This window comes from the organism of the source record quoted next, unplaced genomic scaffold (assembly GCF_019419815.1).
Source record: "Pyrus x bretschneideri cultivar Hongxiangsu unplaced genomic scaffold, Pyrus_bretschneideri_v1 Contig1, whole genome shotgun sequence".
Classification (NCBI taxonomy): Eukaryota; Viridiplantae; Streptophyta; class Magnoliopsida; order Rosales; family Rosaceae; genus Pyrus; species Pyrus x bretschneideri.
In genome coordinates, this window is record NW_025999390.1 from 5997435 (window position 1) to 6113719 (window position 116285).

Below are 116285 nucleotides of genomic sequence, written 5' to 3' on the forward strand. Positions count from 1 at the left end.
TAAAACCTGTATACTTCCCAGAAAATAAACATATATACGTATATAAAGATACGCCCATTATGCTCAAGAATATGCCATGTCGAAACCTCACAATGAAATGCAAGTGCTCAGGTATAAATCATATCAATAACATATAATCTGGCAGCCGGAATCACCTAACGTGACCTGTACGGCTGCATATAGAGCTCAAATCTCAAACTCAATAACTGAACCTGCCCACGAGTCGGAACCACCTAAGTGGTCTGTACGACAGGCATGGGTGTAACATATATATACGCTCTAGTGCTACGATCATGTGAAGGCTGTGCGAATAATCGCGGGTCACCTACGAGTCGGAACCACCTAATGTGGTCTGTACGACAGGACTGTGCACCTAACTTGGATCCAAGCTGAGCGTGTGGTGCGGGAGGTGAACATCACGTGAAGGACTGTGCCCTACTCTGGGCGGGAGCACTAACACCGGGGGTGCAGGTTATGAGCTCTCTAAGCATCTCGAATCGCTACTGAATGTAAACATGAATAACACTTACCTGGCACTTACCTGTGCGTCCACAGCACCCAAATATGCATATGTATATGTATGCAACTAATAATGCACGTGATGATGCATAAACAATAATAAGATGGTGCATGGCATAAAACAATTAACCCTTTCAACAATTTCTGGGAAAATATAAGTATATAGGTATATACGGAAAACCAAAAGCCCACTCACTGGTAAGTGGAAGGGTCGTAGCCCCCCTGCCTCGAGTGACCACGCTCGTCCTCGAGATACGTATCACCTATATGTGAAACAACTATAAAAACGTTAATTTTAAAGCACATAACCAACTTCTCGTAATAACTTCTCATACATTGCTCAAATTGGACAAATGAATATACCAACGTGCTCTACACTGAAGGAAGATTTGTGAAAAACATGTTCATTTAAGCAACATCAATAGCATGCAATTAACAATTAAAGACGGAATCATGCTTGTATGCACTTAAAACAAAACATTTACCCATGAAATTCAAAGCATAGTAGATAGGTGAACCAAGACTCAACTCAAAACAAAGTGAGTTGAGAAATCAATACCTTTGTAGATTCTTCTTTGCATAAGCAAAGGCTAATCACCCAAAGAGAGGGCCTTCATTCCTTGCATCTTAGATCCATGGATTTGGATGGATGAAAAGGTTTCTCCAAGTTCCCAAAATTGAGAACCTCTAATTATTCATCACCAAGGCATAATGAAGAAGAAATGAGTGACCTTGGAGGAGTTTGATTGCTAGATGATCCTTCCAAGGTGGCCTAAATTTTAGAGAGAAATGAGAGCTTGTGTTCTCATCCTTTCCCCAAAAATTACCATATATAAATTTTAGGCTATAAAGAAGTCCTTTATATAGTCCCTTCAAATAAATGACCTAATGGACCAAAAGCCCTATTCTTCTAAAATGGCAAGCCTATAGGGTTTATTGGGCTTTCAAGCCCTTTGTTTATTCAAGTTGTCATACAACTTGAGTTAATGGGCTTGACATTCAAATCCCATTGGGCCTTGCGGCCCAAAACTAACCCGAGGTCTTTAACGAACTTATTCGTTTGATTAATTAACATATTAATTAATCCTAGCCTTAGATAAATAATTAAACCATTTAATTATTCTTACTCATCTCCGTTGTTTCTTCAAACTCTACCTTACTCGGTGAACGATCCATTAGGTTCCTTTTAGCGAGGCAGTGGGCGATTAAAACTCTTTCTAATCGATTGTGAATTGAAACTTACTTTCAATTCTCCCGTTAGTGATAATACACTTTTAGGGCTTCCACAAACCATGGTTGACGCCTAGCAGCATGTCATGGTTACTCAAGCTAATCAGAAGAGGTGGAGAACCTATTCAGTTTTAGGATTACAAATGCAATACGGTCTTTCTCTAATACAATACTCTTGACCACATTGTTTGGTTTGATAGTTTATTCATGTCTACTATCCAATGTGAGTCTTGTGCTTATATGATTACCTTGAATGTGATTTGGAACACATTCCTAAATCTCATTCATACTTTGGCCAAAGATTCTTAATCATATCATAGAGTATTCTCCCTCAAACAGTTTGAAGGTTAGAGATCCCTTGTTGCGCATTCACTTGCCTCCATAGCTAAGTGGCTTAACCCCAACGATGCTATGGACACCCTCCTGATGGAGTGACTTTGACATAATCAAAGATTAAGGACCTAACCACAAGACAACTGTGATGCCTCAGGTCAAAAGACTAATTTGCATTATCCCAACCATGAGTTCTCATGTGACATGAATATGAGAACTCTTCGTTGATCGTGTTCAGTGAACTCATTCTCTATTGAGCACCTACGTACTTGTCTTGATGTCACACACACCAATGACTCGAGACTAGTCACTCTCCCTGAGAGAAGACATAGCACATACTGATCTTAACGGACTGTCAATGCCCAATTGACAATCCTATGATCAGGAACGTTTAGGATGTGTCAACGAAAGAATGGTCTCATGAATCTAACTTCTTTAGATCGCATTCTTCCAATCACATATTCCTTGGACTTATCGTTTAAGCATATAACATTTATATGAGACGGCTCAAACAATAATCTTTGCCCTTTACATTTAAACTACATTAGTTTGAAATGTCCGTAAAGTATCATCATATGATTGGTTTTAGGGCACATTTCCAACATACACAACCTCAGGATCACACCCAAATTTTTAGAAAAATTTTCCACCGCCGCACGCTCCCCCACACGCCGGCCAAGGCACGGCCACACGCGCCGGCTACGCGCAGGCACGTGCCTGGCACGCTGACGGCGTCAACTGACGCCGTAAGGAATATTCCGTTAGTTCTAACAGATTCCGTCAACGGCGTCAGGAATATTCCGTCAGATTTGACGGAATATTCCGTCTCCTTCCCCGACGAACCTCCGGTGCCGTCGCCGGAGCCGAAAAATCGCGAAACCTGCAACCTTCGATTTCTCTCTCGTTTCTCAACCAATTTTCCTGATTTTTGCACCAAAATGACGCCTAGAACTAGGAGAACACAACCATATAACTTTTAAGGGTCAAAAACTACAAGATCTTACCTGTCACCAAACTCCAAATCCGGCCAACTTCGAATATGGCGATTCCGACGTCCAAATTCTTCAAACGAACTACTCTGAGACTCCTTGGGACCTCACCAAGCTACCTACGAGCTCCATTTTCCTTAAAACGTGAGTATATACGTTTGCATGAATAGTACCCCAAACTGACTTCGTGAAATCGACGTGAAAACGGTGATTATCTTACCTGAAAATGGTACAGCTGCACTCCTCTCAACCTCACGAGCTCGACTGTGTACTCAGTTCCTTCGATCTGTGGAGATTTCGTATGTTTGTGTGTGTGTCCGTACGTTTTTAGAAGGAAGAGGAAGGAAAGAGGACTCGGGAGAGAGAGAGACAGGGAAAGGGACAGGGAAGCTGGGAGAGTGACAGTGTGTGTGTGTGTGGCCCAACACATGCCAACACCACACAAAACAACCACTAAACGTAAAAGAAACGAACTAGGGGCAAAATAGTCATTTCACACGTGAGTTTTCGATATTTTCGGGACGGGATGTCACAATATGGGCACACACAAAGTGTGTGAGAAAATTTTTTATTTTTGTTTTTGAAATAGAAGGGGAGAGGAAGGGAGTGATAGAGAATGTGGGAGTGGGAAGTTTTTTTTTTTTTTTTTTTTTTTAATTAGAGATATGTTATGATTATATGTAGTGAGGCTTTGGAAAAAAATAAAAGCAAAATTTGGTTGTGTAAAATTACATGTCTGCCCCATATTTCTTATTCATGTTCTATTTTAATTAGAGAGTTAAACTAGTAATTTCATAGGATTTTGGTTGACAATGAGTGTTTTTATTAATTAGTAGAGATTACTTTCATTTGTTACCAGATATAAACAAAAGGTGCACTTTTTAACACCAAAACAGTTATGGTATATGCTCACCATATAACTCATCATCTGCCACGTGACCTTTCATCTAACCTTGGTTAATTTTTTTCAAAATTGAAAAAGCAACAAATTAATCAAAGTTGGATAAAATAACACGCGTGAGATGATTATTAAAAAAATTATTTATATTAACCTAAATTTCCTTTGATATAAAGGGAAATAGATGATATAAATTCCTCTATGAAAAAAACAACATATATGACTTTCATTTTTCTCAAATTTAAAGATAAACCTGGTATTGAATGCGAAAAACAAAAAAAAATCCTTAGTCGATGTCATGATTGAAACAACAAAAGACTATCATGAAAAATATCACCCTCGGTTTCTGAAAGAGCATAATTGAGCTGTTTTTTTGCTGCAAAAAGTCGAGGTAAAAGATAGGATTTTTGTTGCAAGACCTTCATTAAACTAGTTGATTCACAAATGCAATTTTTTGACTATTTGGCACATGCTAACAAAAAGGTGGTGCTGGTGAATTATAAAGAGAACCAAGTTTCTCAAAAACATTTGCATTTAATTTGGAAAGATAAACTTTTTACGTCATCTTTTAGCCAAATTAGATGACGACTATTATATTAAACGAGTTGAATTAAAAAAAAATTATATGTTGATGGCATGCTTGCAGCAGTAATAAAATATCATAAAAAATTCCATTATTTATTTTTGCAAGAGCGTGAATTAAAGTATTTTTGGCTGCAAAAAGTCAGGGTAAAAGAAAAGATTTTTGTTGCAAGACCTTCAATAAACTTGTTGAGTCGTACAATATATATATATATTTTTTTGACCGTTAGGCAAATACTAACAAAAAAACTGCTAATGAAGCAAACCAGGTTTTTCCGAAAAGATGTTAGCAACCTTTGTTTTATATTTGGAAAGAAAACTTTTTAGGTTATCCCTTGAGAAAGTTAGAGAATAGTTATTATATTCAAGGAATGTGCTATCTACATACCTCAAATTACTTCTCACACATCCCTCGTTAATTTCTGCCCGTTGATCTTCTTTAATTTATCTGATCCGACGGCCGAAAATTAGAAGGATGTATGAGAAGTAAAATGAGATGTGTAGATATCACACCTCTATATTCAACAAATGGAATTCAAAATAGAATCCCTTGTTGATGACATGCTTAAAAGAGCAATACAATATCAATGAAAATCTCACTGTCAGTTCTTTGGAAGAGTGTACATTAAAGTGTCTTTTTGCTTGAAAAAGTCGGGGTAGATGATTCAAAAAGGAATCTTCTAAGATCATTGTCACTAGACCATCTTTTAACTCTTAGACTAAAAGTTAGTAATTTTAGAGAAAAACTATTGAAAAAAGTTTGAAAACTTTGAGTTTTAATGATAAGGACAAAATAAAGGGTAAACTGGATTGTACCATGTTTGACTTTTTAGTGTAAAAATGTGGTTTTTCGTTAAAATGAACAGTACTGCAGACTTTTAGTTAAAATTCCCTATTTTTAGCCCAAAAAATTTAGCATTTAGTCTAGAAACAGCTTTTATGCCCCAACCATTCTGGTCTAAAATTTTAGCCCCAGATTATTAAAGAATGAACTTAGGCTAATTTTTTTCTTAAATTAACTTTAAAAAAAAAATTATGTAGACTATCGTAAATTAATTTTATGAACATTTTAATATAAAAATATTTAAATTCAGATAAATACTGAAAAATCACTAAATCGATATATGAAACTCGTGAAATACTATGGAAGAATATGAAAATCATGATAGAGATGTATAAATACAAAAGACATGAAATACACAAGACACATAGAACACATGTGAAGCACATACAAAACTCATATGAAGCATATACACATGTGAAGGACATACAAAACACATGATAGAGATGAAGCACACATAGAACACATGTGAAACACATGACACACACGAAACACATACAAAATACATACAAAACACATGATAGAGATGAAGCACAACAAAATATAGGTGAAACACATGACACACACGGAACACATATAAAACACATGAAACACATGAAACGCATGAAATACAAATCTACACACATGAAACTGAAACCTTCAATCATCCTCTATGTAAACATAGGTTGAGTATCAAACCATCACACAACATATTCACCAATCTTTTAACTTTCAAAATGTTTTTTTGTTTCCTAAAAATCCTCAATATCTCATCAATGGGTGATAGAAGAAGGCATAGCAGGGTAATGCAGATGGCACAATACCAAGTAAGCCTTGACAATGAGGATGTAGAAATAATCAACGCAGAAGCCGAATTTGCAAACTCACTTATGTAATATGAGCACCATGCCAAATCTAGCTATCGTGATTCTATCACAGAGCGTTCATTTGTGCAGTGTGATAGAGAAGAGTGTCATGACCGAATGATGAAAGATTATTTCATCGAGCATCCGTTTCACACCCCGATCCCGACATACTTCCAGGATCGACACGTGACGTCACCCAAATACTCGTATGTCTTACATAACCCATCTCAGGAATATGACAATCACAATTCGAGAATCAAATTGCAAAGAAATTTTTCGTTTACCTTATGGTTGCATCTAACCTCCTCGTTAAACTGCCTACGTACCCTCAATATAGATCAAGCCATTCGTAGTTCACTATCACAAAATCAGACGTTTATTCCACTAAGTTCAAGCAGAAAACAATAGGATTCCTCAATCATTCAATATAACCTAACAACATGTAATTCCTGGACTCAGACTACATAACCAATCCCCATGAAAACATGATTCCTCTCCCATCCAACATATAAATCATTATATCTCATCATGATATCGCAATTCACAACACACATCATATTTAAGAGCCGACAAAACACAAAACCATTTTTGAGCCGCATTAATTAATTAATTGATCAAAGTAATAACAATTATTCCCATATCTTCTAAATTCATACCTTATGAAATCATAATCGAATCATAGAAAATCCCGAAGGAGTCACTCAGACATCCAACATCTTTTCTAACTCAATTCACAAGACTCTCGAAACCATTGACACAAATATATATATATATATATATAAATATAAATATAAAAAAAAACTAAGGCTGGAGTGACATAGTTAGGCCAAGCCTACTTCTCCAAACAATGGGATTTTAGGCCACTCTACGAAATTCAACAACCTCGGGTTCCGAACCACTCAACGGAACCAAACCAAATATGATCGCCTAAAAATGTACCATGCACAACTAGTCATCATCACCTCTAGAATGCGTATGGTCCCCCATCGCGGATATACCAAGTAGGACCATCCATGTACCACAACTACGTGATGCAATCTCATCATCACACATTAAACATAATTATACGCATACATGCTATCGATTCCACATATCAACCAGCATCAAGTCAGATGAAGCACAACACAAGGAATTTCCTTAATTACTATTTCTACTAAGAATCTAATAAAGTACCTAACTCATCTCTTGACTTCGATCTCCATCTCATGCTAGGTAAAATGCCAAGTTCAATTAGATATACAGTTGGTAATCATATCCAAATAATTATCAAACAATTTTTGAATCCCATAATTGTCATAACATTCATTATAATTATAATTAAACATATATATGTCCCAGACATCATCAGTGCACAAGCCAAATCCTATTTAATAAGCATAGGTCTATGGCTAAATATATAAAAATCACATTTCAATAGAAATCATATTCATAAGACCAATTCTTAATCACAATTGATACCAATATAAGAAATTAAGATAATAATCATGTCTCATATATTCAAGTCGCTATCAACCAATATAGCCCCACTAGATTTTCACTAGTAATACCCTAAGGTCCGTAAACCATATCTACAATAGCATACTAAAATTTGGTGTCAATTAAATGGTAAGATTGTCAATTGTTAAAATATTCAAGTGGCGGACCTTATCGAAAATATACTCAACCAACAACATTTCATAAATCGAATGTTACATATAGGAAAATTTGACTTTTTCTAAAAATTCTCAAATTTCACAAGAATGAAGATCTCAACAAGTAGAGTAAACTTTATACCTAAACACCCCAAACTAGCCACAAATCGTCGGAACCCTAAGGTGGGTGTTCGTCAATTCGACTTCCTCGGTGTTCCTACGCCCTAACCACCAGTTGGGTCTTGTTCCTGAGTCCAAGGAAAGTTGATTAAGGGTGGTGGTGGGTGGTGAAACTCACCGGAACGGCGAGCCGCCGTCGAGAACCTCCGAGTTCTCCGGTATGGTTCTACTTGAAATTGGCCTTAAAAACCCTTGAATTTGAGCAAATATGGTAGATGAGATGTTGTAGTATAAGTTGCAGATGGAAGAGGGGTGAGAATGGCCTGAAAAATGGTGGAGATTGGCCGGAATTTGGCAAGGTTGAAGTCGGGTTTGTGGGTGCTCGGGTTGACGGAATGGAAGGGGGGAAAATCCGTCTTTTTCTTTTCCTTTTTTTTTTTTTTTTTTTTTTGGCTGTTGCCACACCTTTCTTTTTCAAATCTGATTAGTCCCCAGAATTTACTCACATCTCCTCGGCCCAAATTCCCACATAGTGGGGGTTTAACTAATTTAAAAACTATAGTTTAGTAGAACAACTTCAAATATCCGTAATTATACCGCTATAATCCGGACTCACAAATGGCTTTTGCATATGTGCTCGTGGCTTTAAGATCTATTCAGAAATGTTACTTGTGACCTCGAAAGATCAACGAGTAAATAATAATTTTTCAAACTTTACTCTTCGTAACTTGTTTAAATAAACCTAATTTCAAATAAATTAATATAAATTCTCGAAAACAAATATAAAACCTCAGTAATACAAATACGTAGATTATAATAGTTGAAATCCAAGAATGGGATTTCACAGTCCGAGATATCCTGCACATAATTTTCGGAGGCGGTTTCAGATGAGGGGAGAGCTTTTTGAAAGCATCTTGAATGCAGTTATCAATCATGACCACTACTTTGCAAGGAAGATAGATGTCGTAGGCCAACAAAGTATATTACCTCATCAGAAGCTTACATCTGCGTTTCAGATGCTAGCTAATGAGTGTTCTGCAGACTCAACTGACGAATATTGTCGACTTGTGGAGATTACTGCTACTGAGAACCTAAAGCGCTTCTGTAAGGCAATTGAAGTCATATATGGAGCCACATACCTTCGCAAGCCAAATGGTGAAAACTTGAAGAGGCTTCTACGCAAGGCAGAGAAAAGAGGCTTCCCTAGCATGATAAGAAGCCTCGATTGTATGCATTAGAAGTGGAAGAACTGTCTTACTACTTGGGTTAGCCAATTCAAGAGCCGTCATAACACGCTAACTATCGTGCTCGAGGTTGTGGCGTCTTACGACACATGGATTTGGCATGCATTCTTCGGCGCTCCTGGATCAAACAACGATATCAACGTTCTTTAGTCTTCTCCTCTGTTTGATGATGTTGTCAATGGATGGACACCAGAATTGAGGTACAAGGTTAATGGTAATATGTGTGAGCTAGGTTACTACCTAACTGATGATATTTATCCTAGTTGGCCTACCTTTGTAAAAAAAATTTTCTCATTCCGATAGTGCAAAGAAGAAATTATTTTCGCAGAGGCAAGAGTCTTACAGGAAGGATACGAAGAGAGCGATCGGGATCCTACATTCAATCATGATGACATGAATAATTTTGCACAACGTGATTGTGAATGATGAGTACATCGAAATTGAAGAAGATTCAGATGAAGATGTGGATGATGACCAACCAACACATACGAGAGTTATGACAAGAAATGTTGAATATCTCACTGCAACCACATATGTGACCCGACATGATACGGTCACATTGAGTGAGTATATGAAACGTTTAAATAGAATTCAAGTTCCTCAAGGTTATGACACACTTCGTAAGGATTTGGTTGAACATGTATGGTGCCGAGAAGGTGAACGTTGATGATGTTGGTGTATTAATGTGCTGTGTTAAATTTAAGTGTGCTATGTTGTTATTTTATGTAATAATTTTAAGTGTACTATGTTGGTATTTTCTAGTAATAAATTGAAGTGTCTTCTTGCGCAAAATTTTTTATCTAGTACGTTGTCAAAATTATTGAATGCCGTACTATATTATTTGAGTTTGATTGGAATTACTTGGTCAAGTACAAATGTAAACATTTGACAAAAAAAAAGAGTACAAATGTAACACTGCGTTCTCCATGGTATGCCATACTTGTGAAAATATCTTTACATAATGAAAAAAAATCTGTACGCCATGAAAGAATATGAATAAGAATGAAGGGTAAAAAAGCCATATTTCTTTTGGCATGTAGCATCCATGATAAATAAAAGGCATTTGACAAAAGAAGAAATCGGCAGGAAAATTATATATTATGGATTAATCTAAAGTAAAAGTGTAACATCTCACATCGACCAACGAAAAGGGGGTGATGTGTCTTATATGTACATGCTCACCTCCATATAGCACAAGGCCTTTTGGGAACTTGCTGGTTTCGGATTCCATCGGAACTCCGAAGTTAAGTGAGTTTGGGCGAGAGCAATCCCAGGATGCGTAACCTACTAGAAAGTTCTCGTGTGAGTTCCCAGAAACAAAACTATGAGGGCGTGGCCGGGGCCCAAAGCAGACAATATAGCGCTACGGCAAAGTTGAGATTGGGATGTAATAGAATGGTATCAGAGCTACTCTGCCGTGTGATGCGAGTGTGCCTTGTAACATCCCGCGTATAGCGTCCCGTAATGTCAAAAAAGTCACTCTTTAAGTAGAGGACCAATTAAAAATTCAACACCTACCCGGGCGGCTAATGTCCCATTCAACGGCCACAATTCTCCCACCGCACATGATCCAACGCCCACCACTTTCCTTTATTGCGCCCGACGCGTAACCTCATTTTATTTTCCCCGCGGGTTTCTTTTTCTGATTGGAGGATCTAGCGATCCAAACAGTCACCGGCCGTGGCGGAAGATTTTAAGTCGCGTCGCGAAAACGACGGTAAATCTCGTCGTTTCGGCCAAATTACGGATCAGTCTCTTCTTCTCCTCAGCAATTTTCAGTTCCAAATTGCTCTGAGCTTTTCTTATTCTGCTTTCGCTTCTGGAGCTCTCTGGGACTTCAGGTGGATTACATTTCTCAGATTAATTTTGTTAATTTCGTTTTTTCTCTTGGAAGTATTCATTGTAATTTGCTGATTAAGTTTTGGGTGATGAATTTTAAGTGAATTTTGAGAGGTATTATGATTTGGGTTTTGAATTTCAGTCAGAGAAATGAACTTTCCTGAGAATTTGTGGTGGGTAGGAGGCAGGTGAATTTAGTAAAAGTTGTTTGAAGCTGGCATCCCTAAGTTTCCATTTTTTGTTGGATTACCATTGTGAAAGAAGTTAACTTTGTATGCACATGTAAGTATGAATTACACTGGAGGAAATTGGCAGTGAGTGATCGAATTTCCCAAGGAAAATGGGAGTTTTGAGCTAAATTCGTATGAGTTGTTATGCAATTCGTATTCGGGTTGTTCTAAGTTTGAGTTTATGTTCATGAGCCTTGGAGAACAATTTAGAAACAATAAAATAACAGAAATACAAAATCAAAATACTTATACTTTATTATTCACAAATACTTGCAATATAAAATGCAATAACACAATAATTACAAAAAATTAATATGATACTAACTTGAATGAATTGAAGGTAGAGGCTAGCGCAAACGCTATGTCCTTCGAACAGTATTTTCGTCCCACTCGTGCGCTTGTGGTTCTACAACGTCTGCTCGACCAGGATACAACTACCTAATTCTACAACCCGCACTGGATTATAGAACTCTAGCGAATTGTTTTGTGTGTTTACTCTCTGGAAAGTTTGTACGGAAGATAAGGAGGAAGAAAAGATGATTTTTGATGTAACTGAGGACTCCAGTTATATAGGCTCTTTCATACCTCTTCAAATACCTTTTGGATGTATCTGAAGCTATACAACTCTTTCCAAAGAGTTGTGTCTATTAATCAAAACGTTTTTAATTAATTTAATTAAAAACTTAATTCGAAATTAAAACTAATTGATCAGATTAATTTTAATTCCTTGACCCCAAAGTGCCCCAAGGCCGAAGGCCCTTGTCTTGATTAATTAATATTAATTAATATTAATATTATAGTATAATCATCAAGCCTAATCCACACAACCATAAGGCCCAAACCTTCAATCCATTTCCAAATGATCCAAGTTCTAATTACTAAGAAAAAGGAATAAGCCTATACAAAGGCTAGTGAAAAAATACTGTTGACCAATATGGGATAAGGATGTCTCAAACTCCAACAAGCTTGATGTCGGCACATTGTCCGTATAAGAACACTTGAAAGGTTTGGTGTTGGTGGTGTTGTTTGAAGCTGTATCAATAAATTTCAAATCTTGTTGAATTCTCATTGTGAACGAAATTACCTTTCTATGCGTTGTATCCAAAAATTACCACTGTGTGCGCATACATGTACACGTTTCAATGACGAATAGATGGCGATATTTTATCCTATCAAAACTAGGAAATTGGGACTGAAAAAGTACTTTTTTTCTGTAAAACTTGACTGAAGACTACTTCCTTGTGAAAGAGGATTTTTGCTGCTCACAATCACCATGTCATAAAGTATTTTTGAATTTTGGGCCATGCACGGTTTATTTGCTGCACAAATTGAATACCTACTAAGTTTTTAGACAAATATTAGTGTGTTGGGCCTTGGACAGGCCTAAGAGTATATTTTTATCCCAAACATGCATATTGCGCACTAAAAATTTGGGCAAATAAAGTCTACAAAAAGTTCTATGCACAATTATTTTTTTAAACAAACGATAGTATTTACATTTACGTATTCGAAAAGTGAGTTTAGTCTCACAATTGACTAGCAATAATATGGTTTCAATTCATATTTGACGAGAATCGAAGCAAAGTTCTATGCACATTGAAGCATTCTTTCACCCTCTTGAAACATTTCAACTTTCGTATTTAAGCCTTAACTAACAAATTAAATATCCATCAACTTGCAATCGGTGTAGTATGCATCTGTTCCATAATTGTTGGCCTCACGGCCTCCAATTATATATGTGCTTTATTTGAAAGTTCGTCTATCTTCACGCGCTAGATGACAACTTTGTTGATGTTATTCTGCTATTGATGGTTGTCGGCAGCCAAAGGCTAAGAAGGATTCATGTTTATAGAATGCTAAAACCCCAAACCATAAACCTTCCAACACGTGTGATCTTCCATCTACACAAAAAGCTTCACGGAAAATATTGTCACATTCCATCAACTTGTGCACAACTTGAGGGGTGAGGATCCTCTCCGGATCTTCTATGATCACGTCTTAACAGTTCATCGTATATCGTACGGTCAATTTTTGTTAGGTATTATTTATGTTTAATTTTAAATAAAAAAATTCAAAATGATTTTTGATCGCATAATATATGATGAACGGTTAAGATGTGAGAATCCCTAGAATTTCCACAATTTGAATCTGAATGGAATCCAATTCTCAACTTGAGAACTGGTTGACTGTTATAGTTTGTTTAAATTAATCTAACAGTACAACGTTAAATTATTGGAAAATTGGCAATAATAGATAATTTCATAATGTGTGGTACTATCTACAACCATTTTTATCTTCTACACATATTTTGTTAATTTATGTTCTTTAATTTTTTTTTCAATTCATTTGATTCGATGATAAAAAAAATTGAGAAGAGTGTGTAGATGTAAAAAAAAAGTATGGATAACAAAACCATTTCATTATTTGCATGCTGAAATAGAAAGGAAAATATAAAAGATATGAATAATAGAGGTGGATGATAGGAAATGCCTAAAGTGAGGTTGCTCGTTCATTGCACCACAAACATTGTCTAGGGCAAATCCTATTTACTGGATTTGCTCTCATCGCTCTCATCCTTAGAGGCCAGTAACCTCATCTCCGTGCAAGTATTATTTCACCATAAGTGAGATTTTTTTTTCTTGTATAATTAATCTAAGTGTTTTAAACATTTCTCTAATTAACATTATTAGTTATGAGAATACTAAATTAATCGATTATAGTAAGGAAGATAAATCTGGCTAGTATAATATCGAGACTCTTCTAAATCCACGTTCTATCAAACTCACTACATTAATTTGAGAATTAGTATCAACCACTTTTGTTAATAGTCAAGAAAAGATAAAGGTAGGTAGCTATATGAATCACGACATTAATATAATGTGGCCCATTAGACGCGTTCTGCAAAAACAAGTTACTAATAGTACTACGTGAAACTTTACATGCGAGAAAGAAAAGTCTCCTGCGTTAATGTGGCAAAAACAAGTAAAGAGTCTTGCAAGGCATCAACCAAGCTATCATTCAAGGAAAGATAAGGGTGGGTACTATTCGATTCACATTAAGGGTAGGTAACTATATGAATCATCACATTAATTTCATGAAAAGTATCATTCGATTTGACAGTAAAGTATCACGTAGTGCCCGTGGGAAGGGCAGTTAGCTATACGAATCATGACATTAATTTAATATGGCCCATTAAACACGTTCTGCAAAAACATATTGAAGAAGAAATGCTTATATATAGCCAACCTATCATTGCGCTATTGTTAAAAGAAAATTTAATTTTCAATTACCAGAGGAGCAATATGAATTGAGTTTTCTTAGTCATCTACAAAGAGGCAAATTGACCGTACAAACTTGCTTGTTTTCTTGTATACAAAGCAAGTGCGAATTCACTTCTTTTTTTCCTTGCATTTTTTATTGGAAGTATTGTTATTATTGACACTTTAAAAATTATCACGCACTCATTTTCAAAATAATAAATTTCATTTCAAACCGTGTTAGATGACTTATTGGTATAGATGCCTTATTGTTAGTACCAATAACAACTCATTTTTCAATTTATAATCTTTTTTTTTCCTTTCATCTTGCTTGTTTCTTCTCCAGTGCTATGTTTGCATATATTCATTGTTTTGAAGCTTTTAGTTTCATACTTACCAGTTAAGGGAATGCTTCAGCTTTCTTCTTAATATCTATTATTGAATAGTTTGGCCGTGTATATACATATGTTTTGATTTTATAAGTGTCTATTAATTACAACCATGCACTAATATGGTTTTTAATCAACCACTTTGGCGTAATATATGAATGGTGTTAAATTTATGGTGTGGTTGTTTGTTGCAGGCTTCGGACCTCATGGACGAGCCAAGGAATTTGGGAAAAACAAAAGCTAGTGCCAGTGCGGCTGACATTGAACTAGCCAGTAGTACCAGTGCGGGTGACATTGTAATAGCCAGTAGTACCAGTGCGGCTGAATTTGTAGTTGGAGCCAGTGAGGCTGAATTTGTACTTCGAGCCAGTGCGGAATCTCATGTAAGTGATTCTCATCTCCTATCATGGGTGTAAAATAACAAAAAGTACAAGCAGTTCTACTCATGTTTAAATAAATATTTTTCTTTATAGGAACAAGTGAACAATTTCAGTTAATGAAATTTTTATATTGACAATACTACTCTCGTATCTTTTTTTGCTAAAAGCATTTTTAACATTATAGTTTACCAAATACTTACATGTTTTATTCATAGATGTTTATTCTTAAAGTACAGAAGAAGTAATTTCTAAAAAATCACAACAATCTCAAATTAGCTCTTAGCCCATCTTGCAGCAATTATTATTCCGCAATAAGTGAAATTTTTTTTTTCTTCATTTATAGTTTGAGTTGTTTAAACTTTTCTCTCATTAACATTATCAGGTAGGAGAAAACTAAATTAATCGAGCATAGTAAGTGAGATAAATCGGGCTAGCACAATATCGAATATCGAGACTTTTCCCAAATCCACGTTATGTTAGCTTGTCACTACATTAATTGGAGAATTAGTATCAACCACTTATGTTTATAGTTAAGGAAAGACAAGGGCAGTTAGCTCTATGAATCATGACAATAATTTAATGTGGCCCATTAAACACGTTCTGCAAAAACATATTGAAGAAGAAATGCTTATATATATAGCCAGCCTATCATTGCGCTATTTTTAAAAGAAAATTTAATTTTCAATTACCAGAGGAGCAATAAATATTGAGTTTTCTTAGTCATCTACAAAGAGGCAAATTGACCGTACAAACTTGCTTGTTTTCTTGTATACAAAGCAAGTGCGAATTCACTTCATTTCTTTCTTCTTCTTTTTTAATTGAAAGTACTGTTATTATTGACATTTTAAAAAATTATGATGCACTTATTTTCAAAAGAATAAATTTCACTTCAAACCATGTTAGATGACTTATTGTTAGTACCAATAACAACTCATTCTTCAATTTATAATCCTTTTTTTTCCTTTCATCTTGCTTGTTTCTTCTCCAGTGCTATGTTTGCACATTGTTTTGAAGCTTTTAGTTTCGTACTTACCGGTTAAGGGAATGTTGCAGCTTTCTTCTTAATATCTATATGTTTTGGTTTTTTAAGTGTCTATTAAGTACTACCATGCACTAATATTGTTTTTAATCAACCACTTCGGCGTAATATATGAATGGTGTTAAACTTGCATGTTCTATGGTAAGTGATTCTCATCTCCCAGACGGTAAATGTAGTTGGGTTTAAGAGCACTTTAAACCGTACGAGGTTAAGGCCCTAGTAAGCGTCATGAGAAAGAGAAATCTTTGTATATACCATAGAACATGTGGATGCTTCGGGTGTTTAAATGGTATAAAACATGTGGAAAGAAATATATATATATATACACACACGTGCATGTGAAAATTTAGGCTAAATAGCCAAAATGGTCCCTAAGACATGCATAACACATGACTTTGATCCCTAAGATTGAAAATCAATAGAAATGGTCCATGAGATTGTCCACCATCCATCATTTTGGTCATTCCGTTAAAAACTCTTTGGGCAATTTTCAAAGCTTCATAACTCAATCATATTTTAACCACAAAACAAGATTATACCTATTTGGAAGCCCACTGGTTGCCAGAGATGGCCGGAAATAGTCTCAATTTGACTAGTCCACGAAAAAACTGGAAAACTTGCCGAAAACTAGGTAAAGTTTAAACGTTCATAACTTCTTCAAAACTCAACGAAATCGAGTGACTCAAAAATGAAAATCATACTTCTCGACGATACAAAGAGAATGGTACCTTTCTCGATTGCTAAATTTTCGTGGTTTGGCTGGAAAATGGCTCGAAAGTGGCTAACTAGAAAATGGTTAGCCATTTTCGAGCCGTTTTCTAGCCAAACTACAGTGAATTTGCTAATTAGGGCTTATTTTCGGGTTTAATTTTCTACTATTATTCTTCTCACCAAGGAGGGAAATATATATTGTACAATATTGATTTACAAGGAAAGAAACATCAAATAATATCTATCCTAATTACATCCTGATTACAAGGACCCAAACAGGTAACTAAGCTAATTACGTACAAAGGTCAACTCTCCAACAGAATTAGCCATCTAGAAAGATACCATTATCTTCGTTGCATCGAGAAGTATGATTTTAGTTTTTGAATCAATCGATTTCGTTGAGTATTGAAGAAGTTATGAACGTTTAAAGTTTACCCAGTTTCCGAAGAGTTTTCCAGTTTTTCTGCAAATCAGTCAACTTTGAGGCTACTTTCCGCCCATTTCCAAAACCATTGGGCTTCTAAATAGGTATAATCTTGTTCTAAACTTTCCTATCTTCATTTTGATATATTATGGGTCAAATTTGGTTAAGAAACGATTGTGTTACGAAGCCTTGAAAATTGTCCAAAGAGGTTTTAACGGAATGACCAAAATGATGGATGGTGGACAATCTCAGGGACCATTTCTATTGATTTTCAGTAATGGTTTGGTACTGAGGTGCTTTTATAAAAAGTGGATATCAAAAAAAGCTGAGCTTAAAAAAGTGTTTGGTAAACACTTAAAAACAACTTATTTTCACAGTTTTGGGTGAAAAAAAAAACTGAAAACGTGAAGCAGCAAAAATGAGCTTATTTTCATAACACAGCAGAAACAGTTTTTTTTCAAAGCAGAGCAATACCAAACCAACCCAATCTCAGAAACCAAAGTGATCTGTTATGCATATCTCAAGGACCATTTTGGCTATTTAGCCGAAAATTTATTTACAATTCTATTCACAATAAAAAAAACAAAAACAAAATAGGTGTCTAAAGCGGGTTTCATAACGTTTTACAAATTTAGAATAGTGTTGAACTTATGATTCCATTATCAAAGTAAAATTACATCCTAAGCTAATTGTAATTAGTAAAATACGCATAGAGTTTGGTGTATAGGAGTTGGAAAGCAATTCAATTCCAGTTGCATTAGGGGAAGGGTTTAAATGTATAGCTAGAGGGCTAAATTAATCAGGCACAGTAGGTGAGGTAACTCTGGCTAGCACAATATCGAGACCATTTCCAAATCCACATTCTGTCAGACTCACTATTAATTGGAGAATTAGCATCAACCACTTATGTTTATAGTTAAGGAAAGTAAGGGTGGGTAGCTATGTGAGTTATGACATTAATTGGCCAATTAAACATGTTTAAGCAAAAACATAATGAAGAAGAAATGGTATTGTTAAAAGAAAATTTTATTTTTCGTACACCAGAGGAGAGCAAGTAATAAAGTATTGAGATTTCTTACATATCTACAAGAGCTAAATTAACCGTATAAACTTGCTTGTTTTCATGTATACAAAGCAGATGCGAATTCACTTCATTTCTTCCCATTTTCGATAAGAAATATTGTTATTGACACTTTAAAAAATGGACGTGCTATCCACACACTCATTTTTGCTTCTCACACACCCTCTTAATTTCCGATTGTCGGATTGAATAAATTGAAGATAATCAAATGATAGAAATCAATAATGAGAGTGTGAGAGTATCTTAGTTGAATGTGTGCCTAATGAAATATTTGAATGGATGCAGATAACGATCCCAGGCGTTAAAATTCCATTTCACAAGGAGTCGAAAACCCTGTCCCATCTGCGGTGTATCTATAGAGTTCCTAAGCGACTACGGCGGGGAAATGAGGAAGCGTATACACCTCAAGTAGTCTCTATAGGCCCACTTCACCATGGCAATGAACACTTAAAAGCCATGGAAGAGCACAAAACAAGGTACCTGCGACATTTTCTAAGTCGACCGGGGGTAAGCTACCGTCATTGTATAAATATGATAACGAACCAAGTGGAAAACTTGCGAGGTTTTTATGCAGAATCCATTGTGTCTGAAAAAAAAAAAATATTCCAAAAAACAAAAAAAGAAAGTGATAAATTTGTCGAAGTTGTTTTAGCGGATGCCGCCTTCGTCATTGAGCTCTTATTGAGGTACTATTGCATAACAAAGGAACTTGAAGATGATTACGGTCAAGGTGAAGATGATTACATATTGAAAAACCCCGGGATGTTTTGGGATGTGCGTCCAGACTTGCGGTTGCTTGAAAATCAGCTGCCATTCTTCATTCTTCGGGATCTTTTCGACACAGCTTTTTCTTCTTCACCTCAGCTGCCTTCATTACTTAAAATTTCCTACCATTTTTTCAAAAAAGAAATTGATGGCAAGGGAAAAAAAGAGAATTTTTCCAAACTACTTTCTTCTGGAGAAGAAGTAAAGCATTTTGTTGATCTGATAAGAATTCTATACCGACCGTTGGAACCAAAAAAGAAATCCACAGACAAATACAACATCACAGCCACACCCAACGTGACAAAGCTACACCAGGTTGGAGTCAAGTTTGAGGTAAGAAACGGTAGCAGTTTATTTGACATCAAATTCTCGCGTGGGATCCTCGAAATTCCAAAGTTAACAGTGAACGATACCACGGAGCTGACACTCAGAAATTTCCTTGCTTTTGAACAATGTCATCACGGAGAGGAGGATTTCCTAGCTAATTATGTTTTCCTTATGGGGCTTCTCGCGAAAACCCCAAAGGATGTGCAATTGCTTGTTGAGAAGGAAATCATTGAAAATTGGCAAGGTGATACCGAGAAGATATCTACTTGGCTTCATGACCTTGGCACCGGGATGATGCTTCACAACCATTATTATGCCCCTCTTTGTAAAGAGCTGAAAGATTACCGCAAAAATCCCTGGCACGGATGGATGGTAATTTTGAAACAAAAATATTTTAACACGCTTTGGGCCGGTATTTCTTTTGTTGCTGCTGGTATTCTCCTCGCACTCACTCTCATACAAACAGCGTGCTCTTACAAATCTGCCCCGCTCTTATAAATCTGTCCTTTAAGCATCAACGACCGCAAGTCTCTCCCTCGCCATATCCTTGGAAGTCTAGCCTAGTCTTTGAGAGAGTACAGAGTTTGCATTTCAATCTCAGGTTTCCTTCAAGGGAGTGTAATAGATGTTCCAACAAAATAAAGTATTCAAGAGTGTGATTTTATATTTGATAGGGAAGCAGTGTCTACTTGTAATGGCTTTGTTGAAGTGTGTGTTGTAAATAAAGAGAAGTGATTCCCGCAAATCTTTTTCTTCTCTGCACTTCTGTATTTTTTGACCTTAGATGCAACCAATCATGCGAAAATCACTTTTCTAAATTAATGCGTACGTAGCTTCTTATGTCGTACCAATTTGATGTTCATGGACCTATTCTTATGTCGTTGTATGTTTGAACAAAAATAAGGGTAATCGTATCATATTTATTGTTTTTTTTGCCACACCAAGTGAACATTTCCATTAAAATGCTGCTTTAAGCATCACTCGCAAGGATATGGAATTGCTTGTTCAAAAATGTAATTGTTGAAACTCAAAGCTTGATAGCGACGAGGTTAACAAACCTTATTAATCCGAGGAATTAACTGTTCCGAAGAAATCTCTTTGCTAATCTTAGTAAGGACATCAATGCATAACGCAGAAGTGGAAGGCAATGTCGAAACAATACTCTTTCAATCCCCATGCTCTCTACTTTTTATTGTTGTCCTCGTGACCAATTCCATTCAAACAGTGTCAAATCTCTTGCTTTCGGTTAATGCATTGTAGTTTGTTCACGACCAAGGAACTGATGTCTATGAAAATGATAACTGTTCATCATTTCAACCACATGCAACTAGGGATGGCCAACGGTTATGGCGGGCGGATAATCGCAGTTATTTAGCCATAACCATTTATGCTTATACCCGTATAACCGTTTATCCGTTGGGTAATTGTCTAAACGATTATATCCATACCCATAACCGTTTATAAACGGTTAACCATACCCATAACCGCATATCCATATAACTGTAACCGTTTAGTACCCGTTTACCCATTTATCATTCTTTAACCCATTTATCCCTTCTTTTTTTACCATTTACCCTTTTTTCATCCGTTTGCATGTTTTTTAAACAACTTGAAAATTAAAAAACAAAAATTTGTCATAATTTTCTTTTTCGGATAATTAAACACCGTTATAGAGACATTCATCATATATTTCCGCATTTTAATTTTTGAAGTCCTTATACCATTCCAATAATTGAAATAATAGTTTACTGAGTGGTTAATGTGACATCCCATATCGCCAGGGGCACGAGGCCTTTTGGGAGCTCACTGGCTTCGGGTTCCATCGGAACTCCGAAGTTAAGCGAGTAACGCTCGAGAGCAATCCTAGGATGGGTGACCTACTAGGAGGTTCTCGTGTGAGTTCCCAGAAACAAAACCATGAGGGTGTGGTAGAGGCCCAAAACAGACAATATCGTGCTACGGTGGAGTCGAGCTCGGGGCGGGATGTGACAGTTAAGGAAAACTATATTATATTAGCTACATAAACCATGCACTAGTCAATAGCATTGATTTTAGTTCTGTTCGATAGAGAACATGATTTGTGTTAATTTTACATATATGAAATAAACGGATAAAAGGGTAAACGGTTATCCGTTTATAACCGCAGTCAATACCCATAACCATTCATTTAAATTTCACAGATAAACGGTTATACCCATAACCCTAACCGTGAAATTTAAATGGGCTAGTAACCGCAGTTACTCATAACCGATGGGTATTTGCCCTTCCCTACCTCTAACGCAATACATCAAACAGATAGAGTGCAGGTTTATTGTTTTCGCATGGGACTTGAACAATCAACCATTCAAGACAGGGACGAAGCCAGAGATTTGTATAAGCGGGGGTATCCTCAAACAACAAAGTCACAGTTAAAAATCTCAAGAATTTATTGAACAAAACACTAATATATTAATCCGTAAAGTTTTTCATACAACATATTACAATATTCCTTAATCGTTTTCATGGTTTGAAAACGTTGCATAATAATCATTACCAATACTATTAAATATCTTTTTCTATAAAAATAATCATATTATCATTCATACATTGATCTCTAAATTAGAAAGCTAAATTCTAAATTGAAATGCCAAAAACAAATTAATGAAGTAAAGTCGTATAAAATACATTGTGGAGTAAAATTCTTGTGTTGAATTTTGATAATTGATTACTTGAACTCCAACTGTCTATAACACTCCAAATTCAATTGAGTTTTGGTTTAATGAAAGGGGAGGAAAAATTTGGAAAGGTTGAGGACTGGAATTGCTTTGCCATAGTGGGATGAGTTTTATGTGGATTAACGACCTAGTTAGAACTGCTTTGCCATAGTGGAAAAGTTGAGGACTGGAATTGCATTGCCATAGTTAGAAAAACGGAGAGGCACAATTAAATTAATTGTTAATTAAATTGTCATCAGGTAGGGTATTTGGGATCCCAAAACGGTAGACTAGTTTAGTTGCCTACTAATTTTTTTAATTGTAGTTTAATTAGGACTGTTTATTGAAAATTGGAACGTAATCATACATTTTTTTTTAAATAAGTGGGGGCATCCGCCCCTAGGCCTACCTTGATTCAAGACTGCTTAATCGGGAATAACAAAGGTGAAGAGGAAGAGATCGGAAATTCCCTGTAATCTTGCTGTTGGGTACAGAAATCTTGAGAGATGGTGGGCAGTGCATGAATTAGACGGAGAACATTATTTAATTTAATTGGAAAAATTAAGTGAATAAATTATTGTTGCAAATACGAATATATAACTGCAAAACGCGGTTTCTGACATTTCTGCTCCTTCATCTGCACTCTTAAATAGGTGGAAGAAGAAAAAAAGGAAGCAAATCCTCCCTGAACTTACACCTCCGGAGCTTAGGAATCAAATAATTTTGGCAGTCCCTGAGCATCGATGTAAGTCCGAAGAGGATATGCTTCCGAAAAAGAAAATCATCTCTACAATATTACTAAATCTGATTTTTTTTTTTCTTTTAATTATCTTCAATGGTTCATTTAAAAAGGAAACACTATCGGTGCTCCCCACGACTACTTTCTTTGAGTCTTATATTATTTCCTTTTTCTGGTTTCTAGATGGCCACTATTTCGCAGACTTAGACTTAATCAAATTAACTAAAATAGTGTGTTCACTGCTCTTATCTCTAAGTTTAAGTCACCTTCTTGTAAGTGTACATAAATAACATGTAAGACTCGTTTGAAAGTGTTTTTTAAATTACTGGAAGCGCTTTTAGAGAAAATGATTTTGAGTTATCGAAGAACTTCAAGTGTTTTTTCATAATTCACTTGTGTTCTTACTAAAGATTAGTTCTAAAAATATTATCAAATATTTAAATAATCAAACATAAAATCTCTCACTTACAAGTTGCAAGCGAAAAAGAATACCTAGTACTAAGTAGTATAAGGTCATAATTATTAAAAAAGGTTGTTTATATTAACCTAAATTACTTTTAATATAAAGACAAATAGATGATATAAATTACAGGTGAAGAAAAATACCCAATCCTAAGTTGTAAAGGGTCATAATTATTTAAAAAAAAGTTATTTACATTAACCTAAATTACCTTTAATATAAAGGCAAATAGATGATATAAATTCCTCAATGAAAAGGCAACATATATGACTTTCATTTTTCTCAAATTTGAAGATAAACGTGACATTGAATTTGAAAAACAAAGAAATCCTTTGTTAATGTCATGCTGAAATTAGCAAAAGAATATTATGAAAAATATCACCTTCGATTCCTAAAAGAGCGTAATGAAGTGTTTTTTGTTGCAAAAAGTTGAGGTAGAGTATAGGATTTTTGTTGCAAGACTTCATTAAACTAGTTGATTCGTACATACAATTTTTTTACCGTTTGGCCATATTAATGAAAAGGTAGTGCTGGTAATTCTTTTTTTTTTAATACATCAATATTTTACACAAGGAAGAGGGAGAGTTCGGTTAAGTCACACAATGGGCAACTTAATTTGGTATCAAATTAGCCGTCCACAAAATTCAAATCTAAGATTTCTCATTTCCAAGCGAAGAAGAATACCACTAGGTCGTAGCATTGAGTGGTAGTGCTAGTAATTTATAAAGAAGAAAGATGTTAACGACATTTGCATTTAATTTGAAAAGATAAACCTTTTAGGTCATTCTTTAACTAAATTAGAGGACAATTATATACTCAACGCGTGGAATTCAAAAGGAATTATCTGTTGATGGCATGCTTGGAATAGAAATAGAATATCATAAAAAGTCCCATTGCTAGTTTTCGAAATAGCATAAATTATAGTATTTTTTGTTGCAGATGGTAGAGGTAGAAATAAGTTTTTTCTTGTAAGACTTTCAATCTATTGAGTCATACGTACGAATTTTTAACCATTTGACAGATACTAACAAATAGACAGTACCAATCTCTATATATAAAGCTAAGCCTAAAGATGAAGTATTTTTAAGGTTACAAGCTTCACAAAAAATAAATGAACAAAAATGCATTCAAAACGAAAAAGTTCAAAAATAATTCAAAATAATGTATTAAATATGACACGGGTTTTTGGGGTCAAGACCAATTGAAAAGTGAACACCAACCGAAAAGGTGAAAAAAATATTCAACACCGGCCTAGGCCCAGGCGGCTATAGCCTTTTTATTGGACCGCCGTTCCAGTTTCCAGATTACAAAATACAAAGGGCGGTTAGATACGCGCCACGCATTTTAATAAATTCCACGGCCAGGATTTTCCCCCGCACTCGATCCAACGGCCACTAACCTCACCCACGCACTGCACTAACCCCACCAACTATCTCGCGACGCGTAATCCCATGTTTTAATTCCCGCGGGTTTTTTTTGTCCGATTGGACGAGCTCGCGATCGAACAGTCACGGGCAGTGGCGGAGGACTCTTAAGTCTCGCCACGAAAACGACAGTCGTCGTTTCGACGAAATTACCTATCAGTCTCTTCTTTCTCCTCAACAATTTTCAGTTCCAAATTGCTCTCAGCTTTTCTGCTTCTCTCTGCTTTCGCCACCGGAGCTCCCTGGGACTTCAGGTGGATTACATTTCTCTGATTAGTTTTTTTAATTTCTTATTTTTTTTTCTTTTGAATTATTGATTGTAGTTTGCTGATTAGTTGTAGTTTAATATGCTGATTAAGTTTTGAGTGATGAATTTTATGTCAATTTTGAGAGGTTTTATGAACTGGGTTTTGAATTTCAGTCAGAGAAATGAACTTTCTTGAGAATTTGTGGTTGGTAGGAGTCAGGTGAATTTAGTAAAAGTTGTTTGAAGCTGCATCCAATTTTGATATTTTTTGTTGAATTACCGTTGTGAAAGAAGTTAGCTTTGTATGAACACTTGAAGGGTTTGGTTTTGGTGAAGTTGTTTGAAGCTGCATCAATAAGTTTCAATGGAGGATATTGATGAATGCCTCGGAAGGGTCAATGGGAGTTCAGAACTATTTAGTAGGAGTGGTTGTGCTAACTTTGAGCTTATGTTCATGAGCTTGAAGTCGGTACATTGATCCTTTAAGAACACTAGAACAGATTATTGGGGGAGAACAGTAAACGATCATCTTGATCGCTGACATACCTGTCTCTTTATGATATGTTCTTTGGCAACTAGTTCGCTCGGATATTTATTTGTCATATTCTTTTATTTTTCATATGAAGCCGTATACTTCACTTGAAAAGGACTTCCATTTCGTTGTTTTATTAGCAATAATAACAAAGCCAAACAGGACTTCTACATTTGAAACATCTCATTGTGGTTATTGCATAAAAATGTATACAATGATTGCTTGAGTTGCTTGGAGTTTCAGCTCACTTAGTTTCAAGTTTGAGATTTTTCATTTTCTTGAGCTTTCTTCCCCTTTAGCTTTTCCTTTTAACTGTTCAAATCTTCCTTATTTTCATTTTGTGTTCTATTTCCCGACTGACCATGTGTCGGTTTATTTGGATCTATTTAGTCTAACTCTGGCCATTTATTTCCCTTCTCTTCCCCCAAGCAAAGATTTGTGAGTTTAAACTACTCTTGAGTCCATTTACAACGATGGGATGGGGAAACATCTACAAAAGACGCATGAAAGTGTGCACAGTTGCTTTTTTGATATACCTAGATTACAAGGTAAATTTCATTCATTTCCTTTCACTTATAGGCTGCCTATTTATATACAATACCCTTTTAACTTATTTTTCTTATAAATAATTGAAGGCTCTGCAGCAAAGAGAGAAATGGACTAACAAAACTAAAACAGATGCTTTATGGGAAAATGCTCATAAGCGAAATGCTAAACGTGTTCTCGGTTTGATAGTGGAGTTGGAAGGTTTGTGGGTGAAACTTGGGCAGTATCTGTCTACACGGGCAGATGTACTTCCTGAGGCATACATATGCCTTCTCAAGCAATTACAGGACTCTCTTCCTCCTCGTCCTTTGGAAGAGGTTGGTCTTTATAGATTTTGAAAGTTATAATATCAATATACAATTATCATCTGCGACGTCATTTGCTAACTGACAATTTCATTTACACAGGTTTGTCAAACTATACAGAAAGAGTTGGGGAAGTCAATGAATGAGTTGTTCTTAGATTTTGTGGATGTTCCTTTGGCAACAGCATCAGTAAGATTTTTAGACTCTTGGGTCTTGGAAGTAGAGTGAACAAATATAACCACTTAGCTAAGATTCATTGCTAATGATACTCTGATTCTAGAAAAAAAGGTTTATCTAATTGGTTTCCCATTCTAATTTATGCAGATAGCACAAGTCCACCGTGCCACCCTGCTCAACGGGCGGGAAGTAGTTGTTAAAGTTCAACATGAGGGCATCAAGACAATCATATTGGAGGTTTGTCTTGCTTGGCTTTTGAGATTCGGGTTATATAAATTAAATAGGGGTCACTAAATTCTTCTCGGACATACTTTTGTATTGCAGGACTTGAAGAATGCAAAGTCAATTGTTGACTGGATAGCATGGGCGGAGCCTCAGTACAATTTTAATCCTATGATGGATGAATGGTGCAAAGAATCTCCCAAAGAACTTGACTTCAATCATGAAGCTGGTATAATTAACTGTCATCCTTACTTCTAAATTTTGTCTTACTGCTGGAATCTTATACCTTTTTAGTTTGGCAACCTTGATGACTATTTGTATTACAGGTTTGTTCATTGTGTCTACTTTATTGATTTTGTTTATGCACTCTCTGTTTCTGTAGAGAACACCAGAACAGTGGCTAAAAATCTTGGCTGCGATACCAAATGTGATGATAACACACATGCCGATCGAGTGGATGTCTTGATTCCAGAGGTTATTCAGGTACTATCTGTTCCTTTCTTCTAATATATATGACTTTGCAGGCACTATTTCATTTAACTAAGAGTAATATAAGCAATTGTTCATATAAAAATCTAAAGATGACGTATGGTGGAATATACTGGGGTTAGTGATAATAACAAAAAAAAGTGGCTTTAGTGAGTAAAAACTGAAAACTGAAAACGGAGGTATATACGAAAAAGGAGTTAATTCATTTCTTTAACTATAGATGCTGTCTTTCCTGTTTTATACGTATTTCCCATTTACCATCCTGCTGCTTTTGTTTAGTCAACAGAGAAAGTCCTCATTTCGGAGTTTATGGATGGTATTCGTATAAATGACATAGAAGCGCTGGAAGAATTTGGTGTTGACAAACAAAAGGTTGTTGAAGAAATCACACGTGCATATGCCCATCAAATATATGTAGATGGTTTTTTTAATGGAGACCCTCATCCTGGTATCCATCTTCCCACCCCATCCGTTTTTATTATTTTTCACCTATTTTTTGTTTAGAACAAGTGAATTCATGAGTCAACAATTTTGTGAGGTATGGTTTACTAATCCTTGAGTTTTTTTACAGGAAACTTTCTTGTGAGCAAGGAACCTCCATATCATCCTATTTTGCTTGATTTTGGGCTTACAAAGAAATTATCAAGCTCTTTTAAAAAAGCACTTGCAAAGATGTTCTTGGCATCTACCGAGGTATGTACAAACTGTTATCAATATTTTTTCTTGAAAAACAAACTGTTATTAGTTTTGATATCATATGGTTACTTGATGTTAAAAAATTTAGGTGAGTAGGCTCAATGATTGAAAAGATTGACCTTGGAGTATCCTAAGGTTTCAGAGCCCTTATGAATTGCTCTCCATGGAATGCAACGACTAGTAGTGCTATGTAAAATTTTACTTTCTTGCCTTTCCGTTTAGATGTCGAGGATCATCTTTGTCAAGCAAATAAGAGCACTGTAATGAGTAATAGCAATGCTTTTTTAAGTGATGATGGTAATATTTTTTGTCAGACTAAATGAAGTGTACTGTAATTGTAAACAGGGAACAATCTGCATTCACTTAAATTAATTGACAGTACTTTGATTATTACATTGCAATGCTTTGTCACAGGGGGACCATGTTGCTCTATTGTCTGCTTTTGCAGAAATGGGACTTAAGTTGCGCCTTGATATTCCAGAGCAGGCAATGGAAACAACAAGTGTATTATTCCGAAGTACAACACCTGCCAAAGAGTCTCATGTAAGTATGCATTAGTGTGTATGTTTATCCACTCTGGACTGGTTAGATTGGTTCTATTTTTCCAACGACAGAAGTTCTATTCTATTCAGTTTGTCTTCCTATCCTATTTGTTTAGTATCAATTTAAAAAATCCTGTTCAGTTTATTATTAGCTTATGATCTTCCTTAGGAAACAATGAAATCTTTGGCGGATCAAAGAGCAAAAAACATGAAGGTTATACAGGACAAGATGCAACTTAACCAGAAGGAGGCTAAACGCTTTAATCCTGTAAGTTCATGCATGTCCTCCTACCGCTGTGCTTCTCTGCTATGTTTATTGACTAATTTCATCTATGCTAAAGTAAGAATTCCTTTATTAGGTAGATGCATTCCCTGGTGATATTGTAATCTTTTCACGAGTTCTCAATCTTCTCAGAGGTCTGTATACGGAGTTTTTCTCTGCTGTTTGTGTGTTAAATAATTATAACTTTTTAATTTTGCATTTGACTTGGATGTAGGGCTTTCTTCCACAATGAATGTCAGGATTGTATATCAAGAGATCATGAGACCATTTGCTGAATCCGTTCTACAAGGGTAAGTGTGCTGAATATTGTGTTGCATTGGTTTGTTGTCATATCTGGTTCTTTTCTGATCGACCCAAAATTTTCAGAAACATTAGTAGGGGACCAATGGAAAATGATCACTGGGTCTATGACACACCTGCCCACTCTAATGTGGAGGCCAAGCTGAGGCAACTCCTAGTTGAGCTGGGGAATAACAATAAAATACTTGGAGTCCAGGTGTGCACCAATTTATCTGTTGATATGATGCCGTGAAAATTTGAATAGTCCTTTTCCATTTGTGTATATTGTTTAATAAAGCTTGACATTGTATGATCTTTCTGCTCTCTTATATTCCAGTGCAAGTTTCACTTCGTGACAATTGTGTTGCGTGTTCTATGAATGCTGATCTTTTCTTGTTAAAGCATTATGTTAATAGATCAAAGAACTAGATCGCTAGATGCCCTTGGAATTGTTTATTTATTTTTACCTCTATTTTTGTAGTGAATGAAGTACACAACAGTTGTTTCATATTATTATTACTTCTTTTGTACTTCAAAAAAATTGATTGTTTGTTTTTAAACTTGACTATTTTTCTTTTCGAATTATAGTTTAATCAAGCTTTCATGATTTTGAATTAAGGTATGTGCCTACAAAGACGGGGAAGTTATTATTGACACTGCTGCTGGAGTGCTTGGTAGATATGATCCTCGTCCAGTTCAGCCCGACAGCCTTTTCCCAGTTTTTTCTGCTACAAAGGGTATAACGGCTGGAATGTTACATTGGCTGGTAGACATTGGGTGAGTATTAGTATGTTTCCATGTTGTCAATTCTATTTCCATGTTTCTTTTTGCTGTATAAAATATGTGCCTGAGGCATTTGGGCATGTTATATGGTTTTACCTGATTTAGAATAAGATCGTTTCTATTTTTGCGTCTTCATAGCTTGTAGCTTGTATCTCATTGTGTTAGGTGGCCTGGGATCCCATTCCATTCTGCACAACAGGGGAATCAATCTTGGTATAAAAACTTCCATAATGTGATCCATACGGAGAAATAATTGATATTTTAGGCATTACCTGCATGGCTTCAGGAGTAGTTTGACAAAATAACTGCCATGTATGTTACTTTTAACTATAATGACTTGACGAGGGATTTATAATGTCTCTTTATGCATTATGTTGGTAAGTACGGTAAATTGTTTTAACTTTTCCGCCCTTTCAGAAAATTGAACCTCGAGGAAGATGTAGCAAATATATGGCCAGAATTTGGATCATGTGGAAAACATAACATAAAGGTATATACTTTGTGATTCAATTTCTGATATTCTTAATCCAATATCCACTAAAGCTATAAGTTTTGTTTGTACTTTCCTTTGATTTTCAGGTCCATCATGTCCTTAACCATACCTCTGGACTGCACAATGCCGTGGCAGACCTCATAGAAAACCCTTTGCTTATCTCAGACTGGGAGGAGTGTTTAAACCGCGTTGCCCTTTCAGAACCTGAGACTGAACCTGGGCAGGAGCAGCTGTATCACTACCTAACTTTTGGTTGGATATGCGGTGGAATCATCGAGGTACAGTTGCCTACCATTCAGAGCAATTTTTAACATCTATTGTTTTCATTACTTTTTAGTATCTCTTGGAATCATTGTTTGTATGAACGTGAATCTCATGTTCAATGCTTGCTTTGACCATTTTTCTAATTATCTGTTCGGGTGGGACAGCATGCATCGAAGAGGAAATTCAAGGAGATTCTTGAAGAAGCATTTGTTCGTTCCCTCCAAATAGAAGGGGAGTTTTATATCGGAATACCTCCAGGCAAGTATACTATGTTTTTGCTTCATTAAACGTATGAATACATGTCATGACTCTGCAATTGCACTTCTTTCTTTGAGTTGATATACTATTTTGCTTTCTGTTGCTTTCAGTCAATACGAAAGTATTGGTTCAGTAATTTGTCAGGATGTATTCTGGTAACAGTGAACCTGGGATTTCATTTTTTAATTACCATGCCTTTTTGCTCTTCTCCTAGGTGTGGAATCTCGACTTGCAACCCTTACACCTGATACAGGAGACCTGAAGAAGCTTTCAGGAATTAGGGGCCGTCCCGATATGCCCTCCACTTTCCAGCCAGAGCAATTCGCAACTGCATTGCCCGTTCTATTTAACATGCTAAACGTTCGTCGTGCCATGATACCTGCAGCTAATGGACATTTCTCAGCCCGTGCACTTGCACGTTACTATGCAGCCTTAGCTGATGGCGGTGTTGTTCCACTGCCTCACTCCTCTTCCTCTAAGCCAGCTCTTGGTAGCCACCCTCACATTCCCAAATTTCCTGCTCAACCGTCACCAAAACAGCAGAAAGGTAACAGAAGCAAGAAGATAGCTGCTGCTTTTAGGAATATGAGAACTAATACGTATGAGAAGACTACACAAAATAGCAAGGACCACGACATTGGTAGTCACAGTAGAAACACGAGCAGCGACAGTAACACTTGCAACGCAAGTGACACCGTGTTGGATGAGGTCGTTGTGAATCCTAATCCTCAAAAGGACAGCGCTAAGATATTTAGCAACCCCAGAATTCATGATGCTTTCATGGGCGTTGGCGAATATGCAAACTTGGTTAAACCAGATGGGAAATTTGGACTGGGATTTAGGAGGTATTATTCCCAGGACGGGTCCCTTATTGGCTTTGGCCACTCAGGAATGGGTGGCTCAACTGCTTTCTGTGACATAAAAAATAGGCTCTCCATTGCTGTAACGTTGAATAAAATGGTGTTTGGTGCAGAGACCGGAAAGATAGTCCACTTCATTTGTTCAGAGTTAAATATTCCGGTGCCGGCAGATTATTTGAGATTCGCAGAAACGGCACCTAGTGATGGAAAACCTCTGATTAATTGAGGCTGGTAATTAAGCCATTTTACCCTTCATTATCATTACAAACTTCAACCCCAGAAGAATATGGTATTTACCCCAGATGAATGAGTGTATATAGTTATAGTGATTTTAATTTATACAGCACATATATTAAAAGTGAAAATTTGAGCACACTTGAAATGCTTAGGGTATTGGGTTTCAACCCCATGCGTCTCAGGATTGAAACTCTCTCATCTATTAAATTATTGTAATAGTTTTGAACTCTCTCTCTCTCTCATCTTGACAATAAAAAATTAAAATAAAAAATTTCCTTGTCCATTGATTTTAGCATATTAATGCACTCAACTTGAAATTATGGCACAATGAGAAATTCTGTCATATACAAACGTCTGTATCTCTATCATTTTGTTGTACATTACCAGTGATGCGTAAGAATTATTTTATTTATCATGAGAATTTTGAAGCTGGCCTTATAACGGTAATACATAAGAATTTTTTTATTTATCGTGAGGGTTTAGAAGTTGCCCCTACAATGAGAGAGGTGGACACATAATGTACAAAATTTGTGATACTTAAGAATCTTTCGTGTCTCGTCCAAAACTATTTAGAAATGATCCAACATATTTCTTTCCCTTCGACAAGAACAAAAAAAGTTAAATTACATTTTACCCCCTCAGGTTTGTGGTCAATTACAACCTCATACATTTTTAAAACATTTCAATTTCATACATTTACTTATCATTTTATTTCAATTTCATACATCCGTTAGAAAATTCGTTAAGTAAACCGTTAAGTGATGATGTGGCAAATATGGGATCCACATTTGTGCTGATGTGACTACCAAATTTGTACCACGTGGCAAAAAAAAAAAATCTAAGCATTTAAAAATTTTAATTTAATCATAATATCAAATACTAAAATAATTATTTAAACATTAAAAATAAAAAAACAAATTAAAAAAAACCCTAAAACCCATGTTTTCACCAACCCACTCCTCCCTCTTCACCTCCTCGACCCACCTTCTCCCTCTCCTCCACTCTCTTCACCTCCCCCCCCCCCTTTTTTCCTCTCTTCCCAAATCAACGTACACCCAACCCTAATCCCCAAAATTTTATTAGCCACAATTTTGGGCATTGGATCAAGTTGTCGCGGAAGGACTCGATTTTGGGAGGCCATAGTTTGGAATCGGAGGCTGGACAAGAAATTTGATGAGGGTGTTGAGCCAGGTGTCAAGGATCTCAACGGTGGAGTCGTCGAGGACGTTGAAGTTGTTGATGGAGCGGGAGTTATGGGCTTCAGATGGGGTGAGACAAGTGGCGGTGTGCGAGCGGGTTACCGGAAGGAGAGATGTTGCAGCGGGAGGAGAAGAGAAGGTGATGGGCTTTGTCTAGCCTTCACCTTCGTCCCCAGAAATGGCCGGTCTTTGTCCATTTTTTTATTTTTCCACATGGGTCCTTAATGACACGTGGCACAAATTCAGCAGCCATATCAGCACAAATGTGGATCCCACCCACGTCATTACTTAACGGTTTACATAACGGATTTTTTAACGGATGTATGAAATTGAAATAAAATGATAAGTGAATGTATGAAATTGAAATGTTTTAAAAATGTTGTATGATGTTACAATCGATCTCAAACTTGAGAGGGTAAAATGTAATTAACCCAAAAAAAAGCATATTTCTTTCCCTTACACATTATTTCTTCTCTCTCTCCCATAACATTTTACTTAATTGGCGACACTCAAGAATTTTATTTGTTTATAAAATTTGACGTATGACAAGTGGGATAAACACATAATTGTATACAATCTGTTAAAAGAATTTCTTGTCTAAATTTAAAAGCTGGACGATCCAAAATTTTTTTTTTTCCTCCAATGCATAATATTTCTTGAATGAACTTGCATCCACGTGAAAGATTAGAATAGGAGGAAAGTTTAAATTAGTGTGTTGTAGATCCCACGTGAGATGGTGGGCAGTGCATTCATTAGACAGAGAAAATTATTTAACTTAATTGGAAAAAATTAAGTGAATAAATTAATGTTGCAAATACGAATATAAAACTGCAAAACGCGGTTTCTGACATTATAGGTGGAAGAAAAAAAAAACGAAAACTAATGAAATAAGATTTGAAAATTTTGAGTTGTAACGATAAAGATAAAATAAAGGGTAAAATAAATAGTACCAGGTTTAACTTTTTAGCGTAAAAATGTGATTTTTTGTTAAAGTAAATAGTACCGCGAGCTTTTAGTTAAAACTCTAAAAAAAAAAAGGGGTAAATTATATTTTACCACATAAGGTTTGAGATATATTGTAACCTCATATAATATCTTCAAAAAATTTCATTTTCATATCTCATATACTATTTTATTTGAATATAATACATCCGTTACATTTTCTATCCATTGTTCTGTTAAAATCTGACATGGCAATAATAAACCTATTACACGTAGGATTTGAATCCTCACCTAAGCCCAAGAAGAGGATCCTCCTGACCAAAGTACTTAGGCCGTTAGATGAAAATTCAACGGCTATAATTATTATAACTTTAAAGAAAGCTCATGTTTGTAGCCGTTGGATTTTCATCCAACGACCCAAGTGTTTTGATCAGGAGGATTCTCTCCTTGGGCTCAAGAGACGATCCAAGTCCTAACACGTCAGCCCACTTCCTCCAAAACTTGGACACGTAAATATTCATCTGCCACATCATAAAAAAAAACTTAAATACAAAATTAAATTATAACAAAATGAAAAGGGGCCTACCCCCCTTCTTCCACCCGACCACAGGCCCGGATCTCTTCTTCCACCCTAACCACCAGCGCACCACCCCTCCCAATCCCAAAACCCTCAGTCTCTAATTCGCCAAATTCTTCTGATTCTTCTTCTTCCCCAAATCTCCGTAAAAAATCTCTCTATTTTCGCTCTCAATCCGAAAGAAAAAAATCCCAGAAATTTCATGGATTTCGAAATTTTATTTCACAAAATTCAAAACCATCATCTTTTCCTCGTCAACCTACCTGAGGACGAAGAGGGCGGCGTGCAAGGTTCTAATCGGACCGCGGTGGTGCTAAGGGGATTAGAATCGAGAATGCTCAGAGGGGAGAGATGGGACAGGGTGGGAATCCGCTCCATTGCTGCGAAATGGGATTGGGAAGAGGAAGGAAGTAATCTGGTGTGGCGTCGGAGCAAAGGGGGTTGAGGTGGGGTTCTGAAGCGGATGGTGGAGATGGTTTCTCAGAGGTGAAGGTGAGGTGGAAGAAGATGTGGAACGGGATGATAGAAAGGAAAAGCAAGAGAGATGGTGAGAAGAACGTGGCGGAGCAGAGTAGATCCGGCCATTTTTGTGTTGCTGGCTTAGAGCGGGAGGGGAATGCGAGCAGTGGGTCGGGGAAAACCAGGGTTTAGGTTTTTTTTTTTTTTAATTAATTATTTTTAAATGCATAAAAAAATTATTTTTTTTACCACGTGACACAATTTTGGTAACTACGTCAACATAAATGTGAATGTTATATTTACTACGTCATCACTTAACGGTTTACTTCACGAATGTATGAAATTAAAATGAATTAATAAGTAAATGTATGAAATTAAAGTATTTTAAATATATTATATGCGATTGCAATCAATTTCAAATTTAAATGAGTAAAATGTAATTTACCAAAAAAAAAAAAAAAAAAAAAAAAAAAAAAAATGCAAATCATCTCCGAACCTACACCACCTGAGCTTAGGGATTAAATTATTGTGGCCTTTAAAAATTGATTTCTAATCTCCGCTGAGAGTCCAGAAAGGATATGCTTCCGACAAAAGAAAATCATTTCTACAATATCACTAAATCTGATTTTTTTTTTTTTTTTCTTTAAGCTTGAGTGTTTTAAATCATCTCCAACGGTTGATGACTCCTTGCTTCAAGTGCTATATTATTTCCTTTTTCTGGTTTCTAGGTGGCCACTAAATGACTACTATTTTTCAAATCTAGAAGCACTTTAAATATTTTTTCAGAATTTACTTGAGTTTTTAAATTTTATTAAATATTGATTGTAAAAATATTTTCATTAAAATCGTTTTTAGTTCTTTTAAAAATACTTCTAAACAAACACGTGTACTATTTCATCTCAAAGTTGAAGTTAGATGTGATACCGTTACCATATATATATATGAAAAAGACTTTTTGTGTCTTTTTTCACTTAAAAAAAAATAATACAAGGGGAAGATAATTGGCATTCATCTTAAATTGAAGGCCAAGCAAATATGGTCAAAACTTATTTGACATGCTTGGTTTTTCATAGCAAGGTTTTTTTTTTTTTTTTTTTTTTTTTTTTTTTTTTTTTTTTGTCGAATTCATAGCAAGTATTGTAATCATATTAATCTTAAGTGTCTTTTAAAATACAACTAATTTGTTTTAATCCGAATTTACTTTTCTGACCAGTAATTTATTTTCTTCCAAGTGTTGCTGATTAAACCGACCAACCCTAAAACAAATATGACAGCATCCTTTGTGTATTGCACCAGTTCCAATTAAAAATTCATATTCAATGCCAATTACCAGCTTCTTAAGAATCTTAAAGACTTATCAAACAATAATTATCACAATTATCATAATTAATGTTGGAGTGGCACTTGTGTAATTCACCAAAAAAAACCGGGCATTTCATCATGACAAACACTATATAAACTGTAGTCACTTTTGAAGGAAATCACACACATTTCACATATTTCTCCATATTTTCTGCACACTTGATTAGGCTTTCTGTGCAGTGGCATTATGGGAATTACAGGAGTTTGCTTTAGATTACTTGGTGACTTGGTTCAAGCCATTGGAGGGGTCCCATCAAGTTCAACAAGCAAAGGAGCTCACATTGTTCATGAAGATCAACGTGACCAATATTCCAAATGCAAACCACAAAATATTGCAACCAAAGTTGATGAATCCATGGCAAGGGCACTGATCACAGTGTTTGGGATGGAAACAAATGGAAGAATCAAGAAGGAAAAGGCGCGGCTTGTCGTGGAGAATCTTGGACTAATACGTAATGAGGAAGACCAGACGGGTTTCGATTTGCCAGGGGATGATCATGAAGTGCCAGTGGAGGAGGTCCTTGGTGGATTGGAGGATAATGAGTCCGAGCGCAACGAGCTCCTGCGCGAAGCATTCAAGATTTTCGACGAGGATGGCAATGGATTCATAGAGGCTGTGGAGTTGAAAAGGGTTTTGGAATGCTTGGGTTTGGGGAGTGGGTGGGAGATGGACCAGGTTGAGAAGATGGTGAAGGTTGTGGATTTGAATATGGATGGGAAGGTTGATTTTCGAGAGTTTGAGTTAATGATGAGGTAATTAAAATGTCATTAGCTTATTGATTAAGATCAAGATGCTTATCTTTTATTTTCTTCAAACAATATGTTGCCCTAATTGTAAATTCAATGGGCTCATAATTTTTCTTTTTCACCATCCAATTTTTGTTGTTTCTTCTTTTCATTTATTTTAAACTCAATCATTCAACCTCGACGGAGAAATCATTTTTTTGCTTAACAAAGACATGAAGAAAGATGTCTAATCACTAACATTACAAGTCCTTACGCGATTAGATAATCTCTTATAATACAATTATGTAAACAAATTACAATTACGATAACATGGAGTGTGATTAACAGTGATGGTAGAACACTATATAATGAACTAAAAATATTAAATTATCCATAAATCATAGTTGCAACTTTGCACCTTCCCCTAGTGCAGACACACCCAAATAAAAGAGAGTAAATTGTCTGACATTTTTGTAAATTATATTAAACTTACATCAGTTGGACTACTTAATTAAGTCAGCACTACCAAATGTGGGGCCAGATGCAGGAATAATAAAAACAAGTTTGTGCATGCGATGTATTTCTAACCACTGATCAAATTTGGGATCAAACGCCCAAATAATATAAACAAGGTTCAATTTTTTATTAATGATCAAATGTGGATGATGGGATGATCTGCGATTAAATATCATCATAATTCATAGACGATTGACTGTAGCATACTCGAATATAAAATCTTTGACATTAAGTACAGTGCACGTGCAACCCTGATGTGTCTACTTTTCTAACTAGGGAGATGACAAGCATATGTGGATGGATCCAAACGTTTCAACTACAAAACGCGGTTTCTGCTTTTCATGTGCACTTCTTCAAGTAAAAGCATTTTTCCTTAATTGTATAACACAGTTGGCAGCATGATCTTCCTTATTTGCAACCTCAATTATTATACATAAACAAAAAGAAAGAAGAATCTGTTGACTTATGGAGTGTGCAAGTGGAAATAAAAAATAATTGAAAATTCTAGAATGCACTGATGCATGAGATGCGTCGGTGTAATGGATGACTACATTTGCGTGTTTCAATTAAAACATTCCAGTTTCTTCAATAAACTGCGACATTTTACATGAGAAATACGAGTCTGGTACAAGCTAGAAAACCATAAAAAAGAAAGAAGAAAAATACCAAGAAAAGGAGACACTTCTAAGAACTACTTAGAAATCTGCCTAAAGCATCTTATAAGACATATTCGATCTAACTGACAGGGTTACAGGCATCACAATCGTTTTATTTTATGACCACAAATCCGAGACACAGCTAACAGTATCGCTCATCATCCGATTACTCAGATTGCTATTCGCCATACCAGCATTTCCGAGTCCAAAGCTTGCATTCTGTCCGGAGACTGCAATTCCAGCATACGGAGCATCCTCTCCATGGATGGTAATAGTCGGTGAGACGTGTGCTGCTACCCCGCGCAAATTTTGAGGGTTGAGCGGTTGCGTGCCTAGATGACCTTGAAGAATTTGATTGAAACCAGAGGTCATTGAGCCCCGAGCAACCATATCTTCAGCTAGCTTCACCTAAAATGAAATCACCGCTCCTTAGTGACAAAATTCCTTGACATTTTACCACTGTCATATGGAAATATAGTATTCGTTAATCGCTAATTGACGTGTTTTTAAAACTGTTTGTCATTGTTTCGCTGTATATCCACTACTTCACTCACTTGCAAGCACAAGGCAAATCAGAGGTTCTGTTCTACAGATTTTCCACCCTCTTTAAACCCTACATGTTTGCTTGTTTTAAAGATTTTTCACCGTCACGATTGCTTTGCCTAATGTTTTGACATTCCGCACTTAAGCACTCTTGGTGTTATTTTATACCTTGGCTCTCAAAGCTTCCACATCCGATTTCATTACTCTATTGTTTGTATCAGCATCGCGGAACTGTTGAAAAGCATCCGTTAGCTGCCTATGTAAGGTTGAATTTTCTCCTCTCAGTTGTTCAACCTGAAATAAAGCCATAAATCAAACTTCTGCATCAGAATAACTTCAAATATTCGATGTATAATCACAAACTTCACATGGAAAACAAATTAATTACTGGTCAATACACTCTAAATTTTGTTCTGGTAAAGATTCCACCAAAAATATATGATACCTGCAACTCGAGATCCGCAAGATGTGCTTGCTTTCGTCTTCTTGATCGCCTAGCAGACTCCCTGTTCGAGACCTTCCTGCAAGTTAATGACAAAGGTAATGCAGTATTGGATCAATTCCATATTTAAAAAGAATTGAAACAGAGAAAGAAAATATTAAAGGGAAGCGATTTTCCGCACACCCTTGTTCTCACTGCACACCTCTCTTTATTTCAGTCCATTGGCCTTCGAATATTCAATCCAAAGGACAGAAAAAAAGGATGGTGCGCAGAAGGAGAAAAGGTATGCGGAAATTATTTCCCATATATAATACCTTCTAATGCGTTTGATGTCGAGGGGTTCTGTGCCGTCTCCACACGGACTAACTTCTATCTCGAAATCATCCTCATCCGATTGTTCTCCGGAGGAACCACTGTAGGCTCCTCTTGTTTGGTTATCTCCTCCAATCGGTTTAGCAGCCGATGTTGGACTGCCCACTGAAAAACCATATATCAAAACTCACTAAATCACACAACAAGCAACAGATGGCGCCCGAAACACAAACAGAGCACGCAGAAAAAGCGATGAAAACACACATAAGCAAGTGTAAAGGTGCAAGCTTGACATGTTTTTTTCGAAAGCATACCACAAATCGATGACTGGGAATCCATGGCTGCTGAGATGCAGGAGTTTTTTGGAGTGAGATTTTGAGTGCAGAGTAGGGTTTCTGTCAGTTGACTGCTTGAAAAACCATTCATTATATCCTGCATTCATGGAATATATAAAAACACTTAGTAAATATTGTTCTTGGAGCTAGACAGCAACATTTAACACTTCAGTTTATATACTTGTCTTGTAATGGCTGCTAATGAATTATTTATATAACAATGCCACACTTCATTTTATACACTTGTCTTATACAGTATGTGTGTCGGTTTTCAGCGTCTAAATAAATTTGAGTATTAACTTAACCATAAAAATCATTTCGTTATGAAAATAAATCCATAATTTTCCTAAAAGAAAAATCTATAGGATTTAGATTTCTGTGTGTTTCTACAACAATTGACATGAGCCTCCCCATCATCAATGACTTGTTAAAGTGGGAACCTTTCAAGCATGATGTGACTGGCTTGCTAACAGCCATACGTGTTTTGAATTCAGTATGATTAATTACCCAAGAAATAACTAATTAACTAATTAATCAATATACCATCACCTTTTTCTTAAAATAAACATAAAATTCTTAAGCAAAATTCATTTTCCAACCCCACAACGACGACGTTTTGGTCAAAATATTAAAACCACACATAGTATAACATGTCAAATTGCATCGGATGACGTGGGACTGGACCCCGGTGTCCGAAAGTCCCGTAAAGTGAGAGAGTGTGACTAACCCGATTTTGGAAAGCGAAGCTGTGGTCGCCGGCGCAGACGTCGCCGAAAAATACATCCGCATCGGCGAAACTCCGGTCTCTGGCCCGAAGTTCGCCGAATTTTTCATCGCGGTGCCCTTGCGTATCGGCGGCCTCCTGACCGATCATGGGCTTCTCCAGTAAGTACTCCAGGGCCTCGCCAAGACAAACCTCCGACGGGCTCCGCTTCAATTCGAGGGGGGACGAGGCTGTTTGGGAGTATACCTCCACGTGGTAACGGGGCTTTTGCTCCATTTGGGATCTCCGTGCTACCTCCGGTGAGATTAGCAGGGAGAGAGGGAGAGGGAAGGGGGAGGGAATAAGAGCAGCGGGAGTGGGTATTAATAGTAAAATGCGGTGTGGAAAAGTACGTAAAGAAAAAGTGGGCGGCACATGAAGTTAAAAGTTTGGTGTTGCATCAGATTACGGAAATGCCCTTGTGAATTGTACGAATGGCGCGAGATGTGGGTTTTGTGGTAATTAAACATGACGGGATCTTCTTGTACAAGTAATGCAATATATTTTATTTATTTTGTGATTATCTGACCGTTGGATCCTAGAATCTGGAAGAATCATGATGCTGACACGAAACAAGTTGATCGTGTGGTGGGCCACCTGAATCTGGCGGGGTTTTGGATTCTCCCCTGCCCCTTTTTCCTTTCCTGCCTCCCTTTCCTTTTCTTCTCTCTCAATGTACATAGGAGGTAATCCTGAGCGTCTAAATAGAATGAGAGGGAAGGAGAGATAATTCAGATTCTCTTTATGTTTGATTACGTAATTGCCTAGTTATGTTTGATTATTTTTTTAACTGTGTTATTTGAACTTGAGATTTCTTCAAATATTTATACTAAGAGCTAGTTCAAAACGTTTTACAATTTTAATATATTACATTGCCAGGTTGCTCAAAATTATTGTTTATTCAGAATCTTATATTACGTTTTCAAATTACTTGCAGTTATTATTTATGTGCAATCATGTTTTAAGATATGGACTTAATCAATAAAAGTTTGTTAAAATAGCATACCTAAACACAATAACCTGTTAAATTCTAAAATGATATTATCAATATGGTTGTGTCGACACGAACATGAAATGATTAATCAAATAGTATATAAAATGCTATGCGATATATTACATTCTAGTTCGAGGGTTAATTTTCCTAAGACCAATAACAGTGCACTTTCTTTTTTAATTAAACATGACCAATTTAAAAATACAATATTTACATTTTTCTTTTTTGAACAATTGATATTATCTACACTAGGGGGATAGGGTTGGGCTTAGCCTCACAATGGGCTAGCAATAATATGATTCAAATTCACCTTTGGTGAGAATCGAACCTAAGACCTCTCACTTACAAGTGAAGAAGAGTATTATTAGACCGTAGTACTAAGTAACAAATATTTACATTAAATAGTATATAAAATGCTATGCCCTATATGAGGCCAAGCCAACTCTCTTTTTCTTAGTGTAAGTAATACCGTTTGTTAAAAAATGATACGAAATTAGTTGCAAGAATATTTGGGGCCACATATTTAAATAGGTTAGGCTTACTATCATGCCAAGTCACCTAATAGCATTGTTAATTTTTATAGTGAATTATTGGTCCTTATATGTGTAATGGAAGGTCTAATTTATTTATTTAACCATTTTCACTATGGGACTATATTTAATGATGTCCTTTTAGACCATCTCCAGTCGAAGGAGGGCCAGAGGGCTCGTTTTAGCCCTCTGGTCCTCCAAGAAATTAATATTTTAATGAACACTGCAGTGCCATATTTCTTAGGCTATCTCCAACTAAATTTAAAAACTACAAAAACTTAAATTTAATGAAATATAATGAAATATTTAAAATAAATTGTGAAAACACTTACTTCGTCGTAGTAATTGGCACTGCTTTCATGTCTACTTGCAATGGTTAACAGTTGCATGTTAAATTAATTTTTTAATTTAAGTGTCCAATTACTAGTACAACTTAGTTTGAGATAGTTACATGTATAAATGCACATTTACCATCTCTAATAGGAAGCTTATATTTGGGGCACCCATTATATTTGTCCCACATCGAGAGAGAATTGAGCAAGCATAAGCTTGCATGTGTGGCACTCATTATATTTGTCCCACATCAGTTGTGGAAGAGGTTTGAGCAATAAAATATGCTTATAAAAGCAACATTCCCGCATAGAACCAATCACCTTTCTGGGCCTTAATTAAATATTCTTTTTAAATTTTTGCCCCAAAAAAAAAAAATTGTTAAAAAAAATTTCAAAAATAACAGCTAGCTGATTCAAAATTTTTAGACTGCCCTGGGGCCGACTAGCTAGCTCATTTGGGCCGCCCCGTTGGTCCTTTGGTCCTTTTTTGTCTAGTAGGGCCCACGAGCCCTTCGGCCTGGCCCTTGGTTAGAGATGATTTTAGGGCTATTTTCAGCCCTCGAACCCTTTGGTTGAGATGCCTTACCATCTCCAACCCAGGGCCAAATGGGCATAGGGCTTGTTTTAGCCCTCTTACAAAAAACCGTCTCCAACCGAGGGCTATAGAGCCAAACATAATTTATTATTTAAATTTAAAAACTACAAAATTTTAAAAATACAACTTAAATTTAAAAACTACAAATAAAATTTAAAAAATACAACTTATATATTTCAAGTCAAATGTGAGAGGTTTTATTTAGAGTATTTAAAAATAAAAAATAAAAAAAGTGGGTGGGAGTCCCACATCGGCTATGAGAGAGATTTAAGCAAGCACTAAAGCCTATAAAAAGAACACCAAAACATTCAACTAAACATACTTTCTGGGCCTATTAAATTTTTTTTTTTAAATTTGGGCCCGAAAAAAAAAAAATCAAATAACGATATGTCAGCTAGCTGTTGGTTTCAAATTTATGGCTCCTTTGGGCTAGTCGGTTGGCTCATTTGGTCCAGTCGGTTGGCTCCTTTGGGCCAGCCGGTTGGCCCTTTGGCCCTTTTTGTCCAGTGAGGCCCACGAGCCCGTTGGCCTGGCCCTCGATTAGAGACGACTTCCTTTGGGCCAGTTAGTTAGCTTATTTGGTCCAGTCGATTGGCTCCTTTGGGCCAACCGGTTGGCCCTTTGGCCCTTTTTTGTCCAGTGAGGCCCACGAGCCATTTGCCTTGGCCCTCGATTAGAGACGACTTTAGGGCTGTTTTCGGCCCTTCGATTGGAGATGGTCTTAGAGATTTGTGCCTTCTTGTTTGATAGGTCCTTGTCCATTGGAATTGGACATGGTTTCTATGATTTTAATAGTATTAAGGAGCAAGAACTATGAATGATTACTTTCCTTTTTTAAAAAAAAATGGTGATGCTAGGGGCAGTTTGGGATTAATGTGCCTTTAAAAAAACATTTTTTTAGAAGCATGGGTAAACCTGCTGCTTCTACTTTCTACTGATTTAGACCCATGATTTTAAAGAAAAAATAATGTTTTTTTTCTTCATTTACCAAACGCAATTAAAACTCCAATTTTTTTTAAAAATATATACTTTTAAAACAATTTAAACAACATCAAACCAGCCCTAAGTGTACACAACCTAGCCTTTTACATCATCCTTCTTAATCACAACACTAGCTAGTGCAAATCATTAGCAATTTTATACTGCTTTATGCAATATTGACATCATTTATTCATGTGGCTGTAACTTCTTTAAATTGTCGATGCAGTACAAATGGACCACAATTATTTACGAATGGACGTGTAAACGAATAATATATTAAAGACAAGTGTGTTAAAAGATATTTATTATGGATGGACAAGTGTTTTGCTTTATGCCCATGGCATTGGATCCAATATGGAAATGCACAGTTGCTACTTTAGGCCATGCCCTTATAACATTTCATAAAGTTTCCTTGTAATTTCATGGATATAATTATAAAGTTTGAATTAGAGAGTTTAATAAAGCAAGGACTCTCTATGTTCCTTAATCAATTTGGATAAGCTTTAAACAAAGGGGCCACCAATGAAATGCAGTCAAAATCCAACAAAAGATCACACTGTGTAATCTTCCATCTTTATGCAAAAGCTATAAATTAAATTAAATTAATGCCTTGATGGAAAAGCATATAGGTAGGGTTTAGTGGTTTGTTTAGGTAAATAGAGTGGATCTCTAAGGATTAGTTTAGGTGTGGAAAAGCAAATTAAAGCTTGATTTAGACAAGCACCGACCTAAAAACAAAGATGCTGATGGATGCTTTGCATGCCTTGCTAAATAATGATAATGTTATTCGCACATTCATATTTACCTAATTATTACAGATTTTTATTAATTTTTTGTCATTAATCTTCTTCAATTTATTCAGTTCAACGATAAAAAATCAAGAGAAGTGTGTAAAAAATAAAAATAAATATGTGGATAACACTACCTTACTAAAAGGGATGGTTGTCTCCTCCACTTTCTTTTGAGTCTTTTTTTGTAAAGCAATGAGCTTTGGATTTTGCTTTTTCATGGCTTTATATGGTTTTATTTAAGACCAGGTAATACCTAATTTGGAAAAGGATCCTCGTTGGATTCTTTTTCTGAGAATTTTAAAGATTTTGTTATCGTGACCGTTCATTGTACATTGTGCGATCAGTTTTCGTTAGGTACTGTTTATATTTAATTTTAAATTTTAAATTTTAAAATGATTTCTGATCGTACAATATATGATAAATGATCACGATCATAAAATCTCTAGAACCCTCAAAAAAAAGATTCGGCGAATATCATTTTTCACCTAACTTTTTATTTAAGCTGAATGATCAGAAAAGCCCCCACGTCAGAGCCACCATAAAAAAGCAGTCTAATTTCTTGCAAATATGAAAAATGACCAAGTGGCCAAAAAGTAAAACATCACAAGTTTTCGATTTCATGATGGTGAAATATTGGACTCAATTTTCTGTACCAAAACTGGACTATTCTCCACTTTCTACTCGTGGTATTATTAGTGCCTTTCTTACTCTAGGAGGTTTCTTCCAAGTTCTTAAAATGAAAATTGCTAAAGAGATTTTTTTAAATTGGGATTTTTTATGAACTCTCTTCAACTTATCAGTTTAATGTTAATTTTTATGTTATTATAAAATATTATGCAAAAAACATAAAATGATAGAAAATTTACAGAGAGTCTTACTTTTAATAGAGTATCCTTAACATTTCTCTATTAAAATTGGATTCACTTAGGGCTAGGGGTCCAGGGCAACATTTTTTTGTTTGTTTGAATTTTTCAGCTCGAGTTGTAGGGTTTCTTGTTTTCTACTTTCTTCACATTAATCACGTTCCCTCACTTATTCACAACTCCATTTCATTATCCATTATGTATTTCCATTTCCTCAACAAGTGAGCTTAATTCGCGCCTATCCTTACTATTTATTTTTACCATTCTTTGGATAAAGAAAAGAAACTTGAGTAGGAAGGCTACTTGGCTACTATCAGAACTCACGCAAGTACAACTCACAATAATTACAATATACCAATCAAACAGTTAAAGGAAAATAAACTTATCTTCTGAAGTGGAGGAAGAAGAAGAAGCCATGATTGCTAGAGTTCATAAGAGTCTTCTACACTCAAGCAACCAAAAGTCTTTGCTATCAAATAGAGTTTTAGCACGAGATAGGATAATATTGTGAGTGCAGAGACCTCCCTATATATATCCATACTCCCTTGATATCAGGCCTATTAACTGATACCTTGAATATTCCAAACTGATTAGGGTTTCGGTATAGTCCTCATAGGTATTGAACTTTTGTCAAGTCTTGATAAGGTTACTTGAATATAATTGCATGTTATTAGGACTCTTAATCTTAGTCAAGTAGGATCGGAATTTCCTCAACATGATAACTCAAACACTGAGCTATCAGTTTGTCAAGAACAATAACTCATTCTTCTTGACACTCACATCTTACATTCTCCCACTTGAGTGTCCAAGAAGAATGATATTACATAGGCTAAGACTAAGGTGATCACAAGTCCCCGAAAGCTGCAATTAAACCTTTAACAACCTGTCACTTATAGCTTCGAATACTGAATCATAAATGCAGTATGTAATCTCTTCTACATGTGTACTTTATGATTACAAGTACCTACACCATAAGTATCAAGATTTATGAATTAAATTTTACTATTAAACCATTTTCCACTAACACTTCAATTCAATAATACAAAAGCAATTTTAAACTCTCACTGATTAAAAGAGTAAAAAATCTCATAAACGCACATACCTCTTAAAAGCTCCCACTAATCAAGCATTAATCAAGGATTTAAAAGTATTGAGAATTCAACATCAACTACTAATTTTTCTGACTATATCTCTATGTCAGATATTGCGAGGAAGTGAGTGGCTAAAAAGATATTCAAAATCATATGGTCAGTTTTATTCATCTAAAATTTGATAGAAACATAAAACTTTAACAGAACGTTTTCTGATTGCAACAAAAACATATAATTCCAGAATCATCTTTGGACATAATCTGATTATATTAGGTTTTCATAGCTAAAACATAAAATACAAGGGCAAACGTATATAGTTTCAACACTTTTGAGCAGATGAAATATATACAATCTTGTCAATTCCATGTTTAACCGTTCATTGATTTATAGTTGGACTGAATAAGAAAACACTTTTGAGCAAATTAATTATTCATCAATAACATATAAATCACAAGTCCAATTTTTTAAACAACAAACAAGAATTAATAAGCACAATACTTTTGAGCAGAATATACTCATTAACCCTTCTTGAATTTCCTGCAAGATTAGTTGCATATATAACAAATAAAATATAAACAAGTATGATAATGTATGTTTTATCTACCAAAACCATGACCATTAAAAGCATGCAAAATTGATGAGTATGAAGCCCATAATACATTATTTCTCCCACTTGGGCAAACTGTAAGATCCCACATCGCCTAGGGGAGTGATCCTTATATGTTTATTCTCATCCCTACCTAGCACGAGGCCTTTTGGGAGCTTACTGGCTTCGGGTTCCGTAGGAACTCCAAAGTTAAGCGAGAATGGGGCTAGAGCAATCCCTAGGCCTTTTGGGAGCTCACTAGCTTCGGGTTCCGTAGGAACTCCGAAGTTAAGCGAGAAGGGGGCTAGAGCAATCCCATGATGGGTGACCCACTGGGAAGTTGCTTGTGAGTTCCCAAAAATAAAACCGTGAGGGAATGGTAAGCCCAAAGCGGACAATATCGTGCTACGGTGGTGGAGTGGGCTCAGGAAGTGATCCGCATCGGACCGGGATGTGACAATTGGTATCAGAGCCTAACCCTGGCCGTGGTGTGCCGACGAGGACGTCGGGCCCCTAAGGGGGGTGGATTGTAAGATCCCACATCGCCCAGGGGAGTGATCCTTATATGTTTATTCCCATCCCTATCTAGCACGAGGCCTTTTGGGAGCTCATTGGTTTCGGGTTCCGTAGGAACTCCGAAGTTAAGCGAGAAGGGGGCTAAAGCAATCCCATGATGGATGACCCACTGGGAAGTTGCTCGTGAGTTCCCAAAAACAAAACCGTGAGGGAATGGTAAGCCCAAAGCGGACAATATCATGCTATGGTGGTGGAGCGGGCCTGGGAAGTGATCCGCCCCGGGCCGGGATGTGACACAAACACTCAAAATTGCAAGTTTAAACACTAGAGAAAGTGGTTTTCATATAACAAAATATGTTGAATCAATAAAGATCAAATACATAATTTTTTTTTTTGAAGTACGTTAGAATTAAAAATTTCATAAATAAAAACTTATGCAATGACTACAAATTTTATTTTATTTTAGTGTATGAGAGAAGACTCACATATGTGCTAAAGATTAGGTCATAAATTAAAATGAAACCTAATAAGAAAATCCAAACTCAAAATTTATGTTTTAATTCTAAAACAAAGTCGATAAACACTTAGATATCTCAATAACATCAATTTTCCAACAATAATTTTAATCCAATTTAGAACTCAGAGAAAATTAAGGCAAAAGATTGGCAAATTTACCTACTCATTCTCGATTCTACAAGATTCATCATGGAAGTAGTCAAGTTGTGGAGGATCGAACCAATTGTAAATTGCATGATTGTTACACCTTTGGGCAGAAACAAATCATGCAAAGGAAATACCTGCACAGCTAGCCAAAACATAAAATACACAAAATACATATAGCTTCAACAGCTTTGGCCAGATGAAAATATGTTAGAAGTACTTTATGATTTGCTATAATACTAATTTATAGTTGTTAAATGAGTTCCTAAAATTCCCCTTGGGACAAAAGTATTCATCATATAAATTAGAATTCTGATTTTTTCAAAATAATCATTTAGGACAAAATTAAATAATCCGTTTTGTTGGATATTCAATGATTCTCAAAAGATTAAATCAGACACAAGAGTATGTCGGTATTGACATTGAACAATAAAGTTCTCAAAAGAGGAAACATAGTTATCGTTTATTCGATAGGGACCAAAATGATCAATTAGTAAACTGATGCCACTTTCCAATTTTTTTTGTCTCATAAGACAATGATCATCATAATCAAAATTGATGACCAAATAGAACATTGGTTTGAGCAAAATAAACCAATACATCTTCAATTCAAAACTTAATCAGTGTTGCCTAATAAAAGTCATTAGTATTGAGAATTTGCATAAAATAAGGACATAATGGAACAATAAACTTGTCTAAAAATCGGTACCAATAGATGTGCACAAATCAGTGAAACAATATCCCATAACTCAACCAGTTGTTTGAAGTCCCAAAATTCAGCAGTACTAAATTATTTGTAATTTCACTGAAAACTCAATTCTTGTTAGGTTGTCATGAAAATTTTCAAGTATGAACTAGACATAGATGGCTACTATTTCACAGAATTTCATGTTTTTTAAATTTTATAACCTAGCCAAAAATGAATTCGAAAAGGGAGGTGCTGCAGAAACTGCAGAAAAAGGTTCAGTACAGACCTGAGATTACAAAATCACCAAATATTCATTGTTCATCCGACATGCATGAAAATTTTTAGAAATAAAGTAAACATACAAAGCTGAAAATTCCCAAAATTTCATAATTTTTGAGACATTACAAGTGTACTAAAAGAAAATTAGAAATGGATGTGCTGCAGAAACGGCAAAAATTCTGCAGTACATACCGGAGACTAAATAATTCACCAAAAATTAAATTTCTCTCCAATATGCATGAGAATTTTCAGAAATTAAGTAGACATACACATTTATTGTCACCAAAAGTTCCATAATTTTTGAAATCTTAAAAGTGGGTTAAAAATAAAATCGAAATGGAATGTGCTGCAGAAGCTGCGTAAATTCTGCAGGACAGTCCCGACATTAAAAATTCACCAATAATTCATTTGCAAACCAATGCTCGTGAAAATTTCCAGATTTGAAATAAACATCTCAATGTATATCATACTAAAATTTCATGAATTTAGGAGTTACATAGATATATCAAAATAATATCACAAACAGACTATTCCAGCAACATGGTATCACACTTAAATATTTAACATAAATCCATTTCTTGTCTAGAAACGTGAAAAAAATACCAGCGTCTACAATCCATTTGATATTATGACATGACCAAATTTCATAAAATTTGGAGTTATGAAAAATCTATCAAAATCAGAAACTAAAATAGAACAAATTGCAAGGTACGCTAAACTGCATGAACATAGCTAGTCTTGTTTTCATAACTTTACTAAAATCTCAATTTTCTTTTAAAACAACATTTAGCATGTCCATTGTGATATATCAAAATCTCCTTTTAAGATAAGAAAACAATTTAAAAGTGACACCAAAATGGCCACGGCATTAATATGTGTATATAGATCAAGCTCCTTACGATCGCAAGATTTGAGAATTGAAAGGGATCTCAAACCTTTCTAATTTCTGCAGAATGAGTTCACACATTCATCTAAGCTATGAATGAACATGTGTGCCTGCATAAAACATGTTAGTGTCATGGTATCCAAATTCAGAATTTTAAATCATGAAAATCCTATACAATGGCTCACCCGCGAAGTCAGTATCCATAAGGTTAATTCAGAAGAAAGAATGCTTTTCAATGAATATTTTTATTTCATATCAAAACAAGGTATATATATATACAACCCTATACAGATATGGGAAAGAATAAATATGGGAAAGAATAAGGGAAAGAATAAGGGAAAGAATAATTACATCCTAAACTAGGAAACCAATTGTAGTAGGAATCCCACAATTATAGGAATCCTAATACAAGTCAACAAATTCAATCCATCAACTCAAAATAATTTCAAAAGGTTGCTTTAGACAACAACAAAAAATATGAGCAAACTTACTAATTTTACTTCCGTTGGGTCAAAATTTATTCTCACCTTTGAACGGGATATGCTCACTAGGGTTTTGGGCGAGCCCTAGGAAACCCAGCACTAACACTACCAATCAAATTAAAGCAAGATATGCAAATCTCGTAAAGCTCAACCTAATAAAGCATGGCAAATAATTCATTATGCAAGACTTGGCAGCAAGCTTTTCATAATGGGGTTCAAGCTCGATGCATAAACCTTAGTGCATGGGTAATGAACCATGGCTGCTTCAATCATGACGGAGAAATCTTCAGCATACTGGAGCTCTCTGATCCTTCGACCAAACAAATTTACTCCATCGGAGATATCATGTGATAGAAAAGGAATACTAAAAACTACAAAATCCTTGGAATAATGTATATTTCACCCACCATACATCTTGTGTATATATGTCGTATGATGTACTTGACATCTAAATCATAAAGTTAATTGAACATGTTGGTCAACAGTCATTCACAATATAAATTTTGCCATGAATCTTTGTGATTCATGCTGCAAAACTGTAGTTAGAAAAGCAATTACAAAAATATTCTAAGATTAAGCGGAAGCCTCAGGATCCACAAGTAAAAGACATTTAACCAAAACAAAAAATTATGCCTTTAATTTGTTAAGAATTTGTTCAAACAGATTACCAATAATCCGAACCCCCAAGCTTTGCAAATTCCCTAGCAGATTTGTATCTGCAGACAAGGATAATACAACTACACGCAGAAGTAATTTCTGCAGATGGGTCAGATTAAAAAATAATAATAATAACTAAATAATTATTTGCAAAGCCAATACGATAATCAATCCGCATATTGAATTATCAGCAATATGAATCAATGAATCATGTTATTCGCGGAAGCTTTACATATTGTAAGGATAAAAGTAATGGCATGATATTGGAACGTTACCAATATATTCAAAACCAACCATGATCGAAATTCTAAATCCTAGGCGAGTTGAGAGGCTCTGATACCACAAGTAAGAAGTAATTCGAAAATCAACAAGTTACTAGGATCACAGATAAAACCAAAATAATTACAATAAACTAATCAAACAGTTAAAAGGAAATAAACTTATCTTCCGAAGTGGAGGAAGAAGAAGAAGCCATGACTGCTAGGGTTTCATAAGGAGTCTTCTACACTCAAGCAGTCGAGAGTCCTTGCTATCAAATAGGGTTTTAGCACGAGATAAGATAATACTGTGAGTGCAGGGACCTCCCTATATATATCCATACTCTCTTGATATCAGGCCTATTAACTAATACCTTGGATATTCCAAACTGATTCGGGTTTCGGGATAGTCCTCATAGGTATTGAACTCTTGTCAAGTCTTGATAAGGTTACTTGAATATAATTGCATGTTATTAGGACTCTTAATCTTAGCCAAGTAGGATCGAAATTTCCTCAACACGATAACTCATACACTGAGCTATCAGTTTGTCAAGAACAAGAACTCATTCTTCTTAACACTCACATCTTACACCTTATCCTTTGTGAGAGTGCCCTACAAGCTAGCTAGTTGGCTGGTTAAATTTCCCTACTCAATTTTGATGAGTCATCAGTCGGGTTCAAAGAGAACAAAGTATGCATGCATAAATTGCAGGCGGCCATGAGAGAGACACGTAACATTTGGGGACCCTTGATTACTTTACGTGAAAAAATACGGTATAATATTCTATTGTGTCTACAACATTCCGGCTCACTCGTCTAATTAAGTGTTTTAGATACAAGAGAGAGCCCAACGACACAACAGTTTTCCTCGTTCCTTAAACATGTGGGATTTCAAGTGTTGATGCCCGTCTCAAAGGGTGCTCCATGCCTCCATGGGAAGCCCTGTATGCCCTAGTAAAGCAGTGACATCAGCCGAAGCTGCCGAAGCCCAACCGGTAGGGGTCGTGTTGAAGAAAGGCTTGTAGGCTCAAGGTTTTTGATTGGCTCCGAATTCTGGGGCTTCATAAAGTATTGGGAATTTGGTTGCAACCCTTCCCGGCAAGCATATTCCTGGATTCGTGCGATTTACTGATTGCAGTCTACCGACCAATTTATAGCCAATCCTAGTTTTGATTCATGCATTGGAATTGCACTTTGGGGATTTTTAGTAACCTCGGACTATCTTATACTCTGAGACTTCTACAGCGTTAATTAAAATGTAAATTGGTAACCGATAGCCAGGTTACGTTTTGTTATCCTTTTCTTGTTTTATTTATTAATAAGCAAGATGAATCCGAATCGCCATTGGACAAGAACTAGGATTTGTTTGAAAGTTCTTTTAGAATGATTAAAACAGCTTTTAGAAAAAAATATTGTTGCATTATAAAAGCACTTGAAGTGTTTCCTGCAAGAAGCATTAGTTAGTGCTTTTTCACGATTTACTTGCATATTTACCAAAGATTTGTTTCAAAAGCATTTTCCCCAAAAACGTTTTCACTTATTTTAAAAACATTTTAGTTTCTTTTTGGTCATTATGTTGGGTGTAAATAGGTGAAACAATTGGTGTATAAACGGCTAGGACGATCTTTTTTAACAAGAGGCAGCCCAATCCATTCAATTAGATCAAACAATAACAAAGTTGCAAAAGTAGCCTTTACTTTTTCAGGCCCAAGCCCGCCACATACGAAAAAGAAGTAGGATCGACTTTCATTTAACTGTTTTCTAATAAATCAACAACACACTAGTTTCCGTGCTTAATCTTCAAAAATAAGCACTCTTACACTGTCAGCCAAACTGATTCGGATACTGAATAGCAGCACCTGTTGAGTAATCTATGTAGTGCATCGGTTTTTCTTCGAGCTTCAAAGGATCCATCAGCTGCCAAGCTTTGAAGAGAAGAAATACTCCACTGTTTCGTTAACAGGACACCTTGCGACCTCATCTTGCTTCAATAGCGCCTGCCTGGTCATCCATCAACAGCGGAGTAAGCAGAGAAAATTCCTCGAGAAACACAACCTGACCTTTTAGCCTTGTAAACAGAGACTGAAGAGTGCTGTGGCAGCATCATTTACCGGCTGGAGCGCCTTCTTTCGAAAGTCCACCGATGCTGAAATGTGTCCAGGGTGCTCCATCATACAACTTAAGACCTATGAGATTCCAATCCTTCTAATATTTGGAATATTTCTGTTCTTCCAGAAAAACAACTATGATTGGTCACAAAACGCCAATTTCCCTCCTTTTTGACACAACCCTTGTTCACTGACAGAGTTGACTACCTTCCCATAACTGAACCTCAAAGGCATTCTCCCCAACACCCTATGAAACTCACTTATACACTCCCCTCTCCTCGTCCTATGCTTCGTTTTCCTACTGCTCAAACCCACCTGTGCAACCTCCCCAGTCAATCCTCCTCGTGCATCACCATCACCATCTTCATGATCATTGCGTGCATCTCCCCAATCCCTAACCCTCTCGGCTCCTACCAATATAGGCCCTGCATTAACCTCATCAGCCACCACAAAATTCATCAATAAGTCCTCACAGTTCTGCGCCTTATCCACGATCTTTCTCATGATGGCCATCACCGGTCCTCCTGCGCAGCTGTACTGATATAAATACTCGCTTTTCAAAAGCATAAACTTGGTGAGCATGATAGAGTACTTGTCTGGATGAACGGTGTAGATCCACTCTTTCCTTGACAAATCTATGTCGTGTGACCTGACAAAGAACCCAACCAGACGATCTGGGTTTGATCCCCACATTCTAAACGCAAATTCAAAGGATTTGGGGTCAACTTCAACATCATCATCACAGACCAAGACTGCTCGGGTCTTAATTTCGGGTCTGGGGAGGAACCGGTTAATGAGGCTGTCTGATGCTTGGTGGATTACAGAGATGCCACTGAATCCAAAGGAGGAATCTGTGAGATTGCGAGCCAGTTGGGACAAGGTCTGGGACGGCGTGGAAGGGTTTCCCCAGAGCACGAGAATGGATGACACCAAAGAAGAGGCTGCATATGTGGTGACAATGGATTGTAGGAGAGGGATGCGAGACTCAGAATAGCCATTGATGAGTACGGTTAGCTGATCCGAGATGAGAGTTCACGGGTCTTGTTGCGCTTTAGGGTTGCAAGGATCGGTCAAAAGTGTACGAAGAGATAGCACATGAACACCCCCAGAGCAGAAAATGAATAAAAATGTGAGAATCACAATGGTAGTTGGCAATGAATTCACCTCTAGTGCCTTGTAGTTTATCTAACTCATAAGAATTTATGCATCAACTAAACCCTAACCCTTTCGATTACGGAACATTTCTTCCATACAAAATCTACCTGTTTCTGAAAAGTTAATAACAAAATTATCAATCACTAGCCGGAAAAAATGTACAGATACCAGTTTGAATCACAAAATTTTACAAAATTAAACAGAAAACTAAGCTAAAAAAAAAGGATTTTGAAAGATATACGCGGGATAAATTTGGTTACTAAAAACCTAGAATCTCATTCCAAACTCAAATTTGTGCCACTGAAACCCTAGAATCGAATTCATATTTTTTCCTATAAAATTTTTCTCAACAGCCAAACAAAAAAATAGAAGAAAAGTTACAATTAAAATAAAAGTATTAATTAATCAAGCTAACAAATCAAAATATAAGATTGTATTCGGAAGTACCTGAAATCGATGCAGAGGAATCGAATTTAGGCGTGCGAAGAAAAAGAGAACATCGATTTGGGGCATTGGATTCGTCAGATTTGAAATGAACTTTTTTTAATTATTAAAAATTTGTTTAATTAAAATATAAAACTAGTCCTGAACGATGTCGTTTTTGGTACACCTTTTAGGAAAATGGCCCGCGTAACTGAAGCGATTTGTTTTGGGGAAAATCAACCTTAGATCATCCTACGCTAGTAACTAATTAGGGTTTAAGGTTTGAATTAAAATGGAAATTGCAAGAGCAGATATTTGGATCATAGAGGGATGGATTGATCCATGAGAAAAACATAAATAGCCAACTTTGATCAAACTAGTTGTTATTGTACTGATCAATTCACAAGTGAAACATACCAAATATTAAGTAGAACACATTCAAGCCTTAAAATCATTGACTCAGCAAATAACGTCGACTTTACAAAATCTGGAATATAATGAATACAAGGACGCGCTTTGACAACAAGCAACGTCTGCTTTACAAAACTTGGAATGGATAATTCATCTTTGTTTTCGACCTATTTTACAACTAAAACATAAATGACAACCCTTATTATTACAAAAAATAAGGCATATCAGTAGATATAAAGGACAAACGTAAATGAGTTGCTCAATTCGATGACACTATTTTTAGTCTCTAATATATTGTTAAGTCATGTATGTTATTTTTATTTGATTGATTTAATCTGATGATTATAAGTAAAAAAAGATGGGGACTGGTTATGGGTCTATTTTACATAGAAATTTAATGACTCAAATTGTTTATTTTTTAAATCTTCATTCGTAAATTATTCTTACAAAAAATCAATTCAATCCGAAATCATTTATTTATTTGATTGTCACGATTAAATTTCAATGTTTCTTAGAACATATTGTTCTTCAACTTTTTTGAACTTAATTAGATGTCTAAAATTTTTTCTGTTTTAGCTAATATTTTACAAAGATGATTTATGTAGTGTAAGTTGAAAATTAGACCGTTAGGATTGTTGAAGTTCGATGTGAATTGAGCCCTACAACTAGTTCCCATTTTTTTAACAAAAAATGGAATCCAGGGCCTGTTAGTCTGATAAGCTTCAGATGTTTAGCTTTTAAGCTGAAAAGTGCATATGTTAAAAAAAATATTAAAAAAAAAACTGAAATGTGCACATGAAACTCACTGATTTTTTGTTGGTAAAGTATAAATTGTTTTGTTGAATAGTTGCATCTTATATTTATGTTTTGTAAATTGTCTATTCAATTCATGTTTGAGTGTTTATGGGTGTGCATTATGTTATGTAAATCTGAAGAGTATGAACTTTGTTTGAGTTTTGACGTCCATGACCTTTTCGAGTTGCATCTTAAAGTTGTACTACTTTTTTACTTAACAGTTTTTTGTGTACCTATAGTTTAGAACTTTAGAGAAACTAAATCGAACTCACCATTTCTAATGTTATATTTCAACCTGTTCTTTCATGCTTCGCTTGTTAACTGTTGTATGCCAATATGTATTTTTTGATTAAACGTCTCAATCTTTTTGCATTGTTAGGAACACCATGGATCAGAACGTCGTCCTCAGGGAGTTAAAGAAGCAATTCAAGGACAAAACCACGGAGGTGGAAAGGGAGGCTGACACAACCAAGATTCGATCTCATGCAACTTTTTTACATGGGATATACAAGCGTTAATTTTGTTTGGGTTCAGTAACAAGTTTATAGTTAAAGCTCATGCTAACTATTGATCTTTTGTTATCGGTTCAAGTTCTAGTGATGATTTATAAGAAGGGGTTTGCCTACGTTAACCGCAAACTGAAACATGATGAGACCATGTACGATTTGAAGAAGCTGGAAAGACAGCTCCCAAGGGTTAAGGCCGCCCTACATGGGATGAATTTGGAGGCTGGTGAAGATGAAGATGAAGACAAAGATGAAAATTTCTCAACTCTTCAAAAGTGTAAGCATGCCGGTCGTTGTGTTAAGCTGTTTCTCTGTGATTTTGGCTTGAAAACCTTCTTTATCCTCGTGTGGGCCACTATATATGAGGAATTATATGTTCCATGAATGAAAAATGATATTGTCTTTTAATCTGTTGTGTAATGACTTCTCAGGATGCTAAATAGTTTAATTAAGGATGAATTATGTTTTCCTTTTAAGTTGGTTCTGCATATATCGTATCTGTGTGGATCAAAGTTTTTTTTATAATCGTCCTCTGTCGCCATAACAATTGAGAAGTGATGGAAGACATGAGGCAATGGCTGGAAGGAAAGATCCAATGTCCCATCCTTTCGTTTTGAACTATTTTTAATAGTTACTTGTGGTCGTCAACTTGTTTAGGCGAGAAAAACTTATATGTAACGCGTGTGTTAGAAATGCATTTCTACAAGTAATCAATCTAAAGTTATTTCCATCCCCAATCTAAACATATTGATTGATCATTCAGCTTTCCAAACCAAACATAGAATAATTGATCATTTTATCAAATTTACAGAAGTATAACATATGTAAAACAACTTATAGTCCAAATTTTTTTGGAGTGGACCATCTCTCTCTCTTGCCCAGATGATGGCTTCCCTTCTCTCTCTACCTCTCTTGCATGCCACGGCTGAGGACACGGCAAAGGGAGATGAAGTAAAGGAGGCGACGACAAGGTGTTGACAACTCTTGGATTTAATTTGCACAATGTTTTCAGCCGTGATTGAATCACGCACCATCTTCACTTTGGACGACTATGCCCAATTCATACAAATGCATCCCCATTTTCATTACCACTATCCATTTCTGTCTTTTCAGTGCTACTGCTAGACACAAAGTCCAAATTGTAAAGCACAGGCACCATCGTGGCAGAACACAAAAACACCAACACTGGTCCAAATATCCAAAGCACGAGAGGCAGTGCTGCATAAAACAACCTGTTCCCCGCAGTGTTTAACAAGTAACCCTTTTCCAAAAGCGCAGACACATACTCTGGAGTCACCAACGACGTGGGTTCTTGTGGACTGTTAATTAGGATGTTCACTTGGTTTATGAACCTGATTGAAAGCGAGTGACACATGAACGAGAAGAGGAAAATTGTGAGTAGGGTGACGTATTTTAAAGCAACCATGAATTCCCCGTGTGCCCCGTAAACGGTGTCATTGAGCGGTTTCTTCACACTGTATGTGCTGCTGATCACAGCTGCTAGGCCGGAGCATAGGAGGATTGATGTGGTGGCCATTAGGGTTGATCCCATGATCGTGTTACGAAGGGTTTGGACGGCCAGGATGTTCTTCTTTTCATTGTCCTGTCAAAGATAAGGTGAAAAAAAACATGTAATCATTTAGTCATCGACAAGTTAAAACTATTTACTACTCACTTATCTTACATATTATGTTAATTATAGACTGTAAATCTGAAACCATAAATCAATAAATAAGATTGACAATTAACCAATAATATCAGAATGTTGGCATAAGACCAACTTTATCAATATCTAAGTTGCAACCACATAATATTAAAGGTTTGATATAAAAGATAAACATTTTTTAATGATTAAAGCTTTATTCTACCAATGATATTTTATGCTAAATTTATTTAAGTTATGGCGAGAGAGAATTCATCTTTAAATGTAAAAGAAATAACATACTGTTGGAATTAACATGTGATGCAATATATAGGAGTTCAGTGGATTCGTGAAGTGGAAGAAAGAATATATGCATGGTGGCATGCAATTAATCTCACTTATCCAACATATGTTGTTGGTCACTTTGATCTCCTAGAATTACTGTGTAATATACTAATTCCGTAGCATAAAATAAAAGTGAAGCATGCGATGCGCAAGAAACCACTTCTAAATGGTTTTTATTTTTTAAGATTTTACTTGTGGCTAAAAATGATAAACGAAAGATTAAGTCCCCACAAATAAGCCACCTTTTGTATGCTTGGCTTGTTACATCTCACTTTAAAGCAATACAATGTGCATATTCTTTACGTTTTGGTATCATTCTGTGCTTTGGTAAACTGCATTAAGGAAACTACGTATATTTGGACGATCAAAGACTCAAATCATATATATATATATATATATATATATATTATTTTTCATCTGGGAGAGCACACAAATAACACAGGTGTTTATTAATTGAGCTTTATAGCCGGAACCACATTGTACAAAATAATGCATCTATCTATATGTTAGAGTACTTGTTTAATCATGTTCGTTGTTTTCGTTTGATTGATTCAATTTGATGATCAGAAATGAAGATGTGTGTGTGAGAAACAAAAAAGGTGTGAGACAAATCATCTCCCTATATAATGCACCTACTATTTATCTGTGGACCTAACTTTCGGAATTGGATCCTCTCCGAGGCAAATCCTCAGGATCCTCCTGACCGAATAATACGGGCCATTAGATTTTAATCCATGGCTACAAGCATGGAGGCCTCTCTAAAAGTTATAATAATTGTAACCGTTGGATCAAAATTCAACGGCCCGTATTAGTGGGTCAGGAGGTTCCGAGGCTTTGCCTCGAAGAGGATCCAATTCCCTAACTTTCTTGTTTATGATTAGCGTAACTATTTTTCTTTAGCTAAAATGTATGGAAAAATTAGAAAATTGTAATGAACAAATTACGTTAGTTTGCTTTACGTATAAAATAAAAATTGTTAAGATGTTAATGGTTAGGAAGTTATGATTGAAGAATTGCAGGGGCTAATATGTAACTAAACCTAATTAATCTGTCATGCTTTCATTGTGAAGGAGGACTCTACCGTTCCTTCTCTTTTCGACTGTTTCTCATGTTACAGACTGTCAACAACATGAACATCATAACTCGTACAACATATGTTTTTAAGTGAAAATTAATTAACATTCTACACAGATAAGGAATATCCGGTAAAATTAGAATATATTTCAATGCATGCACTCAAATTGTAGATTTTTCTCTTTGTGCCACTTAGTTAAGATGATATGAATAATTTTAAAGCAAATTAAAATTCACCCGTCCTCCACGATAATTTAGCATAGAATGCATTTAAATTGTGTTATATGTACCTTCATCATCGCTGAGACCCAGAATCGTCGTCCGCTGGTGTTTATGCCGATGATGGTAGATCGTGGATCGGTCCGAACCTTATGCCATAACCAAGCATGATACGAAGCAGTCATGAGGAACCCTAGTGGTACAAGAATGACATCCAAGTAGCATTTTCTCCATTCCATCTCTTTCTCTCGTAGTTTTTCTCACTCTGTCTCTCTCTTTGCCTTTCTTTGTTGAGGGCTTTGGCTGCTCCTTAAGTAGATCTTATAATATTATTAACTCTCTCCACTCAGGTTCCTGACTCCTCAGCACTCAGCAGCTATATATATAATAAGTTTACTGAAGGAAATGAATGTGGACTTGATTAAATGCGCAATACAGTGCACCATCTAAAAAGTCCGTGGGCAGCAAGGACAGAACGAACAATTAAAGTAGGGAAAGCAAATCACCCACTAAAATTTTAAATTACAGATATGAGCTTAATGTGGATGTGCTTTATTTTCCCACCTGCCAACCTTCTTTGTCTCATGTTTTTTTTTTTTTCCATGGAATTTTTGTCAAAATCCGATACGCCAGTTTGGTATAGAATGTAGGCGGTTTGGAGGGATGTGCAGTCCAGATATGTTTCTTTGTTAGTTGCTCACAACTGGTGAGGTATGCCTAAACGGTATTTGGACGCAAATGCTGAATTGTCACAAAAGAAAGCTAAATGGGTTCTGAATTTGTAGTCGTATACTCAATTGCATGGGTTCTGAATTTGAAATCGTATAGTACTCAATCCTTGCATGTGTGACTGAATATGTAGTAGTAACATGGATCAAATCCTTGCATGGTATCTTGTATGTTTTGCCTTTTGAAGTAATAAGTTCCCATATTGCTATGGGCACCAAGTATTCTTGCCATGCATCCCAATAAAAAATAACTAAGACTAATTAAAAGAATCAAGAGGGTTAAACAAGATAAGGTTGTTAATATATTTCTAAGAAAACTAGGGCAACTCAACCACTTATAATGATGAAACTGCATATTCTTGGATTTGTGTATAAAATTATCAAGTGGATTTTTGGTGTAATTGTCAATTAATTTTTGTTTCGAGTAATGCTAAGTAGACTAATTAGATCACATTTGCAAATTGTGTGATGTACATGTCACTAATAGGAAATAAGTACCATAATCAACACTTAAGTAATAATTCAATCATCAACAACTATATCATATAGTTTACAAAATATAGTTTAAAGTAATAAGAAGGGTGTTAATGGTATTTAGACCTAAATGGGCTAAACTGAAAGAGTGGGAGGGGCAGCATGACGTTGTGAGAGTATGACAAGGCACAGGAGAAAAAGAAATTATAAATGGTCAAGTAACGAAGAAGGAAAGAGCACGCCTTCCTTCTTCATGAGTCATGAGGAACTGTGAACGCACTGCCCACTAATTTCAGGGATAGATTGTTAGAAGAGCCCTTTCCATTCCTTCCAACTTTGATACGTATGGTCTACTTCTTAAACATGATCATAATCATATGCTAATTCACATCAAGGTTCATAACAAGTTAACAACTAACATTAATCCTTTTCAGATCTATGAACGTGGATTGGTGAACTTTATACATACATATGAGTTTGATATGGTAAACTAGCTATTAATCAAGTGATATTTATCTCGACTTTATTTGAAACAAGTCGCGCGTTGCTCACAAGTTTGGACCTCTCCATTGTGTTAAAAGACTATATATAACTAATAGTAAATTTAGTCCTCCACTAAAAACCTGTAAATTAGATATACATTGGTGATCATTCCTAATCTTTCGCGGCTAGAATAATTAACATAAACCATTCTTTACAAGTTGTATTGAGTTTTATCCCCATTCTTCCCCTCTTTATATGTTGTTTCTTGTCCCATCAGCATGTATGTCCGGTGCCAAATTTGTTTACGGTTTAGGGTTTTATTTTCCTTCAATTTTTTTGGTTCCCTTTTTTTTTTTTTTTCTTTTTTGGGTATTTCGAACCGACCCTAATTGGCAATTCTTGACCACTGGTAATCAATCAAAATAAAATAAAATTTTAGGTGCATGATCAATGATAAATACTAATCCTAATATTGCACACTATGGAAAAACATGCATGAATAATACGCTGGGAAGAGGAGTGTTGCTAAAATATGATTAGGAAATTCCCAATTGCATTGTACTAGTCTAAAAGGAAAAGGCTAGGTTGAATTGTTTACGAATGTCCTATTACATTTGGCGAACGAAGCTTAGCAAGGAGCTGTCCAAACGTTTGGTAGTGGGATATGAGCATGATTAACTTAGGAAAATAAAAAGAGATTCAAAAAGCATTGGCTGCATGCATAGACGTTCTTAGCCATCATCAAAATAAAAGCCTTTTAATCCTTGCCGCACGCACTTATAATTAGTGTTTGAAATTTCTTCAATATAGTCGATATTTCTGTCGAAGTATCGGAAAAATTAGAGAAAGATATGGAAAAGCGAGGGTGAAGTCTAAACTTCGCGTCTATTAGAGAATAACTCTTAAATTTCGGTTAAAATCGACGGATTTCGTCAATATTTCCAACATATCGGTTAAATATCCAAAAAACTCTTATGTTTCGTATAAAGAGTTTGACATGCCTAAAGTTTCATTTTAAATTTCCTTGTTTCCATCATTTCCATCGAAAGCAACCGATATCGATATATCCATCAATATTTCCATAAATTTACATATCGATATTTCTACCGATACGGATACTTTAAATATTGCCTATAATATCAAACCTACATTACGAAAATACAAATTGAAAACAATTACATGTAGTTATGGAATTCATTTTCCAATGAAGACCAAGAAGATGTCAAATCAATAAAATATGTAATGGGGTGCCTTAAGTAGTGGGGGTGGCCAACAATACTTTGAAACTATTGGTTATGTGACTTATGTCATCCACGTAAGACCACTGTATATGTCTAAGTAGTGCTCTCAGAAGACACAACATGGAAGAAGCAAATCTGCAGGTTCCTACAACACTCCTCGCATTGAAAAGAATCTTAATAACATGGCATTTTTGTTAATTTCTTCTCATAGTTATCTTTCCGTGGTTTGTACATGTGTAGATAACCATTAATATATTAGTGCTCCAATACATATTTTACCTAACTTGGAATGATGTTCGTCGGCGTGAGTTGATTAAATTTATTGTGTATTTTACTGACTCGATCGAGCAATGTTTGTCCGAAGTTATGTGCTTTGTTTATGTAATTAGGTTTCATTATATCTCTCTCTCTTTTTATGCACATAATTGTAATCCTAGTTATACTTTCTTACAAAAAAGAATATATATTTTAACTTTAGCAGTTTCTAGCTCCAAAGTTTCATGTGTGGCACCCATTTAAAAAGAATATGCTACTTGAATTTTTTTTTTTTTTTTAATATTCTTATTCACGAGTGGAATTTAAATTTCGAGAAGTTGAGTTTCTGTGGGTTATATTCCAAAAGGGTTGTACTTGTGAAACAAGCTATGCCAGAATAGAATCCTGTATCTGAATTTTGAACTAATCCATGTATTCCTATCTTAGTTCTTGTTAGTATAACATATATGTAAAGAAGTTAATAAGATATGTCTGCCTTGTGATGCAGTTTCTCTGATACCAAATGTTCTTAGGCATCATTTAAAAAGAATAAGCTACGCAATATCCATACCAAATGTTCTTAGGCATCATTCATGACTATGACAATAGCTTTTTGCTGGTGATTCAGTTTCTCTGATACCTTAATTAACTTTTATATTGGTTATATATGCACGAGAGAGATAATCCAACTTTCTTGTCTTATAATTGTCAATTGTGAGATTTAAATTTAGAATCTCTTCCAAAAAAACAGAATATTACAAAACCAAATGGTTACTACTTGCTGGGCCAATGATCATCTTCCACTGAAGATTCAAGTATGCATGTCGATATGATTTAATTAGACAAGTTGACGCTACTAAGATTATATCTTGATTGCAAGAGAGAATTTCTCATACGTAAGATGTCCTGTTAGAACTTAAAATGTGTACATTGTACGACTTGTTTTATATCTAAGTCTTCATCGTACTACCGATCATTCTAATTTAATTACAAAATCACACTACTACATATACTCGCCATCTTCAACCAACGATTTGGCGAACTAAATATGTAACCTAATTGCTATGTTACATGCGTTTTATATGGTTTCCAGACCAAACTGTATTTTGGGCCGTACAAAGCTTTATCTGAGTTTTCAGCCCAAACTTCATGTTTTTATTAGGGTTTTATCTTTATAATTAAACTGAGATAGGAACGTGATTTGCTACCCATCTCTTAGGGTTTTATCTAAATCATCCCGGAGTGGGCTTCCCGCACTTTTTTTCTTGGTTTGTTTGTTATATAATTGATCGAACACTTAAGCTATCATACTTTCAACTAACTTCCAGCCCTCTTTCACACTGGACATATTTATAGAGAACTGAATATAGGACTTTTGGACCTCAAATTGTAGAGGGCTAGCTTATTCTTAACGACTTAAACTACAAATCTTTTGTCGTTCATCGGACATTTGTTTGCAAAATCCACGTCGATTGCCAAAGTGTCGTTGGGGAACCAAGTTCCCAGAAGGCAGAACAAGCGAAAGTACGGAGGGATGACCACGAGCAGAGCAGCATGAGCTCTCCAAGATTGGTTTTTTTAGTACAGTGGCACTAGCTGAACCAGCCAATATATAAATAAAACAATTAGATTGGTGAAACGTATAAAAATAAAATAATTTGATTGGATTACTTAATGAGAAGCATAAAGCACGGCCCAGATGAGTGGGAGCAAAAAGATGAGCCACAAGTGCCTGTAAATTGGATGCATTTGATTGAAACAGACTTCTGAATCAGAAATGGAAGCTACACTTAATGATTGCTAAACCCCCAAGTTAATTATCTGATTAAATCGCTTATCCATATTCCTAATAATTATGATCGATAATAACAATAATAATTAAAAGTCTAAACGCAAAAATCTGAAAGTTAATGGTGAGAGGGATCTTATATTATTTCAAAAGAGCTTACATTCTTGGTGCAGTATGAAAATAAATTATATATAAAAATAAAAGTCTATATTATGCTATGTAGCAGAAAGTTAAAAAAAAAGGATTATATTATGCTAATTTGCAGATGCAGGTACATTCTAGGGTTCTAGAATATAGAAGCCAGCTAATTAGTAATTAACTATGGTTCAAGCCAGCTAATTAATTGGGTAGCTAGCTGGGTTAAATGGAATATAATGCACAGCTCTCTGAGAAAGGTCAAGAAGTTTTATAAAATTAATTAAATTGTGTATATGGTAATTAAAGGAAGACCATGAAGACTTTGAAAACGAATATAAAAAAATATATGGAATACTTGAAACTAACGGATGAATTAGCGCGAAACTGAGCGCAGTGACATTTTATGATTCATACAACTAGCTCCACTTATTAGGATAAACTTGATTGTTGTAGTGTGCGTGACAGGAAAATTATCAGATGTCGGTTTTAATCATTGGATGCTATTATTCCTGGACTGATATGATTTAAGGAGGCCTTTATACTATGCATTCTGTTTAAAGTTGAATTGTAAAAACTGAAAAGTGGATCAAAGAAGGTTTATCAATTTATACTATATTTCAACAATCCAAACCGATTATATTTTAATACATCATTCAAAGATTATCCTTACAAAAAATTAGACAAAACCAAAACCATTGATAGTGAAAAAAATGGACAACTACTATTTTACAAAGAAACACTAAACTTAATTCAACAATCATATGGTTTCGAATTTGGGTGGTTCTTGGTAAAATGATATTTCAGGGAAGATCTAAACGATAAACGGCTCATATTGTTGAAATACATTATAGAGCTAGCCTCACAAAAATGTGCGTCAAAAGCGCGTGTCCCTAAATCTTAACCCATGTACAGAGATATACATGTTGATGCTATACCTTCGTATAAATGGTTTCAAAAAGGGCACCCTTCATTTTGTTTGTTTAGTTTCCTTACCTAAATAAATAAAAAAATGAGAAATTTGGAAAAGTGCTCTGTTTAGAGGCTAAAAGGACTTTTGCTCCACTTTTGTAAATTTATTATAATTTTGTTATTTTTTACGTGTGAAAAGACTTACCTAGCCCTAATCGTATTCAAATCTGTTGCCTAGTTCCGATTATATACTCGAGATCCTCTCGAGAACGACTAGTGCCAATCTCAACAGATCTAGAGTAATACGACGTTAAACAAACATAACACTCGAAGTAAGAGAGATGGCTCAACAAGCATTTGAGATGGAAGCAAGTTGTTCTCGAATTTAGCATTGTGTTCGAATATATAGGGTAATTTTCTTGAAAATTTTACAAAGTTGGGGAAATTAAAGTCTTGACAAATTACAATTATTGCAGATTATTAGTGTGGATCACGTTATACTTGCAATAATATTTTCCAATCAATATATGTACGGACAAGGATTGTCTGCCCTCCTGTTTTGTGTGGTCATGGTTAAGTTACGTCAACATTTTATTTTGTTTTTTTATAGAGATAATAAGACAAAAATGAATAGTAATATAAAATGTTGACGTGGCTTAGTCGTGACCACACGAACAGGAGGGCACGGAAGGGCACATGAGGAAATCGGAAGTGGGAGGGCAGATAATCCTTGTCCGATATGTACATATGCTTAATCCTACTACTATATGTATTTGTCCCACTATATTTGTACCTTTCAATGATCACGCACCATTACTCCAACATGCGAATTACGCAATGTAATTAAGCTGACGTACACTACGTAAGAAGAAAGTAGTTAAGACTCAAATACAAACTAGCCGTTTGTCTAGTGTTATGTTTCTCTTTTCGACACTCTAAAAAAGATCATAAGCTCGTATTGAATTCTTCCTTTTTTTATTGTCAACAAATAACCCTTATTTTAAAGACGATTATTTCTCTAATGTTAAAAAAGGTCATAAGATGGTCTAAGGCTAGTTACAGTTCTTTTTTTCATATCGAAAAAGGTCTCGAGTGCTTCGAGTCGAATTCTCCTTCCTTATTAGTTCAGAGAAAAATAAATAAATAACCAAAAACAAAAAAAAGGAAGCAGGGACAATAGCTGAACATCTTGTGAAATATTCTTCATCATTCATTTGAAAAGTGGAGCACTTAACTTAATCACGGTAATTACCTTCACTTCACATCACAGATAATGGCATTTTGCCTCTCACTTTCTTGGAACACAAGAAAATTATTAAGAAAAATAATCACGTGATCTCGTCTTCAAGTCTTGATGTCTGAAATATAACTTAATTTGAGACCACCGCAACTGTAAAATCATAAGAAATAAAGAAGTAAAAATATCTTAGCCAAAAAAGTAATTTTAACGTTACGAGTTCCCGTGAGTGTTGGTATTAGTCATTCTCATTCCTCACACTTTGATAAATTTCTATTTTTTACTCCTCATAATCAGTTACATTATATATCTAATTTTAAAACTCGAACATGTATTGGTGCGGAACTATAAACCCTAAAAGTTGCAATGGGAGACAAAGACAGAGATCAGTATTCACGTATTTAACGGGTGCATATAATATAGGACCTCTTCAAAAAGCAAAGTTGTTATGTGGTATTCAAATAATGTCACGTGTATAATAAGTTTGTATGTTATAATACGAGTGTATGAAGTTGTATTTTAGAATATAGTATTAATAAGAATCCATACGTATTGTTAGGACAAACAAGCTGATTATATGATGCGGCAATGTTTAAATTGGTAACAAACTTGTGGATTTAGTATTAAAAATATGAACTAATTATTAGTTTATTTAAAAATGTTTTGAAAATAGTTGAAATCGTTTTTGATGAATGTATAATTGCATGAAACCATAATAGCCCATCTCAATCGGTCCCGAGACTTGAGCTTCTGTCTATATATATACGAATCTGTCAACCTTCTGATAGGTTTGTAACATAACTATATAATATACATACATATAAAAAGATAAGAATATCGAATTAGTTTATATAGAAAAACGTACATTAAATATTCATAATCTTAGTCCTAGTTTGATATTGAGGTGATTCTGAAAAAAAAGTGGCTATAAAAAAAAAAACTAGGAGCTTTTTTATGTTTGGTAAACATTCATCTTCAGCTTTTTTTTCACAATTTTGGATAAAAAAGCCAAAAACACAAAGCTGCAAAACCCAGCTTTGAAAAAACAGCTTATTTTCACATTTATTTTATATAAAAGTTTATCAAACATTATAATACTGTTTTTTTTTTCAAAACACTTTTACAAAAAAGTTTACCAAAACATTCTACTGCTTTATTTCACAGTTGCTTATTCTTAGATGACAGTAAAAGTAATTTTTTTTTCAAAGCAGCAATACTAAACCAGTCCTCAACCGCTATAAATTGAAAGCATCCGTCTCAAATGAACAAAAGGGAAGCAATTTCACAAAGCACTTTCACAAAAAGCTAGCTGTCTACATTGACAGTTTGGTTCAAGAGTAACAATGAACAACACCATGGATTCAAAGAAATCAAACAAGATCAGAGACATTGTCAGGCTCCAACAGATTCTCAAAAAGTGGAGAAAGATTGCTAACTCATCAAAAGCAATATCCACCGCCACCACTACCTCTTCCACCAGCAAGAGCATCAAGTTTCTGAAGAGGACACTTTCTCTGTCTGAAAAAACAACCACTTCATGTGAAGCCTCAAACAATGCTGCTGTCCCAAAAGGCTACCTTGCTGTCTGTGTTGGGGAAGAGCTCAAGAGGTTTGTCATCCCAACTGACTACTTGGGTCGGCCAGCTTTCCACATTCTGTTGAGAGAGGCGGAGGAGGAGTTTGGGTTTCAGCAGACCGGCGTTTTGAGGATTCCATGTGAGGTTTCTGTGTTTGAAGGTATTCTGAAGATGGTGGAGGAAGACAAGGACTTGTTCTTCAATAATATGGTGGGAGGTTGCTCAACAGCATCAGATGGCCAGCTCAACTTTTCTCACCACCTAGAAAACCCAATGTGCATATAGGGTTTTGATCTTCTTCTTCTTTTTTTCCCTTTTCTTTACTCCTCAAGATCTTATCTTTCAGATGAGAAGGAGGTGAAAGAAATCTGAAGTTGAGTTACGTAAATTATCTTCTGATGCATTTTGTCAGGCATCCAATCCCAATTCAACATCTGATTTTCTGAGGCATCTAATCTACTATTTTGGTAGCAGAACTGCTACGATATGGTACTGTACTTACAGCTTATATTAATAATACATATATAGACTAGCACTAAACGTTAATCAATTAGTAAGATAATCACTCATATGGACATCTAATCGAAGCAGTCATAGTCAATAATCTAAGATCATCCATTAGATTTGGAAATCAAAAGGTATCCAATTAAAAAAAATGAAACGTTGGGAAAAAGAGGTTGGTTCAATCAAAAGAAAAAAGAGGCTTGGTCAATATTTCTCCTGGTGACACCAATAAAAAATGTTTAATAACGTCTGTCAGGACAGTTTCATGAACTTTGAAAAAGGATAACAGCAGATAAATTAAATTTGTAGATAAAATTTACAAATAAATAACGTATCATTAATAAAAATCAGCACGTTCATCAATGTTTAAGTAATAATTCAATTAACTTTCATATCATTTAATTTACAAAATTTAATTTCTATAGTATTACTTCTTTAAAAATACCCATAGTACTAGCAAGTACTATTAACACCGAAAGTGTTGTCAGATAATAAGAGCCTCCAGATTTTCAATGCTTACATTCTACGTAAGTTTGTTGTCAGCAAACCACTCGTCTGAGTTTGCCACCTATATACTAAATTATAAGAAAATATTAACTCAAGTCATGTGTACGCATGTGTAGATTAATTCAGATCCAATAACGGTCCTAACTAGACGTACAGAGATCGTAGCATGGTTTAATTATTATTGTATATATACTCTACAGTTGGTATCCTATGTCTGCGATGCAGAAAGTCGGAAACAAAATGCTTAGTTTAAAGACTTTCGGATGCGTAAAACAATACTATATTGCAGACATTTTGCACTTGCATCAAGTAATAAACACCGAAAATCTACCATTGGCAGATTTTAGTTTCACAATTTGCTCGTTCATGTGCATTCTTCTGTTTCAAACTTGAGGAAGCAAAGCCATGTGTCAATGGTGACAATCAAGGCAAGGAAAATGTAAGATATGATGCAGTTTGAGTTGAAAAAAATCCACAGTAAGGTCCTGTAAAACGGGCTGAATTTTCATGAAAACCTGGGGTTAGAGTTGTAACTCCCAATCAATCTCTTGCAAAACTTTTGAAAAAAAAAAATCTCTTACAAAACCATTAATCTGAACGACGAAGAAAGAATTTTATGTAAGTCTATATTGATAAAGTCGTTTTATATCAATGATATAAAATATGTGTAAATTTACATAGACAACAAAAACCAGAAAACGGTTTTCTCATTTTTCACTTGTAAATTGCTTCCTCTCAAACAAAACTATGCAAACATAAAACATGAGAACCTGAAAAATGAACATAAGCTGTGCAAAAATTGGAGGAATTCGACAATCATATCACATTCATGTATTGGCGGAGGAAAGAATCACACTCGAAATTTCACGTGCAGCGTCTTTGATACAAGAAATTGGAGGCTTAAATAGACACCTTCTCACCATCATTGTAATTTGGGAATGTGACACATTTGAATGCCTTGCGCTTTGAACACAACTGACCAATCTGCATTCACATAAAATATAGTTTATTAGAATAAAAAAACACACCGACAACTCCAAGTTTTACACAGAAACACTTCAATAAATGAACTGAGGAAAACACGATCGTCTATTCACGTATCATTCTCTAATTGATTATTAGTTGTTGAAACCTTTTTTCCTTATCAAGTTAGTCTAATTTTTTCACTAGATTATTGCGTTTGAAGTGTTTTTCTAAATTATAATTTTTTAAGGAGTACATGTAAAACAAAAAACCTAAAAATCAATATTTCACTTCAAAGTCCATAAAAATCAAACCTCTCAAACAAAAAATTCTTGGGTTTTGTGAGGAGGAGGAGGAGCTCAAAACTCACAGCTCTGCAAGATGGGCATCGAAGATAGATTCGATTGGTCTCGGATTTCACATTCGTTTTCTGCCCTTTGCAAAAATCGCAAAGCAGCCACCCTATCCCGTTACAATCCTCGCAGAGAATAGCCATCTCAGCCTTGCAAAAAACTGGAACCAAATCAGTCGGACTGTAAATAAGTATACACTTCGGCTGTTCTGCAGTTGCAGGAAAACGACTTGGCAGTTTCAGTTTGCTTGCCTCTTGTTGTTGTTGGACGATAGGGCGAGCAATGCGGGGGCTCGAAGAAACGACTTGTCGCTGGCGGCGAGGAGGGAGAAGTACGTGGAGGAGTGAGGTTCCGGGCGGCGACGAAGGACGTCGTCGTCCCCGTCATTGGGATTGGCTTGCAGCTAATCTTCTCGTTATCCGAATAGCAGAGGTGTAGTCTGACGTGGCTACTAAATTACAAGATTGCCACTCCACCAATGCAAATTTGAAGTGGTAATTCAAATTGTTTGAGGATATCGATTTGGGCCTTTTCCGATACATGGGCTTTCATTGGGGCCATCGACTTGGGCCTTCTCCGTATATTATGGGCGGGAAGTGTTCTTATTAGTGAAAGATAAGATATTGGAAGAAGGTTGGAGAAACCCCCAGAAGAAACCACCCACCATAACCAAAACCAAATAAATAAAAATAAAAATAAAATCCTAAAACTGAAAATCCAGACGGTGCGAAGCACGTGAAGCGGACGGAGAGAGAGAGATTGAATTAGGGTTTTTGAATTGCAGAGATGAAGCGCAAAGACTATGAAGAATTAGACGACGACTTATTCTCTCCTTCCTCAAAATCCAGGAGACTGGTAGGCTCTCTGCGCTCCCAATTTTTCCTTTTTTTTTTTTTTTTTTTTTTTTTTTAAAGGTTTCAATTCCCAATTTCCCAGCAATTTAGGGTTTGTTCCCGCGCTTTTTCCTCACTTTTATTCAATTCTCAACAATTCGTTACCAAAATTTTATGTTATGGTTACGGACTATTAATTCGTTACCAAAATTTTATGATATGGTAATGGACTACGACCCACTTTCTGTCTCTCAAAATTGTTGCAGTTTTTGATGTAATTATTGTTTTTTGTTGTGGAATTTTGAAGGATGCTGGGTTATTTGCAACTTTGAATGAAGACCAAAGTAGTGCAGCTCAGGTGTTTGATGAAAAGCCAGCACCAGAAACCAGTGTTGTGATGCAAACAGATGATTTGCCAACGGACCCTTTGCCTTCAGGGGATGAGAAGGCTCTTGTGCTCTATAACCCCGCGAATACGCGGATTTTCAAAGCACCCGATTCGCAGGATTTCTCTGTCATTGTGAATTCGGACTTGATTCCAGGTTTAAGGGGTAAGCCTCTGGATATCTGTATTGCTGTTACATTATGGACGAAGAAATTTAAGATTACTAAGAAATGTTAAAATGACGGGATTTTATTTTCTAGAATTTGTGGATTTTCTTATTTGGTTAACAAAAAAACAATGGAATTGAATACATAATTTGTTATTTTTAAACTCTAAATCATAGGAATTGGAAAATGACACTTATTTACATGGAATTTAAATTTGGGCATCGGAGATTCCAAATTCCAAGTTTTTTTTTACGCAGAAATTCTAAATTTCTATATTTATGAATCCAAACAAGGCTGTTGGTGCATGTCAATTTATAAATTATGATTATCTAAATTTCAAGTTTATTTTCCTCATCCAAACGTAGTGTTAGTGTTACTCTTTCAGAACCATGTTTTAGATATGTGGCAAATCGTTGTGATTATATAATCTAATTTCAAGTTACTAGTATGTCAACTGTGAAAGCTTTTTGAGCTGCCTAGGTTCATTCGTTGTGGGACGAGTGAATTGACATAGTGAATGAATCTGTTTGTGATCTTTTTGCAATGTGTGTTGATATTATCAGTAACCTTTTGATGGAGATGACTAGGTGGGTGCTATGCTTTGTTTAAATCTGTTTTGTGTACCGTTGTAAGCTTATTCTTCGATGTAATCATATGTCAAAGTTATCATGTTCACAATTCAGAAAAACATGAAGAACGGTGATTTGTTTTCATTTCTTAGAATGAACAGATATTTGTGGTATCCATCTGAGCTTTACTTGAAATTGATATCATGCCTTTTACTAACCGAATTGTTTCTGGCAGATCATATTTATTCATGGGGATATTCAAAATTGCTAAAACCGGTAGAGGATCCTGGATCCAATGAGAAAAACAAAGAAGTTTCAAATGGGTGTATGGCTGTTGTTCCCTGGGTTGCACCTAACTTCCCACCAGCATCAAGAGATGAGACACAGGCTGCAAGCCAGTCGGAACCCATGGAACTTGAAATGATGGACACCGATGATAATGGTTACAATGGCACGGAAGCATCAGGGTTTGGTGGAACGATGATGGAAGGACCCGGTGGGATACAACACTGGCAGGAACAGCAGTTACATTGGATGGAGCCACAGCTCATCCAGAACAATTATACTCCGGTCACTTAATATAACTCGCAACTTACAACAACTTTGGTTGAGCTGTGCATTCTTTAGTTCTTCGAAGACACCTAGTACCGGTCTAGTATTTTGTTCAAACTGCAATGGTTATGCTGCTGATGAATTCTGCCACTTCTAGGGAAATTTTGTAAATTTAATCCGTGGAAAGTCTGAGTTGCTTTCGGTTTCATCCCCAGTTTTGAGATAAATCGTGTATTGTAGGTCAATTGCGGAATAAATCTCAATGTTAAAGTTAATTTCTGGACCAGATCCTAATTCATTCGCCTTTGATTTATTCAATCAAAATTATTAAACGAGGTATAGGTGTGAATGCATGCTGAACGCTGAAAAAAAAAAATTGAAAATGCAAAAATCACTTGCTATCGAAGAAAAAAAAAAAAAAGTGAAAATCACTTACTATCGTAGAAATTCTGAAAATAATTATGAAATGTACTGATGCCTACTAGACAAGCTTCAAAGATGGAAATCTCAGCTAATCTGAAGAGCAAAAGCAAATCGATATACGAGCAGTTAAACGCCTCCCAAGCTATCGTCATCGCAAGGGGGCTGCCTGAATTACCACTCGATTCCAATACCAAAATCCATAGATTTGAATTTAAATAAATAAAAATGGGGAAAGAAATACCAAAATCCATAAATTTGAATTTAAATAAATACGGGAAAATGTATCAACCTCAACAGAAAAAATCGCCAGAGTAAATAAAAATATCGTAGCGAAATTGGGTGAAAAGGTTGAGAGGTTGATGTAGGGAAGCTGCATTCATCTCTATGGCACCGTTGTAAATAAGCCAAAGAGCCAAACTCCAGCCCCATAAAAATCATAATTCAATTCGCCTACATTTAAATTTCACAAAATTCAAGATGCAAAACATAAACCCAGAAACCCTAAAACAGAGAAACACAAGAAGCAATTAGGGATTCGGCTGAAAGGGAATTGTAAGGCTACACTGGCGACCGGTATATAAAGGGAGGAGAAACCCTCACGGGGATACGAAATTACAGATATGTACATTGGAATATTGATTCTTCCAAGGCCCAAACCAATTTCTTCCTTGAAAGTAATGCTCCAATGTTGCACCTGTCTTTCATTTTTCCTGGGCCGGATTTGAATTTTGACAAGGACAAATGGACTTGACCCACGACAAAGGGCAAGAGTGGATTGGTGCAATGCATGCGAAAGAGAACATTGCATGTTAGGAGAAAGAAAAAACGTGTTTTGCTACTTAGTATTACAATCTAATAGTATTTTTCTTCATTTGTAAGTGTGAGGTTTTAGGTTCGATTCTCGCCAAAGAGAATTTGAACCGCATTTTTACTAGCTCATTATGAGGCTTCGTCCACTTCATCACCCTCTTAATGTAAATAATATTGTTTGGTAAAAGAAAGGTAGCATGTTTTAAATAATTGGATGTTGATATGAGATTATTTATCCGTTAATTTACTGGATTAATACAATACAATTTGTCAAAACAACAAGTCAACATGAACATAATAAATGTATTGCATTACTTTCATTAATACAATTGATAGTGTATCCGTGTCATATAATGTCTGCGTACAGTTTACTACAAATATACGATTCCAGTCATGGATGGTTACTTGAGATTCCTCCCAACAAATTGGGCCTCAATTCGGGAAACATTATTGTAAAGAAGTTATTCGAACAAACCACCAACCAATTATCCCCTTTATCATCCTCTCTTCTCCAGCCCAAATCATTGTCGCCCGGATTCTTCGGAAAACGGAGCTGTTTCGGATTATACGACATCGGAAAGCGCGAAGATCGCCCATCCTAACTGACGTGGCATTGACGTGTATTATTACCTAACTCTAGCCGCGGAGCTGAAGAAAGAAAGAAGAAGAGGATAAACATCAAATCAAAACCGGCAAAAACCCGCTCCTCAATCCCTTCGTAATTATTCCAAAAACGACACCCGTCTCTATTTTCTTATCCTTAATTACGTAATTACCCAAACGCTTCTTCTTCTTCCTCTATAACTGACATTCTCTTCTCCTCCTCCGCCGCAGCCACCAACTGCTATTTTCTAGAGAGAGAAAGAGGGGAGAGAGAGAATGAGGATTGACGAAGAGAGCGAAGGAGTGTCGGCGTCGAGGAAACACCTGGTCTTCGCTTACTACGTCACCGGCCACGGCTTCGGCCACGCCACTCGCGTCGTCGAGGTCAATTTCTCACTCCAATCAGTCAAACTTTTCAAAATTTTTTGTGTCGAGTTTCCATTGGCTGCTGATCAGCGCCGCATTCTGTGAGTGTAGGTTGCGCGGCACCTGATTCTCGCCGGCCACGATGTCCATGTCGTCACGGGAGCTCCAGACTTCGTCTTCACTTCCGAGATTCAATCGCCTCGCCTCTTCATTCGAAAGGTAACGCTTTTACGTGTTCAGGCTCGCAATTTGCATGTTTATTTATCAAAATTACAATTTTGTAGAATCAAATTGTGATTGTTGATAATTTTAGCTTGAAATTAGTAATGTAGCAGTGGAAATTCACTAATTTATGTAATGGTAAACAAAATTATGATAATTTATATGATTTTTGATATTTTAGCTTGAACTTAGTAGTTTTGCAGTGGAAATTTTAGTGATGTAATGTAATGGTAAACAAAATTGTGATAATTTATATGATTTTTGAAGATTTAGCCTGAAATTAGTGATGTAAAGTTGAAATTTTGGCAATATATGGAATGGTGTGGATTTTAGGTTCTTCTGGACTGTGGAGCTGTTCAGGCAGATGCTTTAACAGTTGATCGTCTTGCTTCCTTGGCGAAGGTAGCGACTAATTTCTATCTGCTGTTTTTTTTATTGTATTTTTTATACCGGCAATGAAGTAATGTTGCTTTTCGATTTTGTTTTTCAATTATTCCTAAATTTTGGCTATTTTTGTTGTGTTTGCTTTTCTTTTGCTTGGCTGTGTTAGTATTCGGAGACAGCTGTGGCACCTCGGGCTTCAATCTTGAAAACAGAAGTGGAGTGGCTGACCTCCATCAAAGCTGATTTAGTGGTACTTAAAATGCGCTTCTTCTGTGGTTTTGTTATTCATTGCTTTTTAGTCGGTTAAGCATGAATTGAAGGGAACTTGGATTTGTGTTTATATTTCCCTGATGATCTTGACTCTGATTGATATCTTGTTCTACTTGTACAAGAACAGGTCTCTGATGTTGTTCCAGTTGCGTGCCATGCAGCGGCTGATGCAGGAATTCGATCTGTTTGTGTCACCAACTTCAGGTATCTTGCTATTACTAGCATTCGATTTTGCTCCAACTCTCATAATTTTTAAATGTAAAAGCATATCTTGAAGTGATAGTTCCAGTTATGACTTATGATGATCTTGAGTTGTCCAACCATTTTTTGAAACTCTCTCTGCTCTTTGTTGCTCTATACAGTTGGGACTTTATCTATGCAGAGTATGTTATGGCTGCTGGAGATAATCATCGTTCAATCGTTTGGCAGGTGACCTTCCTGTGCTTTAGACTGAATTATTTACTTTAAGATTTTAGTCATTTGCTCATTGCATCTCACCCACTCTCTCCATTTGATATGATCCAGTCTGTGTCTCTATATATCAATGTAGGATGTGAAACATACTTAAAAGTGATAATAAGTTCACATATGGGTTCTTGATGTTCCTGTGTAAATTTCCTCTGTGTCAATATAGATAGCAGAAGATTATTCCCACTGTGAGTTCCTCATCCGCCTCCCAGGATACTGCCCAAGTATGTTGCTTTCTACCCCAAGACAGTGGCTTCCTTGTGTTTATTTATCATTGTTCTCTTTTTGGTTCAGGGAATTGTTGATTAGTTTACCTCCTATTGTTGTTATGACTTTGCAGTGCCTGCTTTCCGTGATGTAGTTGATGTACCTCTAGTTGTGAGGAGGTTTCGCAGATCCCGCAAAGAGGTTTTCATCTATAGATCTTTAACAAATCACTTTCATTGTTGATTAAATTGATCGCATTGATTTTTCATTCTTTTCCTGGTATAGGTGAGGGAGGAACTTGGAATTGGAGATGATGTAACTCTAGTCATCCTCAATTTTGGTGGACAGGTGAAATTGCTGTTTTAGTCATGTATTTGGTTTCACAAAGAAACCACTTTGTGAGTGTGTATATTCTTATTGTACTTGTATTTCTCTATCTGCAGCCAGCAGGCTGGAATTTGAAGGAAGAGTTTTTACCCCCTGGATGGCTGTGCCTGGTATTTTCATAGCATATGTCCTACGTTTTCGTTCTGTCTAATGGTGCTCAGATATTTTATAACAAAAAAAGGTTTTTGTTTTTCGATTCAGGTTTGTGGTGGTTCTGACACCCAGGAGCTTCCGTCAAATTTCATAAAGCTTGCAAAAGATGCTTATACACCTGATTTTATGGCAGCGTCTGACTGTATGCTTGGTAGAGTATGAAACTATTTTGGCGGGAAGCTTATGTTGAATGGATAGAGATTGACATTTTTTTTTGGTTCATTTTATTTCAGGAAAAATTGGATATGGCACTGTGAGTGAAGCTCTTGCATACAAGTTACCTTTTGTCTTTGTACGCAGAGATTATTTCAATGAAGAACCTTTCTTGAGAAATATGCTTGAGGTATGAATATGATCCCCTATCTTACAAAAGAATAATAGAACACGTCATGTTGAACAATGACGTATACACAACACATGTCGTGTGCACAACGCATTTATGTTCAACAATGATACAAGTAATTTTGGGCTCATTTAGTATCCTTCTTGGATTCAATTTTTTTGTTTTTAAATAATTGATGAATGCAGTTAAATTACTTAAGACCCATAACAACCCCTTATATTTTGTTGAAGTCTGTGACCCATTGATTTCCGATAGTAAGCATGATTAAGAATCTCTTTCTTTCCTCTCTTATATTCTTGTCAAGAATCTGATACTAGTTGGGTTTAAAATAATCTCTTGTAACAGTATTATCAAGGTGGCGTTGAGATGATTAGGAGGGACTTGCTCACTGGTCACTGGAAACCTTACCTTGAGCGTGCAATCAGTTTGAAGCCATGCTATGAAGGAGGTATCAATGGTGGTGAGGTACCATTGTTGTTTCTGGAATCCTATGATTAGTTATACACTTGTGTTTTGCATCTGTGTGGTAATGTACAATTTGGAAATTATAGGTGGCAGCTCACATCCTGCAGGAGACTGCTATTGGGAAAAACTATGCATCAGATAAGGTAATTAAACTTTCAGAATTGGTAATTTTAAGAAAAAGGAGTATAAAATCAACTCGTAGATTTCAGAACTCAATACCAAATAGTTTTATTACCACTATCAGTCTGACACAAATTTCGTGTGGAAATTAATTAGCCAAACTGTGCAAAGCCAACAATAAAAGGTCTAAGGTTGGTTGGCAGAAGACTCATTTGAACAATTTGTCAAAAAAACTACTATGTTTCAATGAAATAAACTCACATTTTGATTCCCCTTTTCTCATACTAAAATGTAGCTAAGTGGGGCAAGAAGATTGCGTGATGCCATAATTCTAGGGTATCAACTACAGAGGGTACCTGGACGTGATATGGCAATTCCTGAATGGTATGCAAATGCGGAAAGTGAACTTGGAATTGGATCACCTACTTGCAAAGTGAGCGAGAAGAGCTCCCTAATGAACTCGTGAGTTGCATCTTCTATCACTCTTGTTTTTATGCAAGAATTAATTGGATACTTCATATTAACATCAATGCAACTCTATTTTTAGATGCACTGAAGACTTCGAGATTCTTCATGGAGATCTTCATGGTATTTCAGATACAATGACTTTTTTGAAGAGCTTGGCAGAACTAGATTCTGTTTATTACTCTGAAAAAACTACTGAGAAGCGCCGGGAGCGCAAGGCTGCAGCTGGACTCTTCAACTGGGAGGTCTCACTTGGTTCAACTAAAATCTGATAGGCTTTGTCTTAAGTTTTAAATTTTTTATAACCATATCAGCAATGCCAGTATTGTTTAGAAGTTTGGCTGAGGAAAATTGTAGATGTTTTTCATATTTTTTCAGAATCTGAATTGTTTTTACAATGATTTTTCTGAGTAATTGTAATTGATTTTTGGGACACAGGAAGAAATTTTTGTGGCAAGAGCACCTGGACGGTTGGACGTAATGGGAGGGATTGCTGACTATTCAGGAAGCCTGGTCTTGCAGGTTTGTCTCTGTACTATTTGATGGATATTTGTTGTTCTGTCTGCTAAGCCTACTCTTGCCACTTGGTGCAGTGTACACATGTGTGCGCACTCTCACTGGCACGCAGACACACACATATTGTTGAAAACAGAAACCTAGCATTCAAACTAGACTCATGGGACAAAAACCTTGTCTTTCCTCCTGACAGTTTCTTCTGATGTTTTCTCTCACAGATGCCGATAAAGGAAGCCTGCCATGTTGCTATACAACGAAATCATCCAAGTAAACATAGGCTCTGGAAACATGTCCTGGCCCGGCAGCAGGCAGAAGGACGAAAACCAACACCTGTCCTGCAAATTGTAAGTTTAAGCATTAAGAGTCAATATGTCTCTTAAGTATAGGAAGTGGGGTTGTCTTTATCTTTGGGAAGTGAGAAAGGTTTAGACTGTCGATATAGTTTCTCCTATTGACACAATAACATCTGGTTGTTAATTTTCAAAGTTATCCCAACAGCTTATGGAATGATGCCTGTGTGTAGGAAATACCTGCTTTTAAAAATAGAAATAAATATAATTGTCATTACCATTACCATTACCATTTTCATATATTGGTTGTATCAGGTCTCATATGGTTCAGAGTTAAGCAACCGTAGCCCAACATTTGACATGGATCTATCTGATTTTATGGACGGAGATAAACCAATGTCATATGAGAAGGCAAAGAAATACTTTTCACAAGATCCATCCCAAAAGTGGGTCAATCATCCTTCTTCAATTTGTCTGTATCTGTAACTTTGTAAACTACTTACATGGTTTCAATTTCAGGTGGGCGGCATATGTTGCAGGTGTCATTCTGGTTTTGATGATAGAACGAGATGTACGTTTTGAGGACAGCATCAGTTTGCTGGTATGTGTAGGCATTTTTGTTTAGAATACGTTGATTTGTTCAGTTGATATATAGCGTACTCTAAGGTTGCTTACAAATAGCTTACTGTCATATATTATGACCATAATGTTGACATCTCCACTTGCAATAACATACAGGTTTCTTCCTCAGTCCCGGAAGGCAAAGGTGTCTCTTCTTCTGCTTCTGTGGAAGTTGCTACCATGTCTGCCATAGCTGCTGCCCATGGTATTTTCATTATTCAAATTAGCTTTTTTTAGCTATTCTAATTGTATATTTAAGAACAACAGAAGCAGTCCTTTTTAGGTGCTTACATAATTATGTTTTAAAATTTATTATCATATAAAGCAATGGAAAACAAATGACTGAAACCGACCCTGTGCTTTGTAGGATTAAGCATCAGTCCCAGAGATCTTGCTTTACTTTGCCAAAAGGTTGAACCTTCAGCACAGTATATAATTAACGTAGACTGCTTTTCTTTTGATATTTTCATTGTGTTCATAATTTTGATTATTCTAGTTGTATATTAGGTGGAGAATCATATTGTTGGAGCACCATGTGGTGTGATGGACCAGATGACATCTGCATGTGGTGAAGCAAACAAGCTTCTTGCGATGGTGTGCCAGGTATCCGCTATTGATGTTGCAGAGAACAACCATCTTGCTGCATTTCTCATATAGAGATATTATGTCATTTATTTTTTTGTTTGATTCTCCCTACAGCCTGCTGAGGTTCTTGGACTTGTAGAAATTCCTGGCCATGTTCGCTTTTGGGGAATTGATTCAGGAATAAGACACAGGTTATCCATGACACATCGTCTTATATATATCAACTAAACTATCTTTAACCTCATTACCAAAATCATATTTTTTGTCCCTAAAATCAAATAAGGAATTGCACTTGAGTCTTGCCGTTTTTCTTCTTGTATAGTGTTGGAGGTGCGGATTATGGATCTGTTAGAATAGGTGCCTTTATGGGTCGGAAGATGATAAAGTGCGCAGCATCTATGATTTTGTCTCGATCATCATCAACTGCATATGGGACAATCGATGAGTTGGAGGATGATGGTTATGAACTACTTGAAGCTGAAGCTTCATTAAATTACTTGTGCAACCTGCCACCTCATAGGTAATATTCTCCACCAGGACTTTTTAAGAAACTCATTAAATATTAAGGTTCACTTACTGGCCAAAAAACAAAGGCGAAGTTTTTAGCTAAATACCTTACATCTGTATTGATCATGTAGAAGTTTATTTATATTTTCATAACTTGAATTTCAGATATGAGGCTCTTTATGTTAAGGTGCTTCCTGAAACTATACTTGGTGAAACTTTTCTTGAGAAGTATGATGATCACAACGATCCAGTTACAGTAATTGATCCAAATTGCAGCTACGTAGTGAGATCACCTGCTAGACATCCTATATATGAAAATTTCCGGGTTAAGGTTAGTACCGGAATATTATATGACGATACTTTTGTTTCTTGTTTTATGGACTACTATTTAATCATCTAAGTTATTTTTGGTATTTACTTGATGTGTAGACCTTCAAAGCACTGCTAACATCTGCAAATTCAGATGATCAGCTTACAGCTCTTGGAGAATTACTGTATCAGGTATGTACAAGTTTCTGATTTTGCAAGATAGTTGAAGAAAACTTGAAAATTAATGCGCTAAAACAAGTTCTAGTTTGGGCAAGTTGAAAGATCATTTCTATATGCCAGTTACCTGCTCGTGAAATAAAGAAAGAACGAGATGCGCACCCATAAAATTTGAATCATGATATGTTACTTGAATATAGGTTCAGAACATATTATGTATTGGTTCCATGTCACCTACAAATCTCGGTCTACTAGTTAGCTAGCCAGTACCCGAACATAATCTTCTTTTGCAGTGTCACTACAGCTATAGTGCTTGCGGACTTGGCTCTGATGGAACAAATCGGCTTGTACGGTTGGTACAAGAGATGCAATATGCTAAATCATCTAAATCCGATGATGGGACGTTGTATGGAGCCAAGATTACAGGTGGAGGTTCCGGTGGAACGGTTTGTGTTGTCGGAAGGAATTGTCTGCAGAGCAGCCAACAAATTTTGGAGGTAATTCTATCAGGAAGAGATTTTTTTTTATTAAGATCGTCACTGCAGTAGCTAATAGATTTTGATCTATGCAGATTCAGCAGAGGTACAAAGATGCAACAGGGTATCTGCCATTTATTTTCGAGGGCTCGTCGCCTGGTGCCGGCAAGTTCGGGTATCTAAGAATACGCCGCCGTGTCTCCGTCGATCCGAATGAGTAATGTATTGGAGTATAAATTGTCTTGTAATTTGCCTTAATTTAAGCCGTCGATTCAAGGATCACATTTGGTACAAGTCTCTTGCGGACGTATAAGATTATTCCAAGTCCAAATAATAGTTGTTCTTGATCAATGCCTCAAACAAGTATAGAAACCTCCAATTATTACGAAATACACTGAATACGGATCACAGAACAACATACGCTGTTTATACGGATCACAGAACGACATACGCTGTTTATACGGATCAGAATCTACAACTGAATCTAGGATTATGACGCAGGTGGATTCTCGCGATCCTGCTGAAAGAACTACTCGTCTGTTGCAACCGTTGGCTTTGCTTCGGGCAGCTCCAGCTTTTCCATAAAACCCGAAGTCATCTTGATCATCTTGACGAAATCTTTCATGTGTAGTTGTTTCCATTCCTTCTCATTTTAAAGGGATCAAACCAACCAGGAAAGTCAGACAAATGTAAAGAGAGCGCTAATGCTAACCAAAATCGATAACATTAGAACGTTCTTTAATAGGTTCTCTTAAAGATCGTTTGATAACCATTTTGTTTTCAGTTTTCAATATCTATACACGAACTCGAACAGAAAAGTAACTTTGTTCCATTTCGTTTACTTATTTTGTTTCGATCCTCCTAAGAAGTAAGAAGAAAGAAGAGTTTACCTCGAAATCCCAGTCTCCGTACAAGTTTGGATCATTTTTGTTGCTCCAAACGTATGCTTGAACAAGCAAGCTCTCAGAAGTATCCTGCAGAAAAAAATTGCCGCCCTCCATCAAGTCCACAAAATTTGTTTGGATCATTTTGGTGAAAACATTTTTGTGACCAAATACCCTAAACCTTTCCCAAGCAGTGTCTTCAATCTGATATTCTCATAGCATTGTATTGTAGGCAAGTAAATATTTACCATCAAGTGAGTAAAAAGTAAAAAGTGAATACCATCAAAGATACATCAACAGTGCTTCTTTCATACTCAGGCACAGCGCCCTCAAATTCATCTAAAATATGTAATTCAGGATCTGTGATGCCCAACAGCACCTGCAGAAAACACACACACAAAAAAAAATTACTTTGATTATGTGATTAATTATGTAATCTAAACTTGATTAACAACGATAACTTGCCTTGCCGGCAACTGTTTTATTCTCGACGGGTAGAATCGCCGGATAAACTCTTTCTTTGATGCTGTACCTATGACTGCACGTTCATTTCCACATCAGCATTATATCATCTCATCGAATTATATTTATCTGAGAGAGAGAGAGAGAGAGAGAGAGAGAGAGACTGACTGGCCATTGAGGAGGGCAGGGGAGGATTGAGGGACGCGATTTAAGAGGACACGGCAGACATCCTCCGCCATGAGGCTGCCGTACACGAACACCTTGTGGGGGCTCTGCGACTGACCACCTACGTTCGCCACCACTGAACTCGTCGCACCACCACTCATCTCTCTCTCTCTCTCTCTCTCCCTCGAATACTGGAAGTGTGAAATTCAGGTGGTCAACTTTTCAGCTCGTCATACTTGTTCACCATAGCATATTATAACCACTACACGACAATGATACCATTATTTTTTTTATTTAAAATTTTTAGATGCCTTATGAGAATAAATACGATTGGTTGTTATTTATATGATGATAATTACGTTTTCTACTTAATGCATACGAGCCTTCATGCAAGCGTGTAACCGCTACACGATAATAATATTATTAATTTTTTATTTAAAATTTTTAGATGCCTTTTGAGAATAAATACGATTGGTCATCATTATATGATGATAATGATGTTTTCTACTTAACGCATACGAGCCTTCATGCAAGCGCGTAACCGCTATACGACAATAATATCATTAATTTTTTTATTTAAATTTTTTAGAGGCCTTTTGACGACCATTTATATGATGATAATGATGTTTTCTACTTAACGTATACGAGCCTTCATGCAAGCGCGTAACCGCTACACGAGACGACAATAATATTATTAATTTTTTTATTTAAATTTTTAGATGCCTTTTGAGAATAAATACGATTGGTCGTTATTTATATGATGATAATGATGTTTTCTACTTAACGCATACGAGCCTTCATGCAAGCGCATAACCGCTATACGACAATAATATCATTAATTTTTTTATTTAAAATTCTTAGATGCCTTTTGACGACCATTTATATGATGATAATGATGTTTTCTACTTAACGCATACGAGCCTTCATTCAAGCGCGTAACCGCTACACGACAATAATATCATTAATTTTTTTATTTAAATTTTTTAGATGCCTTTTGAGAATAAATACGATTGGTCGTCATTTATACGATGATAATGATGTTTTCTACTTAACGCATACTAGCCTTCATGCATGCGCTCACACGCATGCAGAAGATATTTTTTGAATACACTCTTTAAATGTATTTATATGCGTAAATTGACAAAAGGAAAATCAAATATTTGAAGTAAACGAATAATTTTAGATCATGCTTGAAGAAACTCATCATAAACCAATTAAAGCAACTGAATCCACATAATAAAATAGGTCTCTATAGAATTTACATTAAGAATAGAGAAAATAATGTTTAATAAACAATCGATTGAAACATATTATTGTTAGACTATTGTAAGGCTAAGCTCACCCCCTCCCCCTTAATGTAGATAATATCGTTTATTTAAAAAAAAAATCATTTCACAATTAATTTAATCACATTATTATCCATGTGTGAAAGACCTTTTTTATAACCGGCATTACACGCCTCTTAAGATGTTTTGAACATGTTTAAAAATAAAGAAATTGAATCACATTATTGCTAGCCTACATGAGGTACTAATTAAAAAAAAAAGCACCAAAAAGTAAATTATTAAAAAAAAATATTGTTAAAATGACGAAAATGCCCCCGCCTTATTTGATGCATTATTTTGGGAAGCCTTTGAACTTTTTTGTTTTGGGGGCATTTTTGTTCAAGCATGATGACACCAAATCATTATTCACCTTTTCCATTCTCTTTATATATAACTAGCCTTCAGGCACGTGCTTACGCGCGTACAGAAGACATTTTTTGAATCACAGCATGACATATGCGACTTACTCGTTTTAAATGTATTTATATATGTAAATTGACAAAAGGGAAACTAAATATTTGAAGTAAATGAATAATTTTTTATCATGCTAGAACAAACCCCTCGTAAACCAATTAAAGTCGCTGAATTAACATAATAAAATCGGTTTGTATAAAATTTACATTAGGAATGGAGAAAATGATATTTAATAAACAATTGATTGAATTACATTATTGTTAGCCCATTGTGAGGCTAAGGGCACTCCCTCCCCCTCAGTATAGATAATATTATTTGTTAAAAAAAAATCATTTGACAATGAATTTAATCACATTATTATCAGCATGCGAAAGACTTTTTATAACCGGCATTATGAATAAAAAAAATGATCATTTGATAACTAATTGAATTACATTATTATACGCGTGTGAAAAACTTTTTTATAATCGGCACTATGCACCTCTTAATTAAAAATTGAGAAATAATATTTAATAAACAATCGCGTGCAAAATGAATTTTTTTAAATCACAGTGCGCTACCCATGATTTATACATTTTAAATGTTTTTGTCATTTGTTTATTCTTTTATTTCTTCTCTTTCATTTTTTTATTATTTTCTCTCTTCCCACTTATATTTATATTATATTTTATGATAGCCAAATTACCAAATTACCCTTACTCCATTCAATTTGCTGTTGTATTTTTTGTGGCTGACGGGCATTTTGGTCCAACCATGTGTGACCCCAAATTTTTGGCTGCATGTTCACTGTTCATCCCAGGTATGACAAAATTATTTAGAAGTAAATTTACCAAATTACCCTTGGATTATTTTATGCATTCATATTTCATGCTTTGAAATTTTTTTGGCCAAGGGGTATTTTCATCCAATTATTTTTGTCGAAGCCGGTGGCACCAAAATTTTTGTCCGCATGTGCACTGTTTTGCACTATGCACTTTTCCATTGGCATTCTATATATAATATAAGATACATGTTATATTCATCTTCTTTAGGATCCAAATCCGATAAACCCAAAGTAGAACCATTAAATGTTACTAACTACTTGAGCTATGAGTCGATTGCAGATTACGTATCATTTTAATGTGATACTTTTATGTTTATGAGACAAGCACGTTAAGACACATTTCCTACCGAGGATTCTATTGTCAATTTAAGTAGTTTTGTGAAAAAGGAAACGAAAGAAATAAAGCAAACGACACAATGCACGAACTACAATAGTTACAATTTAAGCATATGTAGGTCGAAAGGTCGAACCAACGTACAACAACTAAATCACAAAAGACGAGCAATTTTCCAAGATAGGAGTTGCACACCATATTCCTCTTTGAAAACAAGAGTTTGATAAGTTAAAGAAACTAATAGAAAGTAGCCGTACTCCTATCGGTTAGCAAGACCTTCATTGTGTGTTCATCGGCTCAGGACTAGAGTTCAAGATGTCCAACAATGACTTCTGAGGCTCCAACTCCTCGTGCCAAAGTGGAAGTTTGTCACCCGTATAGTAGTTTCTAGTCACTCCATCAGAATTGATATGCAAAACCGCGCAAATGGAACGGAAAGAAAGGGACTTAGCCAATATATGGTCTTGCATGTTCGAAACAAAAATACTGATATGATTGCCCAAGTCACAAATAAAGTCGAGGGGAAAAAAGAACATACAACTACAGTACGGACAACACCCCCACTGGCACCATCTCGTGCAATGGCAAGAGAAACGGCCTTGACCACCAATTGCTGCAATGGTGCCACCCAAGATTCGTAAACAATAAAGCTCAAAGCCAAACTTTACATAACGATAGCAATCCTTTTATTTGTCACAGGGAATGCTTGAATAATATCATCACCAACTACATATTATATATGATGGAGCCATAAAACGAAAATTTTAGTACCGATTTCCTTTCAAATGATCAAAGTTTGCTTGCAATATTGTTTCATTTAAGTTATTTATTGATGTAAAATAGCGACCAAGTCAAGTCCCATGGAAACTTAGAACTTTTCACGACCAATATGTTCCGAAGTACTAAAACTTTGAATCTGCAAACACGAAGAAATACATACCTCGGCTTCATCCTTGGTCATTCCTTCTTTCCATGCTGATCGAAAAATCCATACAAGGAACTGGAGCCAGATCCTACAATACGAAATATTAAGTTAAGCCAAACTCTAGGGAAACACTATCAAACTGAACATCCTTGGAAGGCAAAATCACATTTAAAGGTTTAAAACTTCCAAAAAGACATTTCAAGTTTTCAAGCTATATCCAAAATATGATATGGAAACCAATCACAATGGCATGGGGATAATAGGGATATCATATCTGAACATAACCCTTGTTTTGGCCAGTATATATAAGTTGTTGATCCCTCAAATTCCATTCATTGACCCCAAAATGAATTACTGAAATGTCATTGAGGCACATCCGGCATTACCAATCAGTTTCAATCAAACAAATCCTATGACATCTTTTTTGTACAAGCAGTGCAATTTCATCCCACAACCGTAGCAGCTCAGTTAGAAACACAAATTTGACACTTAGTTGGAAAAAATTCTAGCATAACATACCTCCAATGGCAAAGGGCAGCTCTAGCAGTGTGCCACCAAGGGGAATTCCATAAATCTTACCGCCTTCGTGCTTGTCCTAGCCGCCAACAATCAACCCCGTTTCCAACATATTCTGCCAAATCCAAAACATCACAAGGCTACAAACAAAATCTCACACCACAATACCAACAAACAAGGAACTAAAACAGTAAAATAAAAAACCAACCTTCTTGCCATAAGACAGCAGCCTGACGAGGTTTGCATAAACTTTCACAGTCGCAGGTTGCCCAAGCTGAATGCTGAGAAAACACAAAGCCATCAGGAAAAAAAAAAAAAATCAAAGGAGAATCATAAAAAGGAAAAGAATCGCAGAACAAAATAAGGAAACACTGACGTGTGCTGATGGAGCAAGTAGCGCATGTAGTCGGAAACAACTTGGGAATCGGCAGCCTGGGAAACCCAAAAGGGGAAAACATTGGAATGGTCGGAAAAAAATTAAGAAATTGATGATATTGAACTGAAAGAAGTGAAATTTGACAATATGGGTACCGATCCAGAGCGGCAGACGTAGACATTGTCGGTGAGCTGAGTGATTTTGTTGGAGGCGCGATTGGCCACGTACACTCCTGCAAGAATCAAAAGGCGTTTTGGGTGAGTGTTGAAAGTGAAAAATCAGCTTAGGGTTTTGGTGGAGGAGAGAGTGAGGAGATTTACCGGTGCTGGTACGAGAGTCGGCGGCGAGTATGACGCCTCCGTCGTAGGTGACGCCAATGATGGTGGTACCCATGGAGTGAGGGGCGTTGAGATCCATGTCGGAAGAAGCCATAACGAATTAAAGGTTGGGTTTTTCGGAGGAAATTGAATTTGCAGAGAGAGAGAGAGAGAGAGAGAGAAAGAGACGAGGGGCATTTGTTAAAGTTGTCTTAGTGCACAAGTTCTTTGGATTTTCAATATTATGTGGGTTTTGGGTCATTTGGCCCAACAGAATGTTACATTTGGGCTTCAATATCTTTGTCGAATCTCTCCACCTTTATAATCGGAAGAATGTAAAATCTTTTAGAGCCCGTTAACATTTCGTAAAATAATTTTTTGTTTTGCAAATACAAAAACGGTTGAAAAATACGTTTGGGATACTGTTTTATGAAAATAAACTTAAAAATAGAAAAGGTAAAAATAATATTTAGCCTAAGTTTTTGTAGAACATCAAACTGAGGTTTACTTTGTTTTTCAAGAACAGTTCTCAAAAATAATAGAAAAAGAATATGCATTATAAAACAAATTTAGAGTTTAATAAAAGATAAAATTATGTATCACCATTGCCATTTTCTCTACCGCCATCACACTAGCCACCATTACCTCCACTGTTTTACCCTCGCCACTACCACCATTGTCCACCATGACCATCGCCACTTGCACTCGCGCTTCACCCCTACCACCATGGCCATCATTATATCCACTGTCTCAATGTTGCAGTCATCACCACTGTCACCATCACCACATTCTTCGCACCATTGCCACTATCACCTCCACACTGTTACTCACTACCACCACCATTGCTACCAACACCACTCACGTTTCAACACTAAACAATAGTTATGAGTGTGAGGTAAAATTGATGTGTGGTGATTATCAACTTACATACATACATACATACATACATACATACATACATATATATATATATTAATACATAAAAAATGGAAAGGACACGTCCGAGATAAAATATAGAGTGAAAATCACCACTCTTTCCTTTTTTCATGAAACTACTTAAATTGACGATGGAATCCCCAGTATAAAATGTGTCATAACACGCTTGTCTTAGAAACATAAAGCATCATATTAAAATGTTATATCAATCCGTAATCATCTCATAGCATTTAACAATTTAACTGTTCCATTTGGGATTAGCACCTCTCTTCAAATTGCTATTTAATTTGAATTTGCCTTATATAATACTCTCACCAAAAAATTAATTAAACTACAAGATTAAAAAAACCCAAAATTTTACATCCATTCCATTCCACCACTTCTGGGGATCTACGTGGATTTGCCAAGAGGAGAACATCTTTTTATGTTTTCTTCCGTCGGAGGTGAACTTAGCAGCTCATTTTCCTCAATAGTAATAATGCTTGGGATGTCTTGTAAGAAGCTATTAATAACGGAGTTGGTTTCAGACGACAAAACTTCCAACTTGCGTTTCCAATTGCATCGTTGTCTTCGACCCATCTTCTACCTTTATTTTTCGTGTGTCTTCTTCAAGTACAAAAGAATGTTCAAGTAGCTGAACAGCCGATGGTCTCTTGGCAGGGTCCCTCCTAAAGCACAATTCGAGGAAGTCCTTTCCTTCTGCAGATAATGTATCAGGAATATCCGGGATGCTGTTCAGAAGCTTCTGCATAACTTCAAGCTGACAGATTAAAGACACGAAGATGTTAAAAACCAATAAACATGATCCGACTTAGACAGAACTCTTCTTCCGTCTAGTCATCCTGTACGCGCATAAAATCAATCAAGGCGATTTACTCTCCTGATTGGCTGCATATTTACCGTGAACAGGATGACTAGAGCGATCATCTTTATCACAACATTCTGAAAAATCATTTTATCATCGACTTACTAGTGTTAATTCACTCCAAGGAGGTTTTCCAGTGAACATCTCAATGATGGTACAACCCAAGCTCCATATATCAACGGCCAAATCCAAATCTGGATCCACGTTGTTCTGCCTAGACATCCATATGAGCTGCACGGAACAAACAAGGCGTCTGTAGTCTATATGCAATGCACACGCCATCTAAATTTTACAGATAAAGCTAGTGCAATTACCTCAGGAGCCATCCAGTTTGGACTGTGCTTGAAAGAAAGAATGTTTGATTGCCCATTGAGCTGAATTGCACCAAACAAGTTGATTATTCAAATATAAATTCTTCAAGAAATTATGTTGACAGACATTAAACACGATAGGCGTTTACGGAATTAAATACTCACATTAAAAAAAATGTTTCCGACATTAAACATGATAGGCCTTTGTGGAATTAATTACTCACATGTTTTGCAAGCCCAAAATTGGCAAGTTTAACAACTCCTGATGCATCAACACGCAAATTTGCAACTCTTATATCCCTAGAACAATCACCGATCCGGAAATTCATTCAGTAAAGAAAAAGTATGCTTGTGATCAATCAAGAAATGCAACACGCTGATATTAAAATAGCACTCTATGAAGTCGCAAGCATTATTCTCACCTGTGAATCATCTTCCTGCCATGCAGAAAGTCCAGCCCGGAGAGGATGTGGCCAGTGAAATTGCGGACTACAGATTCCGTCATACCTCCAACGAGGTTTTGGACATATTCATCAATGGATACGGGAACGTACTCCAAATATGAGCACAAGTGATTATCAATCTGCATTTGCGTAAAGAATACTCCCCAAGTTGAGTAAAACCGGCAAAGATTGGTTTTCAACAAATGTGAACATGTCAGAAAGAAACTCACTACTTCGCTACCGTAGTACTGCACTATATTCGGATGCGTCAGGGTACGGAGTATTTTAATTTCCTGCAAAATATTTGGTTGGTCTAGATAAATTTAAGCTGAAGGCAGACAAATAACTGCAACTCCCATGTGAATTAACAAAAAATAAAAAAATAAAGGACTCCAGAAATGGACCTGCTCCAAATACTTTATACGGTCTGCATCTAGAACATAATTGAGATCAACTTCCTTCATTTCGCACAATGCCCCGGTCTTTCTGTCATACGACTATAAATCGTTAACATATTCAAAACAAAGTAACTGTCAAATTGCCAATGCAGAACAGAGCTCATAGATATTAACATACCGGTTGGTCGCGATATAAACATCGCATGAGGTACAATATCGAATAATTCTTCCCTTCTTCCATTGACCTTGAATCGATGACACCGGTAAAATTTCGGCATTGTAATGCATGCTAAATGGTTGTAGTGGAGGCAGAAGATCTTGACTACAAGAAGAAACTCAGACAAGAAATCTGTGTAACTAATAGAGTAGTTGTAAGCAGTAGATTAATAGAAGTTTTTCATGATTTCCTATATAAGTCCTCTGAGCCGCGTACCTTATCTTGGACCCCTGGTACTTGCCGGAGTCGGAAACCAATCCCGAGTCGCAAGTCGCGCACGACGTATCGTCGGGAGAATCTGATGGCATTCTTTTTCTTTTTGGTGACGCTTGAGACATTTCTGCAATCTGGAATAAATTTTCACTCCATAGAGAATCTATTCCAGATTGCAGAGGAGAATCTATTCCTTGAAGCTCGGAAAAAGCTGTTCCAATTGGAATCGGGCTCTTGAATTGTCTAGTTATCTCCTCAATAATTTCCCTGATAAACATTCCTTCATACCTGGTAGTTAAATTTGAAAATGAAGCAAAACTACGTAAGATTTATTAGCAACTGCCAGATTAAATCAATTAAAAACATACTTTAAAATCCTTGAACTGTAGTATGATCTTATACATTTTTTTTTTTTCAGTTTGTCATTTGCAGTTTTGAACAAAAATTTTGAGAGATTTGTTATATCAATTTTTTAAAATTATTAATCTGTCATCACACCCAACTTTGTTAAGTTTTTTATTCAAAATAAATCATGGACAGCTGTGTTTAGCGTTACTTCGGACACTTGAATACTCTTTCACAAGTTTTTTATCTTTTTTATTTTTATGCAAGATATATTAGGAATAAATTGATTTAGGATTTTTGACCTTCTTGTCACTAATTATCTATTTTTATTTGGGATGACACAAAACTTTTGGCTGGTAAAAAAAACATGCATGGTTCATTACCAGAACTTATTGTCAACTACTCAAACGAATAATATTGGACTTACTAAGACTAACTCCAACCCAAATTAATTGATAAGATTTTTTTTTTCTTCTGAAAACATAGGCCCTCGGCCGGGACAATGGATACCCAATAGTGTTGATTATATGTATAGAGTTCAAATCACACGCGCACAATTTTCCCACTTTCTGGAAGCCTCTCCGACTCTCGATTGAATCTCCTCTCCTCAGTTCTCCCCCTCGGATCTCAATCGTCGATTCTCACTCTCCTCCCTCTCGATCTCTCTTTCAGAGTCCAAATTGACTCTCATTCTTCTCGATTCTTAGACTCCCTCTAGAATCACGATAGTTGAGCTCCCTCCCCCAGCTTTTCTAAAGTCGACTCCGAGTCTCCGACCACCCCCATCTACTCCTCTCAACTTGGACCACTACTTCACGGCCTAGGTCTCCTGACTCCTAAGTTATGACCAGTCCATTTCGAATTCTGAGTTTTTAGGGTTTTTCTAGATTAGGGATTTTGAGTTATTGTGTTCCATTTTGGTTTCAATTAATTTTGTACTCTGGGTTTGGGACCCGGGTTTTTGCACTTGCAGGCTCAGCAACAAACGGAGTAAAATGAGAAGCTGAAGCACTAAGTCTAACAGTGGGACTCGAAGACTTTTCTGAGCTCCTTCCCAAGTATTTCAAGCACTACAATTTCTCTAGCTTCGTCAGGCAGTTGAATACTTATGTGGGTATTTCTTCCCTTTCCTAAATTTTGATTCGTTCGTGCTTTTTCTGAATCTGATTGTTGTTTTCGTGGTGATTCCGATCGAAACTGTGAAATTCGGAATGGTAACGCGGGATCAATGTTCAATTAGGCTTTGCAATTGTTATTTTAGCGAAAGGGTTATCGAATTGGAGGTTGTAAATAAGTAAATTGTGAAGATAAATGCTGTATGTCTGGATTTATCTCACCTAATTTTAGCCATTATTGTTGAATTGGATTCTTTGTCATTCACTGGGTTCCCTTAGGTCTAGGAGATCACTATGTCATAATCTCCACAATTTACTTATAGGGTCAAATCTCCACAAATTCAATTTGTGTTGGTTATCAACCAACACAAATTCAAATCTGTTTTGTTTCATACCCTAAACAAATGGATAGATTACTGCAATGTTCTATATATTTTCAAAGGGTTTTATTCAATAATTTTCCTGTCGGGTTATTTTGGATTCGGACATTGATTGGAATTGGATGTCTCATAGACGTTATTTTTTATTGGATTTGGATAAATAATATTAATATATGCTGCTGGGCACAATACGTGCTTCAATACTCCCCTAATATGTGTTGCTGCATCCTACAGTGCATCCTCAATTTTCAAAGATAGCTCCTGCAAGTGTCATATGTGATGCAGTGTTGATGTGCATTGCCATGCAGCAGCTACAGCCTCATTTTATAAAAAGGTTGTATTTTTTGAAAAGAAAAAAAAGAGTTCGACCGTTGAACCCGAGGACCCACCCTGTTTCAAACGGGCCGGGTAAGGTTCAATTCCATGTACCCGGCTCGGCCCGTTCCGTTACAGATTTAAACGGGTAAAATCAGGCTCCTTCAAAATTGGGCCCGACCCAGCCTGGCCCGTGCCCACCCCTAGGTAAAATGTAATTTACCCTTAAATTTAAGGGTCAAAATAATTTTTTTAAGCTATTGGTGTTTATACTGAAATTTGGTTGGTTGATTTGTAATTGAAGTTTGATTTGTTTAGTTTATTTAAATTTTATGTAAATTAAAATTTTTTTTTTTTTTTTTTTTTGTTAAAACATTCGTAAAAATAAATTAAGATAACATAACTCAAAGTTACAAAAAAATTCTTATTACGACATTTTATGTCTTGAAATCTAATTCTAAGGGTTGGGTGACATTCATTGTTCAAAAGACTTTAATTCTACCTTGTATTTGAGTTTGGGTTCGAATTTTTATTTTTGGTCAACGAAGGAGTTGGTCTAACATGAACTTAACTAATTAATAACATAAAGAAAAAAAAAATGCAATTACCCATTAGTCGTTCTGAAAACCCAGGTTGTCAAATCTGCACCTTCGGTAAGAGCATCTGTCCACCGCTGTATCTTTTCTTCTTTATCTGTATCTTTATTGAAGTGCTCTCTATGCTTCTGAATTGCTAGTGCAAATGTACCCATAGCATCTGAAGGACTCAGATCGTAGAATATTGGCAGAACTATTTGCTTCAGTGTTCTTCTGCACTCCACGATATGCACCAGCTCCTCAAGACACCAGATGGAATCCGCGTACCTACTTGAGAAGACGATGACTGAAACCCTAGACCCTTCAATTATTTGCTTCACTTTGTCTGACATATTTTCCCCTCTTCTTATTGATTCGTTCTCCTCCATAAAGAAGTCAATGCCGGCGTCTTTCATTGTCCAATAGAGGTGGTCCGTGAAGGTTTTGCGCGTGTCTTCACCATTAAAGCTCAAGAATACGTCGTAGGGTGAGGAGGATGAGGAGGATGAGGAGGATGAGGAGGAGGAGCACGGTGAAGATGAAGATGAGGTTTCAAGGGCTGTACTTGTCATGTAATTTCTGCCATATGGGAACTGATGGTGGTTTGGATCACCTAGCTGCATTAGGGGTGATGGTACCATACTCGGACCTATTTCTAGGTTGTGGGGATTGGCTGCTCTTGATTGGTTTGTTGGGTACTCATTTATATCTTTACCCTTCTGAAAGACTCGGCAAATCACCCATTCATTCTGCTAATACCACAATAATTTAGTCAGATCAGTTAATTATTCATTATTTGATCCATAATATGAAATCTATATGCATGGAATAGTATAGAGTGGAAGACATAATAAATCAACAGGGGGCATGCATATCTATGTGTTTTTTTTTTTTTTTTTTTTTTTTTTTTTTTTTTACTTCTGATATATGTTTATTGGATTTTTTTGTTCTTCGCTATTTTTGTATTGCACGTGTATTAGCAATTTATAGTATTAATTTGATATGTTGTTAATTATAAATTCCTTAGGGTTTTGTGGATATCTTATTGATATTAATTTGATCGATCCATTGAAAATATCGAAAATTATCAATAATGTAATATGATACTATAAATTGAAACATAATAGTTTTGAGGTTCATAGAACTTCATAGTATTAAAAACTCTATCGTCAAGTTCATGGAATGGGTCGACTTGATTACTATATTAGTCTTCTAAGTTGGTTGGGAATATTATGATCAACGTAAAAGTACTAGCTGGGTGTAAGATATTATATAAGTACTGGAAGCCTTAAAGGGAAGGGATTCTCATTTTTCAAAAAAATAAATGAGGATATCCTCTTAACCGTTAGATTTGGCTTTAATAAAATCATGTGGTTGAGATTATGTGGCCTGTGATTTAATCTCAGCTACAAAATTTCATTAAAGTCAAATCTAACGGCCAAGAGGGTGTCCACATTTTTCAAAAAAAATGGGGATCCCTTTCCTTAAATGACCTGGATAAGTATTTTATATATATATATATATATATATGTATGTATGTATGTATATATGTATATATGTGTATATGTATATATATACATATATATGTGGGGACTGTCATCTATCACAACGTTTCACAAATCTTGCATGGAATCATGCATGCATGCTCTAGCTCAAGTCAATGTGTTCGTGTATTCACAAGTTTATCTCCCTAGCTCTATCTAGAAAGAGAGAGAGATTGGAAGTGTAATTTCAGTTTCACAAGTTCATCAGCCCTATAGTTCTATTAATGTCAAAGATGATTTCAACTAATTAGAAGATTAGTTAGAATGGAAATTAAAACTAGTTGTTTTAGATCCTTAACTCAACTTATACTTAGATGGTATTAATCAATTTAATTAGGTATACCTTGGATGTTCTAAAGTCGGATTTAGAATCAATGCGATATTCATGCATGATCCAGTTGGATTTTTTGCCATTAGGAACTCGGCCAATGTAGAAAACACGGGTCTTTCTCATCCCAGCCCGCTTAGATGTGACACTGTTGTAGATCACCTTGTCTCTCCCTGTGGCCCTCCAGTAACCTGTGTTTGTTATCAATGTTGTTGAGTTCTTCCAATCCCCTAGGCTGAAGAAGTAACACTCATTTTCTCCCATTTTCGCTTTTGCTACAATAATTGATCCAAGAAATTACAAGTTCATCAACACTTTACTAAGTTAGACACAAGAAGCTAATTTGTCTGTAGACACACACACACACACACACACACACACACACACACACACACATACAATTTTCACAACAATATACTCGTGAGTACTGTTGTATTTGGTATTAAATCAATACACCTAAACTAAAAAGGTTTAGGATATCTTGGACGCAAGATATTTGGATTGTGTTTCCTAGTTGGTTTGGGATTTAGTTTTAGTATAGGATTTGGTTTCCTATATTCTAGGGACTCTTATGTAAACCTAGGACATAATAGTAGTGCCAATAGATTTTTAGTCATCAACTCTGAAATAAATGAAATTTCGAATAACACTATATTGGAGTCTAGGGATGCAACATATTTTGAAGACATTTCCTTTCAAGACTAGAATGCAAAAGCAAGTGATAGATAGATCATGCACTAGTACTGACAAAGCCTCCACAAGTATTAGCTATCGAGTTACAAATGAAGAAGAGCCTTCAACATAACTTAGAAGGAGTAAAAGACCTAGAGTGCAGAAGAATTTTGGTGATGATTTTTATACTTTTTTAATTGAAGGTGATCCAACAACATATAAGGAAGCCATGATCTCCGTCGATGCTCCACTTTGGAAAGAAGCTATAAATAGTGAAGTTGAGTCTATTTTACAAAACAACACTTGGGAGTTAACGGATTTACCACCCAGTACTACAACAATTGGTTGTAAGTGGGTATTTAGGAAGAAACTGAAACCTGATGGAAGTATAGATAAGTACAAAGCTAGGCTAGTAGCCAAGGGATTCACTCAAAAGAAAGGAATTGATTATTTTGACACTTACTCTCCTGTGTCTAGAATTACTATAATTAGGATCCTCATAGTATTAGCCTCTATACACAATTTAGTAGTTCATCAAACGGATGTTAAAACAACATTTTTGAATGGAGACTTAAATGAAGAAAATTACATGGAACAACCTGAAGGATTTATAGTGAAAGGTCAAGATATGGGTTAGAGTTTTGTGTGTGAGAGTTTTTGAGAGGCATAAGTTTGGTTTAGTTTACAACAAGTACAACTAATTTGAATAATATATACTTTTGATCGAAGAAGAGTACATACGATGAAACATGTAATGTTCATATGCAAAGTTCACATGAGTTAAATACATTTTATAAAACATGGTCCCAATTAAAAATTAATTAAATAATATCGTCAATAAGTAAAAGAAATTTAAATCCAACAAAGAGCCGAAAACAGTAAGCAAGATTTACCCACTAGCTACTGCTCTGCGCCCCACCCCGCTCCCCCCCCCCCCCCCTCCGCCGCCTCCTCCTCCTCCTCCTCCTCCTCTTAACGGATATATATACGTAGACAACAAGCTGATTGCAAAAACTACAAAACGATGGATATATAGAAATAGATCAAATTTGTGCATGTGACGGATGAACTGAAAACAAGGGTCGGATTGGAACTATATATATAAGTATGTATGTATGTACCAGGAAGTTCCCAGGGTTCGCATTTGTTGATATCAACATCGGCGATCGCCCTTACAGTAAAAGTGGCATCATTTATCTTGTTCATGAGATAGGTGATAAGTTCTTCTTCTGTAGGATGAAATCGGAGCCCTGGTGGCAACTCTTCCTTTGGTTCTGCTGTCATGATGTGACGATCTCTCAAATTTCCTTTTGAGGGTTTTGTCCGGCTTGTCTGCCTTCTGCTTATATCACAAAGACAATTATATGAGATCGATCGATCAAGAATACTACTTGAATTACTCAATTCGAAACTTACTAGGTTGAAAAAACTATCTAACTTTTCTTCTTCTCCTAAAAATACTCAACAACATAAACACTAGATGGGTAGTGAAGACTTGTAGGAGCTGGTTGATTAAGTAGCTAGCTCTCACAAAACCAAAAGGAAAACAGAAAAGAGAAAGAAACTAGCTATTGTAAAGAAAAGTAATTGGGGGCAAACTCTCTGTGCGATGGTGAACTTCTCACCTACCATGGGTCCTGAGATAAGGTTGCCAGCTTTATGGTTTTTAATATTATCAAAGATCATGAGCGAAATCCTTGTTCCAGAAAAAGATTTTTCAATGTGTTCAGAGTACAAGATAATTCATCACGTATTATTATACAAATGATAGAATATATGTATTAAAAAATTAATAACTTAAAAATATACAATTTTATACCATTTATATAAAAACACGTAGTGTATCAATCATATTATGATGAAAAATTTCTCATCTTTTGGGACTATTGCATGATTGTCTACATGAATTCATGAAGTGTGAATCGGCAGAAATGTCCTTTGTAATTGATAAGTCCCGTACACATTGGGCCAAATCGTCTGGCTAAATCGGGTAGGAGATAGTCATCCGGCTAGACATTCTTTAGGCAGGTGGTCTAGACGGTGGCCAATGCAGTAGTTTTTTTTTTTTTCCTTTTTTTTCTAGCGAACTAACTCTCTAGTCTTCGATTGTTGTCGGCACGTCGCATCTTTTGTTTCCAATCGCTGTCTTTAACAGAAAATGAATGATTTGAAGAGAAGAGCGAGGATGGGAGAGAGAATAGTTAAGATTGCAAACTTGCACTTCATCTGAGGAGGAAATTCACAGAGCCTTAGCAATATAGAAATACGAGTGATACGCCACGCATTTTTATATAAGTGATGAGAAATTTTATTTTTTAAGTTATTAACTTTTTAACATACATGTCTCATTATTTGTATAAAAGCACATAGTATATCATCATATATTTCAATCACATCGAAAAATTTCTCGAGATAAGTGGGAAGAATCTTTGGTGTGGTTCCACGGATTGGGACCTTAGATGATCTGAAGGAGGTGGGGTGGAGGGATTTAAAAAAAACATTAAATACTAATTTCATTCAAAAACAACTTAATATTATTATTTTGTTCTTAAAAATTAAATTGTTTTGTTTTAGAAATCCTAAATAGAGAGGGGGATTTTTTGAGACTATGAAAGTTTCTTTCTTTTTAAGACATCTTACTATGCTTAAAACTCTAACATCATATATACCATTCTATTAAAAAAAGAATAACATATTTTTCAATGATTCATGGTGAACAATCTCATCACTTCTATTGATTTCAAATCTCACAAACCAAAGTGAGAAATTATATAAATCTCAAAGATCATTTTAGCTAAAAAGCCTAAAATTATATACTATTATTAAGAAAACCCACCTTGTCAACTTTTTTTTCTATTTTGCCCTCATTTTTTATGCACACTGTTGACAAAAGGGGGCAAAATAGTAATTTTGTACCTTTTGACAAAATAATAATCATATCCCTATTTTTCTTATTCTACCCTTTTTATGAGATAATTACAATCATATTTTTTTCAATTTTACCCTCACTTTTGATACACAATATTTACATAAGCAGGACAAAATAATAATTATGTAATATTAAAAAAATATACAATTATTTGTTCACACATATACGAAGTGTGTACTCTCTATTAGTAGTTATAGAGAAAAGCTACATGCAAATAAGAGAAACCATGCAGACGACCATTCTAATTCTATACATATCCACTGCTTCACGTAAACTTCCTTCAGATTCAGACAGCCAGCGTACTAGCTAGGTCATATTTAAGACAGAGGGTACAATGTATGCCTTTCCATTTGAGTATAACTTGCTTTCACTAACTAGGGTATGGCATGTGTCACTGGTTGCCATGAGTTCAGACGTCCTTGCAAAATTTTGTTTACAAAATAATGTGACTGTTGTATTTTTGATGATTTACTCAGTTTTTGGGTCATTTTAATCTCATTTGTTTCTCGGAGAGTCACATGGTTGAAAAGTACTGAAAAATATGAGAGGAATAGGGTTTGGGGCTTAAACTAGACATGACCCCACGGATTCCCTTGCCCTCTGTTCCTCTTGTTTTGGCTCTTTTATGTTAATTTATGTCCATAATTCTAATTAGTACTCAATACTCAGAACTCTTTCTAATAAATTATTTTCATAATGTATGAGTACAGAGTACTAGTTAAGATTATGGATGTTGATGCACAAAATCGACGAGGACTTTGGTACAACAGAAAGTGTCAAGTTTGTGACATTCGCTAGGTTGCTCTGGTCATTAGTGTGGATAAGTATGTAAATGAATAGAGACAGGGAAGCAAATAACACAAGATGTAGGTGGTTCACCCAGATTGGCTACGTCTACGGAGTAGAGGAATTCTCATTAGTTGTGAAGGGTTTACACAAATACATAGGTTCAAGCTTTCTTTTAGTGAGTTCTAGTGAATAGTTTAGTACAAATGACATTAGGGATTATTGTGGGAGAATGATCCCCTTTTATAGAAGAGAGTTTCTAGTTTTGTTCTGACATTGACACGTGTCGTGTTGTGATTGGCCTCTGATATCGACATGTGTCACGTTGTGATTGGCTTCTGATACCGACATGTGTCGTGTTGTGATTGGCCTCTTGGTTGGAGGAAAAGTCTTGTGGGTCATTGACGGTATGCTATTGACCGGTGCTTAGTAGTTTCGGGATTGGTCAAGTATGGTACAAACAGTGCTTCCCTAAGTTCCCGAATGAGGGAAGCTCCTCGGTTGGGGACTTGCAAGGTCCAAGCCATTGAGTAATCACAAAACTTCCAAGTACCGAAGTGTAGTGTCGCCTTCACTTGCCTTCTCTATCCTGTAAGTAGATGTGTCATCTTCTCTTGGAAGTACTTTTCCTTCATCCAGAAGTGGTATCTTTAGTTGGCGTTGACGCATAAGGTAATGTATCATTTTCATTTGAAGCTTACTTGTAGTTTCGGGTTTGGTCAAGTGCAATACAAACCATATAGTAGGAGCCCTCAAGTCTCTAAGCGAGGAGATCTGCCGAAGAATGTGACAGGCAAGGTAAGTAATCAGGGTTCCAAGCAATCAATCTCAGATTGGTAGGTTGATCTTGGGTTCCGGCTGATTGTACTCATTCTCTCTGTCTCTCATTCAGCAACAAAGATAAAGAGAAGAAACAGAGAGAAGAGATGATATGAGGTACTCTTGTTTTTGGAGAAGACAGATGAATCGCCACGTGCTTTGTTGTACTTGACTTTTCACAGGTGTATTCTTGAACTGGGTTGGAAGGTTTTCTGGTTTCCTTTAAAGGAGCGAGCCGACTCCAAAATTTGAGGGTCAAAACAAGTCCATCAAACCTGGAGTATGTTCGATCCTGATGATATGAGATACTTTTGCTGTTTGACAAAGTAGTAGATGTGGTATAACGAAGCTTTGTTATTTGACAACGGTGTTGGCAAATGATTGTTAAGGCTTCTCGATCTTTTCAATTAGAGTAATGATGCCGAGCTTGAATTTTTTATTTTGTTGAAGTTTGCATGTTGAAACTTCGTGGGTGGTACCCTGTAGGTTGAAGTAGTGCTCCCTTAATTTCTTGAGTGAGGAAAACTTCTCGGTTAGGGACTTGAAAAATCCAAAGCACTGAGTAGTCACCAAATTTCTGAGTACCAATGTGTAGTGGTATATGGTAGGAGTCCCCCAAGTCTCCGATCGAGAGAGTTGACGAGGGAAGTGTCTTGCTAATAGGCAATTTTCTAAACAAAATTTCACCATTTTCCTTTCTAAGTAGTTACCCAAAATTCCTCATTCATATATATTTGGTATGAAAGTTGTTAGGCCCAAAGAAGGAGAAGCCTAGGCTCATTGCTTTCTTTCTTTCTTTCTTTCTTCTTTTTTTTTTTTTTTTTTTAATAGGTGAAGCTTTGTAGGTGAAGCTTTTGTGTTAAAGCTTTGTAGATGAAGTTTTTGTGTTAAAGCTTTTGTATTGAAGCTTTGTGGGTGAAGCTTTGGTGTTGAAGCTTTTGTGTTGAAACTTTGGTGTTGAAGGTTTTGTGTTGAAGCTTGTAGGTGAAGCTTTGCAGATGAAGCTTTTGTGTTGAGGCTTTGTAGGTGAAACTTTTGTGTTGAAACTTTGTAGGTGAAGTTTTTGTGTTGAAACTTTTGTATTGAAGCTTTGTTGGGCACCATAACTTGATTTTGCTTCACACTATCTTGATCAAGAGTGTGAAGCTTTTGAGAATTATAGTTACTCTCCATTAATTAAGCTTTGTTTGATGTTGAAGCTTTGTAGTTGAAAGTTGAACATTTGTAGGTGAAACTTTGGTGTTGAAGTTTTGTTGAGCACCATAAATTGAGTTTGCTTCACACTATCTTGATCAAGAGTGTGTGAAGCTTTTGAGAATTGTAGTTGCTCTCTATTGATGAAGCTTTATTTGATGTTAAAACTTTGTAGGTAAAGCTTTTGTGTTGAAGCTTTATTGGGCATCATAAATTGATTTTGCTTCACACTATATTGATCAAGAGTATGTGAAGCTTTTGAGAATTGTAGTTGCTCTCCATTGATAAAGCTTTGTTTGATGTTGAAGCTTTGTAGTTGAGAGTTGAACCTTTGTAGGTGAAACTTTGGTGTTGAAGCTTTGTTAGGCACCATAAATTGATTTTGCTTCACACTATTTTGATCAAAAGTGTGTGAAACTTTCTACGAGTTGTAGTGTTTGCATTGTTACAGAGGAGAAATGTCTGAAGCAAATGTAAGAGGGCTGAAGAGCTTGATCTTCATATACCATGCACTAAAGCCGTTGTTGGCTTGCAATAAGACTTTGTTGGTGACTATAACTCTTGTTAGGCATAAGTGCTCCCCTAGTTGAGTTGTAAAGCTTGAGAGTTTTTTATTATTTGTGAATGCTAGGAGTCGCATGTACAAGTTGTACCACTCATCTTCTGGTTGGTGAAATGAATGTTGAGTTGCTTTCATCACTTAGTTAGTGGTACGAATGTGAGTTCTTTTATCACCTTTCATCACATTTCATCACCTGGTTAGTGGCACGAAGATGAGTTTCTTCTTCACCTGGTTGGTGGCATGAGTGGCAAGTTGCCAAATGATGTTAGAGTACGGGTTGTACATTTCATCACCTGGTTAGTGGAACAAAGATGAGTTCATTCTTCACTTGGTTGGTGACATGAATGGCAAGTTTCCAAATGATGTTAGAGTACGGGTTATACATTTCATCACCTGGTTGGTGGCACGAAGATGAGTTCATTCTTCACTTAGTTGGTAGCATGAGTGGCAAGTTGTCAAATGATATTAGAGTACGGGTTGAACATTTCATCACCTGGTTGGTGGCATGAAGTAGAGTACGAGTTGTATATTTCACCACCTGTTTGGTGGCATGAAAATGAGTTCCTTCTTCACCTGGTTAGTGGCATGAGTGGCAAGTTGTCAAATGATATTAGAGTACAAGTTCTACATTTTATCACTTGGTTGGTGGCATGAAGGAGAGTACAGGTTGTATATTTCATCAACTCGTTGGTGGCATAAAGATGAGTTCTTTTTTCACATTTCATCATTTGGTTGGTGAGAATAAAGATAAGGTGTCGAGGCACATTGTAGCAAGTGTCAAATGACACAAAGTATGTTGAACCCTTTCGAAGCACAGTTGGCTTATGTATGTATATGTTGGAATGTATGATGTTTATGTTGATTGACATGAGTGATACTTATGAATGTTTTGCTATGCATGAAGGGATTCATGCTTTCGATATGTGAACTATGTTGGTTGTAACACTTACTATCATATACTTTGTGTCAAAGTACGCATGTTGAAGCTCTGAGTTGGAGTATAGGGGTAGGTTAGCGTAGACCAAGTGTTCTAGTGCTAGGAATGCAAAAGACTCAAAAGAAGTTGTCCAAATTGCCTCTTCTTTAAATATTTGTCGAATGGCTTGCGTGACAAAAGATCTCAAGTGGTTGAGAGTCAAAACATTTGTAATGTGTATGCCTTTTTATAATAGCATTTCCTTCAGTACCCAGTCCTCCACTTTGAAAAAGTTAGGCTTGGCCTCGTAGTCATAATAGTCAAATGTATGTTCACCCCTAGTTTTCTTGATACGAACTTTTATCCCTCTTGTTGTAATAGGCTTGCTGAGAGTAAAAATTATTCCTCTTACCAAAAGATAAATACGTTTGGTGACTTAGCGAGTAGCTAAATGAGGCAGGAGATGATGCAACAGATGTCTGAATGGCCAAGATCTCCTCACTTGGTAGAACTTGACTTCCACTTCCCACTTGTTGATAGGGGTTAACCACATGGAGGTTCCCTTGGTATGTCCTTGCTTCCGCGGATGCGTGGTTGTAAGCATGTACCATCACCCCGGAGTAAGTCTTCTAAGTGTTGGCATTGATAATGTACTTAAAGAAACAATCACATAGCTTTTCCGTGAAGGCTTTGAGGGCAGTCTCGTCATCTGCCTCAACGCTGTAAGAATACTCATGGCTGAAGCGGCCGGCATACTTTCATAGTGACTTGTTCGGCTTTTAGCGAATAATGTACAAGTCATATGCGGAATGCAAGCGATATGTCTGGAAGATGTGTTGAGAGACAAACAGTTTCCTCAGTTCCTCAAATGAGTCTATTGTCTCAGGTGGAAGACGGCAATACCAATTCAGAGCTCCAACAGAGAGGGTAGAGGAGAATAGAAGACATCGTTCTTCGTCAGTATGCATCCGGTATGCCATGGTGGACTCAAAGAGGTTAACGTGTTCAATCGGGGCCTCCATTCCAATATAGAGTTGTAAGCCAAGCTTTTGCTTTGTCTTTGCTTGGAGGGGGTGTCGAGGATTCTCCTTGTAAGAGGGCCAGGCCTAGGTTGGTTCCAGTCAGGTATTTCGGCCTGATGTTCGGCCTTCAACTTGTTTACTTCCTCAAGGGGTTGTAGGAAAAGGGGATCCTGAGTGGAGTCAGGTACTGCTGAATCCTTCTTCCGTAAGTCTCCATCTCCTCTTGGAAGTAGGAAAGCTTGGTCAAGGGCATGGGATTTTTCTTTAGACTTACCGTACTGACTTCCTGGGTAAGCTTGTCGAAACGCCCCCGAGTCCCTTGTACCTTCATATTCCTCTAAGACATATTGCTCATTCCCTAGATTGGCAATTAGCTTGGGGCATGGAAGAGGATCGAACATTTCAGAAACCCTTGGATTATTGACCTTCAAGCTTATGTGGATGGGGTTCTCTCGATGTTGCCTCAGGAAGTCCCGACAGTCACGATAAACGGCTTTTGATCATTCTACTCCTTCTGCAAGAAGGTGCCTTCCTCTACTTCTCATGCTTCCGGTCAAAGCAACTAGGTCGAGAGAGGTCTCATGTTGATCAACACCTTGATGGGTAACTCGCTCCCCATTAGGGATATCCATGTTGAAGGCAGGTGATCCCCCGTGTTGGGGGGTACCCAAGTGGTTGGTGACTTCCCCGGAGTGATGAGTTCGTGTGTTTGAGTATGCCTAGCTTCATGGAGCATTTCGAAGAGCTTTTCATACTGTTCCTGGAGGATCTCATTCTTTATCGCTATCTTATTGTTTTGAGCCTCTAGCTCATTGACTTTAGCATGAAGAGCAAACCTCTTTCGTTCATTCTTTCGTTGCTTTGCACTAAGTGCAAGGGGGTGTCGTTCTGCGTTCTGTGGCTCCCTTCACTCCCCATGTTGGAGAAGAGTGCCTGGTCGAAAGAAAGTGTGCGAATGGTGGAAACTAGCTTGACAAAGCTGAAGAGAGTAGGAGTAAGTGTGATTCCCACAGACGGCGCTAAATGTTGATGCACAAAATCGACGAGGACTTTGGTACAACAAAAAGTGTCAAGTTTGTGACCTTCGCTAGGTTACTCTGGTCATTAGTATGGATAAGTATGTAAATGAATAGAGACAGGGAAACAAATAACACAAGATGTACGTGGTTCACCGGGATTGGTTACGTCAACGGAGTAGAGGAGTTCTCATTTGTTGTGAAGGGTTTACACAAATACATAGGTTCAAGCTCTCTTTTAGTGAGTTCTAGTGAATAGTTTAGTACAAATGACATTAGGGATTATTGTGAGAGAATGATCCCCTTTTATAGAAGAGAGTTTCTAGTTTTGTTCTGACATTGACACGTGTCGTGTTGTGATTGGCCTCTGATATCGACACGTGTCGCGCTGTGATTGGCTTCTAATACCGATATGTGTCGTGTTGTGATTGGGCTCTTGGTTGGAGGAAAAGTCGTGTGGGTCTTTGACGGTATGTTGTTGACCGGTGCTTAGTAGTTTATGGATTGGTCAAGTATGGTACAAACAATGGATATAAATTATGTCAGCTAAATTCTCTTGCACGTCTTACTCTTATGTTTTTACGATTGTGATTCTGTTGGCCTTATTTGTCTAGATTCGTCTGAATGTCGATCTTGCTGTCATTTAACATTGGTATTCTAGTAATGTTTGCCTCAATAAAACTGTAAACCGATGTCTTCGCAATAAGATATGATACCTGTAAACTGCATTGTAGTTTCAATATAAAGCAATACCGCTTGAATACTGATTGATAATTTCTGAATACAAGATACTCTTTTTCTAGTGGCAATTGGTGTCACCTAGGATGACTACTAACTAGAGCATGATCGGAAGAGTAAATAAGATTTTTAGGAAAGCTGCTCCGGTGAACTAATTTTGTCGTTTCTGGGCGTGAGAATTAATGTGAGAGGATGAGTGAAGGGCTGATGGGATGAAATGATGAATCTGAGAGAGTTGGGTTAACGTGGAAGAGAAAGAGTGAGAATAATGATGAATATTTTTAAGAACGTGATATTTACACATTTTATTTTATTTTTTACATATTTTTTTAATTTTTAATCATCGAATCGAAGATATTGAAGAAAATCAACGAACATAAATTATTAAGGATGTGTGAGAAATAAAATAAGATGGATGATTAGCACACTTATATTTTTATAATGGGTTGAGTGGGTAGGGAGAGAGAGATGATGTCGTGTAAGAGAAAGAGAGTTGGGTAATGAGGCATTAGATTGAAATGATGGCTGCACCCATAGTGTAGTCTGAATGGGTATTTGGATCCCAACATAAAAAAAATTAAAATTAATGTCCTCTTGCCCCAGTGAACGATAATGAAAATTTAATAGTACACATTGACAGGATAACGCTAATCCATGGTTCCCACGTGTGTTTTGCGTAAAATCACTGTCCCACCAGACCTACGCGGTCATGCACACCGCACGAGGTCACAATTCAAGTTTTAAAATTATCCTGTTAATTTTACACAGTTTTGAACATAGCAAGTTCGATATAATTTCGAATTAAGTTTATTCTTTTTGTCACGTGTTGGTAAAAATGAGTATTATTCCGGAATAGTAAAATAAGAGTTGAAAAATAAAAGGAAAAATTAAGATCCATGTGAAAGATCTATGTGGCCTCTCAATAGTATTTTGATAATTTCATTACATTGAAAATAAAATATAATAAATTTTAAAATTGGATGCTACATTTTGTTTGTAAATGAAAGATTTTAGATTCAATTCTGATCAAAAATAAATTTATACAACATTATTGATTACCCATTATGAGACTAAACTTACTTTTTCTTTTTAGTATAGATAATATTGTTCGTTCAAAAACAAATAAAATAGGTGAATATGATTTTTCAAAAAAACACTAATATTACTACTATTATTTAATTCAATGGTCAAATCACCTTGGATTTGTGTGATTATTGGCAGAGATTATCGAGATCTAGAATGTGAGGTGCGTGGGTGTGGACTTTATAGATGGGATGAGATTCTGATTTTTCTTTATTTTTTGAGATCAATGTTTATTTACTAGCTTAAAATTTTTTGATTTTCAATATGTAATATTTTTGAAGTTTTTTTGGTTCAGATAAAATCATAATTTTAGAATGCTTTTATACATTTAATAAATTTACTATTAAATCAACTGTTAATTAACAACATAAAACTCACATAAACAGTAATTAAATGCCACGTGTCATAAAGGCCCACATAAATATTAAATAATTAATAATGAAAATTTTCTGGGCTGTTCCTACCTCAACCCCCGAACCCCCCTCCCTTCTCTCCTCTGCACACCCCCTCCGCACACCCACCCTCAATTCCCTATCCCAAACCCTCAATTCCATCCCCCATTTTTGCTTTCTTTCATTCTTTTTTTTCTCTTTCTATTTTGTCCCTTTTTCTTGTTTTGTTTTCAAACCCCAAAATTTACATAACCCAACTTTCAGGCGGAGCTTCAGCGGCATGGGATGGGGTTGGTGCGTAGCCAATTGCAGCCGTCCACCTCCGTCTCCACAAGCAGACTCTCAACCCCCTTCTCTGTGATCCAGCAATGGCGACTTCAATCTCTAAGCTCTCCGATCCCACCCAAGCTCTCCAATAGCTAGGATCGATGGCAACGAGAAGAAGATCAGAGATGGAAACCCTCACCAAGGGAGAAGAACTCTCACATAAGAGAGTAGCTCTCTCACGGAAGGAGAGATTTTTTTAGGCTACCTTAATATCAGTACTTATGTTTTTGTAAAAAATTTCACTAGAAATAACCTTTGATTTTGGGGGGGTTTTGTTCATCGATTCTCACACTCGTCTCTCAGCTCTCTCTCTCCCACTTTTCTGCTAGATGTCAATGTTTTCAAAAGTGGCCCAAATATGTCAGTCAAAAGTGACAGAAAGCTAAAGTGTGACAGAAAGCACAGTGTGACAGCCTTCTTCCTAGCCCAAGGCTGTGTGTGTGAGCATACAAAAGTCCTAAAGTTACCTTTTTTTTTTTTTTTTTTTTTGCATGTATTATTAGTCTTTGTGGTTTACAGTGCAGGCATCCTTTTTCAATTATTGTTGCCTATTCAATTTGTTGGATATCTGTTTCATTGCACCTTTTATTTTTTTATTTTTTTCCTTTTGACTAGGCTGCTTTCTTGGCAATCAAGAATACAAGGAAACTTTGATATTTCAATGAACAACTTTTGTTATCTTTTACCAATATAAATCAAACAATACTCCCTAATACTTCTTTCCATGTAATTCACAATCTTTTATATGTAAGTACCACAATCTTTTTCTATGTAAAAATCTTCTTAATGTTGTCAATATAAATAATATTAATCTTTTATATTTTTTAGACATAACCTTTCATATAATTTTTAATTCCGTAGCAACGTGCGAGTATTAATTTCTAGTTAAAGACTATTAATCAAAAACAGAGGGGAAAAACCTGCATGATCCTTCGGCCCACACCTAATTCCCCAATTTACATGATGAAAGATGAACAATACTTGGTTGTTGAAAATTCAGCAACCATTCTTGTGTTTATCCAATTAAATTTGGACACAGTTCAAATAATTGAAATTGTAAATACAAATTAGATGTGTTCAAATCTAATTGAATGAAAGCAAGAGTGATTGCTGAAATTTAGCAGCCAAGTATTGTTCATGAAAGATTTGCAGAAGAAGGAATAAGAAAGAGGGAGGAGATGGACAGCTAGAGAAATAGGCAATATATACTTCTCTGCCCCTTTCCTTCCGTAGAGGGAAAAGGATTCTCTCTGAATCCACTTTGTGAGAATCTTTGACCGTTGTATATCATGCAATCAGTTTTCATCAAGTACTATTTGTGTTTAATTTTAAATATAAAAAAATTTCAATTGATTTCTGACCACACGATACACGATACACGATGAATGATTAAGATATGAGAATCTTTAAGATCCCCACAATTTGAATACGGATAAGATCCAAATCCCTTTGAGGGATCTCAAATACCATCTCATTCCGCAATTTTATTTAACAATTTAAATCGTCTATATTTTAGTATAACATTTATAGATTATTTTTACAAAAAAAAAATTAAACAATTCCCAAACCATTAAAACATCTAATTGTGGGGAAGAAAATGAATGAATATATTTTTTTCAATGAAATACTAATATTACTATAATTTAATTTAAAGGTGAAATAGTTTCAGATTTTAATGATTTTTTTTATATATAGATGATCTTTGAATGAATACCTAAAAGATGAACAATTCAATGGTGTGGAGCGTGTCCTATGGAGAATCCCTTAAATAAGTCTAAACAGAAGGGAAGTCAACAGAATGGGGAATGAGCAAAGAAGTATATCGTCTTTCTAATTAGAATTCTAAAAATATAATTGTGCACGCCTAGCTCTTGCAACGACAAGAAGTTCAAATAATGGGTATGAATTGCAGACAACAAGTGGTCAGGCAGGAACATGTTTGCAATGCGTCGAGCAGCACCAGGTGCAGATCATGTTGGTTCGGAATTGGCTGGGTTCTGGCGATGATGTAGGTTTTGTGCGACACAGATCAGGTGCAGCGACGGTGAGTCATGCAGGTGATGGTGGGGGATGCAGATGATAAGACTGAGCAGGTGCAACCGTTTACAGTGGTGGGTCAGCAAGTTCTAGTTTCCAGTGCGGGTCGGGTTGCGTGGTGTAAGTACTGGTTGATTAGAGCAGTGGCAAACAGGTTTTTGTTCAATATGCAGAGTGACCTGACACTAGTGCGGATAATGCAGACAATTCTTATTTTAAGAATCTTGAAGATACTAGGTTTCATGAAACTAATTCTTTTTACCGTAAGAATCTTGAAGTTACCACTCAAGAGGAGAACTACTTGGATTTGTTTCCCTTACCAAAAACAGATGTCATGATCATTGAGCAACAATTCTTTCTTCGACTGAGCAAATCAATGAACGTTAGTCTCCTAGCAATGCAACTGATGAAGAGTATGAAAACTTGCAAAGTGTGACCTCAGAAGCAATGGAACACGAGTCAACACCTATTGCACCACGACGCAATCCTGCAAGAGAAAGACAAGTACCTGTAAGATTACAAGACTGTGAGATTTACAAGCCATGACATCCAATCTTTAATTATGTTTCCTATCACAAGCTTGCACCTGCTTACAGTGCATTCCTCAACAAGGTTTCTGAGCTCACAGAACCTCAAAATTTTCGTGAAGCTAGTGAATCTAAAGTGTGGAGGAAAACTATGCATGATGAGTTACATGCTTTCGATCAACACAACACTTGGAGCATTGTAAAGTTACCAAAAGGGAAGAAGGTTGTGGGATGCAGATGGATATATAAGATCAAGTTAAACTCATATGGATCAATTGAAAGACATAAAACAAGATTGGTAGCTCATGGATTCACATAAACACTTGATGTGGACTATAAGGAAACCTTTGTTCATGTTGCAAAAATGAACTCAGTAAGGGTACTTATCTCAGTTGCCGTAAATAAAGGATGGTCAATGTATCAAATGGATGTTAAAAATGCTTTCTTGCATGGGGATCTCGAAGAAGAAGTCTACATGAAATTGCCTCTTGGACATCCACAAAGTTGTGATTCACAGGTAGTGTGCAAGTTGCATAAAGCTATCTATGGACTTAAACAATCTCCTTGAGCTTGGTATGCCAAACTCAGCTCGGTTCTCATCGGTGCTGGTTTTCATAGAATCAATGCAGATTCTTCAATCTTTGTGCGTATAGAAAATGCTAGGAAATTAGTGGTTCTAATCTATGTTGATGACTTAATTATCGCTGGTGATAGTGATGAAGAAATTGCCAATCTCAAACAAGCTCTACAACAACAATTTGACATCAAAGATCTAGGAGTGTTGAAGTACTTTTTAGGTATAGAAATGGCATCTTCTCATAAAGGCCTATTTCTAAACCAACGAAAGTATATGCTTGATCTTCTTAAGGAAGCCAAGATGAGTGATGTCAAACCAGCCAAAACACCACTTGATAGCAAACTTCAATTCAGCTTGGAAGATGAACCACTTCCAAACGTTGGTTACTATCAAAGACTTGTTGGTAAGTTGATATACCTTACTATAACAAGACCTGACATCTCATATTCTGTGAGTATTGCGAGTCAATTCATGCACTCACCCACTTTTGATCATTTCAATCTTGTTAAAAGAATTATACATTACTTGAAATGATCGGTGGGTCGTGGCATAGTCATGAGGAATAATGGAAACAATCACATAATGGGATATTGTGATGCTGATTGGGTTGGAAATTCAATAGATCGCAAATCAACAACTAGATACTACATCTTTGTGGGAGGAAACTTAGTCACATGGAAAAGCAAAAAACAAGCAGTAGTTGCCAGATCAAGTGCTGAGGTTGAGTATAGATCGATGGCTTCCACTGCTTGTGAGTTAATCTGGTTGCACGGCCTTCTTTGTGATTTAAGGGTATTCAATTCCCAATCCATGCCTCTTTATTATGACAATTAGGCAACCATGCACATTGCCTCTAATCCAATGTTTCACGAAAGAACCAAGCACATCCAAGTGGATTGTCATTATGTGCGTGAACAAGTGCAAAACAGGTTATTCAAACTCGCTATGTCTGAAGTACTGATCAACTTGCTGACTTAGTTACTAAATCCTTACCCATGCATCAGTTTCAATGTCTCTTGGGCAAGCTTGGTTCCATCAATTTGCTGGATCCAGCTTAAGGGGGAGTATTGCAAGAATGATGGTTATTAGGGCTGTTATAGCTTATGGATTCTAGGGACCAACTGCTTCTTTATGTGTTACTTTAGTAACTCCTTGATTTAAGGAGATTGATGTAAATCTTCTAGACTAGCCTTTGTGGTCTTTTCCTTGTTGTCAACTCTTTGATTTAAAGAGATTAGTGTAAGGCTTCTAGAATAGCCTTTGTGGAGTGTTTCAAGGAGTTTTCTAGATGTCTTTGTGTACTACATGTTCACTGAATCCTCCTCCTTAAATATCTCTTATTCCTTTTGTAACCTTATGTCATTTTGCAATACTAGAAAGAAAACACACTTAAAATTTAATAAAACTCGCAAAGGGTAACCATTGAAGGCACTAATACTTGGCAAGGCTAGCAAATCATGTCTTCAAGAAGAAACTCAGACAAGAAATCTATGTAATTAATAAAGCAATTGTAAGTAAATTCATAACAGTTTATTTATTTATTTATTTATTTTTATGACTTCTTACACTTGGTTTCATACTTGAGCTTTGTAATTTGTATCGCTTTATAAATGATCAGGAGAAGAATAATGGGAGTTTTAATGAAAAGCCCAAGGTACTGTTCACTTAAACGAAAAAACCGTATTTTTACACTAAAAAGTCAATACTGGTACTATTCACTTTACCATTTATTTTGTCCTTATTATTAAAACTCAAAGTTTTCAAGCCATTTTCATTAATTTTCCTAAGAATATATCTAGAAATTAACTCTATGCAACCCTTTTTGAATAACTCTCTATGAATGCAGTTTCAATTTGAACTTTTTGTGTTGAAGCGTTGAGTTCAAGTTGTGGGAGCATTTTAAAAACACATAGTAAACACACACAAATGTTAAAACCCCAGTCTGGCGAGTTGAATTTTTAAAATATGCCAGACGCATCTTATCGTGTCAGCATCAACGCGTGCTACAACCATTAGTAGCCTAGCAACCTAACCCGTTGACCTGAGACATAGATCGGGTCCATTAAGTAAAACCGAGTTGAATCGTCCAGTTAACTCACTTCCTCAGATAAGACCAAGGAAAAACCAACTTTATCGACTCAGTAACCGTAAGAGTAACGCGTAGTGTATAACGCGTATCTTCTCTTGGAGTAATGGTACTTGCCAGAGTTAGAAAGAGATCCCGCGTCGGAAAACTTGCACGATGTATCGTCGAAGTCGCCACTTCTTAAACCGCTTAGGGAGGGAAGCCTTCGCACTGGCTATGGTGTCACCTGCTCACTTTGGTTGATTAAATATGCTCCAATTTGAATTTTTATGAACCCTCATGATGACTCCCTAGTCCACTTTGAAGGTTGCTTGTAGCACAAAGCACATACATTAGAGCAATTC

General features: G+C 36.1%; 13 protein-coding genes, 1 long non-coding RNA gene, 1 other non-coding gene and 1 pseudogene across 22 annotated transcripts; 8 read left to right on the top strand and 8 right to left on the bottom strand.

Moving 5' to 3' along the window:
- The first annotated feature begins 8821 nt into the window (after positions 1-8821).
- Positions 8822-9226, top strand: LOC125480169. Its single transcript, XM_048590662.1, has one exon. It carries the CDS (start codon positions 8822-8824, stop codon positions 9224-9226), a length of 405 nt encoding a protein of 134 aa, XP_048446619.1.
- A 5343-nt stretch (positions 9227-14569) lies between these two features.
- LOC103957501 (UPF0481 protein At3g47200) lies at positions 14570-20419 on the top strand. 2 transcript variants are annotated; one of them, XM_048581935.1, is made up of 3 exons: positions 14570-14682; positions 15142-15330; positions 18868-20419. In XM_048581935.1, exons 2-3 carry the CDS (start codon positions 15154-15156, stop codon positions 20170-20172), a joined length of 1482 nt encoding a protein of 493 aa, XP_048437892.1. In that variant the 5' UTR covers positions 14570-14682; positions 15142-15153; the 3' UTR covers positions 20173-20419. The 2 variants fall into 2 exon arrangements, with proteins under 2 accessions (XP_048437892.1, XP_048437894.1); XM_048581937.1 differs by having other exon boundaries at positions 14570-14678.
- A 4645-nt stretch (positions 20420-25064) lies between these two features.
- LOC103957500 lies at positions 25065-32486 on the top strand. 2 transcript variants are annotated; one of them, XM_048581947.1, is made up of 19 exons: positions 25065-25244; positions 26199-26317; positions 26405-26632; positions 26723-26809; positions 26945-27034; positions 27122-27248; positions 27402-27502; positions 27788-27956; positions 28080-28201; positions 28619-28747; positions 28916-29014; positions 29106-29163; positions 29244-29319; positions 29396-29525; positions 29928-30085; positions 30509-30581; positions 30671-30862; positions 31013-31106; positions 31321-32486. In XM_048581947.1, the coding sequence occupies exons 2-19, from the start codon at positions 26243-26245 to the stop codon at positions 32190-32192; spliced, it is 2880 nt and encodes a 959-aa protein (XP_048437904.1). In that variant the 5' UTR covers positions 25065-25244; positions 26199-26242; the 3' UTR covers positions 32193-32486. The 2 variants fall into 2 exon arrangements, with proteins under 2 accessions (XP_048437904.1, XP_009367942.2); XM_009369667.3 differs by having other exon boundaries at positions 26204-26317.
- Positions 32487-34534: 2048 nt separating this feature from the next.
- On the top strand, positions 34535-37618 carry LOC103957505 (calmodulin-like protein 3). The gene has a single exon (XM_048581962.1). The coding sequence runs from the start codon at positions 36930-36932 to the stop codon at positions 37497-37499; it is 570 nt and encodes a 189-aa protein (XP_048437919.1). The 5' UTR covers positions 34535-36929; the 3' UTR covers positions 37500-37618.
- Positions 37619-38544: 926 nt separating this feature from the next.
- On the bottom strand, positions 38545-41350 carry LOC103957504 (basic leucine zipper 9). The gene is made up of 6 exons (XM_009369676.3): positions 41000-41350; positions 40252-40369; positions 39940-40102; positions 39629-39704; positions 39352-39477; positions 38545-39048 (listed from the first exon to the last, which is right to left on the bottom strand). Exons 1-6 carry the CDS (start codon positions 41270-41272, stop codon positions 38758-38760), a joined length of 1047 nt encoding a protein of 348 aa, XP_009367951.1. The 5' UTR covers positions 41273-41350; the 3' UTR covers positions 38545-38757.
- A 12594-nt stretch (positions 41351-53944) lies between these two features.
- On the bottom strand, positions 53945-56150 carry LOC103957565 (glycosyltransferase family protein 64 C3-like). 2 transcript variants are annotated; one of them, XM_048581984.1, is made up of 2 exons: positions 55934-56150; positions 53945-55371 (listed from the first exon to the last, which is right to left on the bottom strand). In XM_048581984.1, the coding sequence occupies exon 2, from the start codon at positions 55022-55024 to the stop codon at positions 54467-54469; it is 558 nt and encodes a 185-aa protein (XP_048437941.1). In that variant the 5' UTR covers positions 55025-55371; positions 55934-56150; the 3' UTR covers positions 53945-54466. The 2 variants fall into 2 exon arrangements, with proteins under 2 accessions (XP_048437941.1, XP_048437933.1); XM_048581976.1 differs by having other exon boundaries at positions 53945-55599.
- A 2189-nt stretch (positions 56151-58339) lies between these two features.
- On the bottom strand, positions 58340-61345 carry LOC103957506. The gene is made up of 2 exons (XM_009369678.2): positions 60973-61345; positions 58340-59224 (listed from the first exon to the last, which is right to left on the bottom strand). The coding sequence occupies exons 1-2, from the start codon at positions 61138-61140 to the stop codon at positions 58682-58684; spliced, it is 711 nt and encodes a 236-aa protein (XP_009367953.1). The 5' UTR covers positions 61141-61345; the 3' UTR covers positions 58340-58681.
- Positions 61346-69391: 8046 nt separating this feature from the next.
- On the top strand, positions 69392-71227 carry LOC103957507 (auxin-responsive protein SAUR22-like). Its single transcript, XM_009369679.2, has one exon. The coding sequence runs from the start codon at positions 69499-69501 to the stop codon at positions 70015-70017; it is 519 nt and encodes a 172-aa protein (XP_009367954.1). The 5' UTR covers positions 69392-69498; the 3' UTR covers positions 70018-71227.
- Positions 71228-71547: 320 nt separating this feature from the next.
- LOC103957508 lies at positions 71548-72531 on the bottom strand. 2 transcript variants are annotated; one of them, XM_009369681.3, is made up of 3 exons: positions 72311-72531; positions 72077-72219; positions 71548-71727 (listed from the first exon to the last, which is right to left on the bottom strand). In XM_009369681.3, exons 1-3 carry the CDS (start codon positions 72444-72446, stop codon positions 71644-71646), a joined length of 363 nt encoding a protein of 120 aa, XP_009367956.2. In that variant the 5' UTR covers positions 72447-72531; the 3' UTR covers positions 71548-71643. The 2 variants fall into 2 exon arrangements, with proteins under 2 accessions (XP_009367956.2, XP_048437952.1); XM_048581995.1 differs by having other exon boundaries at positions 72021-72219.
- Positions 72532-72694: 163 nt separating this feature from the next.
- LOC103957509 lies at positions 72695-74840 on the top strand. The gene is made up of 3 exons (XM_009369682.3): positions 72695-72914; positions 73200-73443; positions 74249-74840. The coding sequence occupies exons 1-3, from the start codon at positions 72846-72848 to the stop codon at positions 74590-74592; spliced, it is 657 nt and encodes a 218-aa protein (XP_009367957.1). The 5' UTR covers positions 72695-72845; the 3' UTR covers positions 74593-74840.
- Positions 74841-75030: 190 nt separating this feature from the next.
- LOC125480258 lies at positions 75031-75156 on the bottom strand. Its single transcript, XR_007260641.1, has one exon. It is a non-coding gene; the product is annotated as a small nucleolar RNA snoR77 (small nucleolar RNA).
- Positions 75157-76487: 1331 nt separating this feature from the next.
- On the top strand, positions 76488-84083 carry LOC103957512 (L-arabinokinase). Its single transcript, XM_009369685.3, has 29 exons — positions 76488-76785; positions 76879-76986; positions 77323-77391; positions 77540-77623; positions 77771-77847; positions 78006-78072; positions 78278-78335; positions 78452-78519; positions 78604-78666; positions 78762-78815; positions 78907-79009; positions 79092-79201; positions 79547-79666; positions 79753-79809; positions 80082-80248; positions 80334-80496; positions 80690-80773; positions 80986-81111; positions 81373-81503; positions 81577-81658; positions 81796-81883; positions 82046-82089; positions 82186-82281; positions 82378-82454; positions 82586-82783; positions 82936-83101; positions 83200-83271; positions 83550-83753; positions 83828-84083. The coding sequence occupies exons 1-29, from the start codon at positions 76678-76680 to the stop codon at positions 83951-83953; spliced, it is 2970 nt and encodes a 989-aa protein (XP_009367960.1). The 5' UTR covers positions 76488-76677; the 3' UTR covers positions 83954-84083.
- On the bottom strand, positions 84017-85461 carry LOC103957511 (AIG2-like protein D). 2 transcript variants are annotated; one of them, XR_668717.3, is made up of 6 exons: positions 85247-85461; positions 85082-85154; positions 84897-84995; positions 84623-84706; positions 84177-84375; positions 84017-84146 (listed from the first exon to the last, which is right to left on the bottom strand). XR_668717.3 is itself a non-coding variant. In XM_009369683.3 (5 exons), exons 1-5 carry the CDS (start codon positions 85402-85404, stop codon positions 84262-84264), a joined length of 528 nt encoding a protein of 175 aa, XP_009367958.1. In that variant the 5' UTR covers positions 85405-85461; the 3' UTR covers positions 84017-84261. The 2 variants fall into 2 exon arrangements, 1 of the variants encoding a protein (XP_009367958.1); XM_009369683.3 differs by having other exon boundaries at positions 84017-84375.
- A 2761-nt stretch (positions 85462-88222) lies between these two features.
- Positions 88223-90474, bottom strand: LOC103957513 (annotated as a pseudogene).
- A 906-nt stretch (positions 90475-91380) lies between these two features.
- Positions 91381-100569, bottom strand: LOC103957566. Of its 3 annotated transcripts, XM_018649915.2 has the most exons (13): positions 100347-100569; positions 100052-100269; positions 98274-98533; positions 96420-97138; positions 93660-93944; positions 93405-93548; positions 93233-93314; positions 93059-93121; positions 92808-92968; positions 92610-92685; positions 92389-92448; positions 92180-92305; positions 91381-91969 (listed from the first exon to the last, which is right to left on the bottom strand). In XM_018649915.2, exons 2-13 carry the CDS (start codon positions 100212-100214, stop codon positions 91733-91735), a joined length of 2376 nt encoding a protein of 791 aa, XP_018505431.1. In that variant the 5' UTR covers positions 100215-100269; positions 100347-100569; the 3' UTR covers positions 91381-91732. The 3 variants fall into 3 exon arrangements, with proteins under 3 accessions (XP_018505431.1, XP_048437970.1, XP_018505432.1); XM_048582013.1 differs by having other exon boundaries at positions 96420-97135; positions 100052-100569; XM_018649916.2 differs by having other exon boundaries at positions 100052-100569.
- LOC125476193 lies at positions 93972-96681 on the top strand. Its single transcript, XR_007257526.1, has 4 exons — positions 93972-94841; positions 94975-95111; positions 95731-96018; positions 96548-96681. It is a non-coding gene; the product is annotated as an uncharacterized LOC125476193 (long non-coding RNA).
- Positions 100570-116285: the final 15716 nt, after the last annotated feature.

Bases quoted from the DNA above. Each gene is read 5' to 3' on its own strand.
- LOC103957508 (XM_048581995.1), bottom strand. From the start codon at position 72,446: ATGACGGGGACGACGACGTCCTTCGTCGCCGCCCGGAACCTCACTCCT. The intron at 72,220-72,310 runs GCAAGCAAACTG...ATTTGGTTCCAG, and splicing joins TCGTCCAACAACAACAAGAG to TTTTTTGCAAGGCTGAGATG. The intron at 71,728-72,020 runs GTTTGATTTTTA...ATGTGAATGCAG, and splicing joins AAGAATTTTTTGTTTGAGAG to ATTGGTCAGTTGTGTTCAAA.
- LOC103957565 (XM_048581984.1), bottom strand. From the start codon at position 55,024: ATGTGGGGATCAAACCCAGATCGTCTGGTTGGGTTCTTTGTCAGGTCA.
- LOC103957504 (XM_009369676.3), bottom strand. From the start codon at position 41,272: ATGGAGCAAAAGCCCCGTTACCACGTGGAGGTATACTCCCAAACAGCC. The intron at 40,370-40,999 runs GTTAGTCACACT...CCATGAATGCAG, and splicing joins GCTTCGCTTTCCAAAATCGG to GATATAATGAATGGTTTTTC. The intron at 40,103-40,251 runs GTATGCTTTCGA...ATGGTTTTTCAG, and splicing joins TTCCCAGTCATCGATTTGTG to TGGGCAGTCCAACATCGGCT.
- LOC103957511 (XM_009369683.3), bottom strand. From the start codon at position 85,404: ATGAGTGGTGGTGCGACGAGTTCAGTGGTGGCGAACGTAGGTGGTCAG. The intron at 84,996-85,081 runs GCAAGTTATCGT...TGTTTTCTGCAG, and splicing joins ATAAAACAGTTGCCGGCAAG to GTGCTGTTGGGCATCACAGA. The intron at 84,707-84,896 runs GTATTCACTTTT...TTTTTTCTGCAG, and splicing joins CTGTTGATGTATCTTTGATG to GATACTTCTGAGAGCTTGCT.
- LOC103957512 (XM_009369685.3), top strand. From the start codon at position 76,678: ATGAGGATTGACGAAGAGAGCGAAGGAGTGTCGGCGTCGAGGAAACAC. The intron at 79,667-79,752 runs GTACCATTGTTG...TGGAAATTATAG, and splicing joins GAGGTATCAATGGTGGTGAG to GTGGCAGCTCACATCCTGCA. The intron at 82,455-82,585 runs GTTATCCATGAC...CTTCTTGTATAG, and splicing joins GATTCAGGAATAAGACACAG to TGTTGGAGGTGCGGATTATG.
- LOC103957506 (XM_009369678.2), bottom strand. From the start codon at position 61,140: ATGGAATGGAGAAAATGCTACTTGGATGTCATTCTTGTACCACTAGGG. The intron at 59,225-60,972 runs GTACATATAACA...TATCTTTGACAG, and splicing joins GGGTCTCAGCGATGATGAAG to GACAATGAAAAGAAGAACAT.
- LOC125480169 (XM_048590662.1), top strand. From the start codon at position 8,822: ATGGGATTTCACAGTCCGAGATATCCTGCACATAATTTTCGGAGGCGG.
- LOC103957500 (XM_048581947.1), top strand. From the start codon at position 26,243: ATGGGATGGGGAAACATCTACAAAAGACGCATGAAAGTGTGCACAGTT. The intron at 26,810-26,944 runs GTAAGATTTTTA...TAATTTATGCAG, and splicing joins TTCCTTTGGCAACAGCATCA to ATAGCACAAGTCCACCGTGC. The intron at 30,582-30,670 runs GTATATACTTTG...TTTGATTTTCAG, and splicing joins GTGGAAAACATAACATAAAG to GTCCATCATGTCCTTAACCA.
- LOC103957505 (XM_048581962.1), top strand. From the start codon at position 36,930: ATGGGAATTACAGGAGTTTGCTTTAGATTACTTGGTGACTTGGTTCAA.
- LOC103957507 (XM_009369679.2), top strand. From the start codon at position 69,499: ATGAACAACACCATGGATTCAAAGAAATCAAACAAGATCAGAGACATT.
- LOC103957566 (XM_018649915.2), bottom strand. From the start codon at position 100,214: ATGACAGCAGAACCAAAGGAAGAGTTGCCACCAGGGCTCCGATTTCAT. The intron at 98,534-100,051 runs GTACATACATAC...CAATTATTGTAG, and splicing joins CGAACCCTGGGAACTTCCTG to CAAAAGCGAAAATGGGAGAA. The intron at 92,306-92,388 runs GTAATTGCACTA...TGTTCCGTGCAG, and splicing joins CAAACTGGATGGCTCCTGAG to CTCATATGGATGTCTAGGCA.
- LOC103957509 (XM_009369682.3), top strand. From the start codon at position 72,846: ATGAAGCGCAAAGACTATGAAGAATTAGACGACGACTTATTCTCTCCT. The intron at 72,915-73,199 runs GTAGGCTCTCTG...GGAATTTTGAAG, and splicing joins CCTCAAAATCCAGGAGACTG to GATGCTGGGTTATTTGCAAC. The intron at 73,444-74,248 runs GTAAGCCTCTGG...TGTTTCTGGCAG, and splicing joins CTTGATTCCAGGTTTAAGGG to ATCATATTTATTCATGGGGA.
- LOC103957501 (XM_048581935.1), top strand. From the start codon at position 15,154: ATGGACGAGCCAAGGAATTTGGGAAAAACAAAAGCTAGTGCCAGTGCG. The intron at 15,331-18,867 runs GTAAGTGATTCT...GAATGGATGCAG, and splicing joins GAGCCAGTGCGGAATCTCAT to ATAACGATCCCAGGCGTTAA.